This window comes from Podarcis erhardii (genome assembly GCF_964252035.2).
Source record: "Podarcis erhardii genome assembly, chromosome: 2".
Classification (NCBI taxonomy): Eukaryota; Metazoa; Chordata; class Lepidosauria; order Squamata; family Lacertidae; genus Podarcis; species Podarcis erhardii.
In genome coordinates this window covers 75,811,337-75,933,232 of record NC_138498.1, presented here as the reverse complement: position 1 = coordinate 75,933,232, position 121,896 = coordinate 75,811,337, and the positions used below count along the sequence as shown (strand labels likewise).

General features: G+C 42.7%; 2 protein-coding genes and 2 long non-coding RNA genes across 6 annotated transcripts; 1 reads left to right on the top strand and 3 right to left on the bottom strand.

The window, feature by feature from the left end:
- Positions 1-892: 892 nt before the first annotated feature.
- Positions 893-11,617, bottom strand: LOC309333778. The gene is made up of 3 exons (XR_014152686.1): positions 11,490-11,617; positions 5,600-5,755; positions 893-1,729 (listed from the first exon to the last, which is right to left on the bottom strand). It is a non-coding gene; the product is annotated as an uncharacterized lncRNA (long non-coding RNA).
- Positions 11,618-33,754: 22,137 nt separating this feature from the next.
- On the bottom strand, positions 33,755-67,089 carry POC1A (POC1 centriolar protein A). Of its 3 annotated transcripts, XM_081847383.1 has the most exons (12): positions 66,803-67,089; positions 63,001-63,085; positions 60,660-60,831; positions 57,429-57,608; positions 55,956-56,063; positions 53,774-53,889; positions 52,096-52,229; positions 48,647-48,715; positions 46,550-46,702; positions 39,794-39,853; positions 37,927-38,079; positions 33,755-34,058 (listed from the first exon to the last, which is right to left on the bottom strand). In XM_081847383.1, the coding sequence occupies exons 1-12, from the start codon at positions 66,818-66,820 to the stop codon at positions 33,960-33,962; spliced, it is 1,347 nt and encodes a 448-aa protein (XP_081703509.1). In that variant the 5' UTR covers positions 66,821-67,089; the 3' UTR covers positions 33,755-33,959. The 3 variants fall into 3 exon arrangements, with proteins under 3 accessions (XP_081703509.1, XP_081703511.1, XP_081703510.1); XM_081847385.1 differs by lacking the exon at positions 66,803-67,089 and having other exon boundaries at positions 60,660-60,827; XM_081847384.1 differs by lacking the exons at positions 55,956-56,063; positions 66,803-67,089.
- A 12,745-nt stretch (positions 67,090-79,834) lies between these two features.
- On the bottom strand, positions 79,835-105,726 carry LOC309333788. Its single transcript, XR_014152688.1, has 4 exons — positions 105,556-105,726; positions 81,092-81,371; positions 80,746-80,823; positions 79,835-80,023 (listed from the first exon to the last, which is right to left on the bottom strand). It is a non-coding gene; the product is annotated as an uncharacterized lncRNA (long non-coding RNA).
- Positions 105,727-108,341: 2,615 nt separating this feature from the next.
- ALAS1 (5'-aminolevulinate synthase 1) lies at positions 108,342-120,772 on the top strand. Its single transcript, XM_081847345.1, has 11 exons — positions 108,342-108,503; positions 109,953-110,176; positions 112,910-113,125; positions 114,001-114,153; positions 114,255-114,477; positions 114,942-115,126; positions 116,486-116,665; positions 116,761-116,925; positions 117,957-118,225; positions 118,896-119,058; positions 120,472-120,772. The coding sequence occupies exons 2-11, from the start codon at positions 109,978-109,980 to the stop codon at positions 120,630-120,632; spliced, it is 1,914 nt and encodes a 637-aa protein (XP_081703471.1). The 5' UTR covers positions 108,342-108,503; positions 109,953-109,977; the 3' UTR covers positions 120,633-120,772.
- The last annotated feature ends 1,124 nt before the right edge of the window (positions 120,773-121,896 follow it).

Sequence of the window (121,896 nt, the reverse complement as noted above, 5' to 3'; positions counted from 1 at the left end):
ATCACCAGTGTCGAAGCAATGATACTTCAACATCAACTTCACTGGACTGGTCATGTTGTTTGGAAGCTTGATTATCATCTTCCAAAGCAACTACTCCATTTCCAACTTAAGAATAGAAAGTGAAATACTGGTGGACAACAAAAGAGGCTTAATGATGCTCTCAAGGAGATTTTTTTTTTAAAATGCAGTATAAGCACAGACAACTGGCAAACACTGGCCTGCAAGCGCTCCAACTGGAGAACAGCCTTTACCAAAGGCGTCGTGGACTTTGAAGAAGCACAAAGTCAGGATGAAAGGGAAAAACAAGCTAAGAGAAAAGCACGGAAACCTATGTCCCCACTGTGGAAGGACGTGTGGATCCAGAATTGGCCTCCGCAGTCACTTATGGACACACCGTTCATGGAAGACAATCTTACTCAGCTATGAGTGATTGCCAAAGACTGCAGGCGGCAAAAACAGGAGGATTGGCAGGCCCTTGACGGACCACAATATGCAGATGGATGATACAGGCATGTTTTGAAACAGAAGCGATCACTAGCAGAAATGAGGTGACCAAAATGTCAGAACATTACAACTGAGTATATTTATTTCACTTAAGCCATTTATACACATAATGCTGTGTGAGAAAAGGGTGGGAAGGGGTCCTTCCTTATATTTAGTAGTGGAAGTGAGCAGGTACAAAGGTACTCCAATCAAGAGATTTACCCCACATAGACACACCTGTTTATTCTGCCACTGCCTCTTGAAATCCTTTGCAGCATGCTTTCAGTCTAAGAATACATGCTTCTTCCTGTGATTTGGCCTCTTACCTGCCACATTGGCAAGAATGCGCATGGACACCTCCTGAGTTGGGCCTCAGGGTCTGTTTCATTAACTGAAGGAACGTGCAGGCTTTACGGATCAGAACTTTATTCAGTTCTTGCTGTGCTCGCACAAGTCCGCTCTCAGTAAGCTGCGGTAAGGAGGAAGACCACCCTCGGCCCAATTTCTAGTCCCAATACTTCCTGTTCTCTTTATGGATCCTGAGTTAGTTCCATTTGCTCTTGATACAGGGCTGGTCAGCCCGAGGCATTTCGTTCCCTGAGGTGGAGCGGCAAATCAGCCCCATCCCTTCCAAGCCAAGATGTTTCTGCACACGAGGCAGAAAATTTCAGAAGAGCCATTTCCCCTCCACAGCAGTGAAAATGCAACAAAACCACACAAAGTATGATTATTAAATTAACTACCTACCTTTCACCCTAGGGCCCCAAGGCAAGTTACAACAATTAAAACACAATATTACAAACAGTTTGGAACAACTTACAATCACAAAAATAGGGTGGGTCCTAAAAAATGTAATCTTAGGTGTCAAAAGCTGAGGTAAAGAGCATTTGCCAAAAGCTGTATAAGGAAGATGCCAGATGAAGCACTGTGGGGAGTTCCACCGTTTAGGGGCTGCTCTCTCTCTGACCACTACCACCCCTGAACTTCTGAGGGTGGTGGGACTATAGAGGGCCCCCTCTGCTGAGGATGTGGGTAGAGAAAGAGGGGCGCTTTCAGGTATTTGGGGCCTGAGTTCCTTAGGGCTTTCAACAGCGGTCAGTTTGCTGCCTTGTCATGACCCTGACCCTAACAGGGCCAGCCCCCCAAAAGCCTGCAGTTTAACCTGACACACACAGCAAACACAGACCAGTGAGGGCAGCTCTCAGGATGTCATACAAGGAAATGCAAGCAGCTTTTCTCATCAAGCCTGAAAAATAGACAAAGATGTAATTGGAACAGACCTGTATTGCATGGAGCTAATGCATAAAAAAGGCATTCCGCTGCTGCCTCCACATACGCAAATGGCTTACATCTGAACTCCTAATCGCAGATGATAACCTTAGAAGGGGCCTCTGGAGTTTTCCAATCCAATTCCTGGATCAAAAGGCTCTCTGCACAATTTCCATATATGTATCTGATCTCAGCCCCAGTGCAGTAAACATTCCATGCAGTGAAGACGGACTCTGCCGCACATTTTGTGTCGAGGTTAATGGGAAAGTGCATCTTTATGATTCACACAGATTCACACTCCCAAAGACCCCTGTGCTGCTAATTCATTAATCATTGTATTGTGAGCTAAATTAATTTAACACTCCTCTACCGGGTGTGTACAGTTTTAAGCTTTGGTTTTAAGTTTTAAGTTTTTTAATCAAGGGCTGAATAGCAGCTTTGGGGATCCACCTTGAAAAGGTCATTGTCATTCACAAGCAGTTCTCAACATACCAAAACAGTGCTTTCCACTGGGCTGGTAGGGCATCAAGCTGTCAGAAGCAGGGTTAAAATGGAGCAAAAAGGTACAGAAAATGTCTGTCTTTGGACATCTGTCCAAATAACGTCTGTCTTTGGACATCACCACATAATACAGTTTCTCATGTTGTGAATGAAATTAGTTTCTCCATGAGCTCACAAGCTCCCCAATCCATCTCTAGCACAGCCATGAGAAGGAACTTTCTTTCTGTTTAACAACAGCTTGCCATATCATCTAATCTCCAGCTGTGGTTAATCTTTTGGCTTTTTTGAAGCAAGCAAACTTCAAACAGTGGTTAATAAAGCTGGCTTGTTTCAGCAAACCATTGTTAAGGCTAGAGATGTAAGAACACAGCAATTTCCATTCCTATCTGTATTTATCACAGTCATCACTGTCTCCCTTCCGCTGCAGTTTGGTTTCTGCCAAATGGTACATTATTCACCTCACTGTCCACTATTTAACTTAAATTACATAAGTTGTGTAACATGTAACTTACGCTAATTTCAATGTAAAGGAAACAACAACTTAATGTAAAAAAGACATTAATTATGTGTAGTCGAAACAAAATAAAAAAATTCCTTCCAGTAGCATCTTAGAGACCAACTAAGTTTGTTATTGGTATGAGCTTTCGTGTGCATGCACACTTCTTCAGATACACTGAAACAGAAGTCACCAGACCCTTATATATAGTGAGAGGGTGGGGAGGGGTATTACTCAGAAGGGTGGTGGGAATGGGTGATTGGCTGATAGGTGTGGTAAACCTGTTGATGACTGTTAATGACTGCAATTGGTCTTACAGGAATAAACCATAGTTTATCATGATGCCAACCATTGGCATACCCAAGTGAAGTGCTGAGATTATCCATCCACAGTTCATTTTGCTTGGTCCTAATAAAGGTATTACCCAATTGTGGACTTTGGAGATTTCCCACCCTAATGAATTAACATGAGTACCTTTGCTTTTGCAGGGATTATCAGGCATCCCTTTGCAAGGCCAAAAATAGATCACTGGTAAAATTTACCAGATACAAGTTTGGGAATCACTGCATTTCAATTCTTTTGTGAATTCAGCATCAAAATTGTAAAAGGGGGGGGGGAGTGCTTCTGAAATACTCTTTGCTCCCCGTTACAGTGACCGCTGAGGCAGACCTCTGAAGCATCACACACAAAAAGGAATCTCTGATGTGTTTGTTACTTGAACAGCATGATGAGTTTTCATCAACTGGAGTTTCATGGTGTCCGTAACCAATTCTGCCTTTTAGAGGTTGCACGCAAAGTGTGCATCAGCATCAGTGCCTATTCTCAATGGAAGGGAGTGACGCATCCCCACTGAATGTTTGGAGGTTTACAAGATCACCCGAGGCATGTTGCAAACAGCAAGGAGGGGCACTATCATCCCTGATGGGAAAACCAGGCCTTGGTGGACAGGCTGACTCCAACTACCACGTGAGTCAGAACGGATGACTAAAAGACAGCAACACACTGATGCAGGCAAAACAGTTACTAAGCAGCTGGTCCAGAATAGTTTCCACCTTCCAAAAGCCTAAATCCGGAAACCTTTGCAGTGCCAGAAATTTAGATGCTGACAACTGAACCTGCTGGAACCTATGCAAGGCAGAGCAAACAAGTGAGCAATGATAAAAATCAGTGAGTAAGACCAAGCCCAGACCAGCAGATTTAGTTTTTTGTATTATTTTTCCAGAATTGGTTACCAATATACACGCCAAGTCTGAACTACAGATAGGTAGCCGTGTTGGTCTGCCATAGTCAAAACAAAATAAAAAAAATCCTTCCAGTAGCACCTTAAAGACCAACTAAGTTAGTTCTTGGTATGAGCTTTCGTGTGCATGCAAGGAATCGTGTGCTACTGGAAGGAATTTTTTTATTTTGTTTTGACTATGGCAGACCAACACGGCTACCTATCTGTAACTGGAACTATGGAAGGCACCACATTGAGCCGCATGAAATGGAGGTATCTGAAGAAGTGTGCATGCACACGAAAGCTCATACCAAGAACTAACTTAGTTGGTCTTTAAGGTGCTACTGCAAGTCTGAACTGTTACTGCACTCCTCCTGCTCCTGGCTTTCTCACACTGCACCATTAAACTGGGCCCAGGCTTCTGAGCCGTTCGTCTGAAGAATCAAAGCACCATCATGCTCTGCTAAAATACAGTGGTACCTTGGTTCTCAAATGTAATCCGTTCCAGAAGCCCGTTCGACTTCCGAAAACTTTTGACAACCAAGGTGTGTTTGCAAACTGGAACACTCACTTCCGGGTTTGTGGCATATGGGAGCCAAAACGTCCGACTCACAAGGCGTTTGGGATCCAAAGTACGACTGCATCCCCGTTTGAAGATGGTCCCTAAAAACAACCAATGGTTTCCAGTATTCTGATTTTAAGGTGCGCCTTAAGACATCCAGAGTGGCATTCAATGGACCTAATTTAGCAGTGTTCATTAATTTCCCTGGGTCTACTCTGAGTAAAACTTTTTTTTTTTTTTTATAAATATTTATTAAGGTTTTTTAAAATATAAATGCACACATCAAACAATCTTACTTTTATAACAACAAATTCTTCACTTCTTTGGACTCCCTCACGTCCCCCTCTCCCATTTACATCATTAAAAAAAAAGAATTTTTCCAAACAAATTATCAACTTGTTTACAATCTCATGTCCACACATTCCAATATAATTTAACACTTTTTCCAATAAAGTTTTTATATTTTCTTTAGTCTCACTTATCATCAAATTTAAATCTAGTTTAGTGGTGGCCAGTTTTTTATAATCTAGCATCCTTCTTAACATTCAAACAAATTACAATGTTTTTGTAGATACATCTTGAATTTCTCCCAGTCTTCCTCCATCTTTTCTTCTCCCAGGTCTCGGATTCTGCCAGTCATCTCGGCCAGTTGCATATAGTCCATCAGCTGCATCTGCCACTCTTCCAGTGTGGGTAAATCTTGAGTTTTCCAATTTTTTGCGATGAGAATCTACTCTGAGTAAAACTTAGCTGACTACTATATCCAATGATTTCCTGTGGCTATTCAGAAAGAAACAATGCACTGAAATGGCCATTCAGTGTCCATCTTGCTAATACGGGCTAATACTTGCTAATACTTGCTAAAACAGAACCTGCCCCAAAACTTTGAGAGTTTTGGGGCGGGTTCTGTTTAATATAATTTAGTGTTTTTTATGCAGCAATTCATCATGGTAGGCATCATTATCTCCAGTGGGGAACTCCTACAGGGAGAATGTATGATCTGTATCACCCATGCGCAAATCATTTCAGACATTGCAATGGGAATGCAAAGAGCAGACCGCCTAGGTACCTGTGCATCCATTGTCAGTGATTCTCGTGTGGCGACCATTTTATTGTGGACACACACTAAGGTCATCATCACACATGAGGATTGAATCAGTTCCATTGCAAATGTCAAGCCAGCGTTGACCAAGATGTATATCTTCTGTGTCTTCTATTTCATCCTCTGCATGAATAATACGCCAGCCACATGAGAGCTATTTAAATGCATTTTTTTCACGATACACATGAAAATACCTTAAGAGCCAATCTGCACATTACACAGGAATGGAGAAGCAGCAGTATGAGTGACAGTCTGCTCCTATGGGTTTTCACTCAGGAAGAAGGTCCATTAATGGTGTTTACTTCCAAGTAAGTACGCATAGGTTTGTAGCCAGAGGTGTACCATTTCCCCTTTCTTCCAAGTAAGGGATGAACCGACTCTGAGCATTGGATTGAAATAAAATACATCAGAGTGAATTATGGGTTAAGATTCTGGTTTTTATTTCCTGGCCCAGATGCAGCTTATATTTATTATCAGATGTTGGTATGGCTTCAGAATGTTTCATTATACAACCTTAATCTTCCCCCCTGCCTGCACAAAAAGAGATTATCAGGGTTTGTTTCATGTATACTCAGATTGGATAATTGGGGTCTCTGAGTGTATATGGGGGGGGGGAATCTCTTTAAAGCTGCATGCAAGAGCAGTATTTGAGTGCTCAGAAGACCATAAATTCTGCTATTTTATTTCCATAATCAGTTTGACCTTGTAGTGAATGGGAGCAACATTTGAAGTTCCCTCAGATTGAAAGTGGGGGAGGGGGCAACCACTTGTGTAGATGAGTCGAAAGGGGCAGAAAATTGCTTTCCAAAATGTCCAGATGAAATAAATATGAGGTTTTGGTTTTTTTAAGCTTAGGAATGACTCTGAAAGTTGGCTTCCATCCCTATGACTTTACTGTGGCATTCAGCTTTGACCAAACTGTCAGATACAGCAGGCACTCATGAGCACATCCTCTTGTTGTCAACTGCTGCCATTTTCCTACTACATGGGGATTTTAAAAGCTCATGGGCCAGATCTGAGACTGCTCTTCTGGGACACATTAATGGCAATACAATTCATTTTTGCCCTTGGCTAACCATTTCAATATGCGAACAATTGCATGCTATTTGCAGGAATTCCTTGCGACTGAAGGAGTGAGTGCCATTTCACCGTGTATTTAATGAGAAGGCATAGATACAATCTTTTGCAGGTAACACTGGTTATTTTTCCCTCACTTTCCTCACTCTGCATTAAGGTGACATCTGCTGGGAGATGTGGGTATGAAAGGTACTCATTCACGTTCTGTTGAGATGCCTGTCTCTAGAGATTCCCTAGAGATGCTTGCTTGCTGGTCAAGCAAGCATTTCTTGACCATTGTTGTATAAAATGGCAGTCCCAACGTCTACTCGGATGGAGAACAATACAGCTGGAGTTGCTTGTGCCTTTCCCCATTCTTGTTGATGGCAGGCAACTATGTATCCATAGGAGATATTTCTCTGCCATTTGATCAAACGATGAGCCATACTTTCCTACATCCTTTAAGGCAAAAGCAGCATCAAACTTCTTCAGCAGAAGACAAATGCTTCAACTATTGACCTGGGACTATCTGTATTTTCTGGTACCTGCCCCTGGTAAATTGTGTCCCCTAGTGTAGTTTGTGTTTGGGGGAAGAATTTGACATTTTTAATCCTTTAACTGTGGCTCATGTGTGAATGCATGTACTAGAGTTGCCATTTATGGGGGTTTTGGTTCTCTCCTCAGCGCCTCTAGAGCTACAGTTAAATCTCTGAGTGCTAACCCCAGTGTACAGACATATTAAAAAGTGCACACGAATGAACACCAATGCCATGTTGTTGAGCTTTAGAATTGGGAAAACTCCACAAACACACACACAGAGGAAGAGAAATAACACAATATTTTACTCTCTCTACAAACATCCCTTTGACTTTTGGCTAGGAATCCTAAATAAAGTGGGGCCTTCCTACTTCATCTGCTTCCTTTTCCCCAAAGCTTGTCTTTCAACAGCAGCAAGGAGGAGGAGAAGAAATGCTCCTTATTTACAGTGGTACCCCGGGTTAAGAACTTAATTCGTTCTGGAGGTCCATTCTTAACCTGAAATTGTTCTTAACCTGAGGTACCACTTTAGCTAATGGGGCCTCCCGGTGCTGCCATGCCGCCGCCACTCAATTTCTGTTCTCATCCTGAAGTAAAGTTCTTAACCCGAGGTAGTATTTCTGGGTTAGCGGAGTCTGTAACCTGAAGCGTCTGTAACCTGAAGTGCCTGTAACCCAAGATACCACTGTATTTATTTATTTATTGCAGTTACATTGCACCATTCCTCCAAGGATGTCAAAGTAACACACACACCCCTACTCATTTTATCTTCAGAACAACCCAGTGAGTAGGTTAGTCTAAGAGACAGAATGACTGACCCAAGGTGAGTGGGTGAGCCTTACAGCTGAGTGGGGATTTGAACCCTGGTCTCCCGGGTGCTAGTCCAAGACTCTAACCAGGACCCCACACTTGATCCACCACACTGGCTTCATGAGGCCCCAAAACTTTATGAGCCAGAAGTCCTCAGTAAGATATTTGGGATCTTAATTTTTGGCTGGGCTTCCACTCCTTGCTAAGTGCACATTTACATGGAGCAGCTAGTGAGATTCATTGGGAATAAGCATCTTTTTGCTTTCATGCCATGTGGCAAGACCCAGGCTGTGGCTAACTTGAGTCTTCCTTGGTTGTTCAAACGTAAAATATCAGAATGCTGCTTCCACTCTGTTCCCCCAATGCCTGCCAAATTAAATAGTTCATTGTTGCTGAATGTGCTTGAGTTGCAGCTATTCTGAGTCTTATAATAAGAGCAACAGATCACCTGTGGAATTCAAGCATTACATTGAACATCCTTAAGTTCGGAAAACTGCCAGGAATGGGAGCTAACAGCTCTGGCCTCAGAAGCCTACAGCAAAGGGGCTGACTGCATATGAAATGACACAGGGCCCAGCAAATGTGGGGAGAAGGACAATTGAGGAAGACATTTTGAAAGGCTAGTCCATGCATTAGGCAGCTGCCTCAAACAGCTGGCGTTGGCTGTCATGAAAGGGCAGGAGAATGTGAGTTACTTAATTTATTGTTGCTTATTTATACTCCTGGGGGTGAGGGGTAGCAAGGCTTTGTGGGGTTTGTGCCACAAGTGCCAAAATCACTTGGCTGGCCTTAGCTACTCTTAGAAAGTAAGAAAAGCTCTGTTGGGCCAATCAAAGACCAATCTCAGGCATAGGTAAACAGATGTTTTGGGACTACAACTCCCATCATCCCTAGCTAACAGGACCAGTGGTCGGGGATGATGGGAGTTGTAGTCCCAAAACATCTGGAGGGCCGAGTTTGCCTATGCTTGACCTATCTAGTCCATCACTATGTGCCAAATGCTCACAAGCAGGTCCTATTCACCTTGGGGTTGAAGGTGGAAATGATATGCTATTCTACCTCAGCCAGCAAAATGTCTTAGGCCAGCCTGCCTCCCATTTCCCATAGCATCCAACCAGAGCCTTTTGGAAAGGCCACTAGCAGGACTGTCTTCTGCTGCTGCTATTCTCCAGTGAAATCCTGCCTCTGAACTTGGAGTCGACAGAGCCACCATTCCATGACTAACACCCATATTCTCCATATGGGGAAAGCTACACCTGTTCCATTTCTGTCTTTCGTGAACCTGTTAACAGCCTAGAAGCCTTGCCCCTCAAAGAGCTGTGAGTTGGATAAATCCAGTTCCTCCTTGTCCCATTCCCAATTCTGAAGCAGCTGTCTTAAACACTTTTGCCACGGTGATTTGGGATAAATACGCTCAGACCAGCCCATTAAATGTGCCGTGATGCCCGTGACTCAGCGTCTTTGGAGCAAAATGCTTCCCAGGGCTACTCCTCGGGTGGGGCATTTACGCACCATCCCTTGCTCAGAGCTGTACCCAACGACAGGATCTACCCTGTGCTTTTTAATTAAGTAACTGCTAAGATGCAGGCAGCCTCTCATCAGCATCTCCTCCTCAAGAAGGAGCGCCAGCGTGCCAATGATTATAAGCCCCTTAAGGAGAATGTGTCAGTGGCGTAGCGTGGGGGGTGCAGGGGGGGCCGGCCGCACCGGGCGCAACATCTGGGGTTAGGGCAAATCCACGGGTTAGGGGGCGCAAATCCACGGGTTGGGGGCGCAAATCCATGGGTTAGGGGGCGCAAATTACTTGCCTTGCCCCGGGTGCTGACAACCCACGCTACGCCACTGGAATGTGTTCCCCTTCAGGACTTATAATCATTTTTACAGTGGCGCTTGTAGACTCTTGCACTTTAATGAAACTATAAGCACAATTACTCTGCCTGACAGTGGACAGGGCATCGTGCTTCAAAAGCAGTAGAGCAGGTACACTAACGCTTCAGGGAAATAATCAGCTTCCTCTCGCTCATTCCACGTCTCTTGGAGCACGACCCAAAGTTAAGAATTAGATGTTTGGAAGCAATGCAGAAGTCACACTTGCCCTTGTGTTTTAAAGCACAAAATGGAGGAGGGGCATATCCCTATCCTTTACTCTCTTTGCATCCCCTTCTCCCAGCCTGGCAATCTGCTCCCAGTGAGCTGTGGGGAAAGCCAAACTTTAGTCCTGTCGGAAGATTCAAGAACCCTGCTGCTCCTTATTCAGGTGTGCTAAGAACCCAGCTGCCTGCCTTGCCATGGGCTGCCCTCTCCCAATTTACATTTGCCATTCAGAAAATTACTCCCAGATGCGGAGTGAACTGCTTGACACGTCCATCCCAGCCCCGTGTGTAACTGCAGAATGTTGTGTGCTTGGCCAATCTACGTGGCTGGTGAGAACTAATAAGACGTGTTGTTGCCGACATCTGTGGCGATGACAAAACCCATTAAAAGGCATGGCGCATTGTGGAGTTTTGTAAGCTGAACGCTTCCTGTGTCAAGGAGTTTTATTGTATTCACTATTCAGCAGAGGGAGAGGCACAGGTAAGAAGGGATGAATGTGCTGGGTTGGGCACCACTGAGGGGTAGAATCAGACTCTGGAGAATTAAAGAGTGCTAATGAACGGCCGCTTTGTGCTCCGAGGTGGGGAGGTGCTGTTCCTCCTTTGTGATGTTGGGCTCTGTGTGTGTGTGTGTAAGGTGTAAGTTGACCACGCCCACTTTGCATCATTCATACCCACCACTGGCCTTACGGCCCTCCAAGGGTTGTTCAACAGGTAATGTGGCCCTTGGACCAAAAATGGTTAGCTGCTCTTGGGTTAAGCCAAAACCTTCATGACCTGTCATTCTTTTAAAAAAGGAAAACTTTGATAAAGAAAACAGAAGACCTATCTTCTCCTAAAGTTAAGTCTGCCTTCCCTTGTTTCATGAGCCAGTACAATGTTCGACTAGAGCCAGAGGGGCATGGATTCAAATTCCCACTCACCTTACTATCTGAAGAAGTGTGCACCTATCTGAAGAAGTGTGCATGCACACGAAAGCTCATACCAAGAACTGACTTAGTTGATCTTTAAGGTGCTACTGGAAGGAATTTGTTTTGTTTTGACTATGGCAGACCAACACGGCTACCTATCTGTCACCTTACTGGGTGACCTTTGGGCAAGCCACACTCTCTCTACCTCACAGGGTTGTTGTTGGGATAAAAGGTTAGAGGGGACAGATCATGTACGCTGCCTTGAATTCTTTGGAAGAAAGGCAGGATGTAGATGTAACAAAGAAGATTTCGGGGATAGGGAGAGGGACAGTCCAAACTGAGTACATAGATGATGGGGGTGTTGACTCCTTCACTCCTCCGCTGCAGTCAAAATGGAAATCCCACCCACCCTCAGCTATTGCCCGAAGAGGAACAAACAACATGCCTCACCTGGAATGTGACACGTGTTAAGGGGTTTCTAATGGTCCCTTAGATAAGGAAACAAGATCCAGATACCTGGAATTCCTCCTGAAGCAAAGAAGAGAAAAGCTTCATACAGACAGCATACGAAAGTAGCCTGCTATGCTAAGGCAAAGCACAAGGAAATGTATTTGAGCATGCTCGCATTTAGCTGTCAGGTGCTTTCCACCATTCCTTTCCCATCAATGTTAATTACCAGGGCATTTGCATTTAAAAGAAAGTTGCTGTCCTTCGCAGAAATTCTGCCCCTCCCACCTTATTCATGCAGCAGCACCAGAAGCCAGAATGTTGTACACAGTCTTGCATTTGGCCCCATTGGAGGGTGGAGGTGTGGATTAGGAAAGGTTCACTGCTGGGCGCAACGAGATATACTGGCATCCAGAATGTCCCCCCCACAAAAATGCTTTGGCATGTCACCTTTGTCCAGATTTATATAAAATAAAATAAAAAGCCTAAAACATAATCATCACAAAAAACAATTATGAGACACAGAGGTGCCAGAGACATCAGTAATACATGCCAGACTTTTTATACAATAGAAATTAATAACAAGCCTATAAAAATAAGGACACAATTGCCATGGAAACCCCTTATTTTCCAGTGGGATGAGATGCTTTTCCAGATAACCTTAGTTTGTAAAGTTCTGTGCACAGTCCTACTTTTTTTTATTTACTTTTTAAAAAATCCACAGCCATTATTCACAGAAACAACAAACTCATACCAAACAGAAATAAATTCGTCCCTACTTGTTGGACCTCTAGAGGTTTTCAGTTTATATGTCAATTGTTCTAGTACAGCTGATTCCCATACCTTCATGTAACAGTTTTGCATTTTAATTCCCCCCCCCTTAATTTTAAAATTGTTTAAAAAAATAAAGTAATAAAATACAGAGCATACTCACCAAAAATAAAGTTCCTTTGTGGAATGGTATAAACATTTTTTAAACAGCTTTTGAGAGTTTTACAGGAACAGCAACCCACCCCACCCCACTTCCCATGTATGCAGTTGGTGAGACAGTTAATAACCCATCCCACTGGAAAATATGGTGAACCCAGTGTCCTTCAGCTGTTGGACTACATCCCCCATCAACCCTGACCATTGGCTGGCTGAAGCTGATGGAGCTGGAGTCCATCACCATCTAGAGGGCCACATGGTGTTGATGGTACAGAGCAGGGATGGAAAACCTGTGGTCCACTAGGTGTTGCCAGAGTGCGATTCCCACCATCCATGGTTCTGGGGCTGTTGGGAGTTGGTGTCCAACAACAACATCTGGAGGGCCGCAGGTGAGTTGTGCAAGCAGGAGGAACCTGGCTTCGAGTTCAAAGATATATTCCAGTCTCTTCCTACTTGGCGCCTTCCAGACATTTTGAACTGTGGTGTCCCTCAACCCCAGCCAGAAGGCTGAGCTATAGCTTTAAGAAACCAGTGGCAAAATAAATGACACACATACACACATCATTGTGCAATGTCCAGTGGGACTTAGTATACTAATCTCCCCCCACTCTTTAATCTTTGCCTCTTGCCTGGAACCTTGCAGCGAAAGGGCAATCCCGAGAGGCAAAGGGACGGGTAATTGCTGCGAAGAATGCAACCTCCCTGACGTGTTGTCGGGAAGATCTTCTCAATGGCTGCTTCCAAAGGTCAAAGAGAACAAGGATACCTGCAGGCCGCAGGAAGGAGACGGAGAACATCCACTTCCCAAGGCTGCTTGCTCAGCAGCCGCTGCATTGCAGCTTATTCTGGTCAAGGGGGGGGGCAGGATACCATCGAAGCTGAGTTAATAATGCTAAAAGGCAGCGTCAGACTTCCTGCCCCGATAGAGATGTTTTATTTGGTAAGGCAAAAACCCAGGGCTGATTCACACACACATATATCACATGATGTCACATCACTCGATGACTTGCAGCTGAGTGTGCAAACTGTCTTTGTTGAAGAAACATTGTGGGTAAAGGTGAGAGCTGCGCTGCTCAGGAATGGCTTCTTTCAGGCACTTGAGGGTGCAGTCGCCAAGTGGTGATAAACAGCCAGATGGCTCTTATTGATGAGGATGAATAATGCTTGCTATTTTCCGCTTCACGTATTATTATCTCAGTGATCCTGGCAGTGTTATACAACAAGCATCAGGAATGGCAGGCCCAGCAGCCAGAGGTGGCCCTCCAGAACTCTTCTATCAGGCCCTTCGGCCGCTCTGACCCTTCCCACGCCACACCCCTTGCCACCCCTGAACTAACATCTCCTCAGCTGTTGACCTGGCTGAAATAATGTGATTGTGGAGGACAGGAAGTGGTGTGTGGCATGACCTCTGACCTTTCCGTGACTGGAATGTAACTTCCTGTGGAAGGGGAAAAGCCATGTCCACTGCTCCACACACATCACTGGCATGTGGCTCCCTAAATGTTCCCCACGGGACAAAGTGGTCCTTGAGGTGAGGTGAAAAAGATTTTCCATCTGATATGTAAGAAGGGCACTGCATTTTCCTTAAGGGCTTCCTTCTTTCCCAGTTGCACAAGCATACTGTTTGGAATTGTAGGAAGGAGCATCCTAGGCTAAGAGACCTGGGTTCGAATCCCCGTTCTGCCATGAAATTCACTGTGTGGCATCTAACTGAACAATAAATAAAATACACTCTGACACCATACATTGTAGATTCAGGTTGGTAGCCATGTTGGTCTGACGCAGTCGAAATAAATTTAAAAAATTAAAAAATTGTCCAGTAGCACCTTAGAGACCAACTAAGTTTGTTCTGGTATAAGCTTTCATATCTGAAGATGTGTGCATGCACACAAAAGCTTATACAGTGGTACCTTGGATTAAGTACTTAATTCGTTCCGGAGGTCTGTTCTTAACCTGAAACTGTTCTTAACCTGAAGCACCACTTTAGCTAATGGGGCCACCTACTGCTGCCGCGCCGCCGGAGCATGATTTCTGTTCTCATTCTGAAGCAAAGTTCTTAACCCGAGGTAATATTTCTGGGTTAGCGGAGTCTGTAACCTGAAACGTATGTAACCTGAAGCGTATGTAACCCAAGGTACCTCTGTACCAGAACAAACTTAGTTGGTCTCTAAGGTGCTATTGGACAATTTTGTAATTTTTTTATTTATTTCGACCATACATTGTGCTTGGGTTGCTAAACCCAGGGTTGTATCTAATGCTAGTTCCACTCAGAGTAGACCTGTTAAAGTTAACAGACTAATGTAGGTTCGTTAATTTCAGTGGGTCTACTCTGAGTGGGACCTAACTGAATGTAAGCCACCTGGTCATGGAATGGTGATGCACAAGGAATCAAGGGATATTGCAACGGCCTGTAGCTTTTGACCTGTCCATAGAAGCAGTGCTTGTGTGGCAATGAAATACCTGAAGCAGAGTCCAAGTCGTCTCCCATTCCTTCCCCTGCTATGGTCAAAGATTTTGAAGGTTTTGCCACATGATTTCTGTCATTTTTGTCTTCATCTACCACCACCACCACCACCCCAACTGCTACATGCCAGGGTTGCATGACTACTAGGCATCAGAAGAATGCTCCTCTAGCTCCTCACAAACTCAGTTTCGTAGTGGTGGTTGATGCAATATCACTCTTGTCACTGTCTCTGACCACTTCATAAGGAGACAAACATTCAAATACAAGGACTTCTGAGGCAATTTGATGGAAAGGAGGATAAACTATTCCACTGGATACAGATAGGTAGCCGTGTTGGTCTGCCATGGTCAAAACAAAATAAAAAAATTCCTTCCAGTAGCACCTTAAAGACCAACTGAGTTAGTTCTAGGTATGAGCTTTCGTGTGCATGCACACTTCTTCAGATACACTGAAACAGAAGTCACCGGACCTTTCTATATAGTGAGAAGGTGGGGAGGGGTATTACTCAGAAGGGTGGTGGGAATGGGTGATTGGCAGATAGCTGCGATGAGCCTGTTCCACTGGAGACTTCTCTGCACAGCTGAAGGACATGGCAGAATAAGCCAGCCAAAGCATACAATGGTCTTGCAACTATGAGGTAATTAAATGAGTTTAACAATTAGAATGAAGGTTAATTGAATTATGGAAGTTAAAAGGGAAAGTTAATTATGGAGTGCAAGAGGCAGAATGATCAAAGCAGCTTTTCCCAGGGTTTTGTAAAGTTTTATTACCCTCTGCTTCAGTCGTACCAAAACTTTTCCCTGCTGAATTGTTATTTGTCAGCAGGGTTAACAATTAATTTTAATTTTTATATTTAGAGCCTTGTTATATTCATATTGTCCCTTGTATTTCTGATATTTTTTATGATCTGTGATATTGTGTGTGTTGATGCTGGTCCTTTGTCTTAAGGAATATTAAAACACCTGAAAAGATGGCCTGAGAATGAAAACAAAAAAAAAAAAAAAAAAATTTCCCTGCTGAAGCTCAAACCGACTGCTTCTTTCTCTAGGGTGGTAGAGACAGGAAGAGGTGGAGCTTCAGAGATATCCCAGGTTCCTCTTCTGAATTTTCAGCTCTGCAGACAGCAAATTAGAAAAGGGGGAAAAATGTGGCTGTTTGGTGCTAGATGCCTGCATGCAAGTCTCCCCCATGTGGTTAAACCACAACTTTCAAGTCTGGACATCTTCCAAGCATTCTTCATGTGGTTAGACCATGATGAGGGCTATTTTGGGTACAAATGCAAGCCCATGTCAGAATGACCCTCGGGGTCCCTTCCAACACCACAATTCTATGATTCTATGTTCTGAACTGTTCATTAGTATGGTATTTTGTAATGTATGCCAATCTTTTTACTCCAGCCTCTGACATCCCCAATAACCACTTCCCTAAGGAAGAGGAACCTTCCCCTCTTCCTAGGAGCAGAGTGTTTGAAGTGCACACTGAGCCCTGCCTAGCCTTTATAAGCCATGTCCCCATATTTGTCTGCAACTTTGTTTTCATTTTAATTGAAAATATGAATATCCTAGATAAGCTGTACTGTGGGATTTCCTTTATTAACTAGGGATCCACATATATCTGTGTACCCTCACATACACATTGATTCTAGGCTACTGCCCGTTATGTAGCAGTGTTATTAAAAGTCCAGCATCATATTAGGGAGAAGATCCTACTGGTGTTCCACAAATTTGCTTCAGTTCTTTAAGGGAAGTGCTGGTTATTTAGTCATATTGCTTTCTCGAGCTATTCAATCTGCTGCTTTACTGACTAAAGCAGCCACTTGAGGAGGACCACTATTAATATTTCTGCAATGTTCAAGAAAATGGAAACTGAAATGTCTCTCTCTTCTATTATGGAGCATTTCCTACAGGGCGCCATTTGCAATCTTGCAGCTGCATGGCCAAAGGATCCAGTGGAAGTCCTGCTACAAAGGTGGAGTGCAAGACATGCCCCCTCCATGATAAGTAGGCTTACCACAGATATGCCAGCAGAACACTGTCAGGGCAGCCGTTCTGTCAGTGAAGATATGTGGGTGAAGCAGCCAAAATGGGGTTGAGTCATGGAGGTGGCAAGGGGATAAAGACAGGGGAGGAATTCAATTCAGTTCACATTTAAAGGCGAACCTAACTAATTTGCCCTTTCTGAAACAACCCAACAAGACAAGGCTGTCCTTCAAAATCTGCATTTCTCTGAATCTTACCATGCCCATTTATGTATATAAACAAGTGGATATACTGGAGGTAAAGTGCCCATCAAAATTCAAATATTAGTGAAAATAGCATGCAAAAAATGCCTTTTTTAAGAGGAAATTACCTTCCAAAAATATGTTTATCATGCAAAATTGCACACAAAGTATTACAAGAAATGTGCTCTAAAATGTGAGCAAATTTTCATGAGGACTTATTTTAAAAAAAATCACACACTGATGTGAAAATGTGGAGGACTGACCTTAAGGTTGGAAAAACGAGAAACTGAAAGGAACTAAAATGGGTAGTTTGCCCACCTCTACACAGGGGAGGAGCACAGCTAAATCCTACACTCCTCCAAACCACGGCCATGTGTCCCCATGAGAAGCAGAACTTCGCCGCAGTCCCAGATCCCACACAAAGCATTGGCCTCCCATTGACCAGCGTATTTGCTAGGCCTGCTTTAACAGGGAGTGTCAGGGAGCTTGCTCGGCTGGGCACCTCTAGCTGGTGCCTGTTTTCTCTGTGTTCCTTGCATGCTGCTGAAATGCCAAACACAACCCTGACTCAACTTGCACTGGTTGGCTGTCTCCATATGGATAATTTGGGCATTATCACCAGCACAATCCCTGATGGGGGGGCTCGTAGTATTTCCACAGCTGCTGGGGGATATACCTGCTGTTTTAAATGCCATTTTTAAATTCTTCCAGCTGTGTGTTCTCCACTCTCTTCCCAGTCTGAACACGCATTGCATACGATGGCTGGTTGGCCAGTGTAGTGGTGATGGCATGGTTGGTACAGAGAACTGCTTTGCCATTAAATATATATATATATATATATTACATGCATTTAATTTGCAGTTCTGTGTTGGGAATGCGTCGCTGGAATTAGTTACTCCAACATAGGAATATCACAACATAGGAAGCAGCCTTTGGTTCATCCAGTAAAATGTTGCCTTAACTGATGGGCAATGGCTGTCCTGGTTTCGGTTCAGGGACATTCCAAGCTCCAACTGCAGATGCCGGGAATTGAATCAGGAACTTTCTGTATGCAAAGCAGATGTTCTACCACTGAGCTGCAGACCTTCCTCCCATAACGGAGAACACTAATGGCTATTCCCATCCAGTTTATCATTCCCTTTTTTATTATTGGTGCGAAATCAACTCAAAAATCTTCATTTTCTGATGCATTAGAATTCTTACATAACCTTAACCAGAAGTGAAGCAACTGTCACAAATATTAATCTTAACTTTGTGACTGCTAAGCACTTCCAACAGTTTGTTCTGATATTGCATTGCTACGTCTACGGAGCAAAAGGAAGTCCTTCAAATGCTTCTCTTCTGAGATTGGGGCGGGGGAGGTTGGCTCTGAAACTGTCCTTCTGGCATTTCTTTTCAATTCCTCATGAAGCGAAAGGAATTCACTTCGATATTTGTGTGACTGACAAGCTTTTGTGGAACCTCATGAAACCATTTCGTAAGGATGTTCCCTATTCTGCCTTTCAGGGAACTCAAAACTTTTGGGTCTTCTTTTCCCTTCGAGGAGGTAACCCTGAAAACAGAAGTGTTGTATCTGATTAAGTACAGGCACATTCAATTTCTCAAATGCGAAGAGAACCTCCCCTTTTGAGGGGGGACTGTACCTCTGGAATCAGACACATAGGTTTGTATGAGCAAAATAAAAGTACATATCTAGAAGTACGTATAGACATAATTGTATTTCAAAAACAATACATACTAAGCAATGTTTTGCAAAGATCAGTTTTTGCAGTAAATTGCACCACCTTGAAAAGTGAATAATCCACAAAGTGTAGTAATAATAATAATAATAATAATAATAATAATAATAATAATAATAATATTTTTTAATTTATACCCCACCCATCTGGCTGGGTTTCCCCAGCCACTCTGGGCAGCTTCCAACAGAGTATTAAAATACAATAGTCTATTAAACATTAAAAGCTTCCCTAAACTCTAGCTGCAAATATGTTCCTGCTGTGGAATAGACAAATATCAGTTATAAATTGAATTTCAACATGTTGGCACCTGTTTTGAGGAGACGGCCAGGGGGAATCCAGTAACAATACTTTTTCATTGATATTCTTGAGCAGCTTCCCATAATTGCCTTTTTCCTTCAGTAGAAGGAGATGGGCCATCTTGTCTAGTGATGACCGATTATGGGAATGACTTGTCATCACTGCTGGTGTTTGACAGATTGGCAATACATTTTGTATTTGCAGGCTGAATAGTGCAGCTATTACTGACAGGCCTGCATATCCCATAACTGTTGGAGTTAGGCTGCACAGAGCTGCAGTTACCAACAGGCCAGAAACTGCCCTTGGAATTAAGTTTCATCAGCTACTGACAGAGCTGGAGTTTCCATAACTTTCCTGAATTAAGTTGCATGGTGCCGTAATTAGTGGTATGGAAGGAATTTCCCTGAGAATGAGGTTTCTACTCTTGCAGTCAGGACAGACGTTTTCCTGAACAGACTTGCCAGAGAAAGCTAATGTGTTGTGTTACACCTGTGACCCTGTAGAGCTACGTGGAGTGATGGAATTGGAAACAAATTTATGAGTTGTTTTGCGGCAACAGAGCAGCAACAGAGTCAGTGACTGCCTCTGTTGGGGAAGACTGACACTTAGTTCTTCACCTCAAACACTGGCCAACGTTATTTATCCGAGACCCTTGTCAGGTGTGTCACCACTTTCTCATGCCGTTCCCATTCTTTCTCCCTTCCTCTGCATGAATTCAGTTTCTATATACTCTCTGTGCTTCTTAAATGATTGTGAAATGATACTTCCTGAAGACTTAAGGTTTCTGTTTATGGTCTGCACATGATTTAAACATTGGTTCTTCCATTGTACATGCAACTCATTCTGCTGCCTTTTGTCACAGAGTTCATACTTTGTATTACAGGCAGCTCTCAACTTATGCAAGAGTTACACTCCAGGGTTAGTCTGTAAAGCCAAAATCACATATAGTTAATACATGTTGGGTTCAAAGGCAGGTGGGATTGTCAAAGTATTTTTTGACAGGCACCTGCCTCCTCCTCCTCCTCCTTCTTCTTCTTCTTCTTCTTCTTCTTATTATTATTATTATTATTATCAAGTGTGTAAAGCTGAACGTGCACAAGTTAAATGCACATAAGTTGTGCGTCACCTGTATTTTGTACCATACTCTATTGCAGCATTTCATTCTTATTGTAAACCACCCTGAGATAAATGTTAAATATCTTGGAACTATAACATATGCAATCATTAAATGAACTACTGTTTTAGAATTAGTGCCTGAGTTTGCCTTTTTCCTCTTCCCTTCCTGTCCTTTTTCCTTTGTGCATGTCTTTTTTTCCCCTTTTTCTTTTTAAATAGGTGAGCAGGGACTGTCTTAATAAGTTGTATACAACCTAAATAGGTTGTATGAAGAGAGGGATATAAATGCTCTAAATAAATAAATAAATAAACAAACTGACAAATTATGTTTTGGTTTAGGGAGTGATTTCTCTCCAGCCTCTGCATGAAGATAGTTCTTAAGTTTCCCTATAGGAAGAGTGATGACTCTGCTTGCTTGAGTAACTTTGCCCCTATGGAGTAGGCTGCTGTTTATGGTCTATCAAGCCTGTTAAATTACACACTGAAAGAAAACCCAACATCAGGGTACAGTCAAATGATATCTCTCATAGGATGCTTGAAGTGGTGTCTTTTAAAAAGCCTCCCATTAAATGGATTCTTAAGCAAGCGATTTCCGTAACTGGCTTCTTAAATCAACCGAATTAAATCAATATCCAAACCCTGAAGGTTTCTAGATCCAGGTCCATCCGCCAACCCCCCCCCCCCAGCTTCTAATTGTGGAGGTTTCACTTACATAAAGTAGCAGCAGGTTTAATGGGCTGTGCAGCCCATGTTTCCAAATAAAGACAAGAGGGGAGGGGAGGGGAGAGGTTGCTAAGTCTCCTGCAGTCCTTAACAATCTAATGCGAACAGTTGCTGTGGGAGTTCAGGTTGGCCTGCTAATTGCTTGGAATCCTTTAACACGACACACACGCTGTTAAACATCCCCACCTCTTGTTCCAGACAGAATATGCCTCACTTGTCCCTATTGTTCTTCGACATTTCATCACACAATTACCGACATTGGAGGGGACGGGAAGTCAAACTATGACTGTAGCCCTCTCCTACCATGTCGAGCAGGAAGGGATTTCAAGGAGAGAGCCTTGTACAGTGGGTGGTGCTGTGGTCTAAACTACTGAGTCTCTTGGGCTTGCCAATCAGAAGGTTGGCGGTTCGAATCCCTGCGATGGGGTGAGCTCCCATTGCTTGGTCTCTGCTCCTGCCAACCTAGCAGTTCGAAAGCACACCAGTGCAAGTAGATAAATAGGTACCACTGCAGCAGAAAGGTAAATGGCGTTTCCATGTGCTCTGACTTGTCATGGATGCTAGCTTCAGGGGGGTGAGCCATTTTGAGGGGGCCCCTACGGTTTTGAGGCCCCCATTGTCTGAAAAGTGTGGAGACTCTTCCTCCTGCTGCTGCTGTCGCAGAGGCGAAAGAGGGTCAGAGCAGCAACAAGAGGAGGAGGAGGAGCCACTAGCCATTAAAGCCATGCAGCTGCCATGTTCAGCTCCGCCCCCAGGTCCTCCCAAAGTCCTGATGTCATGTGTGCAACATTACCCCCGTCCCTCTTAAGTTGACACCCCTGGGTACTGCCAATGCAGGGGCCAAATGCTCTAAATGAATAAAATGAGTCCAGCAGGACAGCTTGGAACTGTAGTCTTTCTCCCAACACAAGCACAGTCCACAAACAGACCTCAAAGGGGCGCCTAATAATATTTTTTTTAAGCTGTGGCTCCAGGTGAATCAGAATTGAGGAAATGGCTGCTTTGCATGCAGAGAGTCCCTGGGAGAAATGGAAGAGTCCTGCATTAAAACCCCAATGAGACCCTGCCTATCAGGGCTGGAAACCAGGGAGGGCAAACTCTAGTTTTGCCGGACTCCAGTTCCCATTACAGCATGGCTGATGATCAGAGGTGATGAGAGATGTTGTCCAGAAGCATATGAAAGGGTCCAGGTCTCCCATCCATGGTGTAGGCAATACAGAGCAATACAGAGTGGTCCATCTAGTGTCTTCCTATGACCATGGAAATAACACAGGGGGGAAGGAATGCATCTGTTTTCAAGAGGCTGCCTGAGAGACTTCCATAAATGACCTGAGGATAGCAACAGCATACCTTTCCCCCAGAAGCTGATGCTTGCTGCTCTTCCTTTCAGTACATACATGGGATCCAAAACCGTAGTGAATAGATTGCCTTGAGTGTCGAAAGGCAAGATATAAAGGCAAATAAAGAAATAAAAGAGGGAGCATGGTAGTTTCTACGTTCTACAGGGGGTATCTCGCTGGAGGCTACAGCTGAACCTGTAGTCAGTGGGTAAAGTTTGTGAAGTGGGTGAAGTCTGTGTCATGTCTGCGGACCGCAGTGTTTGTGTTGCGCCAGCTCTGTCTCGGAGGGCCCCTTGACATGCAACTGTAGCACAAAGAGAATACCCATTGTCCAAAACTTTATTATTACTATCCAAATCGCTTGGGTTATCTGCAATCACTGGCTGTCCCCAAAATAGGTCCATATCAAAATAATCTTATAAAAGCAGCTGACTGAGAGATCGTGTCAGATGCTATCCAAACCGTTAGGACAAACATTGTTCTGCTTACAGGTCCTAAACTGCTTTTCGGCAGTAAAAGCTGAAAAGTGAAAGTGCAGTACATATCTGTTGGAAGGAGAATTTACTCAGGCTAGTCTGTTCTTTAGCACTTTTGACATATTAGCAGACCGTTCCTATATATCTAAAAAAGAACAACACGTGGTGTTTTCATGCCAGAGTTCCATCAGTTTAGGTTATAAACTTCTATCCTTTGTAGAAACCTTCTCAGACAGAAACAAGAGAGGCAGTAAAGGACAGATGAAACCCAAAATCCTACTGAAGTCAATGGCAGATGACTGGCTTCTTCTTCTTCTTCTTCTTCACATATGAATTGTATGCATTCTTCTTTACCATCCTCATCTCAGAATGAATAGATGGGCATAATCAGAGATCAAGGTCCAGATTAAACCAAGCAGTTCCTTGGGCAGAAGCTTTTGCTAGTGCAAAAGGGTTTGCCCCTTCTCTCTTCCCCTGTGTTCCCCCACCAAAAAAAAATTTCCTCAGGGGTGTGGTGGATGGAACATTGCACAGAGTGGGGAGGGGGATGAGAGGGTAGATCTTTCTATCAGGAAAGCAGAAATGCCAGCACAGCTATCTGCTTAGAGCTATGTCGAATGCTGGACCTGGGATTCAAATGACCAAACAACAAAACACCCCAGTCAGAATGGATCAAAGTGAAATATGGTGCCATTAATCCAACTCCTTGTCCCTGCCATTAAAAATGGTTGGTTTGAATGGCATTGACATCTGATTGCCAGCCTACAAATGATAAGCTGGTGGACAGAAGACCTAACTTAAATTTTGCAATACAGTTCTCCAGTAAATGTATCTATTGAAAAAAATGCATGTATTTGGTGGATGTCAGCATAAAAATGCATATATTGGTGAAAACAGCATATTAAAATGCATTATTCAAGGCAAATGCACATTCAGAAATGTGTACGGTATATTAGAGCAGCACTTAACAATGTCAACCAATTTTTATAAGGATTTTGTTTTTGTTTTTTAAAAAGTTGCAAGTTGGTAGAGAAGTGTGATGAACAGAACGTAAGAATGGAATAATGAGAAACCCAAGTGGACAGATTCATGTACTTCAAGTCTTTTAACAAGTACATGAAAAGAACAAATGTAACAGATATTACAGTTCCTTGCATGGAGACGAACTGATTGGTAAATTCTGTAGCAGTATTTTTAAAAAGCATATTATCTGTTAAAAAGAAAAGAAAAAAATGTGGCATGATGTTTTACCCCATATAACGGGAAAAGAGACTTCTGGCAGTTTAGATCATAAGGTCCTCAGGACAGGTACCTGGCCCCTTTTCTCTTAAATTACATTGAAAAGCACCACGTAGAGTGACAGTAATAGATTAGTACTCTAAGCACATAATGGCTTCTGCATGCTGGTGTTTATATAGCACAAATCATGCCCCCCCTCCCCCCTATTTTACTGACAGATGCTTGGCAAATTGCAGGCTGGTGATTTTCAGACCTAAATACCCACAAACAGAATAGCACAGAGGGGAATTAACGTTCTGAATTTTGCTTACTGCCATTCCCTGAATTGGAGATAAATGAATGGTCTGGAGCTGGTCTCTCGAGCTTTATCCATTTCCATCTGTCTGGGACCTTTGGCTGGCTTGGTGACCTTCCGGACAAGTCTCTCCAATTTAGCCCTGAAGTTCACATAACACGTAGAGGATCAAGCTATCAACAGCAACACTTGCGATAGCTGTATGAAACCTCTGGGTTCAGAGGTGCCATGTCTCTGTATATTAGTTGCTGCAAGGCAACTGAGGGAGAGGGTTATTATTATGCTCATATCCTGCTTCTCAGAGGCATCTTGTTGACCATTGTGAGAATTGGGACACTGAACTACACCAACTTTTGGCCTGATCCAGCAGGTCTCTTGGAGAGCCAGTGTGGTGTAGTGGTTAAGAGCGGTAGTCTCGTAATCTGGGGAACCGGGTTCACGTCTCCACTCCTCCACATGCAGCTGCTGGGTGACCCTGGGCTAGTCACACTTATTTGAAGTCTCTCTTTGAAGTCACTCACCTCACAGAGTGTTTGTTGTGGGGGAGGAAGGGAAAGGAGAATGTTAGCCGCTTTGAGATTCCTTAAAAGGAGTGAAAGGCGGGATATCAAATCCAAACTCTTCTTCTACTCTTCTTCTTGTTCTTACTGGGTAATTGGTCAGCGAGGCTCCATCAAACATCAGTTACAAGTGGCCATCGAGCGTTCTCAACTTTTCCTCTCATGAACCTGAATTAGAGCAATCTGTCAGCCACTGTTGTGCTTGGCTCAGCTCTGCAGACTCAAGTTTCTTCTTTATGCAGGGAAATATATTACTTCACCCATCAGTATTTACTACAGATAAGGAGAGGCACAAGAAAATGTCTGTTCTGCATTAATGCTATAAATAGAACTTAACTTTCAAGGATGTGTACTTTAGGGTTATACCTAAAAGGCAAAAACGGGGTGTGTGTCCTTGTGCAAATGTACTATTTTGGAAACAGCTTACATCGGTTTTAGGAGGAGAAGTGGCTTTGCTTCTTCTCGTGAGTGACTGAAGGCAACATAGCGGCCAACTTTTTTTGGCAAGCGTTGAGCATGTCACATCAAAAGTATGAAACTGTCCCTCAAGCACTTTCCTTTGCAGCTGTGTTGATACCATTTTGCCTCAAAACTAGTCTGCTTTTCTGGAAAGAAGGCAGTGGCAGGGCACAGAAATGGCCACTATAAGAATGCAGGTCACACTCTCTGCCACAGAGATGCCCTGGTACCCTCCTGAACCTGTTCAGGTATACCACAGCCTCCTGGCACCTGCACCACACATGTGGCATCTGTGCTACAGGTTGGCTACAACTGAATCCCCAATTTGGTCTGCTAATAGACAAGGTCCTTCGGAAAAAGCACACATTTCTTCAATTAGATGGCACAGAAGGTGAGTTCGCATTACCCGCTTCAAAGACAGGTTGTTCTTTTTCTCAATTTCAATGAGTTTTCTTACTTGTTAATTTTCACATTTTATGTGATATTTCACACGACGTAAAAGCCATTTCTGGAAATCCAGCTGAATCTAGCAGAAGTTTAGCGCTCATTTCCATGTTGTTTGCAGAAAGAAATCTGCTTGCAGATCCTTTAACAAAGAAAATCATGCGAGTTCTGCGTTGTACTTTTCCCGTGGTTCTCATGATCACACCACCACTGTTGATGTGATGACATTTGGGGTGGTATCCTGGCACACAGTTCCTTCCCACCATTTAAAATTTAGCCCAAGATGGCAGTATTTTTATTTTTAAAATGCCACCGTTGCATAACACAACAGTATAAAAGGAATATTAGAAGTCAGGCTAGAAACACTAGAATTATAACCACTAACGCTAACACATTAAACCCCACATCTGAATGCAGACGATTTTGAAAAAAATGATTTCTAAAACACATTAATTCTGCAAATGGATTTATAGCTACTTTTTCCAACTTCACCAAGAGACAACTCTTGTCATTTTGGAGATCAGGAAAAATAAAGTGGCTTACTCAAATCCACAAAAGGAGGTAAAGACATGGCATTTGGAGGAATTCTGTACCCTTGGGGCATCTACACAGCAGCAAATACTCAACTGGTTCAGCTTCCTGGCCTGCAAATGCAATAGTGGGGAAGCCCACTGACTTTCTGCATGCCCTGCAGTTGTTTACTATTAAAAGGCAAATACTTTCTGGTGGAATAATGGTAGCAACGGTAGCAATTCTACTTCATACTCAAAGCCTCATCTACTTCCTTATTCTAAGTGCATTTCAGAAAGAGTTTCAGTTACACCCACCAGAGTGGTGAGGATGTTCAAGGATCGTAGAGGTTCTTAGATAGTGTTAGAACAGGACTGGGGGACCTGTGGCCCTTCAGACGTTACTGGACAATAACTCCCATCACTGCAGACTATTGGCCATTGGGGATGCAGGTGGCGCTGTGGTCTAAACTATTGAGTCTCTTGGGCTTGCCGATCAGAAGGTTGGCGGTTTGAATCCGCACAATGAGGTGAGCTCCCGTTGTTCTGTCCCAGCTCCTGCCTACCCAGCAGTTCGAAAGCACGCCAGTGCAAGTAGATAAATAGCTACTGCTGTGGCAGGAAGGTAAACGGCGTTTCTGTGCACTCTGGTTTCCGTCACAGTGTTCAGTTGCACCAGAAGCAGTTTAGTCATGCTGGCCACATGACCCGGAAATCTGTCTGTGGACAAACGCCGGCTCCCTCAGCCTGAAAGTGAGATGAGCGCCACAACCCCAGAGTCGCCTTTGACTGGACTTAACCATCCAGGGATCCTTTACCTTTCTTTATCTTTTATTGGCCATGCCAGCTAGTCCAATAACATCTGGAGCAGGGCGGCCCAACTTTGCAAACCAAGAGTACTTTGACAAGGAACCCACGGGCTGCTCACTGCCTTGCCATGCGGGGTGGTGGGGAGCAAGGCCAAAATTGGACGCCCTCATGCTGCCTTCCCAAAGTGGCTAAGCAAAGCACAGGGCTTGGGGAAGGAGGCGCAAAGCTCTGTCAGGGTCCTAGAGCCCTCCCACTTCCTTCCCAAAGCTAGGAAAGAGCTAACTAGGCTTTGGGAAGGAGGAAGGAGTAGTCTAGGACCTGCCAAAGCCCTCATGCCTGCTTCCCAAAGCCCAGCGCCTTGCTTTGGAAAGGCAGGGTGAGGGCTGCGGTTGAGGGTGGGGAGTGTCAAATGTTGCTGAGGGCAGCAAAAAAAGGTGTTGAGGGCCACATGCAGCCCTCAGGCCATGCTCTGGACCACCCTGTTCTGGAGGGTCACAGGTTTGTCATCATTGCATTAGACCGTGAGGGGATTATCCTCTTCCATTAATCCTTTAAAAAAGGATATTAAACGTTGCACTGTATGTTCAAACTTAAGCCCTGTGCAGTACGCTTCTCTGTCTTTCCAGTAAAGGGTGCGACAATGGAAACTTTACTGAGAGTTGCAGACTGCATGTTTTCTTAGGCCCACACTAGGGGAAGTCTGAATGGAACAGATCCCAGACAGCTGTTAAGAAAATACTCACAGAGGGAGTGTAAAAGGGAAGTGAAGCAATGCTGAACTCCGTCCAAACAACCCGCATGGCAAAAGTATTACATTAACCCTTTTTTTGCTCCTGTGACCCATTGTGGGGGTGGGGATGATGCTGATGGTTCCTGGCTGAATTGAAGAGGAGGAAGGGGAAAGTGAGGTGGATGCAGGCAGCATGGGACAATTAAGAATGATTTAAAGCGATACCTCTCCACCCCCGAGATGGATGCAGGCGTTGGAAGATAATTATTAGCTTTGGAAACAAAATAGGGTATTGCAACAGCAGTCGCATATGTGGGCCCTAGAAGATGCATCGAGGCCAATTCATTTTCTCAGATGTAAATGTCAGGGTGAGAGAGTCCAGGGAGGCAGAAAGGAGGAAATATCCTCACCCAGGATTAGAAACCACGGATCAAAACCAAGATTTAGGAAGAAAACAGACATGGTAGACATCAGGGTCAGCAGCAACACTCTGAATCTTTACCCCACGCTGGGCCTACAACTGAGGCTTCTCCCATTCACATGTACCGTTAAGCAGGCTAGTAGTACACCTGCATGAGCCAATTACTGGCATGCTGCTAAGTGTGAATGGGCCAACTCATGTAGTACCGGTAAGTACATTTATATGTGACAGCGTTCCCAAAGAATGTGTACGCAGCCAAGGATTTATCAATGGCAGCTGCTGGAGCACTCACTCTGTCCCCATCAAAGGTGTGACAGGCTTAATGATGTCCTATGTTTGTAGAGTTGGCTTGTTCTTGCTCTTGTTTTAGTATGCATTTTGTGTTCTCATTTTGCATTTTTATGTTGTCGACTGCTGTGATCTCTGCATGAAGGGTGGTATACAATTTAATAACTAATAAAAAACAACTACAAGGAATTCACCCTTTGCACAGCTGCTCTACACTGGGCTGACATCTTCATCTAGCTATCCACCATGAGCCCAAGATCTCATTTGCAGTCATTCAGTGCCTGTTTAGACCCTTTTAGCATATTTGTGAAATTGGGATTTACCCTAATGTGAAACACTTTACACTTATATTAAATTGCATTTGCCATTTTGATGCCCATTCACTCAGTTTAGATTTTTCAACCTTTTCACAATTCCCTTTAAAAATAAATAAATGAAAATGCCCCGAAACAATTTAGTATTGTTACTAAACTTGGCTACCTCACTGCTTACCCCCAACCAGAATAGACTTAATAACCAGTCTATAATTTCAAGATCCCCTTTTAAGAACTGTTACATTGGCCATTCTCTTGTCCTCCAATATGTAGCTATTTTACATGAGCAATTTCACATTCGAGTTCTTAAAGAATGGTCAGGTGGATGCCATCTGCATCTGGCAATTTGTCAGTTTTTCATTTAGCAGTAAGGCCTGGAACTTTGTTGCCTGTCATCGCTTTTTGCCTCAGTTCCTCAGATTCCCTTCTTGAGACAGTTCAGGCACAAGGAGTGCTTTATATTCTTCTGTGAGGATCGGTGCAAATAATTCATTCACCTTCTCTGCTATTTCCTTTCCCTCCATTAGCCCACCTTTGACTCAAAGGTCTATATAACCTTCCTAAGCTTGAGGGCCTGAAACTAATGTATTTAAAGAATTGTTCGCTGTTGGGCTTTGTTTTAGGAATTTGGTCCGGATAGTCTTTTTTTTTTTTTGCACCGTTTTGTATTCTTCTTTTACTAAAGTTTGTGTTCTTTTTTAATCCTCGTTTGGACAATAATTCCATTTTCTAAGGGGAGCCTTCTTACCATTCAGATTTTCTTGACTCCACTCAGGAAACCATGCTGACATCATCTTGCCCCTGGGAGCAACTTTCCTGAAATACAACATACATTCTAGCTACACTTCTACTACTGTGGTTTTGAGGAACCCCCAAGAATTCTGGAGAGATTTGACTCTCTTGACTTTCCCTTCCAGTTGCCTTTTTGCCAATCTCCTCCAGTTCCCTGTTCTGAAATAAAAACTGAATGTGATAGATTTTCTTGGCCATAGGGCCACTGTTATAGAGCAACTACCAAGATCAGGCTTCCTCAGCCTCGGGCCTCCAGATGTTTTTGGCCTACAACTCCCATGATCCCTAGCTAGCAGGACCAGTGGTCAGGGTTGATGGGAATTGTAGTCTCAAAACATCTGGAGGGCTGAGGTTGAGGAAGCCTGACCTACATCTAGAAGTTGTACCCTTTCTATGTGCAGATAAATGATATTATATATATGCTATAAATGTGATAAAGGGTCTTTTTAGTTATTTTTTTCCCTCTTCTTTTTTCTCTATAATTGTGTTTTGCAAGGATTATGAGTATTCTATATTATCTTTTTCTGTATTCTTTTTCAATATTTTTTTATTATATTTTTATAAATGTGTTTGGATTCTAGTGCTTAATATGTTAGAAACCTTCAACAAAATTGTCAAAAGGGGGGGGGTAGTGTGGGATCAGTACTAAATTACAGAAGAATTGAATTCATGCTCGCCTGCTTCCCCAGTGCTGTCTGCTATAAACAAAACTGAATGATCCGTTGACAAGGTAGGAGTGACAGAATGTGTGTGCCTAACCCACAAACATTATTTGATACGTTTGAAAAATAGGAGAAAGCTTCCTATATGCTGGAGTTTCAGAATAGCCTGGGAAAGCTCCGCTATCTCGTAATCAGTTGTGAATGAAATCATGTCAGTGAATAACACATGATAAAAAACGTTTGTGCCATTTCAGAGGTTAATTAAAAGCAAAAATAAGATGTACAACTATCAATATTAAAAACTGTGGGTACGTTCTACAGACTCAGGCTGCAAACCTATCCCTGGCTACTCAAAAGTCCTTTCGGATTCAGTGGGCTTATTCCCACTTAAGTGGGGTTAGGATTTTTCTTAACAAACATAGTCACTGTGAAAGAAGCCAATTTGTGCTGGACAGCTGACCTATATATAGCCCTACAGTCACTCTCATAGTGCTGCACCTTTCTGCCAATATAATTATGAATTAACCGTGATGTTGCTTTAATTTAAACTCCCAGACAGGAAGAAAAGTGGGCATTGCTTAGAGACTGCTATTTTTCACAGTGTCAGAGTATGTTTTAACATGTTCCATGCCCGTAACAGCCAAAAATTCCCTTTGCTTCAGCCCTCTGGCATATGTAGCTTCCCCAGGGACCAATCTGAATAAAAAGAGCTGTTACTAAAATTTTAGTGAGGTCATATGTTTGGCAAACCTAATAGCAACATATTAAACTGCTTTTTTTTAGGAACTTGGCTTAGTGATTGCCTCGCAGATCCTTAACCCTTTGTCAGCTCCTCCCGGACCAGCCACCCAGAGCAATTCCCTTAAACGATCTGCTCTCAACTCTTGGAACGTTTAACCCTGGAATTTGCAACATACACCCCCTCAACCATCTATTCCATTGCTTCCTGCACCAGCCGTTTTCTGCAAGATGATCACAACAGATGTTTCATTGTCAGGAAGAAGAGCTAAATACAAGGAGTGAGAGTGTATTTATAGCTCCCCTGGATAAGAACATTCTGTTTAAAAGTTCTGCCGCAGTACATACTTGCTCTCTCTCCCCCCTACTAAACAAGGATCCCAAGCACACAGGACTGCATTGCAAAAAGGTGTTTCCATACAGGGAACTCCAGAGGGAAAGATATGAAAACCATTCCTGCAAGCAAGGCGGCTTTTTGCACATTATGCAAATGGCAAAGGAGAAAGCCTAACTCACTTTCCCCGTCGTCATAAACGTACAGAGGACAAAACGCATTTGCCATGCCAAGTTATTCTCACATCTGGAACTCATGCAGTCCCAAACCACCCCTGCTTCCTCCTTGACCCGCTTCCCGTAAAGGGCAAGAAACCCCTGGGTAAAGTGTTTCCAAAACAACAACACAACAAAAATGGCTTTCAAAAACCAAGCAGGGAACAAATCTTCTCCCTCCCCTTTTTTATTTCAAGCCAGGAAGCAAAATAACCTGTAGTTACTTAACAGACTTTCTGAGATGGTGGGAATACAGTCTAATGAAAGGAGGTGTGGGGTTTTTTTTTTAAAGGAATTGGATTTTTAAAATATCCTCCCACGTGGAAATGGTAAGGTCCAACTTTGAAGATTTCAGCAATACACAGGCCAAATACAGGCTTCCATGGAAAGGGATGTGGAGAAGAGATATGGTTCTAGGAAATATAAAGAGTGGGAGCGGGAGATTTGAATTTCTATCCACAAGATCAGGTGGGGGTTGGGATAAAATGAGCGCAATCAGTGCAGGTCAGTCTTTGAAACCGGCAACACTAAAGGTCCCAAAGCTAAGATGAGGGGCAAATAACCCTACATAGATTACCTTTATAGTACAGTGGTGCCCCGCAAGACGAACACCTTGCAAGACGGAAAACCCGCTAGACAAAAGGGTTTTCTGTTTTGGAGGCGCTTCGCAAAACAAATTTCCCTATGGGCTTGCTTCGCAAGACAAAAATGTCTTGCGAGTTCCTGCGGGTTTTTTCCCCTCCCCCCCTTTTTCTAAACCGCTAAGCCACTTATCAGCTGATCCGCTAAGCCGCTAAACCGCTAATAGCGCTAATCCGCTAAGCCGTCAATGGGCTTGCTTCGCAAGACGAAAAAACCGCTAGATGAAGAGACTCGCGGAACGGATTAATTTTGTCTTGCGAGGCACCACTGTAACAGTGAAACCGCTGACTAGTCCCTTCCTATTCTGCTTAGGTAACCATCAGACACCTAGGATCACATGAATGAAATTCACCATCAGGCTCCTTCCTATGCCAGCTTTGCCCCAACGTCTAGGAGGGGCAACAATAATCTGGCAGGGAGCCATGTCTTGGGACTCCTTTCACACGACCCAGGGCTTTTTGTGTCATCCTTGCACTATGCGAAAAAGCTGCACTGCAAGGTCTCCCACGCCACAGTTCCAATGTATGCAAAGGTGATGGGGGGGTATAGGTATACTCATGGCAAAAGAAATCTATGTTCATGAACATGCATACAAAGCAGGCACGGACTACACAAATACACATGTAGAAAAATAGACAAGGCATCTGACATTACTTAGCTAATGTTCAAAAAAAATGGAAACCATTCTGGATCTGACTCTGAGTGCTTCATGTGAATTAAATGTGTTATTTTCTGGTTCAGTGAACTGTAAGAGATGTATAAAGATCCTACATAGCAGGAATGCTTTGTGCAGGTAACATTCAAATTTTAAGAAGCTTTTTAGCAGTATCTCCCAGAAGTTGAGTCACATTTCTGCTTGAAATGCTTGCAGAATATTTGGAGCGGAGTCCTCTTCCTCCTCTTCCTCTAGTGCTTTGGGAAATCTGTGTCTGAAGGGAAACTCCCACACTGTTCTCAGATGCGTGTGCGCGCACACACACTATTTCAAGAAGTCTATGACAAAGGTTCCAGAAGCTTGTCATTTCCAAAACGAGGCTGTCTTAATTCTTAACAGAGCTGCTCTAAGAAGCAAAGCCAGTGTTACTTTAAAAATGAACAACTCCTCAACACCTGGAAATGCGAATCGGAGTACAGTGGTGCCCCGCAAGACGAACGCCTCGCAAGACGGAAAACCCGCTAGACGAAAGGGTTTTCCGTTTTGGAGGCGCTTCGCTAAACGAATTTCTCTATGGGGTTGCTTCGCAAGACAAAAAAATCTTGCGAGTTCCCGCGGGTTTTTTCCCGCTTTTTCCCCCCTTTCCTAAGCCGCTAAGCCGCTTATCAGCTGTTCCGCTGATAAGCCGCCTCTCAGCTGATCGCTAAAAGCCGCTAGACCGCTAATAGCGCTAATCCGCTAAGCCGTCAATGGGCTTGCTTCGCAAGAGGAAAAAACCGCTAGACGAAGAGAATCACGGAACGGATTAATTTCGTCTTGCGAGGCACCACTGTAGTAAAGCCAAGCATCACAAATGGCCATCGTTAGTAAGAAAGTTTAATATGAAAAAAGTATATATTTACAGACACTATTAAGCTGTACAATTCATTCTAATAAAATAGGAAATGTTTTCACTTTACAAATTAGTCACACAGTATATGCTGAGAATGGGCGCGCACGCACAAACACACACACACTCACACTCACACTCACAATGCTGGCTGCCTTCAGTTCCCCAGCAAACTCAGTTGGATTTACTTTGAGCAATCTTCTGCTGATTCTCAAGGCACTCCTTCAGCTTGTCTTCAGTTAATGTTAATCTTTGTTCTAGAATGGAAACAGTCTGTGAAAGGAGAAAGGCAACAGCTGAAAGGTGCTGGAAGACCTTAGCATGCAAACCTACCACCTGGGACAAAGCTGAACTCTGTGGGACTTCATTCTGAGCAAATATGCCCAGGATCAGGGTGTGTAGCACATCTTCTATTTATGTATTGCGGGCTGTTTTGCTGCCTTACCAAACAGCCTTCCAAAGAGAATAATAACAATCACACAAAGTTACAACAGAACTTAAAATGTCTATTTTTGAGATGTAGGATGCTGGCACAACATGGGAGCAAAGCAGCTTGTTATTTTCGATTTTAGATGCAGACCTTTGGGGGGGGGTGATCAGGGGGAGGGAATTATTTCGCTGCAGATCATTTCCCTACTGCTCTCCACTATTTCATGCCACAACTAATTTCCAACCGAGAAAAATAACCTGAATTAAAAGGATTTGCCATAATATTGTCCTGCTGAGAAAAGTCACTGTGTGAAAGAATGTCTGGCTTTTACTGTACCCTGTACACTAACTAAAGGACCACTGGGTCTGAGCCACAGGGAAAGTAGGGAGAACTCCCCCACCACACACCCAACCTGTACCCTCCCATTCATTGACATTACTGCATCGGGCACAGCGAGAGGTGAAAACACGGCTGGTGTCCTCGTTCCCCAAGCAAATATAGCCTCCAGCCCTCAAGACGACAAAGCCAACAACAGATATGCCCCCATGATGAAAGGTCACGTCTTTTCATAGAATCCTAGAACTCCTAGAGTTGGAAGGGACCATGAGGGTCATCTAGTCCAACCCCCTGCAATGCAGGAACCTTTTGCCCAACGTGGGGCTTAAACCCACAACCCTGAGATTCAGAGCCTCATGCTCTACCAACTGAGCTGTCAAATCTTGGATTTTTGTCTGGCATGGGGAGGTAGTTTCTTTGGCCAGGGTGGGGCGAGGAGAGAACCCTATAATGACTGAGTGACCTGGGAAGGAGGGTGGGCTCCCTTTCCACAAGCTCACCATCAGTGGGGGCCACTCCAGCCACACCAGGAGTGACTGGCAGGTTCTTCCTCCCCCTGCAACATTCCATGTGGTGCTCCAATCTGTCCCATAGGAATGAATGCTAGCAATTCAGTTATATGACAGAAAAGCAATTTTTTAAAAGAAATTATTAAACACTGAGATACAACCTTGGGGTGGTAATAGGGCTAGCTAGCTTTGGGTCTTGCTTGCCAGCAATCCTAGTGCTTGGATTGACAGGAGAGCTTGCCTCCTCTTAAGTGTGCCCCACACAGACTTAAAGCAAAAGAATGGGAGCAAGTGAGAATCAACCCAGATCTGCCTAGCCATTCCCTGGGTTTCGTTTCTTGGTCACAGGACACTGACACCTGGTTTTTACAGGTATCTCTATACAGTGAAAGTATTAGAAGCCAAAGAATCACCAGTCATATACAACCTAAAACTGGCTGCTGTCACCCTTCAATAGATAGCAAACTGCTACTTCATTGTGTGTTGTAAAGCCTGGGGGAAGAATATTTTGCAAGATGAGCTGAATAATGTTTGCAGATATGTAATATTAGAAGACCAATTAAGGCATCCAGCAATAACAGCCTCCTTAATCCATCTGAAGCCTCTTATGGGTGAGAAAGGCACATATTTAAAGCAATCATATTAGAACCTGACCCTGAAGTTCAAATGTAGAAGGCACATGTATATAAAGCTAAACATATATCTTTCAGTACGTGTTGGGTATTAGGGCCCTCTGCTGGTCCTTTTATGGCACTGTCCAAAGGAATGCCATAGTAAGAAATCTCTGATAAGTACCAGGTGTGAATTTGTGCAGTTAATATGGTTTTTAAAGGTTCAAAACAAAATACAAGTTGAGGCCTATATATTCACATTTAATGCCGTTGTAAGCACTGATGAAGGAACTGTAAAAGAAGTGTGAAAGATCATTTACCCAGTACGTTTAGTATTTATACAACACTTCCTTCAAGCATTGTATCATACACACTCTGAGTAATCATCAGAAACACCCTGTACGGTAGGCCAATATTATCATCCCTGTATTACAGAATGGAGAGGGGAGAGGCTGAGCTAAGGTCTGAACTGGAGACTTCCAGATCATAACTAACAATTTCAATGCACTAGCGGCTGGTGGTGGTTAGAGCATGACCCAAGAAACAAGACGTTCAATTAGAAGGGAACCATTCTGCTACATTAACCTGCCAGAAGGGAATACTGTCACTCTGAGATGTCACAAACAAACACCCCTACCTATCAACTTCTGTTTGTCTAAAGTCAATTCTCTGGCATCAGCAGCCTTGTTCTTTTTTGTAAAGGCAAGGTGGGACAATAGCCATTTCAAACTGCTGTCACAAATACAGTCTGAGCAACTAGGACCTGCCATTTTAGTTTCCCACAATGTTCCCCCAACATCATGTTGTTTTCCTGGAGTGCTGCTACTGCCAGGAATGCTCAACAGAGGGCTCCTCTGGCAGGCTTCCCTAGTAGCAGCAGCACTAGCAAGCTGGCTAAGGACTATAACCACTTGGAAACACTCAACTGTAATCTCTGGGCCACTGAATTTCCAGTTCCGCATTCTTCCAGGAAACTTTATCTGGACAAGCCTCCTGGTTGATAACTCCAAGCAAGAAAGATCTCATGGTAATGCTACTGTATTTAGCAATTGCAGAGACCAGGACCGGGGTGGACTTAAGTCTCTTTAATGTAATCTTCCACCAACTCGCTCAATCGCTGTGGGGTTTGAGATATATGCTTGACTTGTCAGGGAGCGCCCATTCAGCAAGCTAGAACAAGGCAGAGGCTGCTAACAAAATGAACACTTCAGCTAAAGTGCAAAAAGAAGCAAGGCTGCATATGAACATCTTGCTGTGCGGGATGTAATACCACTCCAGCCTCATCATTCCTAAATAATTAGTGTCTGACAAATGGAAGCTACTTAACAGAATAAAAAAAGGCCTGCTGTTCTCATGTACACAGAAACGCCACTTGACACTTTTGTCTCAGTAGGAAGCAGACTATTCCACACTATCGCCACTGGCCGCAACTGGAGTCGTCCACCACAGTGGTTTGAGAATAGGCCAGTGAATCTTAATTTAAAAACAAATTCTATCCTGCCATCCTGGTGCACAGCTCACAACACAAAAACACCACAATTAAACACACAATAAACATGAACTGAGTTCATTTTTGAAGAACTGTGCGTTCTATGTTTTGAGTATTGAATAGACCTCCCCAGATGCAGAATTCAAATAAAGCAACGGAATTAGAATAAAGCTAGCTGCATACCAATGACAACTAGAAGCGGAGAGTCTTTGTCTGCCAAAGAGAGAAACTATTCTGAGCACAATATCCCATTTTATAATTTAGAGAAAGCTGGTGATACTACGAATCCATGCCTCGCAACCTTCCAAATGGGGCCAGCCACACATGACGTTTTTTTCCTTTACTAAGATAATGCCCTTATAGGAGAAAACACACAAGCTGTCATTTGTGAAGTTCAGTACAAATGTTTGGTTTGCCACGAACTCTATTCCTAGGGTCTCATAGGCCATGCCTCACCATTTGGCCCCAATGCTAAATCAAATAAAACTTGGGCTGATAGGAAGCACACACATGCTGAATTATAAGATACAACATTTCCTCTCTTTATTTGCGGACTAGACAAGTAGAAAAGGACTTAAGATGCATCAAAGAAGAATCGGTTGAGAATATATTTTGGGATATTCCACTTCAAGGCATCCATTTCAAGGAAAAGTCTCAAGTAGTAATTCCTTTTAATACCTGCTCTATCAACAAATAATGGGAGGAAATGTAGAAGTTTTATGACCCTATTCAAGGTTTCATAGAGACTCCTGAAAGTGTTGCATACCTGAGTGAGAACATCCAGCTGTCCCACAATATGCTGGAGGGTGCTGGCAAGACCAGCCTCGTCAATTTGTTCATGTTGTCTTCTGGCGGATTCTGCTGTTTCAGTTTCTTGAATATGTTTATCTGGAACTTCTGCAAAATCCATCTCTGATTGCTAGAGGATTAAAAAAAACATTGCTTACCATATTCAATGAAAATTGGCGGAGTGGGTAGGTGGAGACTAGTGGAGAGAGACATCAGCTCAAGTGAAATACATGGTTAAGGATCATGTGCATCAGAAATTCGGAGAAGGGAGGCTGCTCAAGTCACTGTACTGCAGCTGTACTGCTGACACCTTCCAATTTGTGCATGGTGGCTATGAAAGCTACTTAGTAGTGATCCGCAACACAGACATTCTGCCCGTAAGCCATCCCCACCCACCCCTTTCCCAGTGCAGCATTTATTTTTTAATTAAAGTAAGTATAGTGGTACCTCTAGTTACCAACTTGATCCATTCCGGGGTGCCGTTTGCACCCCGAAAAGTCCATAAGTAAAGTGCCACTTTTGCGCGCACAGCAAAACCCGAAAGTATACACTTCCGGGTTTGCCGCATTCGCAAGCCGAAAAGACGCAACATGAACCTAACGCAACACGAGGTATGACTGTATAAAAGTGAAATATAACCAGAGAATCAAGAGCAGACAACTGATATTTTTATACTCATCAAGAAATTTAGAAGCACTTGGCTCCTCAATTTGATGTCAGGGAAGGAACATTTCTCACACCCCAAGGCACTTCAGTTGATATTTTGCACCTTTAGATGAATATAACTCAAAATACAATGTAAATGACAATAAAGATATTATTATTATTATTATTATTATTATTATTATTATTATTATTATTATTATTTTTAAAGTGTGTGTTTATTAAACAACAGCACAGTCTTTTCCTAGCCTACTGGATACTTGGCCATCCTTTCTAGCTCAATCCACATACAACATTCTCTTTCAATAATTCCTCAGTGTTTCTTGTCAGGTGCACAGGCCAGGAGAGCCCATCTACAACAAATGTGGAATTTGGAAAAATGCAGGTTCAAATCCTAGCATAGGGCTATTTCCCACAAAAGGGAAGAAGAGCATTTGCACTGTTTCCACCATAACAGGAGATTTATTCCTGCAGCAAAGGAGACATCTAGGGCCTCTAAGATTTTATTAATCACACTTGCTGGCAGAAGCCTGCCCTTCAAGTATTCTAATGTTCACTACAAGCATGCATAGGTCCATAACTCACTGAAGGCTAAGTCATAGTTCAGCTACATGCATGGGCTACAAAGACTCATGTGCTGCCTCAGTCTTGCACAATCCCCTCTTCTCTCTTTTCCTCAACGCTAGGGGAAGACTTTGACAGTGTTTACTTTCAGTTTCCACAAATCCTGGCTCCTTGTTGCATCTGAAGCAAAGATGATGGTTCAAAACAAACCCATGGAAGTTTCAATACAGGCTAACTTCAAGCCATGGGTTATAATGTGGTTGTTTGAGAAGTTTGCTTTAAACCACTATGTCTAGGTCATAGACAATGATAGTATTTGTGGAAGTCTTCCTTCTGGCTGTGTAGCAGGATAGAGAGGGGGCTGTATGCAATTTTCAGGCTTTGCTTGATCTCATTCTAGCTTATGTAGGTAGTGCTAAAACCATGTCTTAGCATTACATGCGAACCAGCTCAGAGCGGACATTTGATTATAATTTTCCACAGCTCACAAAGTGTGTTTCTGTCAAAGTCAATAAGTGAGGCTGTGACAAAGCTCTGTCAAAATACTTGTGAAGGCTTGCCTCTACTCATCACAGTAACAGGAAAAATACCCTACAGAGATGTTTGGTTTCACTTACCTTTTCTTGTCTGTAAATTCCAGATTTCTGAATCTCTCTACTGCCAGTATCCATTGGTTTCTACAAGCAAGGAATCCAAGAGGGTTGTGTTATTCTGCATTACCTGAGATGTGAAACTCGATGCACCCTAAATATTCCCTTCTGTCTCTGACAGATTTTCAAAAGTTAGCTACCTGCTGACTTGAACTGCACACTTGACCTCAATGTCACAGTGCAAAGCAGTGCCCTGATGTCCAATTCGACAGCCCCCAAACCTGGGGTTCTGCCCCGAAAGATTGTTTCAAATAATGCAGTCAAAAAAATGAAGACTAAGCGCTTTCATCACTTATTCTCACGAGTTGTGACATTAGCCGCTGCTCCTCAAGATCTACAGTAAGTGGCTTTCCCCATAATTTGATCCTCAAGAATAATTTCAGTTGCCTTACTAGAACTGTGGAAAAGAGGGTGATAGAACAGCAGGGAGTTTAGTAAGCATTTCTTAGCAAGCAGCTGCACTGTGAGTAGAAGGAAAGGTCATCCAGGATTACGGTCTTAAATGCAAGGGGCCTGGCTTCTCCATAATGGGCAACAGCCCCACCATCACTTCCTTTAGTTTCCTTGAGGCTTCACATAATTTGTAGCTTAAAGGTAAAGGTAAAGGACCCCTGACAGTTAAGTCCAGTTGCAGATTCTGGGATTGCGGCGCTCATCACGAGGGATGAGCCGAGGGAGCCAGGCCGAGGGAGCCAGCATTTGTCTGCTTCTGCAGATAGTTTTACCAGGTCATGTAGCCAGAATGACTAAGCCGCTTCTGGCGAAACCAGAGCAGCGCATGGAAACGCCGTTTACCTTCCCACCGAAGCGATACCTATTTATCTACTTGGATTTTTGGCGTGCTTTCGAAACTAAGTTGGCAGGAGCTGGGACCAAACAACGGGAGCTCATCCCGTTGCGAGGATTTGAACTGCTAACCTTCTGATTGGCAAGCCCAAGAGACTCAGTGGTTTAAAACACAGTGCCACCCATTTCATCTGTACCTTACTGGACACAAACCTTTAAAAGGTATGACATAAAATAAAAGCAATCATAGATTGGCCAAGTGAAATGGCTCCATTTAAGAATTTTTCAACTTGCTCTGATTAAAAAATAGGATAAAACAGAACCTCCCAATAAAAAAAAAAAAATCAAACGGATATTCTGAAGTTCAGCCTGAGAATGACTGCATATTGGAGCATATCACGAGTTTCTCTAGCCCTGTGGTAAAAAACTAAATTTAAAGAAGGGCATGTAAAACTGACTCAAGTTCTCCATAATTACACCTATAGTTTACACAAGGTTCAAATGGGGCTTTCCCAAGCTTTTTAAGAAGATCAGCCCCCACCCCAGAATCACAGTACCGATGATCAAAGACAAATAATGCTAGCAAACCAATATTTGGTACTATCTAGACAGAATCATAAGATCAGTGCCAAAGTCCTTAATTCCTAGCACACACTTAACGTCATTCACAACTTAGTTTTTAATTTTATTTTTTAATGAAGGAAGCTGGAGCCTTCAGACCCTTTCAGCCAAGCAAACACACATACATGTGCATGAAGACAATGGCACTCACTCAATGGTTATCAAACCACAGAAAGAAAAATTAAGCACAAGACATTTTTCAGAGCTTGTTCGCAGCCAATATGCAAAATTCTAAACAGGGACTATTTAGAAGGGGTACTACAAGTGCAGAGAATAATCCTATTTTAGTTCATTGTTCCTGTGCACAATTTGAAGAGCACAACAGAACAAAGGTATTTGATACTAAGTACCTACTTAACAGGTACTGGAAATATTCAAAAGAACAAAACACTGAACGGTAGGAGAGACAAGCCGTTTGTGGGACTATTATTGGCAACAACATAACTGACTAATTTATAGCTTCTACTAGATGAGAGCTGCAACTACCGTGGGTTGGGGAGGAGAATAAAAGCAATCCTCTTTTCAAAATCCCTATCACACTCCCAGGCAGCAGGCTAGTCTTGCTAACTAAGGGGGTTGTCACAGACTGGTTGGACACAGAGGAATGGTGGGAGGAACCAGCTGGGGAACCCCCAAGTGAAGAAGGCTCAGAGGGAGAAGACTGGGAGGAAGTGTCGGAAGCTGAAAAGGTAACAGGGCTTAGTGAGCTGGGAGAGTCTGTGGCAGAGAGAAGTCCAGAATTGGGGCAGAAGCTGAAGCAGGAGAGGAGGGAGGCCAAGAAAAAGAGACGAGTCCCGCTCGTGAAGAGGCAAGGGAGTCTCCCCCCTCCTGCTGTGACAAGCTCCCCTTCCCACTGGTCTCCCAGAACCAGGAGATGAATGAAGAGGGAGGAGGTTAGCTTAGGGGGAGGCAAAGTCTTGGAGAAAACCCTGGCAAAGAGGGGACTGAGGCAGCTGTGGGAAGACATGAAGCTTCAGGCTCAGCAACTGCTTCATGGAGGCAACCTGTCCTGTGCAGATCCTGTTTTTGTTAACAAAGAGTTAACGCCAACTTGCTCAGTGTGATTTACTGCTGGCTCGCTCCTGCCAAGTGTTTGCAAAAAAAAAGGTTGTTTGTCCAGCAACTTATCTGGGCCTGCAGAAGCTGAACTTTATTCACAAGTCGTTTCAATGGTGTCAGTCCATATTTATTGGGTTATAAAGAGCAGCCATCCTTCATAGAAACATAAATGTATTTTAATGTATTTCTGGTTTTTATGGAAGCAGCCCAGAGTGGCTGGGGAAACCCAGCCAGATGGGCGGGGTACAAATAATAAATTATTATTATTATTATTATTATTATAAAATTCAACAATAATTACTTGGCATTTATATATTGCTGTAATGGTTCTAGGGGTTGCTCGTGCGTAAACCAGTGCAACACCTGGCTGGGTTGCCTGAGTGAACCTTTTCTGTCCAGACAGCCACTCACCCGTGGCTGTCTCAATCGCTGGCAGAATCCGTCAGTGGGTGTTTCTTGAACTTCTTCCAGCAAAGAAGCTCTTTGACGCCTAGTCTCCTCCAACTCTCCCTGCGTGGAAGCCTTCTGCGCAAGGAGGGTGTAGGCAGCGGAGGACCCTTACTCTCCCCACTGGTCCCTGGCAAGGAGTCATGGAATCGCCTCGCCGATTCCCCCATCTGCCCCCCTTCTCCACTGGTGCTACGCTGATTCTCTTCCCCAGAAGATGGGCTGCCTCCCCCATCCTGGGACGCTCTCTGGAACCCCTCCGGAGCCCACTCTCTCCCTCCGGCCCTGATGGCAGTTCCCTGACAATTGCTTTTGAATGTTTTAGTACTTTATACGTTATCTTGTGATTAGGTTCTAATTTCCATATCACAAATTGGGGGAGATTGAGGCTGAAATCCCTCCTAGCACTACATACTGTAGCAAGTTCATGGGAGAGGTGAGATATGAACCAGGGACCTTCTGCTTCACAGCTCAAGTTTCTTTTCTCCAGCTAGCATTTCTCAAAATGACAAAGATCAAACACATATGACTCTTCCTTACTGAGTTCTCTGCAGTTTTACATTTAGGGGAATTCCGAACAAGAGAAAGAAAGCAAATTGTATTCCTATCCTCCCTAGAATTTGTGTAGCCATGGTATGAACTAGAAAGTCCACTCTCACTCAGAGTAACCAAAGTTATGGAGATTGTATACAACTTAAAGTGTATGGCTAGTCTAATGCATCAGATAGTCTAGTTAGGAATAGAAAGAGAAACATTAGATTTTCATTTTTAAACTAAAGAATGCTTACATCTCATGACAAAAGTCAGGTCATAATAAAAATATTTTCACCTATCAGACTATTTTAGATATGGGTAAAGGATTATTTCATCCCTAGCTGCACAGAAAAAGAGTAAAGAGTGACACCCAGTGGAATAACTCTCCTAAGAAAAAGAAAACACTGAGCATCAGATCCTCTGGGGCATGAGTTTTTGTAGAAAACTGGCAGAGTTATAAAATGCATGATAAGAAGCAAAAGGTGATAAAGTCAAGGTAACTGGAAGATAATCCAACCAGACAATAAATCTACATTCTTCCAAAAGCTTTCTTGAAACCTGAAAGCCAAACCCATCAACAGTCTGGTTCAGCTCAAAACAAAACGTGTCAAGTATGCTCACAAACATTAGAAATAAATAATAAGCATCAAAATTAGTAAGGCGCTGTACAATCAAAACAAGCTATTTCTTTAGGCAACAATGAAAGACAATGCACAATCTGGTTTTGATTTTGGAAGTCCTGCTTAGTAGAACTAGCAAATTACTTAATGAGGAAGTGAGGACTTCCTTATTCCAACAGACTTTTGGGAACTGACTGCTATTAATGAAAAGGGCAGGTGCTGCAATGTTTTTACTGTAATTATGTGTACATATTTAATAGATCTTATAATTTTTAATTCTATTAGTGTATATTTTTTTTAAGGATTAAAAATGTTTTTAGCTGTTCTTATGAGTCCTTGTCAGGGAGAAAGGCGGGATATAAATAAATAGATGAGGATGATAAATAGATGATGACGGTGATGCTCACAAGCGCTCTGCAAATATGAAGTCCTTTTAGGATTATGCCATATTATTCTAATCTAAACTAATTAAAATTGCCTCAAATATTGGAGGAGCTGGGATAAAAAAACACTTTAAAGGGGGGGGGGAAACCCCTCAGCTTTCAATACACACCATGTCACTATTCTCTACTGTAGAGTTATTTATGCCACCTGATAGTTTTGTTTTATTTTGTGCCATTTTAAAACTGTTTAGTGTGGGGAACGAAAAGTTGCATTCTGTCTTTTGGAACTTGGGTCAACCATAAAAATAAAAGACTGCGCACGACAATAATTCCAAGTTGCATTTAGAAATATAAGCAATTTCATGGTTGTTCAGCAACGTTTTGTTGCAACTTTCTCCGTTGCTCAATAAATGCATACCAGGGTGGTGTTCATTATAAGCAGTGGGGTGGACCCAGAGCTGCTCCCCCCCCCCCCCGCCAAAGAACAGAAGAGACTGCAGTCCAGTGAAGGTTCCCCACTGAAGATAGGGAACCAATTATCATGGATTCCTCCTTCCTACTCCTTTTATACACAGTCTGGGAAAAGTTGAGGGAGGGAGGGAGGCAGGAAGTCTAACCACTTTCATTTTTATTTCCCCCAAATCCAAAACATTTGTTTAATAAATAAATAAATAAGTTTTTGAAGGTGTCTTTTATATGAAAAACACTTAAATAGTTTGAATGACTGAACACTGCCATAACCTTTTGCCCTCGTTTCTTTTTCTGATACTTTACAGACAAAAACGGGTAACAGATCAGAGCCATTCAATTCTGAGAAGGTTATGTAAGGAGCACGTCATGCATTAAACCTCTTGAAGCATCGCATATCCTGTGCTGCTCTAAATGGGAGCTGGAATGTGCGTGGTATCCCTGTACATACAATTGGGGTTCCAGGTTGTATGGAATCCTTCATGTATACAAATGTACCTGTGAAGGCACAGGCCAAAGAGGAAAGGATTATTCGACACTCACCCACACCTGTTTAGAGTGATACAGGCCAGAAGAGGACTGCAAAAGTGACTAAAGGCAGAAAAAAACCAAATGATGTGCTCAGAGGTATTCAGATCTCTCATGATTACTAACCTGGTTAAATGTTTTGCTTTGTTTTTAAGATGAACCTTTTTATCCTACAGGGGCCACAGGGACAGGATAAACAGAAAAGATATAGCAGCAAGGGATAGGTGTAGGCTTCTAAGAGGCACAGGGAATAATAGTCAAGAAAGACAAAGAGGAACTCTTACAAAACTCTGGTTTGATTCTTCAAGACATTCTTCCACAAGCCTCGGGATAGTATTGTTATTTATAAAATTTATATACCGCTCTTCATCCAAAGATCACAGGGTGGTTTACAACACAAAATTCAAAATGCATGACATAATAAAAACAATAACTGGTTCTCTGCAAAAAAAAATTAGGTTTGGGCTATGATCCTATAACGCACCTTAGCTAGGAGTAAGTACTGCTCTACTTAGTGAGGTTAACTTTTGAAGAGACATTTATAAAAGACTGCACTATGTATAGAAATTTGCTCAGGGCTTTTTTGTCAGCCGGAACTTGCCAGAACTCAGTTCCTGCACCTCTCAGGTGGATGCCATTGCCATTATAAGAGAACAAGGCTTATTATGGTGAGCTCTGGCACCCTTTTTTTCTAGAAAAATAGCACTGGAGTTGCTTTTTATGACAAATACTCAAAGAATTACATTGCGCACGATGTAAGCTATTTAATTTAATCACTTCTCCTAAGAGAAGTTCCAAGGAAATTGTTTATCCTACTCCCCCTCATCCCCTCAAAATGCATTAAAAATCTGCTGTGGGGGGAGTGAGATGAACCAATGCCCAAATTAGAATGAATTCCTAATTTGAGAGCCACGAGGTCAGAACAGAAAGCACATCTGGCATATGAGCAGTTTGAGAAGAATTTGCTTACATAAAGAATAGCTGGATGAAAAAGAACAAAATGTTATAGTCCACAACAGAAACAGCCCAAGAGACCACTGACAAAATGCAAGAAGTGGATTGCCTTACACAGTAACCAGATAGGTAACAATGGGACTATTGGACTTGAATGACAAGCTTTGCTTTCTTTATCATTAACACGCAATGAGAAGCTCAACCAGGATTACAAATAATCTATCCCAGAAAACTAGAACTATGGTAATGGAATTTCTTGAGAGCTATTGGTTCTACCAAAGTGTGGAATAACCAATGAACTGAAAAATCTAGAATCAACTTACCACACTGTTGGAAGATCCATTCACATTCATACTGGACCTCTGTGTTCTCAGTGCATCACCATAGTCAGTGCCATTCACATTCATATTGCATTTCCGTGTTTTCAGCAGGTCACCATAATCAGCAGCATCAAAGTTTGTTTTCCACACCATTACCTGTAAAGCCATTTCAAACATACAATTTGGGTAATAGTTTGTGTACAATTCACAGGATTAAGATTACATCTTCCCCAGAATAAATAATACCATGAAGCTTTTCCAAACTATGTTTAATTAATATTGCCTCCCCAGCAGAGTAGTTTCATTACAAGCTATTAATTTTTTTAAAAAGCTTTTCAAAGATTGGCCCAGAGAGCACATGATGCTATTAAGTTTTTGAAGCTAGGATTCCATACTGCCACCGATGCACCGATGCAAAATAAAACTTCTTCTTCTTCTTTATTATTATTTGTACCCTGCCACTCTGGGCAGCTTCCAACAAAGATTAAAAATACATTAAAATGTCACATATTAAAAACTTCCCTAAACAGGGCGCCTTCAGATGATCAAAAGCAACTTTGAGATTAATAAATAAACTGGCTACTTTTTAAAAAAGTTTTCAAAAGCATGCAGACTGTTTTGGGCTGTATCTAACAAGCCTTCATTGGAAGATCCATTTATTAATGCTTTCCCATTATTTTTTTGTTTGTTTTAACAACAGAGAGAGAGAGAGCGCGCAAAATTCGCTCTCAGTACAAAATTGAGAAGTTAGGTCCTTAGTAAGTTGCCCCTATATAATAAATAGGTAAGAAGCATAGATTAGATCCTTTGGGCAATGTCTGTGATTCCTATTAGTACCTCTTGGCAAGGGCAGACTACAGGGGAATACTGCTCAGGTGCAAAGACGGCTAACTAATGGTAGGTACTGGAATCCTTAGGCCCAGCACACCTTAGGGAATGCGTTCCCTCATACCTATCTCCCTGCTCTTTTAAGATCAGCTGGAAGTGTCAGCTCCAAGTTCCATCACCCCAGTGATGCCAGACATATCAGTACCAGGAGGCCAGGGCTTCCTCTCTAGCAGTGCTGCAACTTCTAGAACAAGCTCATCAAAGAACTTCCTTAATTCTGACACCAATTTGACATATTTCCACTCTTCCAGGCTTCTAAAAGGCTGCTTTGGATATCTTCTTGTTTGTTTCTAGTTGCAATACTCTTTTGTACTCTGCCTTGGGCATTTTTATGAAAAGGTAGCAATTTTTCTTTTCTAAATTGCATTCAATTGCTTTCAAATAAAAAACAAGATTTCAATATTTTAAGGCAAGTTTGCAGACACAGAGAAGAAAGTAAACAGAAGAACAGCATGGCCATATCTAAAGCTCTCTCTCTCTTTCCCCATTTAGGCCTAGAAACACCACCAAAATATTTGGTCTTCCAACTGGCCCTAAAATCCCACCGTTGAGACACGACAGGGTTATATTTATCTAACTTATTGAAACTCATTTTCCTCATTTTCAGCTGGTTTATCCCGTCTTCAACTACCAGTCATGGCTAAACACTGTAACACAGCCCACAATCTTGGACTCTGATGAAAAGGAATGAAAGGGCTGGACAATATTAACATGCTGGTGGCCTTTTATACTCAATCTCCAAACTCAGGTTGAAAACAGTTTGATGAACAAAAGTTTTCTAAAGAATCAGAGGAGACTCTTATCTGTGATGCCTGCCCTTGGCTCACTGCATTTTGTCTGTGTATATATTTTAAAATAAAATAAAATATAGGTCATTATTGTGAAATTGCAATTGTAATTTGTTGTAATCCATCTTGAGTGATGTGTATGAATTAGAAAAAGTAGGATAAAAAATTTTACCTGTGATGCCTGCCCTTGGCCCACTGCATTTTGTCTGTGTATATATATATATTTTAAAATAAAATAAAATAAAATAAAATAAAATAAAATAAAATAAAATAAAATAAAATAAAATAAAATAAAATAAAATAAAATAAAATAAAAGATATTTATTGTGAAATTGCAATTGTAATTTGTTGTGATCCATCTTGAGTGATGTGTATGAATTAGAAAAGGGGGGCGGGTAATAGAAAATAAACATGAAGCAGATACCTGTTCATCGAAGCCTCCAGAAGCAAAGAAATCTCCAGTTCTCGAGAAAGTAACACAGGCAGCTGGTCCCTGTAAGAGAACAACTCATATAGTATGGATTGAACAGCCAGAAACTATATATTGAAACGGGCAGTGGGAGTGGACCTGCTTTTCTCTGTTATCTATTGCAATATATTTGTAGCAATCCCCATGTAGTTCAACCACAACTAAGCATTAATGTTGACTGAAAGCATACTTATATCCTGCTTTGTAGCCCTGAGAGGCTATAAAGCAAAGAGGTTCTTGCAGCGGCTTACAAAATATTCTCTGGAGTCAGGAACAGAAATAACATGGTGTCCCCATGATGCCAAGATTATTCAGGTGGCATTCCCCCTCCCACCTGCATCCCACTGAGGTCCTCTGAGGCTGCAAGGGGGTGAGGCTGAGCAGCTAGATCACACGCAACCCATGATGGCAGCATGTTTTCCCTTGCTGGCAGGCAACAACTCCCACTGACGTCCTCGGAGGCAAGGGAGTGGAGCTGAGAATGTACAGCTATGACACGCTAAATAACCTTACCCAGTGATAATATCTTGAACCTTCAATTATATTTGCACAGAACCACCCACAGCCAAGCAGAGCACGGGAGGATACAAAATTTAGAAGTGCCTACTCCTTTTTTTAAAAAAGATCTCCAAAGTGTACGGTAGGTTCCAAACTACTAAAATACTAGATTTAACCTCAAAAAAAAAATTTAAAAAAAATTGCTGGCTGATTAAATTGTGTGAACAAAGTCATGCCATGGAAACTTTTGAGAAGTAGCTAGAATACAACTTGGTTACAATAATGTTATGCTCAACCAGCGTAGTCATTCAATCCCGATATTCCAAGGTTAGTGCTTCTCCCAAGGTATTGCCAGAAATTCCCCTGAGTAAAAACTGAATCCACCCACAGATTTGTTCTGCACTCTTCTATCCACTTAACCTGGGATTAAGCTCCACTGAACTCAATGGACCCTATTTCTGAACTCAATGAGACTTAAAACACACATGCACAGGGCCATCTGTGCATCCCCAGATGACAAATCATGGCCACTGAATGTAAACAAGAGACTAACAATTTGTTTAGGACAGTTTTGTCACTGGTATGATTAATCTAGAAATAAGTGTATGGGAAATATAATTCCAAACGTTTATGTCCAGTATCTGCCAGATCTCATTTTGAAGGAGACATGAAATGTGCATTACTGAGCTTTACTATCAGATGATTCCTGCCTCAACAGATTATAATCTATGTAAATTTTTCACACAAGGGAGATACTGTACTTGCAATTGTACATTATCGTCAACATTATGCTTAGGGACCTTTTTATAATAATGAGCAATGCAAATTCCCACAACTATCTTCCTTGATTTGATTAAATTAAAACAAAGCAACCACAGTGAGTATATGGATTCTACTACAAAACTAATCTTAAAACCCTATCTGCGCTATACATCTAAAGCGCTATGATACCACTTTAATCAACCATGGCTTCCCCTAAATAAACTTGCAAAGTGTAGTTTGTTAAGGATGCTGAAAGTTGTTATTTGTTATTCCACTGACAGAGCTACAATTTCCATTCTGGGAACTGTAGCTCTATGAGAATAATAGGGATCTCCTAACAACTATCATCATCCTTAATTCCCAGGATTCTTTGGTGGAAACCACGACCATTTAAAGTGCATTTAATATATAGCGCAAATGGGACCTTAATGTGAGAAACCATAAAAAACAGTAGCATTATAGAAGCATTTTAATATTAGTCCAGATTTAATATAGACACATTCACTGGGACTTGTTCCAGATAAAACTACTCAATAAATATGCTTAGATTTGCTTCTACTTGAATTATACAGTACTCCTGTGTTGTACCCACACGTATTCAGTCTTGTTAATTCTTTGAAACAGACTCTCATTTGTGGTCTATATGTTACATTCTATGGCTCCCCACTAAAAAAAAAGTTGTTTCTCTAAAGATGATTATAGCTTTGTCTGTATCAAGCCTGGTTTATCTATCCAATTACATGTCCTGAGAATGGGTCTAACCTACTATCCCAATAATTGTTCCAGCTTTCCCTAAGCTGGTGCCCCCCAGATGTTGTTGGACTACAATTCCAATTGTCTTTGGCCATCAGCCATGCTGGGTGGGGCTAATGGAAGTTGGAGTCCAGCAACATTTGCAGGGCACCAGCTTGGGGAAGAATGAATTATTCTATCATGTAGGACAAATTAGACAGCAAGTACAGCTTTATCAAAAAACAAACAAAAATCCCACAACCCTCCAATTGACACACAAAGAGAGAGAGAGAGAGGGAGATGCTGTACTTCTGCACAGGTTTTAATGACCACCCAAGAATTGCATAGTTCTGAAACGTTCTGTTTCTGTACAAGTAAAATGTCAGCAGTGGGCCTATGTATTCATTCCAAGTCCTGTTTGTACTTCAAGAAGAATGTATTCCATAAACTGAAAGCCTTAAGACGTAATCACAGCAAACCAAATTTTGCAGCTGCAAATATCAGCAGCGAGTTAAAACACCATTTCCCCAATGATCCTTCTGGTATGAAGAGTAAGCACCATTATAATTGAAGACAGCAATGTAAACTTGGCAGCCTTCTCTATGTAAACTAGTACTAATCAGCTAGTAATGAATTCCTGGTAAACCAATAGTTGCGTCAAAGCAAAGCGCTTCTAAGGAATCCGAGGCTTCTCTCATGAGTAATTGTCCCAGAGCACCAGTCCAGTGTCAGAACAAGAACCAAATCTGAACCAGGCACTAACACGCAAATTACAAGAATTTAACAAGCTGTTCATCCAAGTAACGAATATTCCCTGTAGACTAGTCACTTGACTTACTGTCATTTCTATCAAAAGCCATTTAAAGCCTAATTATTATTCCTATAAGATTCAGAACATCTATGCTATTAGGTCCCACAGAACTCCATCTCATCTCCCACGCTTGTTAGCACCTACATGAAACTGATGAGCAAGGTCACCCAGAGATTTTACACTCCCCGCTCTATTTCTGTTTTACATTGGATCCAGGTGAGGCAGCAAGGCAAATGAAGAAAGGTATGGCAACAAGAGCAATGGCTTTTCTGTACTGCCAAGCAAGCATTGGTTGAAACGTACTCCATGAAATGGAGTTTCAGACACTTTGGAAGCCAAAGAGAAGGAGAAAGGAGAAGACAAAGAAATACGGAGAAGAATTCTCAGTGAACCACTCAAAGCAAAGGCAGGAACATAAGAGAGGAGACCCAAAAAGACTTTTGAGACAACTGCACTCCTGCCTTTGAGAGGAGAGGGGAGGCAAATCTACTTGAGTCCATTATAATATCACAGGAGAAGGTGTAGTGTACACAAACATGTGTGTGGAGCTTTGAAAGGTCTACAGTAATAAACGACTCATGTCTAAAGAAGTGCTCCTCACCTGATGGCCATGAAGTGTATATAGCAGTCTCCCCTCTAGTAAATCCAGTATTTTTAGAGTTGAATCGTTGGAAGCAGTAATGAGGTAGTTTCCAGAGGAGTGAAAAGACAGGCAGTTCACTGAAGCACTGTGAACTAAAAAAGAAAGAAAGAAAGACAGCGCAAGTTACCAATACAGTTTGACATTAAAAAATACAAACTGAAATAGAAAGGTGGATAAGGTCCATACATCCATACAAAAAATGGCTGAATGGCATTTTCCCCCTTCTTATGATTTTCATCCTATATCTATGTAAGTTTTCAAGGACCCTCAGAAAAATCTAGTCCTATGAAAACTGGCACTGCCTCAGAAGCTCAAGGTCTGCCATAACTGCAAGTTAAAACACATACACACTTCTTTTCCTCCAAATTTTAATTTTTAACGGAATAAACACATTAGTCCCAGTTGTAGCAATAAGCAACTCTTCAAAGATTTCTGACCACTACACCCATCATGAGCCCCTCTGGTTAGCTGCACTGATGTCAGATAGGGCGTGGGAAGCCATGAGAGGGCAACTATCGTATTTTTCACTCTATAGGACGCACCGGACCATAGGAGGCACCGGACCATAGGAGGGGGAGAATGGGGGGGGGTGTTTCTTGTTCTCCCCCTCTAAAACAAGGTGCATTCAAGGTGCATTCACCCGAGCCTGTGGGGCTGGCGGTGGGGGGAAGCACTGCATTCCCCCACCGCCAGCCTCAAAGATCCCTGAAGCCTTTGGAGCGCAGTGCCCCGCTGGTCTGCAGAGGCTTTGCGCGCAGCCATCCCCAAGCTAGAAGAGCGAGAAGGAGCCCTCCGTCTCGCTGTTCTGGCTTTGGGCTTAGCTGTGCAGCCTGCATTCGCTCTATAGGACGCACACACATTTCCCCTTAATTTTTGGAGGGGGAAAAGTGCGTCCTAAAGAGCGAAAAATACGGTAAGTAGTAAGGGAGAGTTGTGGAGACAGACATCAGACCTGGAAATCCAAAGTTCATCAGCATCATCTATTAAATTAAACAGTATGTATGGCCCAGATACCATAAGCAAAGTGTAATTCAAAAGACCATGGTATGTGAAATATCTTTGGATTAAAAGCAACCTAAACCAGCTTCTGTATATTTGAAAAGAAAGAGAGAAACTGGAGTCTTCAATCCAATTTGTTTACGCAGAGGAATTCCCTACAGCTGCAGTAGCATTTTATTATGAATATTAAGCTTTATACACAAAATACCTTATTGAAACAAAAATGTCATTCCTGAAGTTTAACTAAAAACTAGCGCACTCTCTCTGCATAATGGTGTGATCACATTTTATTTAATTTCTTTAGCTTTGGTACTGTGCGTTTTAGAAAAATTATCTTCTTTTAAGCCAGGTGTGGGGAAGCTTTGGTCCTCCAGATGTCACTGAACTACAACTCGCATCAGCCTGAGCAAACATGGTCAATAGCTAAGGATGATGGGAATTGTAGTAAGCAACAGCTGGAGTGTCAACGCTTCCCTATGCCTGTCCTAAGCCAATGGTTCTAATTCAAAATTCTGCATGCAGCTCTTTCTGATGCTTGGAAGCTATGATGGCAAAACTACCTTTTTTGTTTAATTAGCCACTTCAAGAATCAAGCTACAAGTTTAGCAATGAAGACTTCTGACAGCGCATTGCTTACCTTGGTAATGCTGCAGAAGCCTATTCATCCTAACATCCCATACTTTCACTGTGTTGTCTGTGCCAGCTGCAGCAATACATGTACCACTAGGGTGGAAGTCCACATGAGGCACAAAGCTGCAAAAAGATGGGAAGACAAGATCAAATCTCCCTTCTATTCTGGAGGAAGAAAACAATATTTTAATCTAAGCAAGTAGCGAAAAATACTAGCTCCTCAAAAGTTGTTCTTACAAAACATTGTGCTACTTCATAGTAAATTTCCTCTAAAGCGTGTAAGATGGATATTAAAGGTTTTTATCAGCCAGTATTTGCTTTCCCACATGGTAAAGTCACCATGAGACTTTGCTCAGCCCATTGTACTGACTATTTCACTGCAACACTGGCTCTCTGTGGTTTGGGGATTAGAGAAACTTCCATTAGGACGCTTATCTCTTTGGATGTGATTATAAGGAGCCCTACAGAACACTGCTCACTCCAGAGAGGTCTTGTCCTCTCTGCACAAAACTACTGAAAGCTGTAACATACAATCTCACAGGTAACACAATATTCTCTTAGTTTAGAGCCTTTAATGATATTATACAACATTAATAAATAAAATTAGCCTAACGTGTTGAAATCAGTGACTATGAAATTACCGATTCCTGCTAAAATACTGAGGACTTAAAAAATGGAACAACATTCAGTCTCCTATAGTCTCCTGAAACATCTGAGCTGTCAGACATGGAAAAATGAACAGGAGTAATTGAAAGCTGAGAACTGCTGAGACCATTAATGGTGCAACTATTTTGACTATTAATGTTGTCAATAAATGAATTTGATAGCTTATTGAAATTTGCATCTTCAAGTTACGTTAGATAAAACTTTGTTTTTGTAACTGGGTTTGTTTTGTTGTCGGATTTTTAAAACAGACATTAAAAAAAAAAGCAACATCACCCCAAAGATTAAACATTCCTTTCTCCAATTAAGGTCCAGATGCAAGTGACTGCTGAGCCCTTGGCTGACAATCAATATTTATTATATTTTGCCTCAGTCTTCCACCGGGGAGTCAAGGTTACACTTCTCCCCACTTATCCTGCTTTACCTTAACCAACAACCCTGTGAGATGAAGTAGGCTGGCTGAAAGACAGTGACAGGCCCATGGTCACCCAAATAACTTCAGGGCTGAGAAGGAATCACAAAAAACCTTGCATTGCCACAGAAGAGCCTAAAAAAGAGAAGTACAGCCGTACCTTGGAAGTCGAACGGAATCCGTTCCGGAAGTCCATTCGACTTCCAAAACGTCTGGAAACCAAAGCGCAGCTTCAGAAGCCCTGTCGGACGTTTGGGTGCCAAAGAACAATCACAAACCGGAACACTCACTTCCGGGTTTGCAGCGTCCAGGAGCCAAAACGTCCAAGTACCAAGGCGTCCGGGATCCAAGGTACAACTGTATCTGCTATTCCCCAGCACTCTAGGAAAGCTAGAACACTAAGACAAGTTCATGCATGACCCAACTGAATCCAACACCCTCTGTGGTATGTCCTCAAGTCCCCCATTGGGGACAAAAGTGAGCCTTATCCCAAATCCCGGGTGGGAGTGACTCATTGTTTTATTTCTACGTATTCCATATTATATTATGTTGTTAGCCACCTGGGGCTCAAGGAAAGGTGTGATAGAAATGTTTGAGATAAATAGGAGCTGTCCTAAGGGGCATGGCTGAGCGAAGCGAAAACAAAGTCCAGAACACAGACACGTTTTAAGCATAGACTACAAATAATATTTATGGCACTAGTCTTCAACAAGACTCCCTCACAATACAAATTTCTATCACACGTGGGTACATTCAAATGGGCACAGTCACCATGTAAAACCAACATTGTTTTTAAAGAAACTGTGACAACTAGTGAGCACTAGTGTGACTCAGGCTTAAAACTCATATAATAAATGTTTGCGAGTCTACAAAAAGACAACAACCTATGCACAAATGCAATTGTTATTATCTGGCTTCTAAGCTTAGTGTGGTGTAAAACGTTATATTGAAAAATTTAGAGAATGTGACCAAATTACAGAGAATGTTCACAGAATGAAAGATACAGCAGATAAGGAGATACGTTCTTGTACATCAATATAGCAAAGCTCTAATCAAGGTTCCACAAGCTGAAGGCCAGTCCCCTGAAGCCCCAAGGAATTGCACCAATACTTGCCCACCATGTTCACAGAAAGAATGTATACATTCTCTGCTTGTTTTATCCCAAAGTTTGACAGTTTTGTCATCACTGGATGATACTATCAATCTTCCATCAGGAGAAAACCTAAAATAAATACATTCATTAAAGCAAGATTAGGAGCAATATAAGCTAGATCTGGATTGTCCTCAGTGACAACAAGATCATTATTTCAAAAGTCAATGGCTAAGAGGCACTTGTGCTAAGCAAAGAGGGTGTTATTTAACTAAGTTTTACTCAAAATAGACTTACCTTTGTCATGTTCATTAATTGCAATGGGTCTACTCTGAGTTAAAATGTAGTTGAATACCACCCATAGGCCTTTTTCAATGACTCTTCTGATTGTAATTTGTTTTAACCAATTGTAATGTTTACTTATAGTTGCCCTGGGACTATAAGTTGCCCTGGGACTATAAAATGATGGGCAGGTAAGAAATTCAATAAATAATAAATACTGCTATTGATTAACTCTTGGGAGTTTCCTCTTTGACAATCTATCTCAACAAGATTCCATCAACTATGCATAAAGTCAGAACAATGGACTTTTCTATACATGGACAATCCTTTTGAGATATTACAGTAACCAACAAAAACCATAGCATTGAAATGTAAGCTTTTCTATTAAACAATCCTACTGGACCAGTAATTAATGAAATACTGTATTAATGAAATACTGTACAAGTAAGTCTTATTTTTCCTTACAATTATTTCCCCCTTTCCCCTCTTTTTGTTATCTAACATTTAAGCCTCTTTGGCAGTAACAGTAATTATTAGAAACCATTTTAAAGAACAGTGGTCATAGTCAGTAGACTTATCGAAAACAAAGTGCATAGAGAAACTGACATGGAAGATCAGAAACCAAGAAGACCAAGTATGTGTTAGTAAGCAGTTAAAATCATTGGTAGCGTTGTATTGAAATTTGTAACGTGAAACTGATTATGGTAAATTAGGGATACACAATAGTTGGAAAAATTACAATATGGGGGGGGGGGAGATTTAATTTAAGAACCCATGGGAGGGAGGGGAGGAAATCCTTGTAATTGGATATATGTAAGAGATAATATAGTATGTATAAAACTGTGAAAAAATAATAATAAAATATTACAAAAAAGAAAGAAACCAAAGCACTTATTGAAATCTATGGATTTCAGAAAGTGCACTCAGTAGGATGAGTTAGATAATGCTGCTTGGTTATATCCAACTGACGGATTCTTCTAACAATGACAGTTCCCTTCCAACAAGACAGGAATTAGTTGGAAACACAACTGAAACTCTGAAAGGTGGCTAACTCCTAAAGTATATTGATAGCCAGGTTAAAAGATGAGTGGGTTTATAAGTGAGTTAAGCAGAATTTCAGATCTTCCTACAGTTGTGTACTTTTGCTATACAAACTGGTTTTATGCCATATATATATCACTGCAACAAAGTCAGGGGGAAAAGAGTTTTACTTACTTCGCACAGCGAACCCAGTTTATGTGCTGACTTAGTGAAAATAAGAATTTTTGTCTGTGGACTGCCCAAACTTTAACTGTTTTGTCATCAGAGGCTGTAACCAATGATTGGCCATCATTAGAAAAGTGAACACTTCTGACGGTTCCTGTATGAGCCTTGAAGGTAGTCGATTCTCCCTTGCTAAGTTTAGGGGAGGAAACACAAAAGATTAACATACTGCATTCCACACAGTATGAAGCTAATGAACATTTGCCTACTGGCTTCTAATATATATATTTACATTAGGATAAAACTGTTGGTTTAGGCCTCTGGAGCATACCAAATACAGGAAGAAAACTGTTTTACTTAAATCTAGTTACTGGAATGGCTCCTAACGCAGGACAGCCTGTGTTTGTATCTTTTACGCAGAACTAAAAAAAAATAAAAAAATTTTAAAGTGGTAAACGTCAAACAGACTGTTCCAATGATGCAATTTAAAGAAAAATCATGTAAGAACATCACATCATAGGTCTTGCTACAAAAAGGAGCAAGACGTCTAAACATGAGGGGCATACTGTGAGTTTGAGAAACTTTACAATAATAATAATAATAATAATAATAATAATAATAATAATAATAATAATAATAGAAGATGACTGGCAGAATCCGAGACCTGGGAGAGGAGAGAGTCGAAGAAGACTGGAAGAAATTCAAGATTTATTTAAAAAAATACTGTAATTTGGTTGAATGCTAAGAAAGGATGCTAGATCATAAATAATTGTGCACCACTAAATTAGTGAGAATTAAGATGATAAGTAAATTTGAGGAAAAATTATAAACCTTTTGGAGAATTTATAGATTATACTTAAATGAATTTGACATAAGAGTGTAAACAAGATGATAAATTGCTGGCAAGAATTGGCAATGATGCAAATGGGAGCGGGAGGCGTGAGGAAGTCCAAAGATGTTATGAAAAGATGTTATGATATATGTTATACTGTTTTTTATTTTTGCATTTAAGTTTGAAAAACCCAAATAAAATATTATATAATAATAATAATAATAATAATAATAATAATAATAATAATAAATTTTATTTATATCCCGCCCTCCCCAGCCGAAGCCGGGCTCAGGGCGGCTAACAACACTAAAACAGTACAACATTATAAAACCATTATAAAAATTAATTAAAATCAAAATTGATGGCAACCATAAACTAAAGTTTTGTAAAGATTGCCAAGGGAGGGAGTCAGGCTGCGCCCTGACCAAAGGCCAGGTGGAACAGCTCTGTCTTGCAGGCCCTGCGGAAAGATGTCAAGTCCTGCAGGGCCCTTGTCTCTTGTGAGAGAGCGTTCCACCAGGTTGGAGCCGCAGCCGAAAAAGCCCTGGCTCTAGTTGAGGCCAGCCTAACCTCTCTGTGGCCTGGGACATTCAAGGTGTTTTTATTTGAAGACCGTAAGTTCCTCTGTAGGGCATACCAGGAGAGGCGGTCCCGTAGGTACGAGGGTCCTAGGCAAGAGTAATTCACATTTAATTATGCACATACATCATTCCGCCCTGAACTTTTTTGCACAAATAAGTGACAAGCTACAAGCATATTTGTGTATTCTTGTATATGATTCTACTGCTTACATGAAAGTACAGAACATCAAGCTGGGAAAGGTCAGAGCCAGGGTTTAAAAAATAAAAAGGGCATTGAGTTCCCTCTTCTAAATATATTTCATAAAATTTATACACCACTTGATTGTAAAAAAACCTGAAATGTGTGTGAAACATAGGAACTGCCTTGTAGCCCATCCATCTGGCTCCATATTGTCTGCAATGACTGGCAGTGGCTCTCCAGGATTGCAAACACAAATATGCCCAGCTCTACCTAGACATGCAAGGATTTGAACTCAGGACCTCCTACATGGAAGCTCTTCCACTGAGCTACAGTCCTTCCCCAAAGCTCTGCCAACTGACACATACAGTGGTACCTCGGGTTACAGACGCTTCAGGTTACAGACACTTCAGGAGACAGACTCTGCTAACCCAGAAATAGTACCTCGGGTTAAGAACTTTGCTTCAGGATGAGAACAGAAATTGTGCTCCGGCGGCGCAGCAGCGGAAGGCCCCATTAGCTAAATTAGTACCTCATGTTAAGAACAGTTTCAGGTTAAGAACAGACCTCCAGAACGAATTAAGTTCTTAACCCGAGGTACCACTGTATTTTCTTCTCAAATAGTGTGTGGCTACTTTTTAAAAACTGGAGTGAAAAACTCTTTGCCATAGTTACTGTACATACACAGAACAAGCATTAAAAACTTCTAATTCAGCATGTTTCCAAAAAAACTGAATACCGCAGAAGGAACATTTATAATATCCCTATAGTTAACCTTTCCTCAAGGAAAGTGTACACCAAGGCCTTCCAATGCAACACAAACTAGATGGGATGAAGCAGTAGCTTTTTCTTGTTGAAGCAATATGCTGATCGTCAACTCATTTTTAACAGGGACCATACAGTCATACCTCGGAAGTCAAACGCAATCCGTTCTGGAAGTCTGTTCTGAAACCAAGGCGTGGCTTCAAATTGGCTGCAGGAAGTTCCTGCAGCCAATCAGAAGCTGCGGAAGCCCCGTCGGACATTCGGGTTCCAAAGAACGTTTGCAAACCGAAACACTCACTTCCGGGTTTGCGGTGTTCAGGAGCCAAAACGTTCGACTCGCAAGGCGTTCAAAAACCAATTTATGGCTGTATTTGGAATCAACCTACAACTAGAGGTCAGCAACGTGAATTCCGTCCAGTAAGTGTACCCACATGAGCTGACACACAAAGGGCTTCTTAACCTTGTCTTTAGTGTGAACAGCAACAGTCTTTGCCATTGTTCTTCCCTTATATACACCTGTTTTACACTGATAAAGTCGATGCACTTTATCCAGAAAAATGTCTGCCTTCATCGTTAATAAGCTGTCATATTCACTGTAACTGAACTTAATTAAAACAAAAAGCCAAATTCAAATCTTGGAAGACTTTGTAGAGAGCGGCTGTAACTCAGTGGCAGAGCTCAGGCTTCACCTACTTTAGATCCCAGATTCAATCCCTGATGAGGATCCCCACGCAAGGATAGAAATAATACCCCGCTCTGAAATGCTGGAGAACCATGGACAGTCAGTGCAATGCTGAGCAAATGGTCTGGCTTTGTACAAGCAGCTTCCTGAGTTCCTAATAAGAGAAATAAGACACATACAAAGTGCTCAGATAGCATATACTTACACACTTGGAACCCACAAGCGAACTGTTTTGTCTCTAGAACCGGAAGCAATCAGATGGCCGGATGGTGAAAAATGCACACTCAGGACTGCATCTTTGTGACCCACAAAGCGGTAGGCTCTCATTTGAGGTTTCATACTCCAGATCATCAGGCAGGAATCCATAGAGCCACTTACTGACAAAAAGAATATACTACCTTTCAAAATTATACTCAAAGGAAAGATCATACACATACACACTTGGCAGGAATTTCAGTCACTAGTTTCAATTTCTCTCTTCCTTTCCTTGAGTGAAAGTACAGTGGTACCTTGTTTTGAGTCTAGGATCTGTTCCGGAGCCCCGGAAGCTCAGCGAAAGGGACGCTCAACAAAGAGCCACCCTGCGCACACGCGTGGAGCGGTTTGCGCTTCTGCGCATGTGCGAGTGGCAAACCCAGAAGTAACCCGTTCCGGTACTTCTGGGTTTGCCGCAGACGTTCGCCGAAATGGACGCTCAACGGGGCGGACATTTGCGGAGGTATTACTGTATTCACTAATCACAGAACTGAAAGCAAGCACACAAGCTTTCCAGTTCATCCCTGTAATTGAGAGAAATGCCTCTTGAAGTATATGCAGTCTCACCTTAAAAACAGGCAAGGAAGGAAACCAAAGAATTACAAGCAACCATTTAGAGAATTTAGTACAAATGCCCTTTATTATCACATCATTTTAGCTGCCTCCACCAAGCTATTTGTTTTCAAATATTTATATACTATCCAACAAAAAAAGTTCAAGGGGAATTTCAACTAAAAAAGAAGATTATAATACATAAATATATGTGATGTTTTAAAAAATAATAATCAAAACCCGAATAAAACTTAACAGATCTGCATGGTTTCATGTTATGACTCAGTTGCTCTGCTGTAAAATATTGGGTTTGTTGCTACTTTTCTTAATATCTGATAGCTAAAACCAAGGAGAGTACTTTAGCCAAGGCCCAATCCCACGCTGGATACTCTGTATGCTGTTAAGTCCAAACAGTTTGGAAGAACTGCTAAAAGCAGACTGAATGCTGAGTTCTGGGCACCACAGTTCAAGAAGGACACTGACAAACTGGAACGTGTCCAGAGGAGGGCAACCAAAATGGTCAAAGGCCTGGAAACGATGCCTTATGAGGAACAGAACAAATTCCTTCCAGTAGCACCTTAAAGACCAACTAAGTCAGTTCTTGGTATGAGCTTTCGTGTGCATGCACACTTCTTCAGATACACTGAAACAGAAGTTTCCAGACCCTTCTATATAGTGAGAAGGTGGGGAGGGGTATTACTCAGAAGGGTGGTGGGAATGGGTGATTGGCAGATAGCTGTGATGAGCCTGTTGACGACTCTTAACGACTGCAATAGGTCTTACAGGAAAAAGCAAGGGGTGAAAAGGTGAAAAATGGCTTTGTCATGTATAATGAGATAAGAATCCAAGGTCTTTGTTCAGACCAGGTTTTTCCATGGTTTTGAGTTTGGTGATAAGTTGTAATTCAGCAGCTTCTCTTTCCAGTCTATTTCTGAAATTCCTTTGTAGTAAAACAGCTACTTTGAGATCTTGTATAGAATGTCCTGGGAGATTGAAATGTTCTCCTACTGGTTTCTCTGTCTTGTGATTCCTGATGTCCGATTTATGTCCGTTTATTCTTTGGCGTAAGGTCTGGCCTGTTTGTCCAATATAGAGAACTGAAGTAATACCCCTCCCCACCTTCTCACTATATAGAAGGGTCTGGAAACTTCTGTTTCAGTGTATCTGAAGAAGTGTGCATGCACACGAAAGCTCATACCAAGAACTGACTTAGTTGGTCTTTAAGGTGCTACTGGAAGGAATTTGTTTTGTTTTGACTATGGCAGACCAACACGGCTACCTATCTGTTATGAGGAACAGCTAAGGGAGCTGGGCATGTTTAGCCTGGAGAAGAGGAGGTTAAGGGGTGATATGATAGCCATGTTCAAATATATAAAAGGATGTCACATAGAGGAGGGAGAAAGGTTGTTTTCTGCTGCTCCAGAGAAGCGGACACGAAGCAATGGATTCAAACTACAAGAAAGAAGATTCTACCTAAACATTAGGAAGAACCTCCTGACAGTAAGAGCTGTTCGACAGTGGAATTTGCTGCCAAGGAGTGTGGTGGAGTCTCCTTCTTTGGAGGTCTTTAAGCAGAGGCTTGACAACCATATGTCAGGAGTGCTCTGATGGTGTTTCCTGCTTGGCAGGGGGTTGGACTCAATGGCCCTTGTGGTCTCTTCCAACTCTATGATTCTATGATTCTATGTTCTATGAAAGAAAACTATACTAAAGAAAATTCTGCTTAGCTGACAACTTACCTAGCTGTTTATTATTTAGACTGAAATCCACACTCGTTACAGCATCACGGTGCCCTTTGAAATGCCTCTCCAATGTTGGATCTTCCTGCAGGAAGAAAGAAGTTGATATTGGACTAAATTTTTGTACGGCTACAGACAGTATTTCCGAAGCAAGAAGCACACTTTATATGTTTCTGGATGCTGCACATATGCCATAGCAGGCATCGTTTTTATGGTGATTTCTTACTGGTTTTACAGTTTCATTTTCTAATTTGCTCAATCTAGTTTCAGACTGATAGCACAGCCTTTTACTGTGACTCGCCTGCTTGGAACAGGCAACAAGGAGTTCTAAGCAGCTCAGGATGCATGCTAGCAGAGAAGGGACAGACCACTCAGTTCCTCATCCGCCAGCCCACTGCATTTCCGCAATGGCCATAGGGGAAGGCAAGTCTTGTCCTCCACAGCCAGTGTAGAAACCAAGTGGGCTGGAACTGGAAGGCAGACAAGGGTTGGCGAGATCCATCTGTTCTCCACTGGCTCACTTGGTAGAAGCCAAGTAAGACAATCCTTTAGGTCAGTGGTTCTCCAAGGGTGTGGCACACCACATCAGTGTGGCAGGAGAAGATGGCAAGTGTGGCAGAAAGATTCAATGACAATCAAAAAACAATTTAACATTTCAGTGTAGGACAGTATATTACCAAAATATTTCTTTTTAAAAAATTTAAAAACATTTATTCAAATGTTACAATACATTTTCAATCAATTTCTTTCTTTTATTTGCATAATATGGATAGATATCTTTTCAAAAGGAGAGCAAGAGTGCCAAGTGATACCGAGGACAAAATCCTAGTTGTGATCCAGAATCGCTGTGCGAACCATTATACTTTCTGGATGTCCAATGATCGTATTATAAAGTAATTGTGTTCTATGTTATAAATCAAGCACTGCTAGTTGTTGTTTCTTTTTGTTTTCCAATGCATTTCTTATCAGTAAAAAAGTTAACAACTACAAAACACACAAAGGCAAGGAAAGTAGAGGATAAGGGAGGAATTCACACGGATATTTTTTTATTTCACAAAAATGCTGGAGCCATGTTCTTAAATGTAAGCATTTAAATACTGTACCATTTCGCATACTCTGTGGGAAGTGAAGTGGCAGAGACAAATGCCAAGCACCAAACTCACACATGTATATTCTGTACACTGAGCTTTGCAGTATACCTCTCTTCCCGGGATTCTTTTCTTCAGAATCCAGTTTAGGATGCACAAGGCCATTTTAAGCTACAGAGCTCTGCCCAAGGATTATACTTTAATACTCTGATTAGATACTCTCAACATTCAACACACAAATACTTCTTTGGAAGGATCAGTGCAGGGCTGTATATAAACTATAATTCCAAAGAAGCAGTGTTCAGAATTCAGCTTCCTAATAAAGCATGTACTCATTTTTTTAAAAAAATCTATCGCTTGTGACTGTGAAGATATATTTGTCTGTGTGTTATCAATTCCTGCTAAAACTGCAGAAGCCAGGTTTCTTGCATTTGTTTAGCAGTTTCAAACTGCAAATTAGTTTAACTTGAATACTCCAGTTCATCCTGTTACATAAACTGGATGTTCTTGTGTAAAATTTTATTTTACTAAACACCATACACATAGACCTGGGATAATTTTTGGGAAGAAAGCTATCCAAAATGGATTTTAATATAAAAAAGGAAGATGAAATAGCCTTTAGCCTACAAAAGCCAACACCATCTATTGAGTTTGTTAGTCCTTAAGGTGCCCATGACAACAGTTTAATCCTGCTGAATCAAACCAAATGTCTGGAGCAGACCAAACCTCTAGTCCAGTATCCTGTTCTCACACTGGCCAACCAGATGATTATGGGAAGCCCACAAACAGGACATGAGTGCAACTGCACCCTCTTTGATCATGATCCCCAGCAGCTGGTATTCAAAGGCGTACTGTACTGCCTCTGAAACAGAAATCATGGCAAGTAGCCACTGAGATAGCCTTATCCTCCATAAATTTGTCTAATCCTCTTTTAAAGGCATCAAGTTGTGGCCATCGCTAAATCTTGTGATAACTTTTTATAGAACAGTTCTAAGAATTAGTTTATATAACATGATCACTGATATACAGTGTACATGCAACACCAGATTACATTAATGCATATTTTCAGCCACAGGTGTACACACCTGTCTCTTTAAAATGTATTGTGAGTAGCAGCTATTACATCACAATCCTATGTATATTTCTTTGGAAACTCTCCTAGAATCAATGGAGACTTAGGGAACTTCCAGATCATCACTATTTGGAGTGGGACTCAAATCCAGCAACAGGCAAACTGAGGATCGTTTGGAGCTCTCATGCAACAAACCCATTTTCTCCCCACAAATCTGACTTTTTTGGCTGTAAGGAAATTGACAAGGAAAGTCACTGGAATGTGTGGAAGTCATTTGCTTGATGCAGCACTGTCTAACACCCACAAACACAAATCAGAACAAATGCTTGTTAAATAACCTTCCTGAAAACTTTGTGCAAACAAATCAGAATGAATACCTAGAAGCAACATTACTTCTAAGCAGTGGGGTTTTTCCCTAGAAAAATCAGTACCCTTCACCATGAAGTTGTTACCGTAAGTGCTACACTTTTCAACAACAAAAAAGAGGTGCCAGTACTGCATACCCCTGAGTTTCCCCTGAAAAAAGCACTGCTTCTAAGTAACAATAAGGGGATTGTGATATTTGATCTAAAAACGTTTTCAGGCTTTAGGTTTTTTTACAGCACCACTAAAATGACATAAAAACAGCAATACTCAAGAATGCCTATCTCTACACGTTGTTTGTCAGGCAGTTAGTTCCTGCAAGTCAGGCAAAACAACCCTGACAAAACCCACTCAGGAGACCAATGTGAAAAACAATACAACCTAAAATTGCAAAGAAGCAAAAATGGGCAGGGTTAGCCTTAGGAAGTGATCAGAATCAGTTAAATGAACTTTAGCCTATTCCAAATCTGACAAACTGTGACAACACATCCGGACCCATAGGCTTCCCCACCCCCGCCGGTGTCTTTATTCATTACAATGATGCCTGGCAGGCATTCAGGTGACGCTTTTCCCAGAAGAGGGATTCTGCAAAGCCGAAATGGTCCCTGACTTACTCTCCTGTAGCTGTTATTTAACGGGCGGCAGGACTTCCTAGACCCAGAAGGGCAAACAGCTCTTCCTGCACCAAGCACAATCCAACCGACTTCAAGCCCAAAGTGCCATTTTTAAGCGTGTTACAGGCAGGAGCTTATAACGTTGCGCACAAACCCTATTTTCTCTCTCCCCCCCCCCCTATATTTATGAGAAGGAAATGTTACTAAACGTTTTTTTTAAAAAAAAGCGCTTGCTGGCTCCTCTCTTTGTGACTTTTTAGACAGCCCCAATAGAGCCATGGTTCCCACAGGGGGGCAATTGGATTTTAAAGGGGGGCAATTCGAGAACGAGTTATGAACAGTTAATGGCCTTTTAGGCTTCCTCCACGTGAATAGGAGTTCACTTTTTGAACACTGTAATAAGAATTATATGTCGGGGGCGGGCGCTTTAGGATTTTAGAGATGCTTAGATGGGGCCTGGCCAAAAAAAGTTTGGGAACCACTGCAATAGAGAAACGTGTGATGCTGGTCGCCGCCCCCCCCCCCCGCCCACCGACCCCTTTTTGTCTGCTAACAGGGCGCTGCAGCTCTGCAAACCGAGCAGCCGCGGTCTCCACCGCCCGCCCTGCTCCGAGGGGCCTCCCTCTTCCCGCCGCCTCGAAGCCCGACCCTCCTCGGCCCCTTACCAAGCAGGCGAACGCCATGGCGCTGCGGGAGCCGGAGCCGGAGCGGAACCGACAGGCCGCCGCTGCTGTTTGCCGCCGGAGCGATTCCGTTTGCCCGCTCCTCGGGCCGCCTTAGTAACGGCGTCGTGCGCTTAAAGGGGAGGCGGGGCAGCGAGCGGGAAAGTGTCCGGCGACTAGAAAGCGGCGTCCTTTGAATGGAGGAAGCGGCGCCTGGTTTTCAAATCGAAGGGGGCGGGGAGCTCATGCTGCACGAGAGACGCTCTCGGCGCCAGAATGTGGCTTGCAGGGGTCTCGAATAGATGGATGGATGCATTCAGTGGTGCAAAAGTTAAGAGTGTCTTACTATGACCTGGGAGATCAGGGTTCATAATCCCAACTCAGCCGTGAAGCTCAGTGGCATAGCGTGGGTTGTCAGCACCCGGGGCAAGGCAAGTAATTTGCGCCCCCTAACCCGTGGATTTGCGCCCCCTAACCCGTGGATTTGCCCTAACCCCAGATGTTGCGCCCGGTGCGGCCGGCCCCCCCTGCACCCCCCACGCTACGCCACTGGTGAAGCTCGCTAGGTGACCTTGGACCAGGCACTCCCTCTCCGCCTCACCTACAGTGCCGGATTTATGTATAAGCTAAACGTGGGTGGCCCTGTGGGTTGAACCACAGAGCCTAGGACTTGCCGATCAGAAAGTCGGCGGTTTGAATCCCCACAACAGGGTGAGCTCCCTTTGCTCGTCCTGCTCCTGCCAACCTAGCAGTTCAAAAGCACGTCAAAGTACAAGTAGATAAATAGGTACCACTCCGGCGGGAAGGTAAACGGCATTTCCGTGCGCTGCTCTGGTTCGCCAGAAGAGGCTTAGTCATGCTGGCCACGTGACCTGGAAGCTGTATGCCGGCTCCCTCTGCCAGTAAAGCGAGATGAGCACCACAACCCCAGAGTCATCTGGGACTGGACCTAATGGTCAGGGGTCCCTTTACCTTTAAAAAAGTTTAGGGCCCTACTCTCCTGGGGGCCCCCCAAAAAATTACATTTCCAAAATGTAAGATAAAAAACAAATAAAATAAAAATACATACAGCAACAGTGGCAAATGGCTTTAGATACCCATTAGATTCATAAATTGCCATATAGCATATATTCAACACAAATGACAGCGACAATGTGTTGTTGACAAGGGACTGCTGGACGTATAAAGGGCCCCATTACCTTCAGTAGCTTAGGGCCTCATCAAACCTAAATCCGGCTCTGCTCACCTACCTCACAAGGTTGTTGTGAAGATAAAATGCGGAGGAGAAGTACTATGTGCTCCTCCTTGTGCTCCTTGAAGGATATAAATGCAATAAAGGAAGAAAACCTTACTCTGAGGAAAGTGGGTACAAGATTACAGCCTAAGACTGCGGGGGGGGGGTGTCAGGTTGGAAATGGCTAGATACTGAGGGCCCTACTGTTTATTTAATCGGTCCAGTATACCTGAAGGAGCGTCTCCACCCCCATTGTTCAGCCCAGACACTGAGGTCCAGCGCCGAGGGCCTTCTGACGGTTCCCTCACTGCGAGAAGCCAAGTTACAGGGAACCAGGCAGAGAGCCTTCTCAGTAGTGGCACCCGCCTTGTGGAACACCTCCCAAGGAAATAAACAACTACCTGACTTTTAGAAGACATCTGAAGGCAGCCCTGTTTAGGGAAGTTTTTGATGTTTGATGTTTCATCACTTTTTTATTATTACTAATATTCTGCTGGCAGCCGCTCAGAGTGGCTGGGGAAACCCAGCCAGATGGGTGGGGTATAAATAAATTCACCGAGCAGTTTACCACAAACATTGCCCAGCACTGATGTGCTGATAGGAGCCGTGGTCCAGCAACATATGGATGTGATTTTTTTAATGGAAAAGTAAATCAGTCCTACTTCCAGTGCATTTTGATGCAAAAATAATCACCACTGATCTCATCAGTATTTTTTCCCAAGTAAGGGTGCCTAAAAAAACAGACCTATGCATGTTAGCTCAAGAAGTAAGTCTCACTGAGTGTAGCGAGATTTACTCCCAAGTAATTGTGACTTGGGAAAAGTGCAGAAAGCACATATTCAGGAGTATGCATCACTGAACAATATAGGAGCTCAGTTGCACTGAGTTGCCTTTTCCTTGGGGTCCCGGGTTCAATCCACAGCAAAGCCCCTGCCAGTCAGTGTGGACAATGCTGAGTTAGATGTACCAATGGTTTGATTTGATTTGATATAATGAAGCTTACTACATTCCTATGAGCTAGTCTTAACTGTGAAGCTTACTACATTCCTATGAGCTAGTCTTAACTGTGAATAAAACTTTCTTCTCTATAAATTACATTAACTCAGGGGCACCCAAACTTTTTTCAAAGAGGGCCAGATTTGATGAAGTGAATATGCGTGAGGGCCAACCAAAGTTCTTGAGCTTTTTTTAGGATTGGAGTTGCTGAGCTTTTTTTAGGATTTTACTCCAGGACATATACTGTTACAGGAACCAGATTAGGCCCCCAAAACGGACTGCATTAACTGATCAACCCTCATTTTGGAAAACGCACATTAACATGTTCCTCCAATGGTGGAAGTTGTTCCATATTAGAGCCACCAGATGGCGACTAAAATCTAGGTGTCAGAAAAGTGCAACGTAAAATGGTCTATTGAATACAATGTCTAATCTGAAATATTTGAGGGCTCGGCCACACTTCTGTTTTCCCCGCTTTCCCCTGGGAAAACCTGCTGTTTGCTGCTGAATTGTAACAAACGGTCTTTCTGTGACAGATAGGTAGCCGTGTTGGTCTGCCATAGTCAAAACAAAACAAATTCCTTCCAGTAGCACCTTAAAGACCAACTAAGTCAGTTCTTGGTATGAGCTTTCGTGTGCATGCACACTTCTTTCTGTGTATTGACTCTGTATCACCTTTGAGTATCGCCTTTGAGTTCTTTGCTACTCCTGTAAGAAGGGTAGAGAAAATTCCTGTAGTGCAGGTAAGGCTGGTATTTCACCACAGAGAGATGAATGATAAGTGTGCATGTTTTACATCTCTAAGATCCTAGGCTGAATCCCTGACATTGCCAGTTTCTCTCTGTATGTGTTTTAAGATCTCAAGTAGCAGTGCTGGGATGGGCCTTTGCTCTTCATTATTTGCATTTCCTGGTCTCTCTCTCTCTCTAAAAAAAAATGTTTCACTAACTACTGGGTAGGCAATCTTGGGCTAAAAGCATCTGCTCTTCATGCAGACGGACCCAGATTTTATTCCCTGGCATGTCCAAACAGGGCTGGGAGGGATCCTTGCTTGAAATCCTGGAGACCCATTGCCAGTCAGCAAAGGTTGATCAGTGCTTTGGCTCAGTATAAGACTGTGTCCTATATTCCTATGTCTGTCTCAAATTCCAGTTATCTGGGTTAATTTAATGAAATACTGACTCAGCCACTAAGTACTGTAGAAGAAAATAAAATGCCTATCAGTGTCCCCTTCCTCCATCTCTGGACACAACAGATGCGGGGGTTGGGGTGGGAGAAGCAGAGAGAACTGTTTTCACAATAATGGGCTCTTTCCTGTCATAGAAATTCAGAGAGCAAATCAGTTTGATGACCTTTTATGTAAGAAGAGATGGTATCTCTAATTCGGAAAACGGCGAGAGGGAAAGTAGGTATGGCTGAGGCAGCTTTTGTGGGGTTGTGTGGCAAATGCAGAGGAGTGTGTGTGTGTGTGTGTGTGTGTGTGTGTGTGTGTGTGTGTGTAGCTGGGAGAGGGACTGGAAGATGGATGTTTTGGATCTTCTTAAATTGTCTGAAAATGAGTCTGACTCTGTTCCACAATTGTAGCTCTTTAAAAATATGCATCTCTTAATCCAGAATCCTCTCTTGTAAGAGTGGATCATTACTGATGAATGTGCCTGTATTCTAATGGTGTGAGGATGTTTCCCTTCCAAGCAAGCCGGCTTTCAAACCTTTAGATGAAACCCCTTCTTGCAGAAGATACACGCAAGATCTACATGAAATGGAAAGAGGGACTTGCCTCTTCATGGCATTCTGAAGCAGGGCAGGAGAGGAACCAACGCTGGCACAAGTGTGAACATACCTAAGGAAGAGCAGAAGACCAGCTGAGCAACTGGGCTTGGAGGACATTCTGCCCATCCATCACTTGGAAAGCTCAGGAGGAATCAAGGTCTTTGAAAGAGGCAGGGATGACTGAGCAAAAACCCGAGAACAAGTGTTCTTAAACTTCTGACGCAGGAGATACTTTTAATAAACATTCCTTTAAAGAAGAGGGGAGAAATCATGACATTCATTTTGCACAAAGTTCTGGCCTTGATGTGTACTCATTCTGTTGCTGGACCACCACACACACTCCTTTGGGCTTGCGTTTGCATGCGAAGGTCAACAAAGTTCACAACCTGTGCTGCACTCAGGGACACATTGACACAAATAGGCCGGATGCCAAGATTAGTATCAGGTGAACGCCACTGGAGTTCATGGAAGTTCACCTCCTCCCTGCTCCCTCTGATTACCTTCAAGGTCTAATTGCTGAGTCATTCTGAACACCCAAAGGACTGGGAGAATTATAGGTGTGTAGGTAACAGGCACCCCCTTTGCAGCCCATCTGTCGGTAGAGCAAACCCATCACAAGTCAAAGTAGCAATTTCACAACTGTCTTCACAATATAACCCTGTGTATGTATTACCTATACCTGGAGAATGTTTCATATGGAGGTGGTGTGTAGAAACCTCTGGACGAGATTCAGCTCAGTTGTGTGCACAGAACAAGGTTTGCTCACACAGTGGGAACCCCTCCTCAATTCTCCTCCCTCTGGTCTCCCTAAATGTGCTCTGGATGGGGGTGGAACCCAAAACAGTTTCAGGGAGGTGGGTAGAAGAGAGGTGGGAATCTTCTCCTTGCGCAAGCGGACTTCATTCTGTGTACTCATGTTTCCTGCCCCATTTGAATGCTGATTTATTTTGTTATTCCTGGAATGGAAAGAGCTGGCCAAGCTTTACTACATTTATGAGAGCCAGGCCTAACTTTGGCCTATCCTAACTCAAAAGGTGGTTTTGGTGAGACTGAGACTGACAAACCCATAGCTATTTAGAGCTCCCCGAAGGAAGGGCAAGATGTAGATGAAATAAATAAGAAGAGAAACAGCACGCACGCGCGCACACACACACACACACTGTTTATTTCTGCTTTATGCCTTGCCAAGAACCCTGTTGGCAAAGGATGAGTAACACTGATGTACTATAGCATTGAACGGAATACAGAACTCTTATCTTTTATCACCAGCCCCTTTTCTGCCCCGTTCTTTTCATTCTGCAGATTTTTCAATCTGAAAAGTTGGCTTCATGACACAGAGCCAGCTGGTTCATACAAGTTCAATGAGAGATTGCCTAGTCTAGATAAAAACTTGCTGAATGCCACGTGTAATGATTTGGAATTCTAGAAGCTTCCTGTAGATCTTGGTGTTTAAAGCACTGGTGCTTGCCCCAGTCGGAAGGAACCACCTCACTTGCCTTGTTGGGCCAGCAGCAGTAGCAGCAATAAAAAAAAGGGTGGTGGTTGCGGTGAGACTTCAAGATTCACATCTGGGTTCTTCTCCAAGGCAAGCTATACTGTCACTCTTCTGGACAGCTCAGTGTATGCTATACGTTATCACTTGATCCCCGCAATTTCAAATGACGTCCTGCATGTCTGAATCCACAGACAACTTCAAGGCTTGCTTTGCAGGTACAGCAGTGGGTGGGAGCCTTTGTTCAGAGCCTCCATTCCCACGGGGCTGCTGTAGTCCTAGCACAATATGGGCAGAATAACTCACACTGTTCCTTTCCCTCCAACAATCATTACTTGATCCCTGCAGGCTGGTGACTGTGTGGAAAAGGCTTGCACAATTGGCCCTGCACAGTTGGTTCCAAGCCTTAGAACATTGCAGGAGTCTTGTGGGGTGAATCTCCAGAAAAGCAGCTCTCATACTTCTTTCCTAGCCCAAACTGCAGGTGCTGAGAATTGAACCAAGGGCCTTTTGTATACACTGAGCATAGGAAGTTGATGCTCATTTCCTTAGGAACTCATTGGGGCTTACTTTTTATCAAGCATGGTCAGCATGCACTCACTTATTTTATTCCTTATTTATTCAGTATTGCCATGCAGGGTGATTTTGTTTCAACAAGCATTTGGGTATCTTATGTTGTGTCATTTATTAACTATGGGAAATATGTATGTCACTTTTCTACAACAGGAAGAGGTTGTGCAATTAAATGAATGCAATGGTTCAAAGTACAGAGAGCCAGTGTGGTGTAGTGGTTAAGAGTGGTAGACTCATAATCTGGGGAACTGGGTTTGCGTCTCCATTCCTCCACATGCAGCTGCTGGGTGACCTTGGGCCAGTCACACTTCTCTGAAGTCTCTCAGCCCCACTCACCTCACAGAGTGTTTGTTGTGGGGGAGGAAGGGAAAGGAGAATGTTAGCCACTTTGAGACTCCTTCAGGTAGTGATAAAGCGGGATCTCAAATCCAAACTCTTCTTCTACAGAACCTTTGAATTCATTTAATTGCAGCGAGCCTGTGAATCCTTACAGCTCACTGTCTAAATGTATGGCTTTTTACTGCTTGCTTATTTATCTGCTCATATCATAATTTTTAAGATTATACATAGCTATGTTTATCGCATTAGATGATATTAACATTTTGTGTCATTCAGGGTGTGGGGGACTTAACTTCCGAGTGGATATGCGTAGGATTGTACCATAAGTGTCTTGAAAGTTGCCATACATTTTATAGAAAAGCATGACTAAAAATTGATAGATGAACAAACAAACAAATAAGAATATTTAAAGTTCTCATGGGTAATTCAGACCTTATGCAATATCTCCAAGACAATTGCCCAGCCTTTTACTTTCATTGAAACATTAAAGAGCATGTGCCTCTCTGTGTGGGAGTCAAGCAGATGACCTGGAAAGTTTGCCATTGCTGTTTTGTTGGCAGCTAATTGGCAGGATGTCTGTAAAGGACTTGAATCTGGATGCAGGACACACAGGCTTATTTATAAATGTGTCTTTACAGAAGGCTCTTGCACTGTACAGGGCAGAACAAAGAAAATCCGGTTGTACCCAGCTTCAATCCTCCTGTTGCACGTTTCCTCTTTATTTCCTTTCTCCATTGCCTGTGATTTGGGAATCTGCTTCTCTGCACTTGTCCAGTTCACTGAGCCATTTATGGCTGCTCTCTCATTACATTTTATGTTTATGGACTCTGCCATTGAAAGGGGGGGGAGGAATGCTTAATCATTTACAAGAGTCCAAGCAGCCTAGGAGAAGAGGTAGAAAGGGGGTTTCCTTGTCTGTGCATTCCCACTGAGAACACAGAAGAGGGAAACACATGAGTGGTGTTCTGTTGTCTTCTGGGAACCAGGCAGAGGGCCTTCTCGGTAGTGGCACCCGCCCTGTGGAACACCCTCCCACCAGATGTCAAAGAGAACAACAACTACTAGACTTTTAGAAGACATCTAAAGGCAGCCCTGTTTGGGGAAGCTTTTAATGTTTGATGCATTAAAGGTAAAGGTACCCCTGCCCGTACGGGCCAGTCGTGTCCGACTCTAGGGTTGCGTGCTCATCTCGCTCAAGAGGCCGTGAGCCGGCGCTGTCCGAAGACACTTCTGGGTCACGTGGCCAGCGTGACAAAGCTGCAGCTGGCGAGCCAGCACCAGCGCAGCACACGGAAACGCCGTTTACCTTCCCGCTATAAAGCAGTACCTATTTATCTACTTGCACTTAAGGGTGCTTTCGAACTGCTAGGTGGGCAGGAGCTGGGACTGAATGACGGGAGCTCACCCCGCCGCGGGGATTCGAACCGCTGACTATGCGATCAGCAAGTCCTAGGCACTGAGGTTATACCCACAGTGCCACCCGCATCCCTTTGATGCATTACTGTATTTTAATATTTTTTGGGAGGCCGCCCAGAGTAATAAATAATAATAATAATAATAATAATAATAATAATAATAATAATAATAATAATATTCTGTTGGCTCCACCATTGTGAATTAAGACACATTGCAAACATCTCAGCTCCTCAAAACATTTGTTTTATATCTTCATCTCCCACCACATTTCTTTGGTGACCAACTCAGCCAGATCTCCACATATAACTGCTGAAAGTTGCCCAATTAGCTTAAAGCCAGTCTTAGTAAGCACTGTTATTTGCAAGTGTCTGCAACACTGCTTTTGACCACCGATTTCCCTCAGTGTATAAGTATTGTCTGCTGACTAGCAGCAGCTTTCCAGGTGGACCTTTTCCCAGTCCTACTTTGAGATGTCAGAAACTAAACATACTGTATATGCATTGCAGCTGCCCACCCCATCAACATCTGCCACCTGAGGCAGCTGCCACACTCTTCGTAATGGTAGGGCCGGCCCTGTAAATTACAGAGCAAGGATGGTTGCATTACTAGAGACCTGGGGCTAATCCATCTTCCTGATCTTGCCCTACAAAGCCCCTAATTTGAAGGACTTCCCCATTCTTCCTTGTGCTTGCTAGATTGCTTTTTGTTGTGTGTTTTAAGTAACATAATTCCATGTGACACATTTAGCATCATGTCTAGTTTGGCTCAGGAATCACAATCATGTGTGAGCTGCCAATGAAACGCACAAGGATAATTACATGAGGATTAGAAGGCCAAAGTAGACATAGAATTAATTGTTTAACCTCCCCGCCCCCATGATTCTGGCAAAACTCATGCCGCCATGCCCCCCTCCCTGCACAAGTTACTATTTGCACTGAGAGCAAAAACTCCAATGGAAAAGCTCAGATAAATACAGATAGCAAGGGCTTTGTTTTTAAAACACGCACATACAATAAGGGATTTATTCAATAAGACAAGACCTTTCATAAAAATGTAGTTTAGATGTGTATGGAGCATAATAGAAAAGATGAAGAGCCTGTCAATTTTGTAGATAACAACAGGGATATTGATAGATGGACCCACGAGATCATCCAATCAGTCATATCCTTCAGAGAGTAAAAGGCACATAGCGAAAGCCATGTGACATATTAGATACAACAGGGAACAGAACTGCTTTCAGATGTTTGCACCAAAGTCAGCCAAGTGTCTCGGGACTTACAAGATCATCTAAAGGAAATCAGCATTGAGGAGGCAAAATGTGAAGCCTAATTGTAGGCAAAGTACTTAAACCCTTCTGCGTTTGTTGAGTAGTGATCTTACAGATCTGATTGGGCGTGCCTAACTAGAAAGGTGCCAATTGTACCAACCAAGCAGGTAGCAGAACCTCCTTTGATAAGGCTATTCCAATAGACTAGGAGTAGAATGGTGCCTTAAAATAACAATCCTTTTGGTCACTAGGGTGCAGGTTAGCATGGTATGCAATGAATCCATATGGGCGTTTCCTGAGTGATTCACCATATAGATTGTCATTTTTACCAAGCCATTGCAAACATTCTAAAAGTCAATTAAATGAAGATGTGATGATCATGTGCTCCATATTTGTGGAGAATAAAATTAGCACGCTTGTGCAGATTGTGGGCTCAGCCATGTGAACCATAACCTGCATCCATACCAGAGGATCACCATAACTTGGTATTACTCTGGATGTTTCCATGACTTGGTCTGGTGAACCACACTGGCCATAAGTTCATGGCTTCAAACCTGTTTTGGACAAGGCCTAACACACATCACGATTCGCGATATATTGCCAAATTATGAAACTAATATCACAATACGGACTTCAAACCAGTTTTGGACAATAAATCGATATATCACCCAGACCTAATCTCTACCACGAAACTTCAAGACTGAATGCAAATATGAATGGTACTGTTGGTATCTCTAACCAAGAAGGACTATTATTTGACTAATCAATAGATAATACCAGTTACAGATAGGTAGCCGTGTTGGTCTGCCATAGTCAAAACAAAAAAATCCTTCCAGTAGCACCTTAAAGACCAACTAAGTTAGTTCTAGGTATGAGCTTTCGTGTGCATGCACACTTCTTCAGATACTTCAGTGTATCTGAAGAAGTGTGCATGCACATGTATTCTTCAGTGTATCTGAAGAAGTGTGCATACACACGAAAGCTCATACCTAGAACTAACTTAGTTGGTCTTTAAGGTGCTACTGGAAGGATTTTTTTGTTTTGACAATAGATAATACAAGAGAGAAACTTGCCTTACATGTCTCATGCATGAAAGAATGCTTTTGAGCGTGGAACGGAGCAGCAAATCTTGGAAGTAGGTGCAAAATAGATGTGCCAAGATTACAGAACAGCTTTTGGCTGTTGTGCAACATTGGGTGGTGGTGGTGGGGGAGTTCTGTAAGCACCATCTTTTCTTCAAACAAAATCATGTTTTAGAGACAGTGATTTCACCAACAACAACAACTGGCATGTATCTTTATGACTTGTCTACTTCAGTGCCTCAGAAATGGTAGAAGGAATTACTGTGATGCAAGAGCAGCCTTTGCTTGAGCAACTTAAAAATATCCATGTGTTTGCTTGCCACATGGCCTTTAAAAAAAAAAACACCAGCCTGGGTAGACTTATCTGTGCCAGGCTTTTGTTGTTGTTGTTGTTGTTGTTTAGCTCAGCTTTATGAGTCATTGTTTTGAAAGACTCTTGCCTCCTTGGAGTTGCTTCCGAAAATTAGGGCTGCGATCTTATCTGCACTCACCCAGGAGAGAACCCCATTGAAATAAATGAAATGTGCTTAGATGTGCATAAGATTGCACTGTAAATATTCGGAATGTCTGTCTCTTACTAGGGAGGGGCTTGAACTTTGTAGAATAATGTTTTAATAGTCCATATCCTTGCTTCATAATCTGGAGCCTCTGAACCTGTACAAGAATAAGGATGCTTTCTAACGCTTGGGAGGGTACAGTGCACAGTACAAACCACAGCAGTTGCAGTCAGTGATGTTATGCAGACCCATGGGAAGGCCTACTTTGCTTTTTGCTAGAACCCAGAGTCAAAGAATTATTCTGAGTACCAGAACTAACTGAGCACTCAATCCTTCCATACTAAAAGTCCATCCACTGTAGAGCTTTCATTTCAGGAGTATAATTTGGAGGGGGGAAAGTCGTTTTGTTGTGCCATTGGGAGTTACAAATCCTCCTTGATCTGCTTTAAACCACCCATAAATCTACCAGTATATCCCTACCTGCACCCCTAGTGTAGACTATCCTATTTATTCTTTTTTAAGTAATTGGCTTCATCAACATATTATTCTAAATTATAATGAAATATAATTACATGTTTGATTCTGGTAGCACCTGAGGTGTAAGACTCGGATATCTTCTCTCTCTCTCTGACTGTCTCAAGGGAGGGTACGAGCCCCTATCAAGATGCTGAGCAATCAGTAGTAACTACCTGCGCTTGTTTTCTTGGTATAGAGAGGCCTGGCAAAGTGGAGATTTTGCGAGGACAGTCAGCTGCATAAGAACTGCCATGTGCCTTTAATATTCACCCACAGCAATTATTAAGAGTCCACTGTAGAGTGCATCAGCTTTCACTCGCCACATGAGCCTCATTATAGCCCGCCACACAAAGAAGTCAAGCTGTTTTGTCTCCTTGCTGTGGCTGCCGAAGTCTTTGCCGCAGGAGTTCGGTATTATATAAATCTCAGAGGCACATGTGCACTAAGCCCACAACATCCATTGTGCTCTGGCATTTAGAAGGTTTTTATTTGATTTGCTGGCCAGCGCTACCTCACATGCCTGTCTGTTAGCAGTTACAGGTGTCTGTGTTTGTGTTTGATTGTGCTTTCCCTCTTTTTCATACAGCAGCTTTGAAATAAATATTTGTTTACATTTATTTATTTAAACAATTTATGTATCACTTAACTGCAACTGTTGCTAAGCAGTATACAGAAAATATTACACAGAAAGGTTAAAAACCAGTTAGAACTATGAAACCAGATATTCAACAGGGAGGGGTGCTTGTCTGATCTCAGCTGTAAGGGTCCTTCAAAGGCAAAAACTGGGGCACCATGTTCTGGGATGCCAAACCCTTATATATAGTGGGAAGAACCCTATATATAAGGGTCTGGTGACTTCTGTTTCAGTGTATGGGTGCACGCACACGAAAGCTTATACCCAGAACAAACTTAGTTGGTCTCTAAGGTGCTACTGGACAATTTATTTATTTTTTATTTTTTTATTTTGTCTGTGTCAGACCAACACGGCTACCTACCTGATGCAAGAAGTGAGGTTACAGGGAACTAGGCAGAGGGCCTTATCGGTAGTGGCGCCCACCCTGTGGAATGCCCTCCCATCAGATGTCAAGGAAATAAACAACTATCTGACTTCTAGAAGACATCTGAAGGCAGCCCTGTTTAGGGGAGTTTTTAATGTTTGGTGTTTTTAATATTCTGCTGGGAGCCACCCAGAGTGGCTGGGGAAACTCAGCCAGATGGGTGGGGTAAAAATAATAAAATTATTATTATTATTATAAAGACATTGTAAATTGATACACGAGCCTTGAAGCTTGCTCAGCAGCGTATGGGCACATGCTTTTGAGCACTGGAGTTATATGTTGGCAATCATCTGCCCCGTCAACAGTCTAGCTGCTGCATTTTGCACTAGCTGGAACTTCTAGACCAGACCCAAGACCATGCTTAAATAATCAAGTCTTAAGGTTACCGATGTAGGGCTCTATCCCTGTCCAAGAACAGCTGTAGTTGATGTACTGGCCATAGCTAGTAAAGGACACTCCTAGCCACTGAGGCTACCTGAGCTTCTAGCAGAAAAAGTGGATCCACAAGCACCCAGTAAATCCCAGCCTGTTCTTTCAGAGGGAACATACCCATCTTGGCTCAAGAACAGCTGTGTCCTTACTCATCACTCTGTTGTTCTGTTGCAAGAGTCAGATATGACATGCAGGGAGTCAAGTGACACATATGAAAGCAGACTTTAGACCAGAAGTGGCATAACATTTTCTCTAAAGTCAGGGTCCAGTTTGTGTTTTAAAAGAAAGATCCTAATCACTGATAAAGAACACAACAAATTAGCTACTTTTGAAGCATGGTCTAAAAAGAGAGAGAGAACTGAGTCACATTCTGCAAGTTGGATTTATTTCTCAATGACAGAATTTCCCAAGTCTTCCCTCAAGAGGTTTGCTTCCTTTGTACAAAACTTTGAAGTCATTGTGGTGTTCTATCGCATGCTTCCCTATCAGTCTGTGGACACAGATGTGCGTTTTGCTCCTAGCCTTCAATTCGGCATCAGACCATTTCTCAGCCTGGGTGACAGAACAGAAACAAGCACTTTCAGAACAAGAACATTCATGACGGCTTATCACCCTGCCTTGATCCCCTTGCACAGCACTGTATTTTAATATACAGCACTGGAGGAGACTCAGCTGAAACCCCAGAGCCTTGAGAGGTGGGAGACAGCGTGCTGCTAATTTCCACAGGAACATCAAAGCCAATTTTAAACATTTAAATGCTACGTGACGCAACCAGCCCACAGAACCTTGAGCAGCTTCAGAGGCAGCAACTGCAGATGATGGAAAGCGACATTGCTAAATAAAAATATCCCTCAAGTCACAAATGGAGGGCTAGGTTCACTCGGCTGGGACGTGGCCTTGCTCTTTATCTACCTATTATGGCACATGTTCAGGGAAAGTAATGGAGCAAACATACTTTTTTAGTCAGAGCAAAGTCGTTTTCTTTCCAGGAATAGTAAACAACAAGGCAACAAGAGAGTCAGTGTGACTGGAATAACAGTTAGGGTGTTGGACTAGGACCTTGGAGACCAGGGTTCAATTCCTCACTTGGTCGTGAAGCTCACTGGGTGACTTGGGGCCTGTCACTGCCTCTCAGCCTAATCTACCTCACAGGGTTGTTATGGGGATTAAATGAGGAGGGGAAGACCTTGAACTTCTTGGAGGAAAAGGTGAGATATAAATGCAATAACTATAAATACATACATACATACATACATACATACATACATACATACAGGGTAATGTCCAGATTACATCCTCCCAAAGTTCCCAGAGCGTCACAGTATTGGACAGCGTTAACACTTTGGCCACACCTACCAGAAACAGATTATTGTTTAGCATTACATGATGTAATTTTACAAATGTTATAAATCATCATCATAACATTATACAACTACAACCAATGTATACACTGTGTACATCATATTTAGATAGCATAACTAATCATTTTATTGGTGTAGGGTTTCGGCTATTTTTGTGTAGTTAATAATGATGGTGGTTTAGCATGGAGATTAGTACCAGCAAGCAGATAATTAAAATATCTCTTTTAAAAGTGCTGACTGAAACTTCAGCCCATCTCACCCTTTGGTCTTGAAGAGAGGTTTGACCCAGAAGGAAAAATGTGTCGTACAATCCAACTGATCCCAATGAATGAATGGCATATTAGAAATAAACACCCCCAGAAAGAATGAAATGCACACCCAGCAGATTTCATTTCATCCCACATGATGCTGCCACCTGAGGAAAATTTAGCACTTAGAAGCAAACGTGCTTCAGGATGATGGGCACTTGAGGTAAAATCTTGGAGTGTAACCAAAGGGATGTCAAAACCATGAGTTTTTGATAGCACAGGGAGTGTATTCTGAAAGAAACACAACAAAACGCACCTGTCAAGAACAGTGAGCTGAGGGATGATGGGTGAGTCTTTTCAGAGCACAACCAGGATGTGCTGTGCAGCAGCCATGCTAAAGGGAACATAAACCACTTAAAGCGTAAATAATTGCAGAACGACCACATTGGCCTATTATGAGTTATTGTGGTGTTGTATTGCAGCATTATTATGCTGTTCCTTTCCTCTTCTGTGGAAAAAGGCCCTGAATCACCCAAGATGAAGAGAGCTGGATAATGATTATGACAGAAAAATACAAGTTGCTGCAACCTCCATATCTCTGGCTCAATCAGCCTATTCTAAATGCATAATGTCTGTTTAACATTTTTATCATGTCCTTCCTCCAATAGCCCTATAGAATAAATGGGATTATTGCATTTTACCTTCACAACAACCCTGCAAAGCAGCCTGAGGCATCAGAGTCATAAACATATTGTTAAATGTGTCTGTCCCCCCAAAAACCTTGAGGTCCACCAGTGGTAGTCATGCACAAAACAGTAACTTGGGTCAGTTGTGCGGGGAGCCAGATGCAATATGCTCAGGGGACAATAATAATCACCTACAACTTTTACTCAAGTGAAACCACCATGTCGCAACACAGCACATGACCGGTAGTCATATGCTTCACCCTCCATCTTATTGTTGCCAGAGGCCATGCCTGCACTGCAGTATTTCCTGCTAATACTATGCATGATTTTGTTTCACAGCGCATAGAGCACATTTGGTTTGTCATCGTCTGATCTCTCTCTGATCCCAGATACTGCACACATTTCGGTTACATGATACCCTGTGTGCTTATGCTTTTGTTGGTGTTTTTAATGTGATGCTGTTGCATCATTGTTCATTTACTGCATTTTATGGATTTTTTTATTGCTTTATATTGTGGTATTGTATATTATTTTACTGTTTTACAGTTTCCTGTTTGAATTCAGACTATAAGCTGTCTGTGGAACTCCCCGTTCTTCCCGCTATTGAAAGCATGTGGTATCCAGTACAGTATTTAAATAATATGTAAATCAACAGTCAAATAAATGGAAAAATTGCCTTCACACATTTTCAAGGCATGGGTTAATCATACTGGGTACTGTACTGAACAGTGCCAAGCACCACACAACTCTGAAATACATTCTCACTTCCGTGTGCTAACACAAATAACTACATGAGCTCACACTCAGTGAGGGGAAAGGAAATTATTTTTCTAGTGATGGAGACAATACATGCCAGGTAAAGGCTTCAAAACAGGATCTGCCCTGTAGACTTATGAACAGTGGAAAGAATTTCCCACAGGCCAAGTTAACACAACACGTAAGGAGGAAGGGTGACTACAAAGCTCATCTGTGGTGCTGCTGCAGTCCATCTGATCCCTGCAGTCCACCCAGCATAGGCTTCCTGGATAGCTTCCCATTTGAGGAAAAAGAGCCTGAAAGGGAGAAAGTCTGAAATTTCCAGAGTTCTAGCTCTTCCTGGTTCCTGGAGAGAATGAGGAAGTGGCAAGCAGAAATAACTAAAGGAGTGCCTCAACCGCAACCTGAGAGGGGGCATTTCATGACTCTGAAACAGCATGGAATAATTCACAGCTGAATTATTATTCTACACCATTTCTTTCTTTCAAAAACAACAAAGAGTTTTGAGTACTTTGAGGACAACTTATGGTGCCTCAAAATTCTTTGCTCTTTTTGCTGCAACCATGGCTATGTACGTATTACCAACTCAAAATGCGGCCAGGTCTTTCTCTTTCTCGATTCGGATCAATGCTGATTGAGGAGGGAGACTCGGTACTGTATTTCATAAGAAACACAAGGATATATAAGGATTGTAGCTAATATTGTGTGTACACCACTTCCCAATGCACCAGTGAGAACACACAGAATGTAGAGTGAATGGAAGTGTGTACACATAGCCAGACTAGCATGTCTACCCCTCTGGAAATCCTTCCAGTCACACTAACATTTATGTTTCCCCCCAGGACATCTGCCCTGCTGCCAGAAGCATAAACAGCTGCCACCTGGATATGCATTCTCTCATAGCTGGATCATGTGAGTTTATCTTTTGCTCTTTGTTCCATGCCGACAGGGCCTTCTGGTTTAGTTGGAGTATGAGTGCTTCCAGACTGTTCAGGTGGGATTCACATACCCACAAACATTCGCAGTGGTTCCTCTCTCTCTCTCTCTTTTTAAAATAATTTTTATTAACCGACCAATCAAATCAAATCAAATCAAATCAAATCACATCACATAAATTCTGAATTACAAAGCCAAATTTTAATTTTTTTGTTGGGGGGACCCATATTTCAAGTTCCGAAGGGGATTCCAATCATCTTCTTGCTTCTGCGTTAATATCCACAAATCTGTCCAAATAATGTTCATAATTCTATCCAGTCCCATCTTGCTGTTCCCACATCTCATCTTATTCATATATTTTTCTTTTTTCCTTATGATCTCTTCTGATAATCTCCTTAAGCAGGTAAACACCAGTTATAATCCTGTGTGAATTTTTCCGTTTGTCCAATCACCATATCAAGATGGATTCCATATATCATCACTTCCATAAATTAAAGCACTCTTTCCATCATTAATCTTAGCAAATCTGTCGCCTTCTTTAGTCCCTCTGAGGAGACTCGCCCACAATATGCAAACAGATCCATTCCTACTCCCAGACATAAGTCTTTTGACAGAACTTGCCAAAATGGCGACGCTATTTTTTACTGCGTCATCCCAAAGCTCTTATACTTTCCACGATCTTCTTAAAACATGCTTTTGGTTAGAAAATTATCTCCACACAGTCTTAAATCATCAGCTTAGGTCATTTAAACGGCATTTCTGACTTGTGTGGGGGGGGGTTCTTGGTTAATCAGATAGAGAAAAGAAAGTAAAGTTCCCCCCCCCCATCCAGTCCCGTTGCCGACATACCGAGCCTTGGTGTGTCTTCTCATGATATATTCCTGTTTATCCGACCCGTCTTTTTTCTCAGAGATCTCTTCAATTAGCAGTCTTTACTGCCCCTTCTTCCTTGAAAGATGTGCATTAGCTTCCTCCTAATTGTTTCTTTTGAAGTTGCTGCAGCTAGAGGCACGAATCAGAGACAGCGTCCAGGAGCGCTGAAGTCCACACAAGGGCTTTCTGCCTAGTGCACCCACCCCCTCAAATTCGGGGGTGGTATAGGGCAGTGTTCCCCAACCTTGGCCTCCAGCTGTTTTGGACTACAACTCCCATCATCCCTCGCTAGCAAGACCTGTGGTCAAGGATGATGGGAATTCTAGTCCAAAAACAGCTGGAGGCCCAAGGTTGGGGAACACTGGTATAGGGCACAGCAGGCAAGGGCAGTCCCCCCCCCACTTGCTTGGGGGGGCCGGGAGGCTGTTTACTCCCATCACAGCCTCTTAATTACCTCGTGTGGGTCAGAGAGATGTTATTGTCAGCCATCTTCCAATGCGCCCCTAGTGGCCCCCCCAAAGTGGTTCCACTCTCATCTCTACTTCATCAGATGAAACCCCCTCTCCCCAGCCTGATGTTGGTCTCTCATCAACACCCATCATCCCTAGCCGGCATTAGGAAAAATGCGGTCATTGCTGCTTCTCTCAACACCCTAGACAAATTCATGCTTGCCATAGGAAATCAGCCATGTCCTGCTGGTCCTGATTGTGGAGATAGAGCTGTTCATGGCACAATAACCTTCTCTCCCCCCCCCCCCATGCCATCCTGTTCCCATTACCTGGAAATAAGACCCATTAAACACAAAGAGACTCACTTCTGAGTTGACATTGTACTATAAGGTAACTAACTACACAGTGAATTTTTATTGAGTGTCTGGCTCTAGGTTCTGCCAAAACATCTGTGCATAATTTTCACATCTTGCACCTGTCATTTGGGGAGGGGATTCTTCAGCATCCACCTTCACTTATCACATAACAGCATTTACAAAATATAACTTCTAGGGAGCACCTGATAAACACACCCAGGAAATATGCATTCTGGTTGCAAGGGGGGGAATGCTGGAGATTCCAAGGACTACTGGACAAAAGCAGGAAAAGTGCTATAAATGGAAGAGGAAAAATAAAACTCTTTAGGACTCCAGGGATTCCTACTTACTGGTGTCCAAACAATGCACTTATCAATCAAAACTCATTATCTAAAAATCCTGACAGGCTGGCTTTTTTTTCGCAGAAATGGCTTAGAAGGGTACCTGCACATTTTGCTTCTTAACTTTCTTTCTCGATGGGATAGAGACTTACTTCTTTCTTTAAATATAAGCTCAGAGTCAAAGTTGCCTGACTGGGAGTGCCAATAGAGGCCTTTAGCAACACAGTATGGCTCAGATACAGACGCAGGTGGCGCTGTGGGTAAAACCTCAGTGCCTAGGACTTGCCGATCGTATGGTTGGTGGTTCGAATCCCCACGGCGGGGTGAGCTCCCGTCGTTCGGTCCCAGCTCCTGCCCACCTAACAGTTCGAAAGCATGTCAAAGTGCAAGTAGATAAATAGGGACCGCTTTATAGTGGGAAGGTAAACGGTGTTTCCGTGTGCTGCGCTGGTGCTGGCTTGCCAGCTGCAGCTTCATCACGCTGGCCACGTGACCCGGAAGTGCCTTCGGACGGCGCCGGCTCACGGCCTCTAGAGCGAGATGAGCACGCAACCCTAGAGTCGGACAAGACTGGCCCGTACGGGCAGGGGTACCTTTACCTTTACCTATGGCTCAGATGCTTCATAAGGCAATATAGAATCAGTACAGTGTGGTTCCAGGCACTCCACCCTCCGCATATGGATTTGGGTGCATGGCACTTAAGTTGTAAGCAAACACAGTTTATGACAATGCAAATCATTACTGATCATGGGACACATCTGTTATGTAATTAGCCTTAGCTTCCAATTTCCTGGCTTTATGGCATTTGAGCCAACATGAAGTAGTTTTAACTCTGGTCTTAAACTGGCAGATTTTTTAAATCAATGAATCTTTTAGATTTTTGAACATAGCTGTCAACGTTTCCCTTTTTTTAAAGCGAAATTCCCTTATTCCGAATAGGATTCCTCACAAGAAAAGGGAAAAGTTGACAGCTATGTTTTTGAAATGTTAGCAATCTGACCTTTTCCCATCCAATTCATCTGCAGCCATTAATGAAACAGCTTACATGAGTCTCCTCCTTTCCCTGTATATCCTCATAATGACCCTGTAGTAGAGGCTCAGAGGAAAAGACTGGCCCAAAGTCACCCAATGAGCTTCACAGCTGAGCAGGGATTTGAACTCTAGTCTGCCTCTCCCCACTCTCTACCACACTAGCTCTTTTAAGATTTGTTCTTTTTCACCCACCTCCCTCTCTTCAGCAGCAGCAACAGTGTCATTTAATTAACCATCTGTTCTAATGTTTAGGTAATTTGAAAGGGTTTTTAACATTCTTCGAAAGCTGCTCAATCCCCTGCAAAGCTCACTACTGCAAAAGCAGATTTAGCATTGTTGTTTTTTCCAAAGGGAGAGGGAAGGAAATAGCAGCATAACTGCTCCTTTACAACAAGGCTCTCTGACCCTTAGCTAAATATCTGCCCCAGAAATAATCCGCCTGCATTTTTCACTGGCAAAATGTTGGAGGGGGACGGAGTATGATGCAAGGGCTAAGCTGCACTTTAACTTGTTGGGAGGGACATGCTTTCCGTGGCCATGCCAAAAGGCCCTTTCAGTGCTTATCACTTTGTTTGCTTATTATCCTGCTGCTGCTTATTTTAAAAAAATCTTTAAAAGAGGGGAAGGAAAGGGAGGTGACCATACTCTTTCCAAAAATCAGTTAAGTTTGTGAAGCAGTTTCAGAAAACATACTTTCTAATTGTGCTTGTCTTCAGCTTTCATATGACCTACATACAATGTCACTGAAGCACAGTTGGTGTTTTTTCTTCCCTCCCCTGTGGCACAGGAGGAAAAAAAGCACTGAAGACTTTTCCTACTGCACTGTTCTGAGAACAATCAAAACAATCTTGTTTCTGCAGTCCCACCCTGTGCAGTCTGTAAACAGCTCTCCTGGATACGAATGGGAGCGATGGCCCCATGAGGAGAAAGCACTCAGCATTCTGAGTTTCTGACAGAAAAGAGAACAAACACGAATTCAAGAACCCTCGGCTGCAATTTCAGCCCTCTGAAGAATTACAAAATGGCGTTCATGTGGCTGCAGGTTCTGTCAGGAATCACAGGGCTCTGGTTAACCTTTCCTCTGGCTGGCTGGCAGCTCTCTGCAATGGTGCTCCATCACTTGAGTCTAATTACAATGGCAAGTTCCACCACCATAGCATTTCATCGCCTTATCATGCGGTAAGAGAGGAAGGAAGGAAAGGAAAAATCAAGAGTCTTTTACGAAGACACATTATGCTGTCCTACTTCTGGATCCTTTGCTGTCACTTGAGGCTCAGGTGGCCTCAGTGGTGCAGAGTGGATTCCATCCACTTCGGTTGGTGGCCCAGTTCAGCTCCTATCTGTACAAGTATAGCCTAATTTCTGTCGTCAATGCTCTGGTAGCTTCTAGGTTAGATTACTACAACACGTTATATGTGGGGCTGCCTCTGAAGGCGGTTTGGAAACTTCAGCTGGTGCAGAATTCGGCAGCTAGGTTGCTGACTGCGGCAAGATGGTTTGAGCATATTACATTAATGTTACACTGATCCTGGCCCGACTGCACTGGCTGTCAATTAGTTTCCAGGCCCAATTCAACGTGCTGATTTCGACCTATAAAACCTTAAATGGCTCAGGACCGCAGTATCTCAAGGACTGCCTCTCTCCATATTAATTGACCTGGACCCTACAATCACCACCTGAGGCCCTTCTTCTACATGAGGTCCAGAGGTTGGCAACACAAGAATGGGCCTTTTCTGGCGCCTTTAGGTGCCAGATGAAAACGTTTCTCTATAACCAGGATTTGGCTGATTGATATGGCCTTTGAAATGTTTTGTGGGAAGGGGTTGTTGGTTTGTTCCTGTTTTGTTTTTGTTTTTTTTAGTATATATTTTGTGTTCTCATTTTTCATTGTTCCAGGCCACACCAATCTCTGCCGACTGGTTGCAAGATTCCAGGGGTCTTGGCACTTAACCAGGGTTTGTGTTCCTTTAAGAAACATGTTTTATTCACACATATTTACACCTGAGTTTTACGGAGAGTTCACAGCGTTTACATCCCAAGAGGGGCTTGTCCTTCCTAGGAGCACCATTCTTGTGTCTCTCCATAACAGCCTGATCCAGCCAGCCAGCCAGCAGTTCTGCCTACGTCCTCCTTCCCTTTCCCAGCAGCACTTGCAGAAAGCACTCCTGTTTCAAACGGACACCTTTCTTCCTGTAGTGACATCATACACCCATCATACACCCTATGGATGTGGAATCTCTGTATACCAACATCCCACACAACGATGGTTTACAAGCTATAAGGAACACCATTTCAGATAAAACCACAGCGGACTTTGCCACCAAACTCTGCCAATTTGTCCTTACCCACAACAACTTCAAATTCGGTGATGACCTGTTCCTTCAGATCAGCGGCACAGCAATGGGCACCCGCATGGCCCCACAGTATGCCAACATCTTCATGGCAGATTTAGAACAACGTTTCCTAAACTCCTACCCACTCAAACCTCTCTTGTACCTGCGATACATTGACGATATTTTTATCATCTGGACACATGGTCAACAGACCCTGAACACCTTCCACCAGAAATTCAATAATTTTCACCCCACAATCAACCTAACAATGAATCAATCTATGCAAGAAATACATTTTTTGGACACTACTATAAAAATACAGGATGGGCACATAGACACCACCTTATACCGTAAACCAACTGACCGACAAACATATCTACATGCCTCTAGCTACCATCCCAAACATACCAAACAGTCCATTGTATATAGCCAGGCACTACGTTACAGCCGCATCTGTTCCAATTCTACAGACAGAGACTCTCACCTAAGAGATCTACAGCAAACCTTTTTAGAACTAAAATACCCAACAGATGAAGTTAGACAACAGATCAACAGAGCCAGACTGATACCCAGAGAGAACTTGCTGCAAGACAGACCAAAAAAAGAAAATAACAGAACACCTCTAGTCATCACATACAGCTCCCAAGTTAAAACAGTACAACGCATCATCAGAGATCTGCAACCTGTCCTGGACAATGACAGTTCTCTTTCTCAAGCTCTGGGAGGAAGACCTTTCATTGCCTACAGACAGCCACCCAGTCTTAAACAACTCCTAACCCACAATAATACTACAACCAGACCTAACACGGACACTGGCACCAGAGCCTGCAATAAACCCAGATGCCAACTTTGCTGCCACATACACCCGGACAACACCATTACTGGCCCCAACAACATCACACATACCATCTCGGGACTATTTAATTGCTCATCGTCTAACATTGTGTATGCCATAAAATGCCAACAGTGTCCTTCAGCTCTCTATATTGGACAAACAGGCCAGACCTTACGCCAAAGAATAAACGGACATAAATCGGACATCAGGAATCACAAGACAGAGAAACCAGTAGGAGAACACTTCAATCTCCCAGGACATTCTATACAAGATCTCAAAGTAGCTGTTTTACTACAAAGGAATTTCAGAAATAGACTGGAAAGAGAAGCTGCTGAATTACAACTTATCACCAAACTTAAAACCATGGAGAAACCTGGTCTGAACAAAGACCTTGGATTCTTATCTCATTATACATGACAAAGCCATTTTTCACCTTTTCACCCCTTGCTTTTTCCTGTAAGACCTATTGCAGTCGTTAAGAGTCGTCAACAGGCTCATCACAGCTATCTGCCAATCACCCATTCCCACCACCCTTCTAAGTAATACCCCTCCCCACCTTCTCACTATATAGAAGGGTCTGGAAACGTCTGTTTCAGTGTATCTGAAGAATTGTGCATGTACACGAAAGCTCATACCAAGAACTGACTTAGTTGGTCTTTAAGGTGCTACTGGAAGGAATTTGTTTTGTTTTGACTATGGCAGACCAACACGGCTACCTATCTGTAATCATACACCCTTGTTAACCCTGGCAACCTCCTCCTCTCAGTTCTTTTCCTGCTAAATCATCCACCTATAGAGGCATCCAGGGAGATTTCTACTGCAACGGGAGTAATATTTTTGGCCCTGGACGAGACCTTAGAACATATGGTGGCTTGTCATTTTAACTTTCCTGAGACCAAGACCCTGGGAACAAAGAAGCAAATTATTGAGGGGGAAGCTAAAACAAAACAAAACAAAACAAAACAAAACAAAACAAAACAAAACGTGTCTCATATACCTTTTGAGTTCTCTGAAAGAATTCTGGGTACTGTAGTTTAGGGAAGCTTTTAATGTTTAATAGATTATTGTATTTTAATATGCTGTTGGAAGCCGCCCAGAGTGACTGGGGAAACCCAGCCAGATGGCCGGGGTATAAATAATAAGTTATTATTATTATTATCATTATTATTATTATTATTATTATTATTATTACACTGTAGCTGACCTACCTCCCCCTGCAATATTTTTTTTCGTTGGAACTCCTGCATGTGTGCTCTGTCTCTTTCACAAATGTGTGTGCACGCACATCAGCCTCAGATTATTGGTGAGTGTTCTTGAGTGAATTAGAAGATCTATTCCAGACTTGCATTATCCTTTCCAGTGTTTTGGCAGAGTGGAATAAAAACATTGTGTTCTTTTCTAAAACCCAGCGGAGCAAAACCCTTCGGTTCTGCCCAACCTTAGAAACAAATAAAAATGTTTCAGTTCACTGCAAAAAGAGCAAAGCAGAAGAGCTGTCACTGGCTCAGCAGAAGCAGGCCAATCCTGCTTGATGATTGCCAGAGACAAGAATTTGATAAAATTACTGTAACCAGATCACGGAAAGGTGAAGTCTTGGGGTATTTATAGAAAGCTGATTTGCAAATGGTTGCCAATGTCATGTTTCCCATTTACAGACTTTTTCTGTGGAACTGGAATTTATGCTATTGTCTATTTTGCCTGTTTTTAACTTGTACCACTCTTTGAAATTTCTTTTGTAATTACGCATGATAAATACAATAAAGTCCAGCTTACCCATACCACAGCTAATCACGAAGAAGCAAGTGTGTGGATACACAGAGCAAAAAATCACTGCTACTTCCCCCCCCCCCCATCCTGCTTCTGCTGGGGAGGCAAACAAAAGCCTGGGTTCACAAGTAAAGAATGTGCTAAGGCACACCATGCTGGAGGCTGTATGCAGTGCTTTTTTCTGGGGGAACACAAGGGTACACATATCCCTAAACACTTTGTGAATCTTTGTATTTTTGTCCATTTACTGTATTTATTTTTCCAGATTTGAACTATAAGATGGTGATTTTCTTGAGTCAAAATGAGAGGAAAAAAAGCACTGGTTGTATGGATAACATTTTATCACTTGTCGCATGGATTTAAGCCTTGTAGACATTCAGATGGGACACACATGGGCAAAAGTGTGCAGAGGGACAGAGGCATACATGCTAGCCCCATTCTCAATGTCACTTGACCAACAGCCCCTTTTCATTTTGTTCTTCCTGCAAGATGGGTGTATGAGCAACTTCCCAGTGGTCCTGGGTCCCTTGCCTGATGGCAGAGGCCAGAATATGCATCCCATCTTTTCTACAGTCCAGGATCCATAACATATTTGAACCCAGTTCTCCCAAGTTAAGGTCAGTATTTATCACAGAGCACTTCCAGGCAATTTTCTGGTGGGATACAATACCAGCAAATGCAGCTTTTGTTGCTTCAGTTGTACAACTGTTGCTCTTGTACCACAAACCCCTCCAAAAATCAGAGTGTTTGCAATATTTATTTATCTACCTTTATCTATTTATTAAATTTGTATACCACCCTCTATCTCGTGGTGGTTCACAGCATAAAAATACAAGCTAAAAACACAAAACACATAATATAAACAAAACAGTAACACCCCCTCCATCAAACACATTAAAAAGGATGTTAGTCAGCCAAAGGCCTGGTTGAAAAGGAACATTTTTGCCTGGTGCCTAAATGTGCCAGGGGTAGGATAACATTTACTTGATGCAGCATTGTGTAACTTCCCCTCAAACAAGTCAGAATGAATGTTTTATAAACAGGTATTAAGTATATACAAGAAACAGTTTCTAAAGTAGGCCGCTCACAAAAGAAATGAATGTAACATGATACAGCAAGAAGCTTGGTAATCATTTGTGTGTGTGTGTGAGAGTGTGTGTGTAGCAACAACACTAAGCCAACGTAACAAGTTAACTTACTTCAGCAGAAGCTTAGATACAATCCACATGCAAAGCTTAGATAAGATCCACATATGAAGCATATAATTAATTAGGCCACAGCCAAAATAAGGCCATAGACTGAGGCAGGGGAGATACATCATCTGATCTATGTGTCACCAGATAGTTAACAGGAAGAATTTTCAAGGTACTGAAAAAACCAGTTACTGTGCAAAATGTGTCATGGGCAGGGGCACTGAAGCAAAGCAGCATACACCAATGTACAGTGGTACCTCGGGTTAAGTACTTAATTCGTTCCGGAGGTCTGTACTTCACCTGAGGCACCACTTTGGCTGATGGGGCCTCCTGCTGCTGCTGTGCCGCTGGAGCACGATTTCTGTTCTCAACCTGAAGCAAAGTTCTTAACCTGAAGCACTATTTCTTTGTTAGCGGAGTATGTAACCTGAAGCGTATGTAACCTGAGGTACCACTGTGCTCTGAAATGTACCAAGCAGCTAACCAATGCCATAAGCCCATCTCCTTCTCCAGAGGTATGAACAAGCAAGAGCAAGAGGAAAATGGCATTCTTGGAGGTTCAAGAGGTGTTGGTGTACAGGCTCAGATTATGAAACCGATTCATCCAGAATATCTGTTGACGCAAATCTTATCTAGAATGAAGGGGAGTAGCTGGAGGACGGAGTCTTGAGCAACTCCATTCATTTCAGTGCGGCTTCTTCAGGAGACAGTGCCAAGAGTCTAGATTCTAATCTGCTTTGCAACGTGATCGCCTTGTACAGTCTGATCTGCTTAATGTGCTGTTCTTCTAGCGACAGGCAAGTGGCCAGTTGTGGTGATGAAAAACAATTTAAATTAAATTTCCTCAGGAGGCACCTGGTCAGCTAATTAAATGTGTGAATAACATATAATAAAAGGCAAGCATGTCATAAAACAACTGAACAAATGGAAAAAAGCATGTGAAGACGTCAACACATGCCTGCTTCTGGTTCAGCTCCCCTGGACTTCACCATGTGTGGGAGCTTTATTCTGGCTTATTTTGGGGGTTTTCTGTTTTTGTGATTTTTCCCCCTCCTGTTTTTGTGATTTATCTTTTAGTTTGGTATTTTTACACTGGTTTTCAATCTGTTTTCTTCTCTCTCAACCCCTGCTTCGGATACCCTTTACTCATGAAAGCATTTTTTTCATTCTTTTAATATTTAAAGTGTGAGATTTTTAATGGAATGGTTCTGTCTGCTGAACACTGCAAGCTGTTCTGGGGTTTCAAGTCAAAAAGTAGCATATTGTTAATTAATTAAACAAAACACTGTAAGGAAAGGTTATTTTCAATGTTTTTAAAGGAAAGCAGCTGAAAACAAAAACCATCCCAAATCAAACCTGAAATTGTGTCCTTAAGGAAGTTAACATTTGAAAATCTGTATCAAATTCAATGAGCTGTATTAAAAAGTAATACGTATACAGTACTCAGATGTAGTAGTCCTTTTTGGGTCAGAGTGAAATGTAGGAATCAATTCTGAGATTTTGATGTTTGGTTTTAATACCAGTATTTGACTTTTAAATGGATATTTGAATTTCAACACAAAAATTGTTACAATGAAAAAAAAATGAGCAAATAAGCTATGGCTACATACAAGTAATTAGGACATAATTTACTTCAGTGGAAGAGCCTTTCACTTCCCTCACTGATGAACCTCAAATCAATAATTCCATGGTACCATCATCAAAGCTGCCTTTAAAGTTGCAAATCTATTTTGTTAACAGAGAAATCTGAGGGCTCCCTTGGACAAAAAAACAGGGACCCCAGCCAGGAATACCAGAGCAGCAGCCATTAGGCTTGAAGGCTTGGTCTTTATTGAAGACTATCGCAACAGAACTCCCACCTGCCACCACGTGAAACAAGATGGAAGCCCCATACAAAAGAGAATCCAAACTTTTATTTAGCTGCTAATCCCCATGTTGCGGGATGCGGGTGGCGCTGTGGGTTAAACCACAGAGCCTAGGACTTGCTGATCGGAAGGTCGGTGGTTCAAATCCCCGTGACAGGGTGAGCTCCCGTTGTTTGGTCCCTGCTCCTGCCAACCTAGCAGTTTGAAGGCACATCAAAGTGCAAGTAGATAAATAGGTACCGCTCCGGTGGGAAGGTAAACGGCGTTTCTGTGTGCTGCTCTGGTTCACCAGAAATGGCTTAGTGATTCTGGCCACATGACCCGGAAGCTGTATGCCGGCCAATAAAGCGAGATGAACGCCGCAACCCCAGAGTCGGTCACGACTGGACCTAATGGTCAGAGGTCCCTTTACTTTTACCTTTAATCCCCGTGTTACACCCCCCCCCAAACTACATCACTAATACATCATGGTTACATCATGAAAGGGGAGATCTAGAGGCAGTAATCTGAGCATGCTGGACCCTGCCCCATGCCTCCCCTTGCCCTCCACCAAGCACCTATCAAGTGTAACAAAAGAGATATTTACATTTCCCTGTTTCCCTGCCAAGTTGTTGTTGTTTAGTCATTTAGTTGTGTCCAACTCTTCGTGACCCCATGAACCAATCACACCCTTTTGTCTTCATCTGGGTTTCTTATTTCTGGAATGGCTACCTGTCTGGCAATCAGGTATCAGGATGCCAGGTATAATCACTCAGGCAGAGGGGCTGCTGAGTAGCTGAGCTCACATGTCTATATGAATTTCTGAAGTTTTCCCAGTGAGCCAGTACAGAGATATATTTATCAGTGAATTTTTACATTTGGTATTGTGCAGCAGAGGCCCTTTGAATACTGTAGATAGGAATAAACTGTGATGAAGTGTTTTGTGGGGACAAATCACAAAAGTCACAAAAGTGATTGTGCTGATTTTAGTAGTGGGCTGCATGTGCATGATATCTGCTGGAGGGGCAACGCCCCCCCAACCTGTACATAAATTGCTGCAACAATTTCACCACAAGAAAGTATGCATGACAGCAGCCCAGGACTGCAAATTCAGTCAGAATAACGCTGACCAAATGAAGTGCTGTTCCAAACCAAACACCTTACCTAAGCTCTGCATATAATGCAGCCAATTTCTGGAGACCACAGTGGGGGGAGAGTGCTCTAATGTTTGGGTCCTGCTTGTGGGTTTTCCACAGGCATTTGGTTGGCCGCTGTATGAGGACAGGATGCTGAATTAGATGGGCCATTGGCCTGATCCAGTAAGCTATTTTTATGGTATTGTTATACTCAATGTCAGCTCCAGGTTTTGGAGGATCCTTGGGCAACACCCCCTCCATGCCCGCCACCGGTGAGTCTACTTCCTCATTGTGGCTGGTCCAAGGAGCTCTTGGCTGTGGGCTCCCTAATGAGGTGCAGGTTCTCTGTGTGTTCCCACCTATGCTAACCCTCGATCCCAGCCCTGAATAGGTCAAAGAGTAGTGTGCATTTGTGCACATTGCCTTTTGTTCACCAGAAGACCAAACTGAGGCACCCTCAGCATAAATACTGAATACACAGCTGTGTACTGCAAGGGCCCACACTTATTTTTCTTGGCATGTTGACCACCTTATATTTGTTAATTTCTATATATTGTGTTGGGACGCGGGTGACGCTAGGACTTGCCGATGATCGTCAGGTCGGCGGTTCGAATCCCCGCGGCGGGGTGCGCTCCTGTTGCTCAGTCCCAGCGCCTGCCAACCTAGCAGTTCGAAAGCACCCCCAGGTGCAAGTAGATAAATAGGGGCCGCTTACTAGCAGGAAGGTAAACGGTGTTTCCGTGTGTGCTGTGCTGGCTCGCCAGATGCAGCTTGTCACGCTGGCCATGTGACCTGGAAGTGTCTGCAGACCTATAGAGTGAGATGAGCACACAACCCTAGAGTCTGTCAAGACTGGCCCGTACGGGCAGGGGTACCTTTACCTTTACCTTTACCTTATATATTGTGTATACACACCACCAGACTGTACAACAAATCCTAACATGTACACACACCATTCTTCCCTCCATCTTTGCCCTGCCATTCAAGATTTCTCAGTTTAAGGCAGAGTCTGTTTTGTAATAAAGTGCTGTAGAAATATTAAGCCACACCCCCTCCCTTGCAGTTGCACACACTAATGAACATTAGCACATGTACCTTTGAAATGAAACGCTTAGCCTGCAGCCTAACTCCGCTCCTGCTACAACAGCCATGAGAAGTGTCTAAAATCCTCTGAGAAATGTCTGGGTGTGTATTTTAAGCACAACAGCCTACCAGCCTGCTTCAGGGAGGCATGTGACTGGAAAAAACAGGTGATGCTTATCAGCACTGTCATCTCACACCTCTGCTGCTCCTTATGGGATCAAAGCACTGAGAACTTCACCAAGGAAGTTTTTAATGGGACTACAGCTCAGCCAGCCAGACCCCAATAGCTTCTAATATTACAGGCGTCCCCCCCCATACATTTATGCAATGGTTACATTTTGGGGCCCCATGTGCATAAATGAAATTGCATAAAGTGGGGAGCACCCTCTAAACACCCTTTAAATGCCCTCTCTGCTGCTCTCTCTTCAAACTGTACCAAAAATACTGTGTCCAAAAATATCCACTACTAGACTTGATGCTCTGGAGCTGGCAAGAGACTGGAGGACATGGAGGAAAGTGGTGGCTGCTGCGCTACCCCACACATCAGCTGTTAGGCGGGGACACTGCACCTACAGTCTCTTCAGGGCTTCCTCTGCCCTCACTGACGTCCTCTTCGGGCTCTGGGGAGAGTCTCCTCGCAAGCCACAAGGACTCTCCAGCTCTCTCTCACCATTTCCGGGTTTGAACTGAATTCGTTAATTATTCCCCGGCGCCACGCATATACGCTGTCGCGCACGAGTGGATTGTGCATGAGCTGGGGAACACCTGTACTGAAAATGCTAACGCTTTTACTTATCCCCATATTCTGCTATAAAAGAGGTTTTGGTGACTTCCAGCATATATAAAAACATAATACAACCATAAACCTTAAAAAGCTTCCCTATACAGGGCTGCCTTCAGATGTTTCCTAAATGTTATATAATTACTCATTTCCCTAACCTCTGATGGGAAGGCATTCCACAGGGTGGGAGCCACTACCAAGATATATGAATATATAGGTATTGTAGCATTGGATAGGATGGGATAGTAAAGCAATCCAAGTAAATCAGGGTCACCTTAGAGTTCTGATGTCATAATGTTTGTTATAAATCTCTAAATATAGTATCATGGATACACATAACTGAGAAGCCTGTCTGAGCTTTTATTTTTTCCAGGAGGCATTTGAGGTTGGCTGTTTGCTTGTTATTGTTACCTCTTGAAAGTGCTGCTGTTGGTGGTGTTACGCCTCTTTATTACCTGCTCTTTTTGCTCTCTAAAGAAAAAAAAAAGTTTCTCTGGATATATCGAGTTGGCCTCAAGTGACAAGGGAGACTGACACAAATACCGTTCTCTCGTACTGTACTTGCGATTTCTCTCCAGACAAGCAACATAATTGGTCTACTGTTTTTATCGATTGTTGCTCAGCAAGGCTGCCTTTCTTAGAAACAGACTTCAGGTAGACTTCAAACATGAACACCTTTATTTAAGTACAGTCCAGCTTATTCCTCACTCTCCAGGCCTGCAGTGGTTTCTGCCTTCCCCTCACCTCTACAGGCATTTCCAGGAGGGAGCAGGTGGCGCTGTGGTCTAAACCATTGAGCCTCTTGGGCTTGCTGATCGAAAGGTTGGCAGTTCAAATCGCCGCAACAGGGTGAGCTCCCGTTGCTCTGTCCCAACTCCTGCTAACCTAGCAGTTCGAAAGCACACCAGTGCAAGTAGATAAATAGGTACCACTGAAGCAGGAAGGTGTTTCCGTGCACTCTGGCTTCCGTCACAGTGTCCCGTTGCGCCAGTAGTGGTTTAGTCATGCTGGCCACATGACCCAGAAACCTGTTTGTGAACAAATGCTAGCTCCCTCGGCCTGAAAGCGAGATGAGCGCCACAACCCCAGAGTCACCTTTGACTGGACTTAAACGTCCAGGGGTCCTTTACTTTTTACCTTTTACAGGCACTTCCCTCCTCAAGTGATTTTCTTTGACCCCATAATTAACTATATATACACCTTTCATCAATAGAAGTGTGATACTGGCAAGTGAGGGTGGGGTGGGTAGAGCATGCTCCACCCCATCCCTCAGCTATCTAGAGAGAAAATGTCTTCCACTTATGTATATGAACATACCTGGTGGTACAAGGGTGGACCCTCTGTTTTTATCTCATGATGTTTGAGTACATCTATATTGTATTGTTTTAAATTTTGTAAGGTGTCTTGGGGGATTCTGCCCCAAAGGCAAGATACAAAATTTTAGATATAAATTAGTTCACATTAAAATAAAATAAAATAAAATAAAATAAAATAAAATAAAGGGTATAAACACCCTTGTTCAGAGCTTGTGTACCTCTGAAGCCCAGATGCTCAGCACAAACAACATGGGAGGGCTGTGGCCTTCATGCCCTGCTTATGGACATTTAGCTGCCACTGTTGGAAACAGAATACTGGGTTTTGATGGACCTTTGGTCTGACCCAATAGGCTTCCGATGTTCACATTTCCCAGGCAAGAACCTGGCACTGTGTGATGTTTTGTCCCAGCTCACGTATATGTGGCAGATTTTCCAGTTACTTCATTTGGTCTGTGGGTTAAAAGTAATATTACAGATGTGAGGAAGTGTAGCTTTAATACTGGGTTGCATCTTGTTGGTAGTTTGTGGGTTGTATCCTGTTATTTGTTTTTAAGCTGTTACCTGAACTGTACCATTAGGGAGGATTGGGTAAAAATATAATCCTGTTATTTATTTATTTTTTAGAGGGCTCTTTGCCCCAATTATGTATCAACGTTGATTATATGCCTTCAAATGGATTTGTGAAAAGCAACCGAATTAAGTTGCTGAATCATCTATGTCCACTAGGTCAGTCCAATGTCAAATGAGAAAATGAGAATACTGCTATATGAAGTGAATAAACTTCTATTGGGAACATAGAAATCTGCTTGTTACTGAGCCAAACCATTGTTCCATCTTGCTCAGTACTGTCTACTCACTGACAGTGGTTCTTCAGGCTTTCAGATAGGAGATTTCGATCTCCTACCTGGTGACTTGAAACTTGGACCATTTGCATACAGAGCATGTGCTGTAGTCCTGAACTACAGCACTTATGCCATTTGGCTATAGTCCTTACACATATTCATGTCAGGCTATATAGTCTATATCTATGTTTGGGTTGCACTTGAGGAAAGGAAAGGAAAGGGCACAGTAAGGCTTGTTCATGCCATCCTGAACACAAGGAACAACCAATAAGAATCTGTTACCACTGGATTTGGGTTTTAGGGGCTGTCACTGTTGTTGTTTATAAAGACAAACTTGATATCTGCAAGATGTTTTGAACTACAACTGCCATAAATCCCAGTGAGCACAGCTACCGCTTTTCTATGGCCCATCAGGATTTTGTTCATAGAAATCCCAGTTAATAACCAGGGGAGAGACAGTGTGTGTGTGTTTACTGCTTTCACCTGCCATGCTCTAACATCCTTTCCCAGGGGCCTTCATAATGAAAGAGCTTCCAGAAAAACTGTGATGGGAATTTTGGCCTTTAGAATCAAGTTATAAAAGCTGAGCGCTGCTAGGTATTGCCATCGGCTTTGGGTCTACTTGGCATATTCTTAATTGTCTTATTGGTAAGTTTAATGCTTTCAGTTTTCTTTGGACATATTTTATTTTATTTATTTTAAATAATTTTATTAGGGTTTTTAAAACAAATTTTAACATATTCAAGAAACTCAAATTACATTTTACATACTTAATATACCGCCCGCCCCCCCACGACTTCCCCCAACTTCTCTTTCTGGTTTAGAATGTATTATTTTTTGTTCTGCATATAGTTTTGTATGTCTTCTATGATAAAATAAACTTATTTCTTAATCTGTACTTAGTCTCTTAGTCCTTATTTTTATTTACTGTTTGTATTTGTCCATTGTAAGTGTATTACTCAAATCCTGCAAGTGAGTTCATTTCAATGTATTTTTTCAGTATATATATCTTAAAAGGTTCCCAATCCCTTTTGAAGTCATTATTGTCTTTATCTTTAAGTTTCTCAGTTAGCTTCACCATATGTCTTTGGACATATTTTAAATCAGTTGCTATTTATTGCTAGTGATGTTGTGATGCTTTATGAATACTGTATTGCACTACTGTATTTATTTTCTGTAAAAGTCTTTGAACGCAAATACAAAATGTGATATATACAAATTGATCAATGACTAGCAATTCAGGGTGCTTTCCCTCATTTTTCTGGGCATCATTTGGCTGCTATGCAATATTTTAAAAATATTTTAAAAATCAACAATAACATCATATGCTATTCTTCCATAGTTCCATGCCTGGCTAAGTAACATGGCAGCTGAACATATTACAGCAGGGGTAGGCAACCTAAGGCCCGTGGGCCAGATGCGGCCAAATCGCCTTCTCAACCTGGCCCATGGATGGTCCGGGAATCAGCGTGTTTTTACATGAGTACCCTTTTATTTAAAATGCATCTCTGGGTTATTTGTGGGGCCTGTCTGGTATTTTTACATGAGTAGAATGTGTGCTTTTATTTAAAATGCATCTCTGGGTTATTTGCGGGGCATAGGAATTCATTCATTCCCCCCCCCCCAAAAAAATATAGTCCGGCTCACCACATGGTCTGAAGGACAGTGGACCGGTGCCCACAGCTGAAAAAGGTTGCTGACCCCTGCATTACAGTTTCCTCACTGTATTTTAAATATTTTGTTGGAAGCTGCTCAGAGTGGCTGGGAAAACCCAGCCAGATGGGTGGGGCATAAATAATAAAGTTGTTGTTGTTGTTGTTGTTGTTGTTGTTGTTGTTGTTGTTGTCACTGTATTGTCAGAGATCTCTTTAGAGTTTAAGTTGTCACTATATCTTTAATAATTATTCCTAAATAATTATTAGGAATAAATTCCTAATTATTAGGAATAAATTATTAGGAATAAATAATTATTATTAGGAATAAATAATAATTATTCCTAAAGTCAATTGTTTGGTATCCAGAAAGAAATCAAACAGTTAAGCTGGCTGGTCATGACATTCACAAGCCCACGGAAAACAAGCAACTTGCTCCAATGTAGTGTTGAACTGAACTGGAGCCTTCTATTCCTCTGGGGAAGGGGTGGCTACTGGTTTAGGAGGCAAGGCCACACTGACTCGTGGAGGGGCCTGTGACAAAGTGTGTGTGGCCAAAGTGTGGAAGTGGGCATGGCTGGGTTTTTCACTGTATTAAGGGAACACTTTAGGGTTTCGTGGGGGGGGGTCACAAAAACCTTTCAGCATCACAGAATCACAGCAGTGGACCCCATGGGAGTGGTCAGATACAATACACTCATACACACATAGGCTACATGCTTGGGGTGCTACAAAGAACCTTTTAGTATTACGGTATCACAGCAGAGGAACCATAGAAGAGTAAAATAATAACGTCTATGAAGCACTTAAGAAACTATCTCTTTAGGTCCGGTGCAGAAAGGGATCTAACCATGATTGCTTCTACCAAGAGCTCACCATGGTTCCCACTTATCAAAAGGGAGCATGCCTGAGCCAGATACTTGACAAAGCTCCCACTTGCCATATTAAGAATCACTTTTACAGAACTACGATTCCAATCGATGCCCTCAGCGGTCTTGGATGGACGGTATGGCAAAGTACATTACGAAGAGAGACTCTGTCTGTGTGGACAACCCTGTGTTGAGGACCTGTGCCATTATTTATTGCAGTGCCCATTATATATAGACCCAAGAGACCGATTTATAAAACCTGTTTACGAATGGAACACATTTGAATAGGGTGGAAAGGGTGAAATGGCTGCTGAGCGACACCGACAACTTTGTTACTTATAAAGTAGCACTCTATGCGCTGGCAGCTAAGAAGATCAGGAGGAAGGAACTAGACAAAACAGCGGTCAACTGCAATAAGGATTCGGATATTTAATTTGGCACATCTTACCTGAGATTCTTCTGCTATTCTGTTCTATTTAATGCAACAAATAATTTTAGTAGCCGTGACCGTGGTTTTATTGTATACAGTGGTGCCTCGCAAGACGAAAAGAATCTGTTCCGCGAGTCTCTTCGTCTAGCGGTTTTTTCGTCTTGCGAAGCAAGCCCATTGACGGCTTAGCGGATTAGCGCTATTAGTGGTTTAGCAGCTTTTAGCAGGTTTTAGTGGGTTTTAGCGGCTTATCGACTTAGCAGATAAGCGGATAAGCGGATAAGCGTCTTAGAAAAGGGGGGGGGGAGGGAAAACCCCCCGCAGGAACTTGCAAGACATTTTCGTCTTGCAAAGCAAGCCCATAGGAAATTTGTTTTGCGAAGCACCTCCAAAACGGAAAACTCTTTCGTCTAGCGAGTTTTCCGGCTTGCGAGGCATTCGTCTTGCGGGGCACCACTGTATCTGTGCCGGATGATTTTTATGGTTATTGTTTTGTTTGTTTGTTTGTTTGTTTTTGTTCTCCTTCTGAATGATGTCATGGCTAGTGCAATAAAAAGTTTAATTGGAATTGGAATAACGTTTATGTAGAGACGGATGGTTCTTAAGGGGGTGCAGGCTCATGGACTACTGATTTAAGAGACTTCAGTGGCTCCAATGTCTCTGACTGATAAGTTCCACCTCAGGTCTGGTCACGATGCTGGATGAGGGACTGCACTCAACATCTCTGTCTGCAATGCCGTTGGCCCAACTGAACTGATTGGTCCCAGGTGGTTGCTCAGGATGGTGACATACGTATACGCATTATATTTTACGACAGTAATGTTTATTCCCATAATTCAGATTAATGAACTCCATTAAATAGCCTCAATGACAGCAGCAGTATGCCATTTAACTTTTACAGAGGCAATAAAGACGACACCCTTAAACCTCATAGGCATCACCTTTCTCCAAGATTATTGGCACTACTTGCAAAGACATTTTGCTGGGTGGTGATATAAGAGAGAGATTTTTAAAAGGTACTATCCAGTCAAAGTTAAGCAGTTTTAAAGTCCAACAAATACTCAACACTGGGTACTTATAAGAAAACATGTATAAAACTGAGCTGCATATTCAGAGGGATTCATTCCCAAATAAATGTGTTTAGAATTTTAGCTGAACTGCTCAGCTCCTGTTAGACCGTGCCCTATATTTCTGTGCAAAGTCAGCTTCCATTTCAGTGGAGGGGTGGGAGGAGAAAGGCAATTTTAGGAGAAACCACTTTAATGATAAGAACAGAAGATGCAACAAAGATCCTCCCAACAAAATATAGGCTAATCTAGTGTGTGCACTAAGGTCTCCTATTTCATAATTCTGTTGTACTCAAATTACATCAGGGCTGGAGCTAGAGCCAACGTAGATAAAAGCATAACTGTTAAGTCCATGGCTGAGAATCTAGGACATGGTTTAGTTACTCTCACAAGTCTCTTAAACAAGGTTAGCTTGTTTTTTTATTGTTCATCCCTTCAGCAGTCTGCTTACACTCATGACCCTTTATTTCTGAGTACCAAAACTAGTATTTTTATGCATGAAACAAGTACAATGAAACCTATTATTAGACCAATTTGGTTAGAATCCACCAGCTTTTGATCACTGAAGTTCATTAAGTAGAAAATAGAAGGCTTGGCCTAGGGTCTGTTTCTTTATGAATAAGAGTTCTGTGTATCTGAAGCTTGAACACATTAATTAATAGCATTATATCCAATGAAATAAAGCACTGGGTCTTTTCTTTTCTTTTTACCCTGCCTGCTGTTGCCTGGTATGTTATTAATGTTTCTTTCTTGCTGATGACATACTATATCAGATTTTCTAAGTGGTCTGCAAAGTGAGCTGTTTGGCATCTTATACTGTTTGGTTGAGGATGTAGAGATGCACATAATAAAACTATTGTACTGTACTCAACAATATTTACTGTATTGTACTGTATCTTTACTTCAGGAATTCAGTTAAAGAGCCATTCATCTTTAAAATGTTATCAGTTTTGCTTACATCCTCTAAGTCGATTTAACTCTGTAAGATATGCATCACAACTAGCTTTCAATTTTTTGCTAGCTATTCTTTTGTTATTGGTTGTGGCCTGTTTCTCCATTTTTGTGCCACTAGCATGTGAGCAGCAACCATTAAATTCCATATTAACACCTTATGCTTGATTTGTTTCCCCAAATTCCCTAATAAAATTGTCATAGAAACATAGGGTTGGATGGGACCACGAGGGTCATCTAGTCCAACCCCCTACAATACAGGAATATTTTGCCCAGTGTAGGGCTCAAACCCATGATCCTGAGATTAAGAGCCTTATGCTTCATTAACTGAGCTATCCCAGGACAGTGACTCTAAGGATAGGTCAGCTTGTTATCATCGAAACAGTTTTAACCACTTTCCCCCACAATTTTTTGATTACTAGATATGTCCACCACTTATGCTTCATGACTGCCCTTAGCATATATACGGTAGATTGCCAAGTTGGTCCACGGGGTGGGGGGAGGCCAAATATTGCAGTGTAGCAACTCATTTATTAGAACCCACCAAAAGGTCATGAGCAAGCTTTTGAGTTCTCCAGAACTCTACATCAGCCTGTATTTTAAACAAAACGAGGACTAGGGGAGAAAAAGCTGGACACGATATTCTCGCTCCAAAATCTGCAGTTTGTGTAACAGTCTTAAAATGGAATTCAGGAAGAGCTGTGCAGAAATAATTGGATTAGGCGTACAAAGAGCAAGACACATTCCAGGATGCACCCAGGGCTACTTGGGATAAGTAAGCAATAATGGCCACTTCCACATTTTTAAAAAACAGAACACCACACCAAGTAGTTACCCAGTTTTGTCTCTAGATAACTACAAATCTATTAACAGTGCAATCCTAACCATGTCTATTCAAAAGTCATATTGAATTCAGTCAGGCTTACACAAAGTAACTACCTGCATACCTGTAGGGACATCTCCATCCCCAACGTTCAGCCTGAACATTGAGGTCCAGCTCTGAGGGCCTTCTGGCAGTTCCTTCACTGCGAGAAGTGAAGTTACAGGGAACCAGGTAAAGGGCCTTTTCGGTGGTGGAGCCCACTCAGTTGAATGCCCTCCTGCCAGGTGTCAAAGAGATAAACAACTATATGACTTTCCGAAGACATCTGAAGGCAGCCCTGTATCGAGAAGCTTTTAATGTTAGATGTTTTGCTGTGTTTTTATGATGTCAGAAGCCTCCCAGAGTGACTGGGGCAACCCAGCCAGCTGGGCGGGATATAAGTATTAAAATCATTATTTCTATTATTATTATTATCATCAACATCATCAAATCGAGTTAGGATTGCCGATTGTTCTACTAGAAGTTATATTGCCTGTTACAAACTGCAACCTGTGACTTTTTCCTCCAACCCCGCCTCCAGTTTTGTTTTAATAACCAACATGTTGAAGAACTCAAAAGGTTTGCTTATTACTTTGTGATTTTTTGTTTCATTCTAATGAAGTGTTACCATATTGTGGCTTTTGGAAAATGTTGTGTTATTTATTCGTTTTCTTCTGTTTCTACCCTGCTTTGTTGCCAAAACCTCTGGGTGGCTTACCACAGTATAACAAGCCAGAGAATTAAACACGAAAAGCTGAAGCATAAAAACAAAAACAATACAAGCATGTGTAATGTGCTTGTTTACATCACTGAGGTTGAAAAAGGCTTGTGTGGAATTACAGTCAAGGAATATGGAAACGAGGACTCCCCCATGCTTCCTGGGTCCCCTGAACCATCACAATTTCATTGCTCAGATGTGTTTTGGTTAAGTTTTGTAACTTGGATCTGCTGACTCACAGTGCTGAGATCACAGGGAAATTTCACACGCAAAGACCAGGAAATAAGTCCCACATCCTTTCCAGTTACGGTACTTCCCTGCCTACTTTCTCTTACTGGAGGGAAGCAGGCTTCATCTTAGCCATACTCATACTGTCTACTAGTTTGAACAGAAGAGAGCTTGGAGCAGGGACCTGACCACTCAAATAATATAAAGCACTGAGTGCAGATGTTCCCATATATAGAACACTGTAATGAAATTAGTTTCTCTCCTGGCTTGAGGATGCTGTGCATTTGACCCTTAAGATTGCCTGTTCCACTGATCCAGAGACAACCAGTTTATTTGTTGCTGCTGCTGTTTTAAACCTCTTCTTGGGCTTCTGCTTTTGCAATACTTTGCAGCAAGAAGCAGCACAAGTATCTTCAATCAGAGTTTGCTCACTTTTCATTTCTGTTTCACTCCCTGCTTCCCCAAGGGCATGAGGTAACAACATTTTGAGGGAAACACAACATGTTTTCCAATTAAATAAATTAAATGGATCTCCCCCTTCAGCACAAGCAGAAAAGATATTTAGGCTTTGTCCTTTCATGTTTGTCTAGAGAAGAGTTCTCCAACTGACACACACAGCTCCTCTCTAAGATGTGCCCTTGATGTTTGAACCTGGTGTACAGACGCACTTGGCTGACATTTAAAGGCCATGCCTGAAGAAATTAGAAAAGGCAGGCCTCTGAGATATACAGAGCCCAAGCCATTAAGGGATTTATTCAACAATACAAGCACTCTGAATTGTTATCAGACAGTAAAGGAGCCAATACATATGCTTAAGCACTGGAGCAAGATGCTCTTCACAGCTCATCCCTCTCAATAAACAAGCTTTTGCAGTATAACAATGAAGATTTCAGCAGCCTTCAAGGACTGCTCCCATTTGCAGCATCAGACCAACTCTGGAATGGGCAAAGCCACAATTAAGGAGAATGTTCCCTATAAATTGATGCAGAGTGCCTTTCCTTCTCCACTGAACTGAAGCTCAGTTAAGCAAAATATGTCCTTGGGTTTTCCACGCATCTGATAATATCCAATTCAGTGGGCAAGATTGGATTGATTCCTGGGGGAATTAATCGGTACACAGTATGATCAAAATACAGGTCAAATGCAAGTGTGGATGTGCCCGTAGCACACAATTCCCACAACTTTGGCCCTGATATTAGAGAACAGGACTTTCAGACTAGAGAAGGTGGGAGCTTCCCAACATCGCTCTACATGCTGAGCCAAACTTGACTCAAGCAGCCACCATGCCAAACAGGAGTCCCTGGCCTGTTCCTAATAGGCACAGAAAGGGCTTTCTACACTTACCTTTCCTCTGTTCTTTCCCCTGCTTTAAAACTCTGCGTCCAAGGATCCTTTACCCCCTTCCAAAGCTTTCCTTGTGAAAATCTGTTCTTTAAAGCTGAATTGGAGCAAACAGCAATCTGTGGAAAACCCAACTGACATTTGATCTGATTGAGTGCTAAAGAGCAGGTTTTTGCAGGGAAAGAGGTTAAAGTGCCTGTAAAGAGAAAGAGTGGGGTAAAAGGTAAGTATGGATAAATACTAGGGCAGCAATCACAGGTGGAGTTGGACAACGTTTGTGTGTGTCCTTCGGGGTTGCTTTTATCTCTCTTAAGGAAAAACACTTTCCACATATAACTGGGTCATAAAGTAGAAACTGAAGGCGGGTGGGAGAGATGGTCCTTTCGAGTTCTGTGATTCTATGCAATTAAAACAAGGCACTTCTCCGAAGCCGCAGCCGGGAGACAAGGAACCGTCTCGACTCTCTCCCTCCCCGCGAATAAACCCGGGAAAGGAACAGACGAGCGCGACGAGGATTTAAGCGGCAGAGGGCGAGTTGCCAATCCCGGCGCATGCGCGGCGGCCGGGCTCTTGTGGCGGCGGCGGGAGGGGGGCGGGTTGCCGCGGGAGAGGCGTCTTCGGGTGCGCGTGCGCGGTGGTGCCCCTTTGCTTTCGACTATATAGGCGGCGGCGGCGGCGGCCGGAGCTGGGTTGACACTGAGCGGAAAGAGCTGGAAGGCGAGGGTTGGAGGGACGCTAATTGACGGGTAAGGGACCGGGCGGGGGGGGGGAGGGAGGCGGATAGGATGGCGGCGGGGGGCGCGTGAGGGAAGGAGGCCCGGTTTCCTTCGAAAGCGGCGCTTAGCCCTCGCTTGCTCGTGTCCGAGGCGGCGGCGGCGGCGGCGGCGGCGGCCCAGCCGGCACTTCTTCGCTCCTGACCTTGTCCGGCCTCGGATGGACGGAGCTGTCCGGGGCGGGGGAAGCGGGTGGCCGCTCGGGGTGCCCTTGGCCGCCGAGTCTGGGCGAGACGCGGAGGGGCTTCTTCACCTACTAAAGCACGGATGCTGCCCGTGGGCGAAAGGGGCCGGGAGGGAGATCTTCGTCCCCAGGAGGGGAGAGGGAAAGCGGGGGTGGTCTTCCTCCTCCTCCACGCCCCGATCTCTCTGTGCCCCTCGCTTCGTTTCCCCCGTGCGCCAAAGGGAGACACGGCCCTCCTTCACTGGCAGGCTTGCGATCGGCCATAGAGGAGTCTTCACTTCGGTCCCCCGCAAAAGAATCCGAGAAGAGGAGGAAGTGGCCAGATTGGGGCGATCTCATTCAGCCCTCGGGGATGGAGCCTCCCTAGATCTGCCCGTGTCAGTTGTCTTAGGTGTCACTTGGGTGTTGGTTTCCGACAAGTTCCGCGTCCTCTCCACAAACGTCCCTCACTCACACCAATAAATTTACCTGCTTTTTAAACGCCTTGCAAACAGAAGTGTTGGCGGGGTGGGGCGAGGTCTTGCAGGTTAGCGAGTTTATTGTGGCATAATCTTAGGTGGGCTAAAGCTCGCTTCACTGAACCCATGAAATATTGCCTGTCCAGATACTGGCATCTAGCGTTATCTGTCATTTTGGGCAAGCACTCAAGGCTGGCTGTAGTCCACAATGTGCTATGCCGCAATAAGTCTTTGTAAGTTTTAACATGCTGCAAGACTCTTTGCACGCAATGTTGCAACAGATTTGTAGGCTACCCTTCTGGAACTGGTGAGTCAAGATTCCTTGGACTGCCTATCCTCCCAGTTTTTCTTTCTTCCTTTTGTCAGTCAAGGGGTCATATGTGAAATTATCCACTGCTGAATTACTGTGCCAGTGGTTCGGGTATTTTGGCCTGTAGATCAATGCATGTGCAGCTATTTAATCTTTGGTGGTGCTATGTTTTTGTTTTCTGTTGTTTGCTTTTGCTTAAAGCTTGCTTCAGGCATTGTAAACATCTTGAATTGGAGGACTGTCCTTCGTAGGACTGAACCTGCAACTGTGTGTGTAGATCGTAACAGGTTAACAATCTTGTGTGCATCTAAAAGCTGCAAACACATCCAAAAGTCAGTAACCTATGTATGCTGGTCATCTATATGTTTGTCATATGCGAAGTGACCCCAGTAGTTCTTGAAGAGGCTTGTATACAGACTCTCTCTTGCATCTTTGTATGAGGTTAAACTACATTGTTTTGTTATTTTCAGCAAGACTTTTGAAAACTCTTGAAAAATGGAAGCTGTTGTTCGCCGCTGCCCGTTCCTGTCAAGGGTATCCCAGGCTTTCCTGCAAAAGGCTGGCAAATCCCTTCTTTTCTATGCCCAAAACTGCCCTAAAATGATGGAAGTTGTGACTAAGCCTGCTTCACGTGCCCTGAGTACTTCATCTGCTCACTGTCAGCAAACTGAAGAAACCACTTCTACTAGTGAGAGTAAGGCTCAACTTTGCGATTTTGCTATTTAATACTGCATAACTCGAAACTTTCTTGAAATGTTGTCCTTACTAAATTGAAATACAGCAGTGAGCATACTTCTGAAACCCAATGGAATTGCAATACCATTGGCCTGATCTTATTCATCCACAAGAGTTTTTGCAAAATACTGATAGTTAAACCTCCTAGAATTGCCTGCTTGTTTGTACCTGTTTAGCAATTTAATTTATTCTACAGTACTCTGAAACTTAGGGTGAGCTCTAGTAATGGCAGCCTGTGAGTGCAACAGCCATACAGTTGGGGAAGGTGGGGAGACATTCTTAATGTAGTGCAATGGCCAAATCCAGTGAGTGACCAGCTTAGGGCAATAGAAATGTCAAACGGAATTAACCTGTGATATCCTGTTTTGTACTGTTATACTACTTCTGCTTGAGTAGCAAATAGCTTGCACAACAGTGCCAACTCTTCTTGATATGGGATCTTGCCTATAGTGATTATAATAGAAGTGATGCATTACATTTTAAAATTAACTTTTTATTGGCAGTATGTTTGTAAATGGTTTATTATTTCAAGGCAATATGATGTTAGCCAAGTTCACTTTTGAGAAAGTGGTAGGCTGACTGAACTTTGAACGTCCTTTTCCCAGTTACAGAGGCCAAAGTATATTGTAACTCGCTCTCTGTACAATCTAAGAACAAGGGTGAAGAACAGTATAAAAATTATTGCATACGGTGGATGACACTGATGAAGTTTTTGCAGGGCAACCTTCGAGGGCCCACATGCCAGCAGTGGGGGGGGGGGGGCAGAGACAGAACTGGGCAAAGCAACAAATGGAAATGTTACCTTTGAACAGTACCCTAGTTTCCACACACACACACACACACACACACACACACACACACACAGTCTAGGCAAGCAAAAGGCATTATCAGAGTTCACATTCCAGCCATGCAGTAGTATATGAAGTGGGACCCGTGAGGAGAATGGCTAGTGTGGCTGGTCACGGGGTGTGGTTTGCAAAGAGATTCAGGGGCCAGATAGGCTTGCGAGGCTGCATTTGCCCCTGAGCCTCAGGTTCCTCATTCCTGATTTAGGGCCATCTTAAATGGCAACTGACCTGGCACCACAGTTTTGCCTTTCTTTGAACTTTGCTTTTGTTGCGAAAAGTATCTTTAATCACAGGCTTTCTACACGCTGTTGAAATATGTTTTCATCACTGCATCAGGAAGTACTAACTAAAGGCAAGAGCCTGGCAGGAGAAACTTCAGGAAGCAAGAACTTAGGAAATACTAACTGTACAAATCTATGTTTTTCATTAGAAGAAAATCCCACTTAATTAAATGAGATTTACAACCCTTCAAAGTGTGCATAGGACTTCAGTCTAAGGCTTTTATCCTATATACTGTAACTTAAAAGTAAATTCCATGGATTCAGTTGGATTTCCTTTTGAGTAAATGTACATAAGAGTGTGCTGCTGGTTCTCTTGAACACTTGTCAGTTAAAACTATATGTTACACACTGTGTTATTGTGAGGCATAGCCCTGATTTTTAAAATGATTCTACAAAAGCAGACTTCTCATTAATGAAAGAAAACTGTTGTGAGTTCAGATATACTGTATGTCAAAACTAATAATGGGACTGATGTAACGATTCATCCATTTCTTCTTTGCACAATACTGGTCCATTTTTTTAATGTTCCCCTCCACCTTATTCACACAGTTATTGGGAAAACCACAAAGAAACCCACTATTATGGACTGATTAACACACAAAATGGTTAGCAGATTTAAAACGTTTGAAATGTTTTCTGAGTATAGTTTGATACATTGCTGGGCAGGGGGCAGAGTGCAGTGTTTCCGCTCTCTGAGTATTTTTTAGTTTGGTTAGTTAAACAGCGCTTGTGAATGAAAATGTTTTCAATCCTTACATATCCGGAGGTGTTCCAGGGAAGCCTTTTGTTCTTAACTGATAATATTTAATGTATTACACATAAAATATACCGTATTTTTCGCCCTATAGGACGCACTTTTTCCCCTCCAAAAATGAAGGGGAATTCTTGATGCGTCCTATGGGGCGAATGCAGGCTTTTGCTGAAGCTTGGTGATCGAGAGGGGTCGGTGCGCACCAAACCCTCTCGCTCTCCAGGCTTCAGGAAGACATCCGCAGCCTGCTTCCCAGAGCGCCGGGCACGCTGAAAGCAGAGCGCCCCTTGCGCCGGGCAGACATCCGCAGTGTGGGGAGCCCTGCAGGAGTTCCCTGCAGGGCTCCCCTCACTGCGAATAGCAGCCTGCCGCCCGGCACGAAGAGCACCCTGAAGCAGAGCGCCCCTCGCGCCAGGCAGACATCCGCAGCGTAGGGAGCCCTGCAGGAGTTCCCCGCAGGGCTCCCCTCGCTGCGGATAGCAGCCTACCGCCCGGCGCGCAGGGTGCCCTGAAGCAGAGCATCCCTCGCGCCGGGCAGACATCGGCCAGCCCCACAAGCTCGGGGGACAGCAGGGAGGCGCAGCGCAGCCATCCCGCTGTTCCTCGACCTGGTTCGGTTTCCCTGACCTGGTTTTTGGGGGGGGGGAAATAAAGGAAAAATTTTGTTCCCTTTATTTCCCCCCCAAAATACTAGGTGCGTCCTATGGGACGGAAAATACGGTATTTTAAGACACATACAACTAGCACCCCTATCAAAATGAGTACCTCAGATACCTTTGTTGCATACTAAACACTTTATTTTTTTATTCAAGAGGCCAAAAATTCACCAGATGTGGTCCAACGAAACACAAGCAGACCCCAACTTCCATTGAGCCACCCACCTGCCGCTAGCCAGAGTGCTAGCCAAGCCACTGTGACTAAATGCCCATTCTTGGCAGCTCAGATGAACGAAGGGAACAGCAATGTTTTCCGCAAAGCTAGCCTCGAACTCCAGGAGGATGTGGAAGAAATGCAAGCAGTAAGAAAAGGTATCACCTCTTTGGAGGTTTAATAAAATTTGTTTCTAATCGTGCTAGCTAGATTTTAAAGAATCATAGAATCATAGAATAAAGAGAGGAGACAAAACTGAACAAAGTTTAGTTGAAGTTTCTCAAGCTCTTTAAATTGTGTAGCTCTTGCAGAATCCACATCACACATCCATTGGCTTGGGTTTTTCTATCTGCTTTATTTACAATTAGTTGTTGGTGTAATAATAATGATCATAGTTCTGAAACCTGTCTGAGCCAAAGATCTTTCTTTCTAATGGTGGTGTTTCCTGTAAGTACAGTTATGAAATAGAGGGAAACACTTTGGGACAGTTAATTCACATGCTGCTATAAATGCACTGTAAAATAACAGACTTCCACTTCCCTCTGCTCTGAAAGCATGGCTACTTTTAGGGAAACACTAATTGATTCTCAGTGACTTGGACTTTGAATCGGCCACAATACAAGGAAGAAAGCAAGTGGACACCAGCGTAGTGCTAAGCAGTTGTTCATGTATAACTATAAACTTTCGTCGTCTAGTTAACTAGAGTAGATTCATGCAGCTGTGTTTTATTGGTTGGATTTTTTGGGGGAAATGTGGGATAGTCCTGAGTTTGAAAATAACTAACACACATAAAACTGGGAAGATACCTATCATTAAATGAATGGTAGAGGGCTGAGAAACAGTTATCTCCTATGTGAATCCCCAGCACTGCCAGGACCTATTCTGAAGAATAAAAGTACTTATAATCATTAAATATACTACTTTATTCAGTTACAATAACATTTTTAAAAAATGACTGCATTGTTTATACATGAAATTTAATTTGAGCTGTCCAATCACTACTTTAATTTTCTTATGCCACCTTGCTATGTAGAATTTGCCAAAACACCAGAAAGTACTCTTGTGGTGAACACTAAGATGGATGGGGAAAAGCCAAATGATGGCTTGCTGAAGAAATTCCAAGATATGATGTTGAAACAGAGACCAGAAAGGGTGTCTCATCTGCTTCAGGAGAACTTACCGAAATGTGAGGCACAGTCTTGTTTAAACTTGATGAAAATCAAAAGCTTGTATAAACTTTGTTGGTTGTTCTAGCTGCTTACATGCACTAATGCTTTCCTCTTCTAGCTGTTTCTACTTTCCAGTATGATCAGTTCTTTGAGAAAAAAATTGATGAGAAAAGAAAAGATCATACATACCGTGTGTTCAAAACTGTGAACCGACGAGCCCAGGTTTTTCCCATGGCAGATGACTATTCAGAATCCCATAGCAGCAAGAAAGAGGTGTCTGTCTGGTGCAGCAATGATTATCTTGGGATGAGTCGTCATCCTAGAGTTTGTGGAGCTGTTATGTAAGTTTTTTAATTGACAGTAAAATGTTGGCTAATTACATTGTGCCTTTTAGAAGCCTACCCAACACCATTGTTGGTTACAAGCAAATTATTAAGTTATAGGTCCTCTTTGGTTATTAGGGGACCTTTTGTCACTGTCTTTTCTTTGTAATGAGCCACCCACCTGTATCATATTTCCACATGACACCAAACTGGTTTTAAAAGATTAAATGGAGTTCCACTGTATTTCTTAATACAGAATGCTTCTCCTCTAATTACCACAAGTAGTTTGCTTATAATGAAGAATGTTTTTTAAGAAATCTCAAGCTGGTAACCTATGAAATTCCCCCCAAAATTATCCTAGTTTGTGCTTGGCTTTATCACTCAGGCCAACTATCCCCTACATGAATGGGAATGCAACTTATTTGCGAATGTGAGATTGCTTCAAGTTGTGTTTAATGACCCTGTTGGAACCTTCCTCACAGGGAAACACTGAAACAGCATGGTGCGGGAGCAGGAGGCACCAGGAATATATCAGGAACCAGTAAATTCCATGTTGATCTTGAGAAAGAATTGGCTGATCTCCATGGAAAAGATGCTGCTCTGTTGTTCTCTTCTTGCTTTGTAGCAAATGATTCAACACTCTTCACACTAGCCAAAATGTTGCCAGGTAAATCTAACATGAATATGCTGTTCTACTGTACCTTGAAGGAATTGCTAAAAAAAAATATATTCCATGGTACATTCATTTCAAATACTGTAAAACACCAAATTGCACCAAGATTGCCCCAGATTAATTCAATACAAACACTTAAACTAGCTTGGAATTGAATGTGGCTAGTTTTATCAATCCAGCCAGGTTAAGTGTATGTTAATAGTTTTTGCCACCTCATGGAAATTGTATCAAAAGCTTTGAACTGAAAAAAACTAAACTAGATGTGTGAAGACAAAATGCAAGTACAGTGCGAGCACATAGCATGTAGGGTTTTGCTCCAAGGATTCTGTGTATACATGAAAATTGCTTATACTGAAACCCTTGGAGCTGCCCCGGCGGCTAGCAGGTGAGGAGGAGAGAGAATCCCTCATGCTCCCATAGCCTGTGCGCTGGGCAGGCTTTGCCTCCCAAGTAAAAGCAGAAAACTTAGAAGTTCTTTTTATGTCAGGTAGCCCCAAGTGGACCCAGTGCAAAAAGAGCTTGCTGGGCACATCCCGCTTGGCACATTGGTTCTGGGAGGCTAGGGATGCTTAAGGGAGATCTTGCAGCAACTTGGATGGCCCCACAAGATCAAAGCTGGTGCGCTGAGCACGCATTTCCCCCCGCAGGCAAGACAGGGATCTTAAAAGCTCTTTACGCACTGGGTAACCCCAAGGAGACCCAGCAAAAACATAACTTTTAACCTCTCCACCAGGCTTGGATTTAACTTGCACAGTTCCAGCCAGCTTGTTGAAACTGCGCTAGTTAAATGGGTATAAGATGCGGCTGTACGGGAGCTGAATTTGAAGGTACCACTTGGTTATTTGTTTTTTTACATATTTTTCCTATGTTCTGGGTATCTAATGACACTTCCTACATAATGTGTGGCCACAGCAGTACCAAGGCAACACTGGATCATTCCTGCCCTGCTCACTCACTGGATTTCCTGCTTAAAAGACTACCTTGTTCAGTGATGTTGCTTCCCTTCCAGAATCATAGAATGGGGTTCTCCTGGATTTGAGCAATAGCTGCCAGGAAAATTCCAAGAACAGAATTTGAAAATTAAGGTGACTTGCAAAAGGCAGGACCAGCTGAGTAATATCTGGGTTCAAGGTTTGAACCCACCGCCTCCTTTCCCCCAGATACAGCAGATTGCTTGACAGGTCCCCAGAAGAATCTTATTGCTCTAGGTTTCTTTACATTCAGGTTGGGATAATCTGATCTCTCTCTAGCTGGATTAGTGAGTTGTCCTAATCCTATCCAGTTACTGATGATCAAGCTGTAATGTAGTATTTGATTGGCCGCCTCTCTCTCTCTCTCTCTTTCCCTCCTCAGGTTGTGAAATTTACTCGGATGCAGGAAACCATGCTTCTATGATTCAGGGGATTCGAAACAGCAGAGTGCCAAAGCACATTTTTCGCCATAATGACGTTGGCCATCTCCGAGAACTGTTGAAAAAATCAGATCCATCTACTCCCAAAATTGTTGCATTTGAAACTGTTCACTCAATGGATGGTATGCTTGCTGTATTATGCTCCAGGTCCTGAAAACTGGGAAGACATGGGTTCTGAAACGCAAGAACTTGATATATTACTGTTACCTTGTTTTAGGTGCAGTCTGCCCATTGGAAGAGCTTTGTGATGTGGCTCATGAACATGGGGCAATCACCTTTGTAGATGAAGTACATGCCGTTGGGCTGTATGGAACTCACGGTGGAGGCATTGGAGACAGAGATGGGGTCATGAATAAAATGGATATCATCTCTGGAACGCTGGGTATGTGTACATTGGTGCTGTTCATTCTAATTTTGAGTAAGAGTGACTAAGAATGAGTCATAAAACAGAATGATCATACCCTTGTAATTCCATTTGCAAGGATAATTTGTATTTGTGGTAGATCCTCCATTCCTGCATTAAATCAGTGTATGTGAAAATGTTAGTTGTTTTACAGAGTCCTCCTATCTTTACCTTGAACTTAACTCTGTAAAGTAGAACGTTCTTAATCCTGAAACCTGACGTGGGAGTTGTGTAAGGAGATTTGGTAGGAACAGAAGTAGTAAATCTATGTCGTAGCAACAAGTTTTACCAGTTAAGGCTATGCTTATTGCAATTTCAAAAGCTGCAGTAAAAACAATGTACCAGTGGAAGCACTTTACCTCCATAAATTTTAAGGAACTATGAACTGGCAGTTGGTGTTACATAACAACTGCAAAGTTGTACCCACCCCAGACTGCTTGCTCTTATTGTGCAAGTGATATATAGGAGTACCTCCCTTTGGAGGTATTGGTTTACACAAGGTATGCTTTCTCTGTAGATAGTAAGACGCTGTTAACACAAAGTAGCAAAACTAGTAGAGAGGACTGAATATTGTGCTAATCTTTCCTAATTTTTTGGTCCTAGAAGCCCTCCTGGTGGGCCAGTTAGAAAACTGCTCCTGCCACTGAAACCTGTTCGACAGTTGTTTTTAAGCGTCGCCATGTGATGTCAAAATTACTGATTCCCCAAAGATGGCTTCATGTCTGCCTTTTCAGATGTGGTCAGGGGTTTTCTTTATGTACTTTCCCTGTATACATGTGTTTGTGTGTGCACACCTTTAAGCAGCTTGTTTAAAACTGGGGTGGTAGTTCTGTATTGAACATACCACCTTACTCTGTTGTATGAAGACTTAAAACAGCTCTCTTCTGTAGAAGAGGGATCAAAATACTGCATTGCTTGTTAAACATCTGCTTTTTACCAAAATTAGTGGTTAGGTATCAAAAGAACTGTATGCCAAGGATAAAATAACCTTTTGCTTGTTTTTCCTGCAGGCAAAGCTTTTGGCTGTGTAGGGGGTTACGTGGCCAGTACAAGTTCTCTGATAGACACTGTCCGTTCCTATGCTGCTGGCTTTATTTTTACAACGTCCCTGCCCCCCATGCTCTTAGCTGGCGCTCTCGAGTCTGTGAGAATCCTCAAAAGTGCAGAGGGGCAAGTCCTTCGCCGCCAACATCAACGCAATGTTAAACTCATGAGACAGATGCTGATGGATACTGGCTTCCCTGTAGTGCACTGTCCCAGTCACATCATTCCTATCAGGGTAAATATTTAGAGACTTAATCCAGTACATAAAAACTCCATTGTTCTTTGATGTCCCACATAAATTTCATAATTAAGTCTGTATGCATTTACATTCTTTATCTTGTTGAACTCTGTAGAATATGGTATCTTCCCTAGTTCCCCAAGAGGCATCTTAATGGTTATGACTTCAGCAATTCCCCCCCCCACACTGTTTCAGTTTAAATTTATGCATAAAACACAGATTGAGAGAGTAGGAGATTGATGGCAACCTGCATTTCTTTGCTTTCCTGCCCAGGACCCACAGAATACAGCAATCTGACATTGATTAGGGAAGAGATTGTTATGAAGCCCACATGGTCTGTTGAAGGAACCCGGGATGGGGATACCCTGAGGTCTCCCTGGCAAGAGAAGTGGCACAGGAGTATATCACTGGCCTTCTTGGACCACACACATGTGCTTCGTTCTCCCTGCCTTTTCCGCTTCCACCCCACCCCAAAGCACTTGCCTCCTAGTTTTAGCTTGTATCTTACTGGTTAATAGTTCATGCAACTGGCAGTGTCTAAGTACAGGTCTTTGTAACTATAACTTTTGGAGTCTGGTCATGGGAACACCTAGTTGGTCCTTGGTGGTGCAAATAATGTATTTTTACAGTCTTGGAAACGTGTCTAGAAATAATCTTTCTGCCTCAGGTTTCAGATGCTGCTAAAAATACTGAGATCTGTGACAAAATGATGAGCCAGCATAGCATCTACGTCCAAGCGATAAACTACCCCACTGTGCCACGTGGGGAAGAGCTGCTACGTATTGCCCCTACCCCACATCATACACCACAAATGATGAACTATTTTATTGGTGAGTGAACAAAGACATAAAAGCATAACAACATTTCCTAACACTTTTCTGACTATAGTGTTAAAGAACTATTTGGGCACTTATTGCTTGCACAATTCCAATCGTGTGTGGCAGAGAGTAGGGCTGCCGTATCCACAACACCCCTTATTCTCATTAAGGTTGAAGGCTGAAGCTAGGAGCCCACTCTACACTCAGACTCCCCCATGTGACTTTAAACCCTGATCATGCATGGGGAGCCTTTTATGTGGAGCATGGCCCTGCTGTACCCCCGCATGTAACTGGAATCCCCTAAGTAATTAATGCTCAAATAGGGTTACCCCTACAGAAAAAAATGTGCTTTGTCCCTAAGGCTGAACTATCATAAACATGAGAAGCAGGATGGGTGACTGCAAGTACCACTTCCTAAAATGTACATAAGCTTACACAGTGCAATATATAAAACTGAATTTGAGGCCAGTAAAGTTTTTTTGTGATCAGGTTAGATTGCTGGGGTAAAGGTAAAGGAACCCCTGACCATTAGGTCCAGTCGTGGCCAACTCTGGGGTTGCGGCGCTCATCTCGCTTTATTGGCCGAGGGAGCCGGCGTACAGCTTCCGGGTCATTGGCCAGCATGACTAAGCCACTTCTGGTGAACCAGAGCAGCGCACGGAAACGCCATTTACCTTCCTACTGGAGCGGTACCTATTTATCTACTTGCACTTTGATGTGCTTTCGAACTGCTAGGTTGGCAGGAGCAAGGACCGAGCAACGGGAGCTCACCCCATCACGGGGATTCGAACTGCCGACCTTCTGATCGGCAAGTCCTAGGCTCTGTGGTTTAACCCACAGCGCCACCTGCGTCCCTCAAGTACTGGGTTAGTGCCAGTAAATCTGCTATTTCTGTCCTAACACACACAAGCTTACTAAACAGTTGTTGGCATTCATCTGTCTCAAGAGACAATGGAGTTCACCTCTGGGGGTGAAATCAAACTGAAGTGACCTTTTTGTGGCGCAAGCCTGGGCTGCCCAGATGACAAAACCCCCTCTTGACCTCACTGATGTGATCCAAAGGAAGGTTGAGCAATACGTTTGGCACCAGGAGTTGCTGGAAGGAGGCGTACAAGGCTCCATCCAACCGTTTTAGAGACTCCATTTCAGATTTGCGTAGGGTTTGGAGGCTTCCTCCAAAAGGGAATATTGTCTAGCAGGTAATACAAGAATTGAGATTGTCTCTCCTAGTAAACCTGTAACAGGCAAAGGGCCATGAAACCTTTAAACATAACGGGGTCATTAGGGTTTTAAAATTCAAGGCTACTGTGTTAAAGAAAGCTAATAAGGATGAACCTTGTATTAGTTGTTTTGTGTCTTCATGCTACAGATTAGCAAGAGTGTTTGCTTTGTCTCTGCAATTACCAGAGTTTCCTTCTCTTGCAGAGAATCTGTTAGCTACTTGGAAGGAAGTTGGCCTGGAGCTGAAGCCACACTCCTCTGCTGAATGCAACTTCTGCAGGCGACCCCTTCACTTTGAAGTAATGAGTGAAAGGGAAAGATCCTACTTCAGTGGAATGAGCAAACTTGTGTCAGCGACTGCATAAAGCAAACTATAGTCCTATCTATGTCTAGTTGTCTAGTGTTCAAATGTTCACTGTAGCCTCTTTCCTGCATATGACATGCATTTTATTCCGTAGCTTAAGAACAGAATTCCTGAAAATAAATTTTCAGATGGTGTATACTAGTTCTGTATTTTATGGTGGTGTTTTCTTTTCCCATCCTCTAATTATAATCATTGCAGATATAACAGATAGCATGTTCAGATAGCAGTAGAAACAAGCTGGGGTCCTGTTAATGAATAACTCATCTAGTCTTTCAGTTGTGCTAACAAATTGCCTTAACAGACTAGGCTAGATGTTACTAAACTGGCAAGGTTCTGAACCTGGGTATTCTTTCTGCCTGTGCCAGGCCCTCTAATACCAAGAAATTTAAAAGCCAATAGGAAAGAGATGTTATCCTTTATGCAGGTTTAAGAATTTTTGGGGTGTTGGGGAATCAGTAGGTTGCATACTTGTTCTCCAGTGCCATGCATCTACCTAAAATGAAAGACTTCATTTTAAGACTAACCAGTAATTACTCAAGAAAAAATGCAGACGGGGGGAGGTAAATGCAGAAAGAAATAACACGTGTGTAATATCACTTGGGGTAGAGAGGAAATTTTATCAGAGCTAGTGGAGTTTGTCCCCAGACTGTTTTCAAGTCCCAGAACTCAAAAAATGGATTTGGGGAAGGAATAATGTATAGACTCCCAGGAGTAGAGGGGATAGGATGAAACCGCTTTCCATGCACAAAGGTACCGGGGCCTTGATGAGCAAGGTTTTCTTGCAGCTTATAGTAATTTTATATCTAGTACTTTAGCCTCACCCAAGCAGATGTTGTCTCAGCTGGAAAAAAATGCTAGATTTTACATAGGTGTGCACATACCAGCATCTATATGAAAGTGAGGATGTTGGGGTTGTCAAATGCATGAATTGATTGAATCATAAATTCTGTGAGGCGTTTCTTCAAAGTATGAGAGAGACAGTGGGATAAGTTAGACAAACTTAGATGATTGTGTTCTTTCACTCTCTCTCACACACACACTTAACATGGGTGTGATTATTTACAAAAAAAAGTTTCCAAAGTAATCGGACCTTGAGAAAGTATGTGGAGTTGCACTTCTCCCCTACTCCCATGTTCAGAATGACTATTCACTTCCTGTTTCAAATAAAGGCAATGGTCTCTAGTGGACTGAGAGAAGCAAACAGAACTCTCAAATTACTGGAGGTAAGAGTTATGAACACAAATCCCTTTCAAGCCAATAGAGAC

Coding starts and splice junctions, on each gene's coding strand:
- ALAS1 (XM_081847345.1), top strand. CDS start 109,978: ATGGAAGCTGTTGTTCGCCGCTGCCCGTTCCTGTCAAGGGTATCCCAG. Junction 114,478..114,941: donor AGAGTTTGTGGAGCTGTTAT/GTAAGTTTTTTA, acceptor CCTTCCTCACAG/GGAAACACTGAAACAGCATG. Junction 115,127..116,485: donor ACTAGCCAAAATGTTGCCAG/GTAAATCTAACA, acceptor TTCCCTCCTCAG/GTTGTGAAATTTACTCGGAT.
- POC1A (XM_081847383.1), bottom strand. Junction 60,832..63,000: donor TCTAAATAATAAACAGCTAG/GTAAGTTGTCAG, acceptor TCTTTTTGTCAG/TAAGTGGCTCTATGGATTCC. Junction 53,890..55,955: donor TCTTTCTGTGAACATGGTGG/GCAAGTATTGGT, acceptor ATCTTTTTGCAG/CTTTGTGCCTCATGTGGACT.